Source organism: Vitis riparia, chromosome 12 (assembly GCF_004353265.1).
Source record: "Vitis riparia cultivar Riparia Gloire de Montpellier isolate 1030 chromosome 12, EGFV_Vit.rip_1.0, whole genome shotgun sequence".
Lineage (NCBI taxonomy): Eukaryota > Viridiplantae > Streptophyta > Magnoliopsida > Vitales > Vitaceae > Vitis > Vitis riparia.
In genome coordinates this window covers 597,226-741,404 of record NC_048442.1, presented here as the reverse complement: position 1 = coordinate 741,404, position 144,179 = coordinate 597,226, and the positions used below count along the sequence as shown (strand labels likewise).

Genomic DNA, 144,179 nt, shown 5'->3' with positions numbered 1-144,179 from the left:
ATTGATTATAAGGAGACCTTTTCACTAGTTTCATCAAGGACTCCTTTAGAATCATCATGGCACTTGTAGCTCATTATGATTTAGAGCTACATCAAATGGACGTTAAAACTGCGTTTCTTAATGGCAACATTGATGAAACAATATACATGGTGCAACCGGAGAACTTTGAGTCTAATGATTCAAAGCAACTTGTATGCAGATTAAAAAGGTCTATATATGGTTTAAAGCAAGCATCCCGACAATGGTACCGAAAGTTTGATCAGGTGATTACTTCATTTGGTTTTAAGGAGAACACCGTTGATCAATGCATATACCTCAAGTTCAGTGGGAGCAAATTTATTATCTTGGTGTTATATGTTGATGATATTCTACTTGCAAGTAGTGATGTGGGACTTTTGCATGAAACCAAGCGATTTCTATCTAGTAAATTTGATATGAAAGATCTTGGTGATGCATCTTTTGTGCTGGGTATATAGATCTATAGGGATCGTCCAAGAGGTATACTTGGGTTATCACAAAAGGCCTACATTGATAAAGTGTTGAGTAGATTTGGCATGAGTAATTGTGCACCAGGAGACACGCCTGTAGCAAAAGGCGATAAATTTAGTTTGCACCAATGTCCGAAAAATGAACTTGAGAAAAAGGATATGGAGAGGTTTCTCTATGCCTCAGCAATAGGAAGTCTCATGTATGCACAAGTTTGTACGCGTCCGGATATTGCGTACATTGTTGGAATGTTAGGCAGATATTTGAGTAACCCAGGTATGGATCATTGGAAAAAGGCAAAACGGGTTATGCGATATTTACAAAGAACTAAAGATTATATGCTCACATACCGTAGATCCAGTCATTTAGAAATCGTGGGATATTCGGACTCCGATTTCGCGGGATGTCTTGACAGTAGGAGATCCACTTCAGGCTACATCTTTATGTTGGCTGGAGGAGCAGTTTCATGGAAAAGTGTTAAACAAACACTTATTGCTTCTTCCACCATGGAGGCAGAATTCATAGCTTGCTACGAGGCATCAAACCATGGATATGGCTGCGAAATTTTATCACTCGGTTGCGAATTGTTGATGGGATTGAGAAACCATTGAGAATCAACTGTGATAATAAAGCAGCAGAATTGTATTCTAAGAACAACCGAAGTTCGTCAAAGTCCAAACACATTGACATCAAGTTCTTGGTTGTGAAAGAAAGAGTTCAAAGTCTTCAAGTATCGATTGAACACATAAGCACAAACTCCATGATTGTGGATCCACTCACTAAGGGTTTGCCACCCAAAGTATATCATGAGCATGTCACACATATGGGTGTTGTACACATTGATGATGTGCTAGTATAGTGGGAGTTTGTATTCAGATTTTGTGTTTGTTTTCTTGATGTGATATTATGTTATGTTATCTGTACAGACTTTGTTTTTTTTAAAAAAACACCATTGTGTTTGAATACTCTGAATTAAAATGATGACTTTCAAAAGCAGTTTAGCATCAAGTGTTGAAAGTGGAATTTGAATATTTTTAGTCATAAAGTAGGACCAATTGGAAATAGACATATTAAAGATCACATTCTATGTAATTTCCATGCTACACATCCATACTTGATCTATGTTGCTAATTTTGTTAATGTTGTGATCATTGATGGGTCTAGTTAAATTATGATTAACGAAGGCCGCTTTGATCCTATGTTAACATAATTAGTAGACCGGATTGTTTAAGGATATTAAGATAGAATAGTAAGATGAGCTCAATAAAGTACTATCATGAACATTGTTTTGTAATATATGTGGTCCAAGTGGGAGATTGTTAAGATATGGACTCACATATCTCACAATAATTCATGATTATGCTATTCACCTCTTACAGTTTCTGTTCGTTCAAGAGTATGGGCCACCTATGTGTAGAGCCCAAACGCCATCACAGGTCTTGGATAATGGGCCTAAGACCCGTGAGGCCCAATAGCCCAATGGGTATGGTCCCTAAGGCAGGAGGGTATAAAAGGTCAAGGTTCTGTTCATTTTGGTATATCACATTTTTTAATAGAACAAAACCCTAATCTCTCCCGCTTCCCATTGCCAGAGAGAATCCAGTGACGGTGGTTACCCTCCTCGACCTTAGAAGATCCATACATCTTCAACCAAACTTCAGAAATGGATTCGGGTATGTTTCATGTGAATAAATGCATGTTTTAAGTGAATTCATAATTATATCATGCATATGTTTTGGTGATAATGGAGATCAAAGATTAATTTATCAATAGCTTTAGATTGGCTACAAAGATGAAGGAAATTAAACATAAATTAAAAGTTTGGAATAAAGAGGTGTTTGGGAGGTTGGAGTGCAATAAAGCTTCAGCTCTGCAACAAGTGGAATTCTAGGACCAGGTGGAAAGTGAGAGAAGTCTGACAGTGGAGGAAACAAAATTAAAAAATGAAGCAAAGGAAAGTTATAAGAAGTGGGTGTTTTTGGAAGAAACCCACTAGAGACAACTCTCAAGGGAGATCTGGCTAAGGGAAGTGGATAGAAATACGGGCTTTTTCCATCGTATGGCAAATGCCCATCATCGTATAAATAACTCCCTAGACAGAATTAAGATTAATGGGGTGTGGCTTTCAGAGGAGCAGGAAGTGAGGGAAGGGATTGCTAATGCCTACCAGCATATGCTTTTATAAGATTCGGGTTGGAAGACGGATATTGGGAGGTTACAATTAGATCAAATCAGCCAGCAAGAAGCGGAGAATCTGGGGATTCCTTTTTCTGAGGCTAAGGTTCATTCGGCTTTGATGGAGATGAATATAGACAAAACCCCTGGGCCGAATGGCTTTAATGTGGCATTTTGGCAAAGTTGTTGAGACTTCATTAAAGAGGAGATATTGGAAATGTTTAAGGAGTTCCATGAGCAAAGCTCTTTTCTCAAGAGTCTCAATAACACATTCCTGGTTCTGATTCCTAAGAAAGGTGGGGTTGAGGACCTTGGGGACTTTAGACCCATTAGCCTATTGGGGGGCTGTATAAATTATTGGCTAAAGTGTTAGCTAATAGGCTCAAGAAAGTGGTTGGAAAAGTGGTCTCCCCAGTCCAGAATGCCTTTGTTTTGGGAAGATAGATTCTTGATGCTTCCTTAATTGCAAATGAAGTGATAGACTCGTGGCAGAAAAGAAAAGAGAAATGGCTCATTTGCAAATTGGACATTGAGAAAGCGTATGATAGCATGAACTGACAGTTTTTGTTGAGGGCTTTACAAAAAATGGGATTTGGCTCAAAGTGGTTGGGATAGATGTGGAGCTGTTTATCTTCAGCCAAATTTTCAATCCTGGTTAATGGGGTACCAGCTAACTTTTTCCCAAGTGCTAAGGGGCTTTGCCAAGGAGATCCCCTATCTCCTTACCTCTTTGTTTTTTGGATGGAAGTGCTGGATGCACTTATTAGAAGGGTTGTTGTTGAGGGATTCCTCTCAGGGTGTAGTATCCAGGGAGGTAGAAGGCCCACTTTGAACATCTCCCATTTATTCTTTGCTGATGATACAGTTGTGTTTTGTGAGGCTAATAAAGAGCACCTAACTCACTTAAGTTGGATCTTATTCTAGTTTGAAACTTCTTCAAGTCTAAGGATCAATTTGGCCAAAAGTGAAATCATCCCAGTTGGTGAGGTGGATAAGATTGATGAGCTGGTAGTGGAGTTAAGGTGCAGGGTGGGCTCCTTGCCTTCTCAGTATCTGGGTCTACCTTTAGGAGCTCCAAACAAGGCTCATTCTATGTGGGATGGGGTGGAAGAGAGAGTGAGGAGGAGACTTGCACTTTGGAAACAACAGTATATTTCCAAATGTGGGAGAATCACTCTCATAAAGAGCACATTGGCTAGCATGTCAATCTATCAAATGTCCATTTTTCGGATGCCCAAGATTGTTGTTAGAAGGTTAGAAAAAGTGCAAAAAGATTTTCTTTGGGAAGGGGGAAATTTGGAGAGGAAAGTTCATCTAGTTAATTGGGAGGTGGTTTGTGCGGATAAGGATAAGGGTAGATTAGGCTTAAGGAAACTAGCCCTTTTGAACAAAGCCTTGCTTGGTAAATGGATTTGGAGGTTTGCTTATGATAAAGACAATCTTTGGAAACAAGTGATCATGGCGAAATATGGGCAAGAGGGGCTTGGTTGGAGGATAAAGAAGACTAATGGTGCGTTCGAAGTAAGGGTTTGGAAGGAGATCTTGAAGGAAACTGAATGGTGTTGGGATAATATGGTACTCATAGCTGGGAAGGGCACCAAAATCAGATTCTGGATTGATGTATAGTGCATTTGTACAGTGTTGTCCCAAAACTTCCCTCATCTCTTTGCAATGGTTGTTCATAAGAATGCTATGGTGGAGGAGATGTGGGACCAGAATTTTGGACAAGAAGGCTGGAATCCAAGATTTTTGAGGGATTTTAATGATTGGGAGTTGGATATGGTAAGGAACTTGCTCCATGGTTTGAGGCCCTCCTTGGAGGAAGACTCAGTTTGTTGGAAGGGAGGAAGAAACGGACAGTTTAGGGTTAAGGAAGCGTACAACTTGTTGGTCAACCCCAATGACACCGCATTTTCGACAAGTTATATTTAGGTGGATAGAGTTCCAACCAAAGTGCCGTTCTTTGCTTGGGAGGCTACGTGGTGGAAGGTGTTTACTCTAGACAGGCTCCAGAAAAGAGGATGGTAGCTCCCTAATTATTATTTTTTGTGCAGATGTGAAGAAGAAACTATAAATCACATTCTTATACACTGTATAATGGTTAGAATCCTGTGGGATATTGTCTTTGGGTTATTAGGTGTTCAGTGGGTCTTTCCAGAAATTGTAAAGGAGGTCTTAACTTGCTGGAAGGGCCCTTTTGTGGGGAAGAAAAGGAAAAAGATATGAAAATCCATCCCGTTGTATATTTTTTGTACGGTTTGGAATGAGATGAATAGATTAGCCTTTAGGGGGGGAGGGGTCTTAGATATTCAAAAACTCAAGAATTCTTTTGTTTGTAATTTATGGAACTGGGCTAGATTGTATATTGGAGAGGAGTCTATTTCCCTTATAAGCTTTTTGGAGTGGTTAGCATCCACTTGAGGGACGATGAGGCTCTTTTGGCTTTCCTTTTTGCTTGAGAGGCCTTAACTGCCTTGTATACTCCCTATATGCAGTGTGGCTTTTTGCCTCTGGTTTAATACAATTCTAGCTTACTTATCAATAATAATAATAATAATAATGAAAAGTTTTATACTATACCCATATGAGTTTTAGATGTGTAGGGTTAAATTTGAATGCTCAGTAAAAATATTATATATATATATATATACATATACATTGATTAACTTTAATAATTTCATTGTTTATGTTGTTGAAAACTCAATTCCTAAAACAGTTTTCTCAATTTTCCCTTCTCCATATTCCCATTTGTTTCTCAGAACACTCTACAAAAAACACTTCAAATTTGTTCTAAAAAATCATTTCATAACAAATGCTCAAAAAACTGTTTTAAATCCAAAAATTACCAAACATGCTTTGGAAGTTGAAAAACAATAACTTTTTAAAAATAGTTTCCAAACCAACCATACTTTCCTTCATTTTCTGTTAAAACAAACAAAGGCCTTACCTCTTTTTCCAGGTCCCATACTCTAGCCAGAACTGGAGAACCCACCCTCTTGCCTTTTGGCCCTTGCCCTTTGCCTTTTTCCAACCCTAATCTGAACTCACCTGAGCAATGATTATTCAGACTAAAAGAGGGAAAATCAAGTCCAGAAATGCATTTATCAAAAAACCAACATCACATCTATTCAATATTCATCATCAACAGAAATAATCATATAGTCAGCTTTATATTCAGACCGCTTCTCCCATTCCAAAACTGGAAAATAATGTTCATCCATATCCCAATCAAGAAAAAGAGGGATTCAACAAGAACACATAAGGAACCCTAATTTGAGATTGAATAAATGTCACCAGAGGTCTGGAAACCGATAAACAGGAAAAATGAGTAGAAAGAAAAAATGCAGAAGATCTAACCCTATACAAGGGAAACCATTACTCTCTATTTTCCTATTGAGATAAATCATGGTCTTCAAGTTCCCTTTACCATTAAGCTTCTTTAACCAACAGTTCAGTTTCTAATTACCCTCTACATGTATTATGGGGCAATAAGATTTTTTTTTTTTTTACCATTTTTATCTTCCACTGATAAACTTAACTGGCAGGCATCAACAGGAAAGATATACTGCTCATCCTCATTCTTTCTGGGAAAATTTTTGTTACAGTGTCATGAAGGCCAGGGGTTTGGCATGTTCTGTTCATTACTCGTTCCGAATGGAATGGTACTTCTCCCAGAGTGTTGAAGACTTCGAGATTTCATTCATGAGGTGCTTGAATTTAAGGCTGCAGTCTCCTCCACTGGAAAAACACAATTACTTCAATGAATTAAATTGAATTCAGAACAGAAAGATAAAACATGGCAAAAGGTTTAGGACCAGTTTGGAAGCATTTTCAATAACAACTCTTCAAAACATTTCTATGTCGGTTTTTATGAACAGAATTCTGTTTGGGAACTCAACTCGGAAAAACAGTTTTCTTGGCCATCCCACCATGAACACTCATGCTAAGTGCAGTGTTTTCTAACCTATTCTCCATTTTCTAATTGTTTCTTAGAACGCTGCAAGAAACATCTGAAAACACCCCAAATGTGTTATAAAAAATCAACCTGTTTTTGCAACAAATGTGTTAAATGTGTTTTTGTAATTTAGAAAACCATTTTTAAAATCATTTACCAAACAGGCCCTTATTTTTTATTTTAGACATTGCATGTGAGGTCAATCTATCAAGCCAAGTTTGAATATCCTAAAAGAAACTCTACAGTACAGGAATCCTTAAAGCCAAGTATATTATTTCAGGTAGAATTAGAAAAAAAATGTTTTTATAATTATATATTAAAACACGACAAAGTAGATGACGCAGTGTTCAATTCTACCAAAAAGAAAGTTTCATTCATATAACGAATTTTCCAATACCTTATGCGATTCAAGGATGCAATCGCTCGAAGAGCACTTCGAATCATGTCTTCATTACGATCTACCTCTTGCTTGACAGCATCTTGCTTTGGTTTAAAATTAATAGTCTTCAGAAGGGGATCCACCAATGAGTCCAATACTGAAATTTCAAATAATTTGCATGAGAAATGAAAATTATTATGCACCACATTGTAGAAATAAAATCGGATATTAAGTTGACCTGCCAATACAGCGGATGGGCACTTGTCTGCAAGTTTTGAAAGGATAAGATGGCAAGGCATTTTGACATCATAATGATCTGCGAAGAGCCAAATCAATTTCAGTTCAGGAAGTGATAAACTAAACTTCAAGTATAGAAACATGAAATAACTTTTAGCAGCTGAAATGAAACTAAACTAAAGTGGGGGGAAAAGGGTGAAAAAAATAAAGTGAAGTAAAAAAGAATGATGGTCTTGTTAAAAATAAAAAAATAAAAACGCACCATCCAAACCGGATTTGAGATAGGGAACAATGAAAGATGAAGGATTCACTTGATCAAGACAACTGTCTAGCAGTGTGTCTACACATTCAAAAGCTGCTTTCCTCAGCTCAAGACCATCATCCACAATATGCTTGAAAGGACCAAGATCGACTGTTCTAATTAACTCTTGCTGCATAGAAACATGAAACAGAATATTTAACCGTCACTTGGTATCAATAAAAAGAATAGCCAAAAAGGAAAAGGATAAAAACAATAAATTTAGTAGCAGAAAATATAACATCCTGAGTACTGAGAACATGGAACTTTCATATACTCCATTTTATCAGCTGGATGGATGTGCATAGAATATAATCAAATGAGTTTCCTTTTTTCCTTTTTCTTTTTCTTTTTCTTTTTCCATATTAAGGAACATGACTAACACCAACCACTCATCACCAACCAATAACAACCACCAAACAAAATAAATGAGCAATCCAATTCACTGCGTAACATTAATACGTATATCTGACTCCAATTTCATGTTCTTGAAATATGCTGCTAAAACATCAAAAACTGAAATTACCTTAACAATTGTCTGATCATAAAGAAGAGGCAATAATTCTGGAAGAAGCCCCTTAATGAGATTGGGCTTATTGTGGGCTGCTGTACTTAAGGCCAAGACAGCTGCACGCCTAACATGCTGCAAAACCATGACAATCAGAATAACTAATAAATCGGCAACCAATTACTACCATTAATCTACCAACATATACAGAAAAAGAGGGAAACAATGAAGTAAACCTCTAAAATTCCGAAGTGGTTTTAAAATACATTTTTCCTTTTCAGAGCATTAGAACTTTTGGTATTTACCCGGTCATGATCCTTAATAAGCATTAGGAATGATGAGATCTCAGGGTATATGATCTCATCTATTTTCTCTGGCCGCTCAACTATAGAATATTTTACGGCAATGACGACTGTTGCTCTAGTGAATGCAGCTGGACTGGCTGTCCGCACCTATAGAAACATGAAACAATGAAGTTATGCCAACAAATGGTAACTAGATGCCCTTCAAACCATAACTTAAGAAGTAAAAGGATATCCAATTCCTGTTTTGTAGATACCTTCAGTGCAGGCACAAGCTTTGCAGGCTCTATAAGGGCTATTTTACCAAGACATTCAGCTACTACATTGCGGACACCCTCTTCCTCACTTTCACAGTGGTTAAAAAGTAATTTAAGTATCTTCTCAACACTAGAATCCTGAAACTCTGCTTTGTCTACCGATTGCCTCACTATAACCTGCAAGAAGAAAACCATAAATTAATAAATAAAAAACCAGGTAAGTACCATTTGATAACATAAATCAATTGTAGTTCAAAACAATATACCTCCTTCAAGGAATGAAGCAAGAGATATTGTTTCTTCTGCTGATTATCAATCTGGTCCAAGATAAATGGCAAATACTTTGAGAGATTGCCAACCGCGATATTTCCAAGAGCATAGGAAGCAGCAGACTTTATCTCTTCAAAAGGAGATTGGAAGGACTCAATAACAATATTCTCTATATGAGCATGTGAACTTAGATCTTTCCTCCTGCCAATCTCTCCCAGGCAGAGCAAGGCAAGATGTTGCTTAGCCTAAAAAAATAATGACAAAAGCAGTTATACAAAGCAATATTTGGAGAAGCAAAAATCTAGCCTAAAAAATAATGACAAAAGTAGTAGCAACAAAAATCAAGGAAACATTCAAACTCTCATTTAAGTTGGACAATCAAAATTATAAAAAATAAAACCAAAAAAAGAACAGAAAAGAAAAGAAAGATCCTGCAGCAACTAAGTCTTCCAGAAACATTTTATGTATAACACCACCAGAAATATTACTATGTTCCATATGTTAAATAGTAAAACAGTTGAGAAAAAAAAGAATGTATGTGGAAAGAAAAACATGCAAGTGAATAATATAACTAATCGCGAATTTTCTAGCAGAAATATTTCACTCTGCTTACTAGCAGAAGTGCAGTCAAAACTGAGGCAAAGCAGCACACAGATAGTGATTGCAGTTCAGAAATGGAAGGCCAGCATGATTTTGAGATTGGGGTTGTGATTGCAGTCCAGGCCACCACAAAATCTGACCTTGGAGAACCTCTCAAGAGATTGGCATGAATCTTTTGAAATTCACTTCTAGCCTAAGCCAATGTGATTAAACAGCAGACAGTTTTTCTTCTGAAATGGTCACTACAAGAAAACTTGTTCATTCTTTATAGGAGGTGACAAAATGAAAACTTGTTACAAAAACCAGCTAATTTTGAATTCTCGTGCCTACTCTAGGAGACAATTAGAGTGTAGAAGCTATCCTTCATTTTTTACCAACCCCAACTTCAGAGTGATTAAGGATACATGAATCAAGAAATAATTTAATATTTTTATACAACTTTAGAAAGCAAATTTTCTGATATAAAATGCTATTGAAATAAAATAAATGGCCATAGATATGTCCTAGTAGGCTGAGAGGATTTCTGGGCAGAGTTAGGAGGGGATTTCAATATGGTCAGATTCCCCGGGCAAAGGAGAAACTGACCTAGATTGTCTTCCAACACGAGGTGCTCTCCAGAGATCATAGAAGACCTGAACTAAAGGGACTCTCCCCCTAAAAGGAGGACCTTTTACCTTGTGTTGTGGTTAGAATTTGCAGTCTTCTTCAAGACTCGATCATTTCCTAGTGTTGGATGATTGAGAGGATCATTTTTCTTATCTAACGCAGAGTGTTTTACCTAAACCAACTTCAGATCACTGTTCCATTATACCAGATGGAGGGCAAATCTCCTTTCAAAAATATGTAGCTTCAATCAAAACACTTCAAAGATATTATGAGGATTTGGTGGAGAAGTTATGGTGTGAATGGCTTCTTTAGTCTCATGTTGGCAGCAAAGCTGAAGGCTCTCAAGCTGGATTTAAAACTTGGAATAAAGAGGTTTTTGGGAATGTCACATCTAAAAAATTTGAGGCCTCAATCAGATCAGCTTTTGGGATTCAAAATAGAGAATAGAAAACCTATTTCCAAACAATTAGAGGCAAGAAGGCTAGTGGCTGTTGATAACAGTAAGTGGGCTTCTTTAGAACAGACTATGTGGACTAAAATGTTGAGAAATTTGGTTAAAAGAGAGATAAAAATACCAAATTCTTTCAGAAGATGGCAAACATATGGAGAAGAACAATTTTATGTCCAAAGTTGGAGTGAATGGGGAATGATTGTTTGAGGATGCAGATATAAGAAGGTAGTCTTCAAGGCCCTCCGAAATCTACTATCAGAAGTGGTGAATTGGAGGCCCAACATTAGTGGAATGACTTTTGAAGTGCTGGAAAACAGGGATGAAAGAACCTAAGAGGTTCCTTTCACTGAGAAGGAAGTGTTAACCGCCTTATCCAGTTTGTGTGGGGACAAAGTTCCCAAGTCAAAAGGCTTCACTATAGCATTTTAGTAAATGAGTCAAGATTCATCAAAATCTAAGGTGATGGGTTTCTTCAAGGTATTCTTTGATAACAGCTCTTTCAAAAGAAACAAAAATGCTATTCTTTTTTAGTCCTAAAGAGAGGTGGTGAGAAGGACCTAAAAGGTTTCAATTGGGGGGTTGAAGAGTTCTCCGATAACAGCACTTTCAAAAGAAACTTAAACGCAACTTTTTTTTAGTCCCAAAGAAAAGCCATGCAAAAAAGGACATGGAAGATTTCAGTTGGGGGGCAAATCAACTCCTAGCAAAGGTCCTAGATAATAGTCTTAAAAAAGGTTGTGGGGAAAGTGATTTAAGTTTATTAACATGCATTTGCAGAGGATAGGCCAAATTTTGGATGCAACCCTCATCGCAAATGATTCCTTAGATTCAAGGCTAAAGAATTCCAATAGTGGGTTTGTTTGCAAGCTAGACATTGAGAAGGCATATGATAATGTAAATTGGGATTTCTTGCTAGTGGTGTTAGATAAAATGGGCTTTGGCCATGAGTAGGTGAAATGAATCAAATGGTGCTTATCTATGTCAAAATCCTTTGTCCTAGTCAATGGGGTCTGCTTTTCTAGAGCTTCAAGTGATTGAGACAAGATCTTCTTTCCCTATATCTCTTCATTTTGGCTATGAAGGCTTTCAGTCAGAATTTAAGGTGTGCTACAAGCTTCAAAGTGGGAGGAAGAGGCGATAAGGGAATGGAAGTGTCTCCTTTACTGTTTGATGACAATATCCTAATTTTTTGTGAACCTAATCAAGATCATTTGTAGCATATGAGGTGGCCTTTTATATGGTTTTGAGGCAATTTCCAATCTTAAAATAAATTTGGAAAAGATTTAACTAATTCTTGTAGGGGAAGTTGTGAATGTGGAAGGTCTAGCTCCAATGTTGGGTTGCATGGTAGGGAGTCTATCAACTCTATCCACCAAATACTTGGGTTTTCCTTTGGGAGCTCCTCACAAATCAACGGAGTGGGATTTGGTGGAGGAGGAATTTCAAAGAGAACTCACCTTTGTGAAATAGGCAATATCTCTCTAAGGGAGGAAGACTCACCTTAATCAGCACATTCTCAAGCCTGCCAATTTATTTTGTCTCTGTTCGTCAAACACAAAAAGGTGAGCTTAAGATTGGAGAAAATCCAAAGGGATTTCCACTAGGGCGGGGAGCTTTAGAGAAAAAGCAACATTTGGTTAATTGGTCTACTATCCACTTAAAAAGAAAAATGGAAGCCTTGGTATCAAAAATCTTTATATTCTAAACAAGACTCTCCTTAGCCAATGGAGTTGGAGGTTCGCTATTGAAAGGGAATCTTTGTGGAAATGGATCATAGAAGGAAAATTAGGGGCAAGGGAAGGAGGATGATGTTCAAGTGTAGGGAAGGATGGCTACAAGGTGGGGTTATGGAAGTTTATCAAAATCGGGTGGTAGACCTTTAGAAGCAGATCTTGTTTCATTATGGATGATTACAGAAGGGTAAAATTCTACAAACATAGGTAGTGAGGTGAAAGTACTATGGAAGAATACTTTCTGCTGTTATTCTCTTTCATTGTTGCTAAAAACTTAGGTAGCAGAAATTTGAGAGCAAGCTGGGGAGGAGGCTCGATGGAGTCTCCGCTTTCATAGACAACTTTATGATTGGGGATTGGAAGGAGTGAGGGCCTTATTTCGAAGAATACAATCAAGTTCATTGAGACAAGATGTTGAAGATAGATTGGGTTGGAAGGAAACTACGGAAGGCAATTTCTCTATCAAATATTTCTACACTTCCTTAGCCCAAGGAAGAAGCAAATCATTCCTTACAAGCATAGTTTGGAACCCATGGGTGTCAACAAAAGTGGGCTTCTTTGATAGGGGAGTCATTTGAGGAAGAATCTTAACGCTTGATCCACTTAGAAGGAGAGGATGGAGTATTTCAAATAGATGTTACATGAGTAAAAGGGAAGAATAATCAGTCCAACACTTGCCCCTTCACTATTCATCGCAAGAATATTGCGGCAGCTGGTTTTTTCTCTATTCAAAGTGGCATGGGTAATGTACTCCTCTATAAGAGGAATCCTTCTAAGATACCATGGCTCTTTTATGGGGAAGAAGCGGAAAAAAGCCTAGAGGGAGGTTGTTTTTCTTTCTCTTTTTTTCCTTGCCTAATAAGCATAATCTATATACATTGTGTGTACTTTGGTGCACCCTTTTTCAGGTGCTTTCAATATATACCTTTGTTTTGCCTACCAAAAAAAAAAGCCCTAGTAGGCTGATAAGCATTTATAGAAACAAACTTCCAGCATATTAAGAAGGAATATTTGGGGATCCTAATCTCAAAACAAGTTTCATGCACTTAAGTATATTCTCAATAAGTTTATTAAAGATATGGGTGTTCATAGCATTCAATATTTACTTGGGCTTTGAGGGGGGGTTTAAAAATCTCCAAGTTGGGTGGGGCCCTTGTGCTGTTCGAGTTTGAGAATAAATGTGAGGTTGATTTGGTGCTTTTAAGGGGCAACAGACAGTTTAAGGAGAGAGTTTCATTTGCAAAGATGGGGACCTGAAGTGAGGTGTTTTTGTAATGGGAGCCATGCCAAGGAAGTTTGGGTGAGGGTTGTAGGACTCCCTCTTCATTTTTGGAGCAGAGGATCTTCAAGAGGATTGGGGAGAGCTGTGGGGGTTTTATAGCTGTAGATGAGGAAACAGCTCTTTTTTCTCAGCTACAATGGGCATGTATCTTGGTGAGAGCCACTGGGAAGGATATGCCAGGGTCATTGCAAGTGGTGGCCAGGCATACTTGTTCTGCGGTTCATCTTTGGTGGGAAACCCCTCCATGGGTTTCAAAGGTAGTGCCTTGGTCTAAGTTTTGCAAAAGTGCAGGGCGTGAGGTTAGGGATGAAGGTGTGGGTGGCACATGCGCTGGTGGAAGCGTGTGGGAGACTCAACATGTCGTTCAGAGTTGGGGGTCAGAGGAGCAGTTTGAGTATGGAAGAAGGAATAGGGGTGCAGCTGGTAGGCTAGCTAAGGGTACTGTTTTGGACTCAGATTTTATTGGGCCTGAGTCTAGGACAGTGGGCTGTGTGGAGAATAAAGGAAAAGAAGTTTTGGGCTCAAGTGAGTGGGTTCAAGAAAAGCCCACGGGTGGAGCGGGCTGGGCTATGGGCTCTAACCCCTTCAGCCTTGTGGGTGTGGACCTGGTTAAGAGCTTTAAGGGGCCTATTGGGCCCAAGTTAAAAGAGGCCCATCCCCCAGTGTTTCTTTTTGGGCGGCTATTTTCCCCTAGGGCTCCCCCAAAGACTATAACGGGAGCAACGGGGATGGAGCAAGAATTGTTGGCCGATGAAGACTTTAACGTTGGGGGGTCGTTCCCTGGTCAACCGACTCTCATCGACGAGGTGCTGATGGATGAAGCCTCCAGGTACCTCATTTCTCACTACCACTCTTTTTTTTCTCCAGGGTTACGAGGTGATTCTATTTCTATTCCTTTCTTGGGGCCCGACAAAGCTTTATTGGTGTCGGAAGGGCCTTCCAATGGGTTGGAAGGCTCAGTGGCAGTGGCTATGGGCTGGGATCCTCTGCGAGTAGTACCGTCTGAAGATATTTTGGTCCTCGATGGTAGGAAAGAGCTTTCTTGTGGATCGGGAGGCAGTGATGGTGCGATTGAGCTCACGATTGTCCTGGTTGGATCGGTTTTTGCGAGGCCAATGATGGAGAGGACTGATTTTCAATTAGAAGAGGGAGGGTGGGACAAAGGGTGGAATTCTAGTTGTCTCACGAAGTTCAATTGATGCCTTGGTATACCAACGGAAGGTTTTGAAGAGGAAATTTTGTACCTTTTGAGGAGGATGAAGGGGAGAATTGACCACGAGGGGCAAGATGGGGCGTCTAGAAAGACGAAATCACCGTCTTCAAAATCTGTTAGGGAGGCCAAGAAGTTGGAGTGGACAGTGATCTATAAAAAAACTAAGGTTGATACAAGATTGGGTATTTTTGAAGGGGCTTCTATGTCGAGGTGCAAATGAAGATAAGAATTTTATCTTAGAATGTGAAAAGGGTAAATGACAGAGATAAAAGGAAGATAATTAAGTCAATGATAAAATCTCAAAGGGTGGACGTGGTTTGTTTGCAGGAAACCAAAATTAAAGAAATGATTATGGGGATTGTCCGTAGCCTTAGGGTGGGAAGACATCTAGACTGGAGTGCAATCAATTCAAGGGGTGCGTGCAACTACTGGCATTCTGTTGTTTTGGGATAATAGGGTGTTCGAGTTGGTTGACTTGGAAGAAGGGGAATACTCAATTTCATGTCGTTCTAAGAACTATGTGGATGGGGTTGTGTGAGTGTTAAGGATGAAAATATCGGAATATATCGACGGTATATTGTGTATCAGAGAAGGTGGATACGATATACAAGTAAGATATATCGTCTGACGTAAATATCGGTAAATATCGGTAAATACTGACGATATATCAGTAATCACAGATATATCGGCGATACAAGCAAAATATCGACCCTAAATAGGAAAATATCGTTAAAATTTCGGAGATATATTGGATATATTGGAGATATATCAGAGATGTATCAATGAAATCTGTAAAAATATAAAATAAATAAATTATTATAAATAAGTTAATTTTAATTATCTTATAATTTATTTTGTATACTAATTAAATATAAAACAAATATAAAACAAATATAAAATCATAAATAAAATTATCAATATTTTTCAATAAAATATTTTGCATCAAAATGTACCAATATTTTTAAATAAAAATCATAAATACATTTAAATCACATAATTAGTACATTTGCAATAATTTAGTTTTAAATTAATTATTTTATTTTATTTTGATATTCAAGTGTAATAATAGCATATTGAGAATAAATTAATTTAGTACATTTTTTAATTAGTATAGTATTGAATTTAAATTAGTACATTTTTATAATTAATTAATATATTTTCAATAGATGTAAGTAAATTAACTTAGCATAGTAATATAAATTTGAATCACATAATTAGTATATTCGTAATAATTTAACTTCATAATGAGTGTACACTCACAAAATTCGCATTTCTTATCGACCGACACAATATAATTAAATTTAATATCACAAATCATATCATACATGTATCAATTTCTTCATCAAAACAATTTTAAAATATTTATTATACTTCTAATTTCATTTTTAAGAGTTTTTTCTTACATTTACAAGTTTTGATCAATTTTTGGTTTACCAATATTTTGTATCAAAATATCCGCTGATATATCTCTGAAATATCCGTAAAATCCAAGTACCGATATATCCATAAAATCCAAGTACCGATATATCCGTGATTACCGATATTTTTATCATTGGTGGGTGTTTACTGATGTGTATCATCCAGTGTGCAAAAGGGAAAGAGGGGGGCTTTTGGGAAGACCTTGGGTCAATAAGAGGTTTATGGAGTGACCTTTGGTGTGTAGGTGGGGATTTTAATATGATAAGATTTCCAGGAGAACGTAGTAGGGAGGAGGGTTATCTGCAACAATGAGGAGATTTTCAAAAGTATTAGAGGATTTTGGGCTAAATAACCAATCCCAATCCAGGCTTGACCAGTGTTTAGTGACAAATAACTAGGACAACTTATTTACTGGGTTTGTGCAGGGTGTTTTACCCAGATCGGTTTCTAATCACTTTCCCATTCTGCTAGAAAGAGGAGGTATGAGGAGGGAACCATCTCCTTTCAGATTTGAGAACATGTGGTTGGAGGAGGGGTTCAAAGATCAAGTGAAGATTTGATGGCGGAGCTTTAATTTAACTAGGACCTTCAACTTTGTTTTAAACGCAAAATTGAGAGCCTTAAAAGTTGTCTTGAAGACTTGGAATAAAGAAGTGTTCAATCTCATTAAGGCTAAAAAGGGAGAAACTCTCAGCTAGGTTGTGTATTGGGACAAGAAGGAGAAATTTTCAGCCCTGAATCTGGAAGAATGTGAAGCCAAAAATGAGGCTAGGGAGTCTTATAAGACTTGGGTTTTGAGGGAAGAAATCTCTTGGAGATAGAAGTCTAGGGAAGTGTGGTTGAAGGAGGAGGACAATAACACCAGATTCTTCCACAGGATGGTGAATGCTCACAGTAGAAGAAATTGGTTGTCCAAGTTGAAAGTGAATGGTTGTTGGCATACCGAGGAGAATGATTTAAAAGATAGTCCGGTTGGGCTGTTTCATAACCTCTATTCAGAAGAAGGGGGGCGGTATCCCTGTATTGATGGGTTGACCTTTAAGGGACTAGATAGCAGTGAGGCTGAGAGGCTGGACCTTCCTTTCTCGGAAGAAGAGGTGTTTGCAGCTCTCTCAAATCTAGACAAGGACAAAGCTCCAGGTCCGAATGGCTTCACCATGGCATTTTGGCTTTTTTGTTAGGATGTTGTGAAGGTTTAGGTTTTGGGTTTTTTTAGAGACTTCCATGAGGGGGGCAGATTTGTAAAGTCTTTGAATGCTACCTTCTGGGTTCTTGTCCCTAAGAAGGGAGGTGCAAAAGACATGAAAGATTTTAGGCCGATTAGCCTTGTGGGCAGCCTTTATAAGTTGTTGGCCAAGGTGTTGGCTAATAACCTTAAAAAGGTAATGGGCAAAGTGATTTCAGAGTCATAAAATGCCTTTGTGGAGGGTAGACGGATTTTAGATGAAGTTTTGATTACAAATGAGGCCATGGACTCAAGGTTGAAAAGCAATGAAGGTGATGTGTTGTGCAAGTTGGATATAGAAAAGGTGTATGATCATGTGAATTGGAAGTTCTTATTTGCAGTGCTTAGAAAGATGGGATTTGGGGAGAAATGGATTAAATGGATAGAATGGTGCATCTCCACTGTGAAATTTTCTGTTTTAGTAAATGGATCTCCTTTTGGTTTTTTCCAAAGTTTGAGAGGCTTAAGACAAGGAGATCCTCTCTCTCCTTATTTGTTCGTGATAGTCATGGAGGTGTTTAGTTGTCTATTGAGGAGGGCTATTGGTGGGGGCTACTTATCTAGTTGGAGGGTGAGAGGTAGGAGTGGTGAGGAGATTCTAATCTCGCACTTGTTATTTGTTGATGATACTTTGGTGTTTTATGAGGCGTCTCAAGACCAGATGACTTATCTAAGCCGGCTTCTCATGTGGTTTGAGGCTTGCTCAGGTTTAAGAATCAATATGGAGAAAAGCGAATTAATTCTGATAGGCAGGGTGCATAATATAGAGGACTTGGCCTTGGAGATGGGTGTAAAGTGGGTGGTCTCCCATCCTGCTATTTGGGTTTGCCTTTGGGGGCCCCTTTCAAATCAGTGGCGGTGTGGGATGGCGTTGAAGAGAGATTTCGAAAAAGGCTAGCAATGTGGAAGAGACGGTATATCTCAAAAGGAAGAAGACTCACTCTAATCCGAAGCACTTTATCTAGCATGTCTATCTACTTCATGTCCGTTTTTTGCATGTCAAGAAAAGTGAGGTTGAGATTGGAGAAGATTCAGAAGGATTTTCTTTGGGGTAGTGGAGCTCTTGTGCAGAAACCGCATCTTGTTAGGTGGAACACGGTTTGCTTAGAAAAAAGGAAAAGTGGTTTGGGTGTAAGAAATCTATCTCTGATGAATATAGCTCTCTTAAGCAAGTGGAATTGGCAGTTTCCCAATGGAAGAGAGGCCTTTTGGAAGAAAGTCATCCGTCACAAGTATGGTGAAGAGGATAGGGGGTGGCGCTCCCGTGCAGTGAGTGAGAGGTACAGTGTAGGATTGTGGAAAGCAATTAGGAAGGAGTGGATTAATTTGAGTGGTAGGTTGGCCTACCAAGTGGATAATGGGCAGAGAATGAGATTCTGGATGGACAAGTGGTGTGGAGATGAGTCACTTTGTGAGTCCTTCCCTTCCTTATTTTCCATTTCTTCGTTTAAGAAAGTTTGGGTGTCGGATGTTTGGAACCCTAATGGTGATGGGGGTGGATAGACCCCTCTTTTCCTAAGGGCATTTAATGATTGGAAGGTAGAGTGGTGGAGCGTTTTCTGTAAAAGATCCAAGCTTTTAAGGCGCATAAGGAGGTGAAAGATAGAGTGATTTGGACAGCTTCGAGGTGTAGGACCTTTTTGGTCAAGTCTCTTTATTCTATCTTGGAGCCCGAAGATTCTCCTTTGTTCCCTAGTAGTAGTATTTGGAGGGCGAATGAGCCTCCTAAGATGGCTTTCTTTGCTTGGGAGGCTTCTTGAGGAAGTCTTAACTTTGGACCAACTTCAAAAGAGGGGGCACTTTTTGGCAAATAGGTGGTTTCTATGCATCTCTGAAGTAGAGACGGGTGGATCACCTTCTTCTTCATTGTGTAAAGACTCGAGTTCTTTGGAATCTACTCTTCTCCCTCTTTGGTGTGTCTTGGATTCTTTCTTGTTGGTGAAGGAAACTCTTCTTGGGTGGCATGGGTCGTTTGTGGGTAAAGCTCGTAAAAAGGCTTGGCAAATAGCCCACTTATACATATTTTGGACAGTTTGGAAGGAAAAGAATATGTTAGCATTTGGTAATAAGGAGATTTCGCTCCAAAGATTGAAAAACTATTTTGTATGTAACTTTTGGTCTTGGGTTAGGGTGTCTATAGATTTGAGCCCTTCTTCGCTTGTAAGCTTTCATTGATTAGTTAGGCTCTAAGTAAGGGCAAGTGATGTTTTTTGTTTCTATCCCTCCCCCAATGGTTTGAGCCTTTTGGCTTCTCTTGTATACTCCCTATATACTCTAAGGGCACTGCTTTTGGTGTCTCCTCTTTTCTTTGTATACTTCTTTTCTTTATCTATCAAAATGTATATATATATATATATTTACTTGCCTATGCATGTGATCACAAAAGAACTACAAAGACATAAAGAGCAATGCACAAATGTATGTGGAATGATACACAGACACATTATCTTATAGTATATAGAACATTTCACATTCATTTAATGAATGAAAAAGAGCTTATATGCTTCTACCATTTTATGCTACAATGAGTTCAAATAAAAGAAAAGCCCATTGTACAATGCCTTCATGTATCCTACCATAGCAAAGGGATGATAAACAAAACTAACAGAGAACTAACATTAATGAGAACCTTACCGAATTGGAGCTACTATCATCTCTAAGAATATCTGTGAGCATTTTTACAGTTGTTGAACATTTCTGATCACCTGCAGCAAGGCAAAGAACAGCTACACATTGAGCTATAGAACACAAAGCCTGTTTTGCAACGCCACCAGACTGGGGAGATGGTTTAGCACTTGAAAGGAGAGAGTCCAGTAAAGCATCAAAACTTGTGTTTGCAGAATAGACCAAAGTAGCAAAAAAGTTTTGCAAAGCCTGCAATATCCAATGAGAAAGTTTCTAAAAATGCAAACATTCTGGATCAAAAAATGAACTCCATCAGAAAGCTTAGAAAGTACCATAAGGGCTTGGCCCTGCAGCAATGAGCTTTTGATTAATGTTAATGCTTGAGGAAGAACTTTGTTTCTAACAGCCAAACCAACATTTGGGCTTGCCCTCTTGTCAGCCATCAAGGTGCAGCAAAGTTCCAGGGCAAGAGCTGTCATATGTAAGTCTGAATCACTGGCATACAAAAACACCTTAGAATTAGGGTACAGAAGATATCCTAAGAGGCAAAACCGTGTGAATTATGAAAAGGAACAAATAAATAAATGATGATATCAAGCAAAAGGTTAAGAAGAGAAAAACCTTATCAGACTCGAAAGTTCCACAATGATAACTTCGTAAGCAGATGAACCAATTTTATCTCCATAAGCAACAATTAGAGAATTTAGTGTGCCCAATGTTGCTTGTCTGAGTGCCCGATTGGCCTATTTTCAAAATAATCAAACAGGTTCAAAATGGTATTCATCCAGATGTTGAGAAACTCTAGAAAAGCAATCTTGAAAAATTAATATTTTCAAAGAAGTATCAATAATTAGGCAGCAAATGAAGAATCCATTCCATACCTTCCTCAAGAAGGCAGTCAACTCTGTAATAACATGCTCCAAGACACATGATAAATCTATGTTAAGTGGAGAAGTAGCAATAACAGCAAATGCCTGGACACATAATTCAAAATCTGTAAGATTCCAACATATATTACCATATATCAAATGCCTGCTCTACCTTCTTTCATTTCTTATGAATGCATATGCAGCCCACATCAACACCTACACTCACCCACAGACATTATATTATGTAAATGATAAATCCTATCCAATCAAACAGATACAAAGCAAAATGTTCTGAACGAATTTTCACTTCATAATAATTAAAAACATTATATTGTAACCAATGTGGCGAGCATGGTCAGCACCCTAAGGTTTGGGTCCCTATGGAGAGTCTGAAGGGCTCAGCCATTGAAGGTTCCTCGATTATAAAAGAAAAAATTATATTGTACTGGCAGGTGCTACACCCAAGAAATAATATTAAATCATCCAAAAAGAACCTAACAGCAATGAAAAAGAAACTATACATACTCAAATGGTTGAGACACAACTAGAAGGTCCCCTCAACTCCCCCTTCACAATTGATATTCAACTGTCAAGAGGAAAGCTTAATTAAAGGCCAAGTAGATGTCTCTATGTGGAAAAAGAGGAGGAGCTTTATTTGCCCACCTTTGAGAAAGTCCATGTGTCAGCTTAAAATCATTTCTCCAATCAAACCATCATAGCCAGTAAGCAAGACTTAATCTACCAATAGCATCTACCTTTACTATCCATTATCATATGAGTCAAGTGATTAAGCTCCAACAACTGATCTAGGATTTCTTGAGTGGGTAGGTGGACTTGAAAGTTGTTTAGGCTTAAAACCCTTGCCACAAGATAGGCCACACGCAACAAATAAGCGACCAATTTTTGAGTTAGGCAAAAAAAAAAAAAATAGAAATTAAAAATTGAAAATTGAAACAAATGAAAATGGAGTGGGTATATAAAATTGAAAAATCAATCTATCATCCTTTGCCTAAAAGGTGTGTCATGAAAGCTTTCCATGCAAGGAGAAAAGTGGTCCATATTAATGGCTAACATAGATATTCTTCCTAGATAGGGTTGATCTATACTATTTCCCTTTTTTATAGGAAACAACAATGAAATATATTGAATTAGAAAATAGGAAATACAAGAGAAGGATGAGGAATCCTCCCACAAATGAAAGCTAATCAATTGAATACCAAGAGCAAAAAGCTATGTAGTAATTACAAGAAGCAACCTCTCCTTACTAACTCACACCCTTGGAATCATAGTTTTAAAAGGCTCAAGGCGCAAAGTCCTTCTGAAGCCTAAGGCGCGGGCTTTAGTGAAGTGAGGCACACCCTAGTTTACATATATAATTTTATATAGTACGTCTAGAAAGGTACGCTGCTGCTTTTTCTTCTTCTTCTCTTCTTCCTCTACTCAGTGGCTTCTTCCTCTTCTTCTTCTTCTTCTTCTTCTTCTTCTTCTGTAGCATGTGACAGGGAGCCCTAATTTGGGATGGGCCTTTTTTTTCAAATTTTTGTTGGGTCAAAACTAGTTGGGCCCTTTTTCTTAAGCCCTAATATGGGCTGGACCTTTTTAAAAAAAAAATTGTTGGGTCAAAACCCATTCTAGGCTGGGCCCTTTTTTTTTCTTTTAATTTTGTTGGGCCAAAATGTAGCATTTTGGGCTGCAGATATTTTAAAGAGAGAGGGGGCCAAAACGACGTGTTTTGGCCCCTTTTTCTTTAAAATAAGCTGCAGCTCAAAACGCTGCGTTTTGACCCAATTAAAAAAAAAAAAGGGGCCCAGATTAGGGCTCTCTACTCTGCCTCTGCAACTTGTTCGAGGTTTGTGGAGGAAGAAGAATAGAAGAAGAAGAAGAAAGGAAAGGGGAGAAAAAAAAGCGTACCTTTTTAGGGCTTTGCACCTGGCAGAATGCGAGCGCCTAGCGCGCCTAAGCCACACCTCCTTCAACAGGCATCACCTGGAGTAAGGCGAGGCGCCGATGGTTTGCGTCGCGCCGCCTTGCTCCTAGGCGCGCCTGAAACGCACCTTTCACAACTATGCTTGGAAAACTATAAACACTATGAAATAGAAAATAGAGACCTTCGAATCTTTAACGTACCTACATCTACGATAAGGAGGATTTCAAAAACAGACATCTTGAAACGAATGGATAAACAAATAGAACAAGTTGTTGTCTATAGAACATTACTTTGATTGATGGATCATACCCAAGGTTCCTGCATTCACTTGTTGAGCAACCTACTCCTAATTTAACTATTAGTTTTTCTATTGCTTAAACTTATGATACCCGGATTCTTCAATTTTACCCAATGTACATGTGTCAACATGACATGACATGGGCGTGGGCATAGGATCCTTGTCAGATACTCCTATTTTTCTTTGGGTGTGATTGTTCTGGTTTTTCATTGATATCTTTTTATTCTTTCAACTTTCTTAATAATAATTTTTTTTTATTAGAAATAGAGATAAATTTTTATAGAAAAAAGAAAGACGAACAATGAGAGATCCTTCTCACATAATACAAAACTTAATCAAAGTAAGAGTAGACTCCTCCACTATACAAGGAGAACTAAACACATAGGCATACACAAAATAACTTAGAAACTGAAATCAACTCCTTGCAATGTTATCCACCCCTTTTGAATTACACACCAAAAGCAAACTTAGTTGAATAACATTAAGTGAAACTCCCCTACAAGCAAAGAAACAAGAGGCCTAAAGGGAGGAGTAGAAATGAAGTAGATCCCACAGCATCTCTTCCATTCTCCAATTTTTCTCAAAAATTCTAACATTTCTCTCTTGCCACACAATCCAAAAAATAGTGAAACAAGCAATTTGCCAAAGTGTCTTACCTTTGATTGAATTCCCTAATCTTCTAAAAGAGATAATCATCATATCTCCACTTTCTTAATAATAATTACATTAGAGAAAAAGAAGAGTTAGCGGAAGAGTGAATTTTTGTAACAATATCTAGGGATAAGAGTGAAAAAAAAAAATTATTAGAGAAAAAAAATGAGAGCTTTTAAAAAGGATATCTTCACTTCCAATTTATTTTTAATCTATTTTTCTTGTGTAATGTTAGAGAGAGACTCTATTATGATGGATTCTTTTAGGTTGGTCATATAAAAATGTAGTGTTGTATTTGCCACATGTGATTTTGATGGAAAAAGATTGCAAATTTTATTTTATGTTTATATATCCACACTTCTATTACCCATTTTTTGTTGCATTTATTGAAGTTCTCAAAATGGATACTCATTCCTTCTAGCTATTGTGGACCAAGACAATTTCAACCAAGCATCAAAAAGAAAAAAAACGTGTGATAGATGATATTATATTTTCTTGCACTTGTTATTGTTCTTTTGTTAGGCTTGAAAAAGAATGTCTGGATGTTCTTCTACATGTACAAGCAAATGTGAAGGAGCTTCCTTTGCGGAGGGGTGACTTTGGTCAATAAGCCACATTTGATTAATTGGTCTATTGTTTACTTGGAAAAGCAAAAAAAGGGCTTAGGCTTCAAGAACCTTTCTATGTTTAACAAGGCTCTTTCAAGAAAATGGTCTTGAAGATTTGTGAGAGAAAGGAATCCTCTTTGGAAACGGGTAATTGTAGGTAAGTACGAGTAAGAAGGAGGATAGTGCACTAAAGAAGTGAGAGAGGGGTATGGAGTGGGGGTGTGGAAGGCAATTAGAAATGGTTAGGAGGCTTTCAAAGATGAAACAGGCTTTAAGGTTGGTTTCGAGAACAGAATGAAGTTCTAGAAGGATAGATGGTGTGGGGACTTGCCTTTGAAGGATTCATTTTCGAATTTTTATTCTATAACCTCTTCAAAAGATGCTTAGGTGCTTGATGTCTAGGACGGTGATAATTGGGGCCCTAGGTTTATTAGATAGTTGCATGATGGGGAATTGGAGGTAGACATCTTTTTTAGGAGGTTGTACGATCACTTCATTTGTTTGGACACTAATGATATTATGGTTTGGTTGGAGACAAAAAACAATAACTTTTCAATTAAGTCTTTTTACTCCTCCCTAACAAGTAGGAGAGCGGAGTCGAACCCTTATGATATAGTTTGGAATTCTTGGGTTCTTGCAAGAGTTGGTTTCTTTGCTAGAAATAACTTGGCCAAGATTTTGACTTAGGATCAACTCAAAAGGAGGGGTTGGAGTATTCATAATAGATTCTATAAGTGCAAAGTAGAAGAAAAAACAAGTGATCATATTCTCCTTCATTTTACAAAAGCACGCATTTTTTTTACCGTAGTTGATTTTTGCTCTATTTGGTGCATAATGGGTGATGCACTCTTCAATGAGAGGGTTACTCCTGAGTTGGCATGGCTCCTTTGTTGAAAAAGAAAAAAGGAAAAAAGGCATGGAAGGTTGCTCCGTTATGTCTATTTTGGACCATTTGGAGGAATAGAAATAGGGGAGTCTTTAATAATTGTGAAAGCTTTAACCAAAACAATTAGAATTTCTTTTTTGGGATTGGGTTAGAATGTACATTGGGGATGATTCTTTGTCGTTGTTAGGCTTTGTGGACTGGCTAGACTCTTAGTAGGGCATTGTTACTGGTTTTTGTGTCTTCATGCTTTTTTGGGCCTTTGGTCGTTTTGTATACGTCATGTGTACTTTCTTTTCTATATTAGAATCTACAAAATAATTAGAAGTTCTTTTTTTGCATCTTTTTTGGGATTGAGTTAGAATGTATGTTGGGGATGGTTCTTTGTCATTATTAGACTTTGTGGACTGGTTAGACTTTTAGTAGGGCATTGTTATTGGTTTTTGTGTCTTCATGCTTTTTTGGGCCTTTGGTCATTTTGTATACATCATGTGTACTTTCTTTTTCCATTAATACAATCTTCATTTACCTATAGAAAAAAACTAGTTCTCAAGTTTTATGTTGTGCTAATGCAAAGAAATGTAAGACTTCATGAGTGAAGGCCTTTGTCCAAACTCTTTGTTGTTAGATCAATTACTTAGATATTTCTTATAAATGTTCAACTCCTAATCATTAAAGTGCCAAGAGAAGCACAAATTCTAATAACCCTCCGCTCCTACATCTTCCCACAAATCTATCGCCCAAGCCTCCTTCAACAAAGTCAACACATATAAGAAGGGAAAGGAATTACATAAGGGCTCCTCACCGCACCATCTATCCATCCAAAACTTCATCCACTTACCATTACCCACTTCAAAAGAGGTTCTACTAAAGAAAAAATCTCAACCCTTCCTTATAGATTTCCAAACATCAACCCCATAACCATCTCTCACTTTGTAAGTGTACCAACCCACTTCTTCCTTCCCATACTTCCTCTTTATAATCTGCTTCCAAAAAACTTCCCCTTCAAAAGCAAATCTCCATCTCCACTTACCAAGGAGGGTCAGATTTAGAGAAAAAAGGACTTCTAATGCCCAAACCCACCCTTCTCTTATCCGAGCAAACAACTGCTCAACTAACCAAATGAGGTTTTTTCTCCAAATTCTCACCTCCCCAAAGAAAATCTCTCTAAATCTTAAATAATCCTAGCTTACCTTTCTAGTGATTACAAACAAGAACATGTAATATTCGCAAGCCGGATAAAGTACTCTTGATCAATGTAAGCCTCTCTTCTTCAAAAATATATTATTCCAATTAGAAATAATTCTATTATGATTAGAATTGTTTTTCTATTATATTTAGGATTAGGGTTAACACTATACATACCTAGAGTTATAGACAATTGTTCATTCATTACTCATTCAATAAAAGTAGTCATTCAGAATTCAATAAAAATATTTGTTTAGAATTTCAATGAAAATAGTTGTTTAGAAACTTTTTCTCTTGCAGTTATTCCAAGAGTTTTATGTTCCTTGATTTATCTCATCTTCCCATTCTTTTGCATTGTATCATTGAGACTTTGGCATAGAATGTTCCATCTTGCCAAGATTTGACTGAATGCCACTTAGATGCATAGCAAATATGTTAGCAATCTCTTAAAGAGGCTATAGCAATCAACCCAAATGTAGAGTTGTTTACTGAGTGGCTATCTTCTCCTTGATATGGCTTTTGCAATTGGAAAGAAATGTTAGGACCTTTGAGGATGGATGGAGATCCTTAGAGGGTATTTGGAATTTGGTTTACTTGTTCTTCCTTTGAGCCTTCATCACCGATCATTTTGCAGGTATTCCTTAGAAGCTTTTATTACAAGATTGGAAAAAAGTTTGTTGATCCAAGAGACCACATAGAAAGACTATGATTGACTCATTACCTCCTTTAGTAGCTTCAATAAAATTAAATTTTAATGGATATTCTTTGAATAATCTGTGCAATGCTAAACATACCTACCTTTTCTCTTTCTATCCCACCTTAAAAAAAAAAAATGCAAATGAGAGATTGGTGTGGAGAGTGATAGGGGCAGCTCTTGAGGTGGAGATACTAGCATCTCTAAAGGGCTTGCTGCAAACTAAAGCTCTATATCTATCCAACTTGAATGTAGAGAAAGATTTTGCTATTGTTATCTAGGGTGTGTCTGATATGGCAAAATGCTCATGAAGTTCAATCGTTGGCTTCACAAACTTGTAGATATTGCTAATGAGGTGGGATACTCCTTTTGAGTTCTGAGCTCAGTTAATCAAGCTGCAGACCAGATAACCAAGTAAAGAGCAAAGCACTTAATTTCTTTGTTGGAGACTTTTTTTCTCCTTGGGTTTAGAGAGATTTTGTAAAGTTTGTACTTTTTTTTTTTTTGTGTGGGGTGCATATAATCCATGCAGATAGTCCTAGTTTTTGTAGGATATTATAAATTTCTACTTTCTGGTTATCTTAGAAAGATTGCACGTCATTTGTATTTATTGTCCAATGAAATGAATATGTCTGTTTCTGATCTAAAAAGGAAAATGTCAACCCCAAAAACAGGCCCTAAAAAATATATGGTCAATAGATGCAAAAACCAACCTTTACAGCAGTAAGTCGAGTTATCTCATTTCCCATCCGGTCAACAAGTACAGGAAGGCATGCAGGTAATTCTGCTCTGAGGTTATCACCAAATGTTGAAACGAGAAGGCCCATGCAAGAAATAGCACACTCCTTGACCTCCTGGAAAAAGAGTTCCATAAGATATAGTAAAAATGCCTAAGAAAAACCTTCAAATAAATTCTGCTAACCTGGTCTTGGTCTTGGTTTGTCAAGCGTGTCATGATGGCATTATATATCGGATGAACATAGGGTTTGAAATCAAAACCATAACCCTATATAACAAAGCCATACATGTAATCAGAAAGCAGTCTAACAATGGCCCAAAGTCAAGAGAGAAACCAATCTCACTTCAATATTTGGGCGCACAACACGGACAAGTTCTCCGCATACTCTTAATGCCTCAGCAGTGACTTTGTAGTAACGCTCACCAACAGCAGATAAAACGGGACTGGAAAGTGCCTAAAAAAACAACAATTGTACCATGATTGAAGAATCAAGCAAGATACATTCATGTTGGTGTATAGTATTTATGATAAATACAAATTAAAATATCCAAACAACCCTATGAAACTAACAGTCCCACATGAGGAAAAATAAAAACAACAGAAATGCCAAAAAAAAAAAAAAGAACAAAGAAGTGAATGCAAGATATATGGAATACAAGTAAATGGGTAACCTAAAACTATTTCTTCTTCCGATTATGATAGAGAACTCATCAAAGAGAAAGAAAACAAATTGAAAGCCACTATGCCATTATTTATGCATTTCCTTCTTAAAATACAATTATAGAAGGGAACTATAACAAGAACAAAGCTAATAAAATCACAATGAATGGCTAAAAGTGAAACAAGTGGAGTAAGTTCAAGATGAGAGACACAGAGAGAGATCATGTAACTATACGTGATGTTGATCTATTCAAATAATTTGGGACTGCAACATGTAACATCTTAAATGGAAAAAATGGTTTGAAGCAAAACCTTTAGTTTTTGGGCACTAAAGGTCCATCCTAGTTTACAAAATCTCTAATGGAAGCATTGGAAAGATTAAACACAGAATGTGCTCAAGAAACTGAGAACCCTCATTGTACAGACATTGGTCTCCCCTAAGACTGTAAGTATCGTGCAACCTCTTGTTGATTTCTCATATTCAATTGCTAACAGCAAACAGTAGATGTGATAACTTTTGCTGCATCAAGGTGTACTTTTCTTATGGGCAAATAGGTTATATATTAATAGGCATCTAGCAGAACACAGAGTTGCAAGCTAGGTATATAGGAAGTATACGTGGAGCACTGAGAATAAATATACAGTCAAAGATACAAACAGTAAGAGCTTTCCCCAAGACAACAGGGGCAAGACTTTTTTTTTTTTTTGATAAGTAAAGGATATTCATTCAAAAGGCACAACGCCACAAGGTATACAGGGAGTATACAAGGCAGCTAAGGCCTCAAAAAACAACAACAAGAACAAAAGAATTACCACCCTTTAACTGGAGGCTATCCACTCCAGGAAACCTATAAGGGAGAACGCCTCCTCACCTACATACAATTTGGCCCAACTCCAAAGATTACAAACAAAAAAATTCTTTAACTTCTGCACATTCAACACACCTCCCCTAAAAGCTAATCTATTCCTCTCCTTCCACACCGTCCAAAAAATACACAACGGAATGGCGTCCCAAATCTTTTTCCTTTTCTTTCCCACAAACGAGCCCCTCCAGCTAGCTAAGACCTCCTTTACACTTTCTGGAAAAACCCATTTCACATCAACTAAACCAAAAACAGTATCCCATAAAGCTCTAACCACTGTACAATGAATAAGGATATGATTTACACTTTCTTCCTCACAACCACATAGAAAGCAACGATTTGGAAGTTGAAGCCCTCTTTTTTGAAGCCTATCCAAAGTGAGCACCTTCCCCCAAGTCGCCTCCCACGCAAAGAAAGCAGCTTTAGTAGGCACCCGTGCCACCCAAATGCTCCTAGAAGGAAAATCTGTATCAGCAGACCTCGCCAACAAGCTATACGCTTCCTTGACCCTGAACTGACTTCTTTTTCCTTTCCTCCACAGGACTGCATCTTCCTCCAGAGAGGGCTTGTGACCCCTCAATATATGCAGAAAATCCCCAACCAACTCCATCTCCCAATCATTGAAATCCCTCACAAAGTTTAGATTCCAATTTCCTTGCCCCGAATTTTGATCCCACATTTCCGCAACCGTTGCATTCCTTTGCACCGTCATACCAAAGAGATGAGGGAAACAATGGGACAGCGCTGACTCTGTACACCACACATCTGTCCAAAATCTGATCTTGTTGCCCTTCCCTACTCTGAAAGTCATATTATTCCAGCACCAATCTGATTCTTTCCAAATCTCTTTCCAAACCCCTACACCCACTGCCCCATTAGCCTCTTTGGCCTCCACCCAAACTCCTCCTGCCCATACTTCACCTTGATCACTTGTTTCCAAAGATTATCTTGTCACAAGCAAATCTCCATATCCACTTACCAAGCAAAGCTTTGTTCAACATGGCTAGTTTCCTAAGGCCTAGCCCACCTTTGTCCTTGTCTGTGCAAACCACCTCCCAATTAACCAAATGAATTTTCCCCTCCATATTTCCCCCTCCCCACAAGAAATCCCTTTGCACTTTCTCAAGCCTTCTAGCAACAATCTTGGGCATTCTAAAAATGGACATTTGGTAGATTGGCATGCTAGCCAAAGTACTCTTTATTAGAGTAACTCTTCCCCCTTTAGAGATATATTGTCGTTTCCAAAGAGCTAGTCTCCTCCTGACTCTCTCTTCCACCCCATCCCACATATAGGGCGCTTTATTAGGAGCCCCTAAGGGAAGACCCAAGTACTGAGAAGGTAAGGACCCCACCCTGCAGCCTAGCTCAACAGCCAACTCCTCCATCTCCACACTTCTCCAACTGGAATGATTTCACTCTTGGCTAGATTAATCCTTAGGCCTGACGCCGCTTCAAACCAGAATAAAATCCAACTTAAGTAAGTTAGATGCTCCTTTCTGGGCTCACAGAAAATAATTGTATCGTCAGCAAAGAACAAATGAGAGATAATCAGAGAGGGTTCCCTGCCACCCCTTATATTACACCCTGATAAGAAGCCCCCCTCCACAGCTCTCCTAATAAGGACATCTAACACTTCCATCCCCATAACAAATAGATAAGGAGACAGGGGGTCTCCTTGTCTAAGACCTTTAGTGCTGGGAAAGAAACCTGCAGGCACACCATTAACCAACACTGAAAATTTGGCTGAAGATAAGCAGCTCCACATCCATCCCACCCACTTTGGCCCAAAGCCCATTTTTTGCAACACCTTCAACAGAAACTTTCAGTTGATACTATCATAGGCTTTCTCTATATCCAGCTTACATATTAGACCCTTTTCTTTTCGTTTCTGCCACGAGTCTATCACTTCATTTGCAATTAGGGAGGCGTCAAGAATTTGTCTTCCCCTCACAAAGGCATTCTGAGAAGTAGATACCACCTTTCCAACCACTGTCTTCAGTCTGTTAGCTAGCACTTTAGCCAATAACTTGTACAACCCCCCCAGAAGACTAATGGGTCTAAAGTCTCCTAGGTCCTCAGCCCCACTTTTCTTGGGAATCAACACCAAGAAAGTATTGTTAAGGCTCTTTAGAAAAGAGCCATGTTCGTAGAATTCCTTGAACATTTCTAGGATCTCCTCCTTGATAAACTCCCAACAGCTTTGCCAAAAGGCCAGAGTAAATCCATCCAGGCCAGGGGCTTTGTCCCCATTCATCTCCATCAGGGCCGCATGAATTTCTTCCTCTGAAAAGGGCCTCTCCAAGCCTCTTGATGGCTGATCTGCTCAACCTGAATTCTTCCAATATCCGCCTTCCACCCCGAATCTTCTGATAGAAAATTTTTAAACGCAGTAGCAATTCCTTCCCTAATTTCCTGCTCCTCTAGTAACCATTCCCCATTGATCTTAATTCTCTCCAAAGAATTATTTCTACGGTGAGCACTTGCCATACGATGAAAGAACCCCGTGTTTCTATCCCCCTCCTTTAGCCATATTTCCCTTGAGAGCTGTCTCCAGTGTGTTTCCTCCATTATCACCCATTTTCTGTAATTTTCTTTAGCCGCTTTCTTCAGCTCTGTTTCCTCCACAGTCAAAACTCTCTCCTCCTCCTCCCTATCCCAGAATTCCACCTGCTGCAAGGCTTTGGATTTATTATTCTCCAGCTTACCGAAGACTTCCCGATTCCAGACTTTCAGCTTCTTTTTTATTTCCTTCATCTTGGTAGCCAACTTGTAACTAGCACTGCCCCTTACATCAATTTCTTGCCACCAGCTGCGCACCAACTCTTTAAATCCTTCAGTCTTAAGCCACATGTTTTCAAATCTGAATGGAGTCGGCCCACGTCTTATCCCACCCCCCACTAACATTATTGGAAAATGATCTGAAACCGGACGGGGCAATCTACATTGATTAATCCCACTGAACTGATCTATCCAACACGGAGTCACTAGGAATCTGTCCAAACGTGCCCAGGTCTGATTATCTTGGCCCCCATTCCAAGTACATTCTCCCCCTGAAGAGGAAGATCCACCAGCCCAAGATCATTCACAGTTTCAGCAAATTTCCTCATTGCTGAGCTAATTCTCCTTTGGCTACTCCTTTCCCTTGGAAACAAAGTAATGTTAAAATCCCCCCCTACACACCAGGGCTCTTCCCACAGCCCTCTAATTGCCCCAAATTCTTCCCATAACGCATCCCTTTCCACTTTAGCAAACGGGCCATAAACTCCCGTAAACACCCAGACATTCCCATTTTCAACATTCCGGAATCTGCAAGATAGCGTGAACTGACCCTCCTCCCAATCTATAATGTCCAAAGTCCTCTTATCCCAACATATAAAAATTCCTCCCGAGGCCCCTTCCGCATTCACAGCTTTCCAATCAAGGAATCTCCCAGAACCTAGACTTCTTGCTAAGCTATCCGTCATAGCTTGCATTTTTGTTTCATGAATACAAATAAGGTCCACCCTCTGATTTCTTATAAAAGTCTTAATCACTTTTCTTTTGGAGCTATCATTAGCTCCCCTTACATTCCAGCTCAGGATTTTCACCTTCATTGGACAATCACAATTTGGTGCCCTTTGCCCTGAACCGAGCCTTTCTGTTTCATCCCCCCCTCATAATTTACGGAGCATTCCAGCCTTCTTAGCTCCCTTTCAAATTTAGACTTTTCCAGTAGCTCTTTGCTATGAATTTTCTCCCGTCTTTTTCTGATCTTGGTCAAGAAATTCAGTATTTCCTTCTCCAACCCCTCCGTGGGGAATCCCAGGAACTGGCTGAACCTCGCCAAGCCACTCTCTTCCCATTTATCCTCCAATTCCTTGCTTTCAATTTGACCATCATATATGTCCCCAACCCCATTCATTCCCCTGCCTTTATCACTACTGCTTTTGGATAGTCCCACTTCCTTGCAGCCACTCATCCTTTCATTACTTGCCTCATACACTGTAAGCCACATTGAATTATCAGCCCGACCTGCCTCACCCAAATCCCCAGAATGATCGAAAAACTCCCCCTCCGGAGTCCGATCAAAATCAAAAGAATTGAGATGAGGATCCCCTAAATCCCTTTTCCCCCAAGAGCTAAACCCCATTCCATACCTCATTGCTTCCTCTTCGAGCGCCCTATCCGTCTCTTTCAACCTGACCCCACCTTGAATTTCCTTGTATCTTCAGACTCCATCGCAACGAATGGCTCTGGTGCAGGAAGGTGTCTGGGGATGAGGCACTGCAGCAGGGATCCCATCTCCTCTTGGGCTACTGGCGAGTTTGGGCTCTCCCTTTGATTACCACTAGGATCGGATTGTTGGGAGCAGCCCTTTGTCCCACTTGGGCCTGCGTCTGACGGACTGATTAAAGCAAAGCTGGCCTTTAGTATAGCAGCCCACAACTTCCTTTCTAAGTGGCGGGCCTGTATCTGGGCCAAGCTCACTTACAGCCACCCCTTTCTTTTTCAAGTCCATGGGCCCGCTCAACTTTGGGCCCACACATGAGTTTAAAAAATGAAACTTGCCATTTGAGGCCCAGGTCCTTGATGTCGGGTTTAGATTTGGGCAAACCTCGACCCGACCCGGCCCCTCCCCCTGCACGTCCATCCCATCACCTGACGGGTTCTGCACCTCGGGCCTCACGCTCACCCACTCCTTCAACACGCGCTGCCCCGCGCGTGGCATCTCCTCACCCCTAACCTCACTGCTCCGACGGCTATCTTCGGTTCTGCGCTTTCTCTTTATCACCGGCCAGCACTCCCACCATAAAGACACCACGTAATCTCCTCCTCCGCTTCAACTTCCAGAATGCTCGGTCTAAAATCTCCTCTCAGTCGCACCAAGATTCTAGCCCATTGGAGTTCACCCATCAGCTTCGTCTGTTCATCGACTGCAATGAACCCTCCACATTCGTCCCCCACTTTCTTCAATATTTCTGGATTCCAGAGCGAGATTGGAAGCCCAACTATCCTCACCCAGGCTTCCTTTCTCTCTTCCTCCTCTGTCCGACATCCGCTCTTTGGACTCCAGTATTCCAGCCGTACTTGACTTCCTTCCATCGTGTGATTCCCAAAGGCAACAACGCGTCTGGCCTCCTCCAATTTTTCAAATTCCAGCAGCACGCTTTCCTTATCCAGCTTAGCCAGCCCTAAATTACCCTTGAGATTCCACGACTTTGCCCAGATTTGCCCCACCTTCGCTAGGTCATCTTTTCCCCCTGACCTATCCTCCCAACTCGCCACAGCACAATGACCCAATTTCTGTAACAGTCCTATAGTTTCCTCCCTTCTCACCTTCACTGCAACTCTGCAAATCGGTCTTCTCACCACTTCCGCAAACGTTCTCTTCACATCCATGTTTCCCCCTACCTTTTCTTTTTGCGTATTGTTCTTCCTATCGAGCGACCTGCACAGAGTCTGTAAATTTTCCGCCATTTCAATCCATCCCTTTTTTCCTCCTCTGCCTTTTGGGATGAAGATACAATATTGTTTTCGTTCCAAGTCAGTTACCCCTAGCCGGAGGAAGCAACCCGCTTTGTTTGCACTTCGCATCAGAGAGAAGGATCTCCCCTGTTCCTTCCATTCCTTCACCCATTTATCTTCCTTCTCGTCCCTTATACAGAAGTTTAAGCCCTCCATAAGGAACCCTAAACTCTCCACTCCCATTCTAACCCAAGACGAGACTCCCCCTTTGCTTTCCTCTATAAATATTTGGGATTTTCCTCTTCTCTCTAACAGTTCTAGCTCAAACACCTTAGACTCTACTACGAACCTGCTCCCCTTTCGCCTTCTTCGGGACCCATCCTTATCTTCATCTCCCTCGCCGGCGTCATCTCTCCTTTTTCCGGCCTCACGAGCTCGCACGCTGTCGCGCTCGCTCTCTCTCTCCCACAAGACTTGCCATCGAAGCTGCAATGTTAGCCTAGTTATAAGGGCTGATAGAAGCACAACCATGAGCATCAATAAAAGTGGAAGGGAATTTAATTGTCATTCTCTCTTGGGTATCTCAGAATAAGAGATGTATGTACTAGGAGCATTCAATGTGACTTTATCATTGTTTTTTTTTTTTTTTTTGATAAATAAGCATAGAATGTATTAACAAGAGGCAAAAAAGCCACAAAACATATAGGGAATATACAAGGCAGCTAAGGCCTCGCAACCAACGAAGGATAAACAAAAATTCACCAACCCTTAACTGGAAGCTAACCATTCCAAAAAGTCTATAAGGGAGAGCGCTCCTCTCCAATATACAATTTAGCCCAACCCCATTAATTACAAATAAAAGAATTTTTAAGTTTCTAAATTGCTAACCCTCCCCCCCCTCCCCCAAAAAATTAGTCTATTCCTCTCCTTCCAAACAGTCCAAAAAATGTACAACGGAATGGATTTCCAAATCTTTTTTCTTTTTTTCCCCACAAAAGAGCCCCTCCAACTAAATAAAACCTTCTTTACAGTTTCTGGAAAAACCCACTGAGCGCCAAACAAACCAAGAACAATATCCCATAGCACTCTGACCACTGTACAATGAATTAAAATATGATTTACAGTTTCCTCTTCGCAACCACACAAGAAAAAAAAATTAGGAAGTTGCTACCCTCTTTTTTGGAGCCTATCAAGAATAAGCATCTTCCCCCAAGCGGCTTCCCACGCAAAGAACGCAATTTTGGTTGGAACTCTATCCACCCAAATGTTACTTTTTGGGAAAACGACAGCAATGGGGCTTACCAACAAGCTGTACGCTTTCTTGACTCTAAACTGCCCGTTTCTTCCTTCCTTCCAAAAAACCGAGTCTTCCTCCAAAGTAATCCTATGACCCCTCAAAACAAGAAGCAAATTGCCTACCATATCCAATTCTCAATCATTAAAGTCCCTAAGAAACCTTAAATTCCAACCGCCTTGGCCGAAGTTTTGGTCCCACATCTCTTCCACTGTGGCATTCTTATGCACAGCCATAGCATAAAGATGCGGGAATCTTTGGGACAGCACTATACATCCAGACCAAAGATCAGTCCAGAATCTAATTTTGGTGCCTTTTCCCACTTTAAACGCCATATTTTCCCAACACCAAACAGATTCCTTCAAAATCTCCTTCCAAACGCCCCATTTGTCTTCTTTGTCCTCCAACCAAGATCCTCTTGCCCATACTTCACCACAAGCACCTGCTTCCAAAGATCCTCCTTAACACAAGCAAATCCCCATAATCATTTGCCAAGCAAGGCTTTGTTCAAGAGGGCTAGCTTTCTTAAGCCAAGCCCCCCTTTTCCTTATCCGCACAAACCACCTCCCAATTGACTAAGTGGGCTTTCTTTTCCAAATTACCCCCTCTTCACAAAAAATCTCTTTGCAACTTTTCTTACCTCCTTGCCACTGTCTTTGGCATGCAGAAAAGGGACATTTGATGCAAGGGCATACTAGCCATCGTGGTCTTTACAAGTGTAATTCTCCCACCTTTGGATATATATTGACGTTTCCAAAGGGCAAGTATCCTCCTCACTCTCTCTTCCACCCCATCCCACACAGAATAGGCCTTATTAGGCGCCCCCAATGGCAGCCCCAAGTAGCCTGCAGGCAACTGTCCCACCCTACACCCTAGTTCCACTACCATCTTGTCCACCTCTTCCACCTCCCCAACCGGTAAAATTTCACTTTTGACCAAATTAATCCTTAACCCTGAAGCAGCTTCAAACCAAAAGAGAATCCAACTCAAATGCGTTAAGTACTCTTTCTTTGCCTCACAAAAAACAACTATATCATCAGCAAAGAGTAAGTGTGAAATATTGACAGCCCGTCTTCTACCTCGCCGGATGCTACACCCAGAGATAAAACCCCCTTCAACAGCCCTCCTAATTAGAACACTCAGCACTTCCATTCTCATAAAAAATAGGTAGGGGGAAAGAGGGTCCCCTAGGTGCAACCCCTTAGAACTTGGAAAGAACCCGGCTGGCACTCCGTTTACCAAGACTGAAAACTTGGCTGTAGATATACAACTTCACATCCATCCCAACCACTTTGGCCTAAACCCTATTTTTTGCAAAACCTTCAGCAAAAACTGTCAATTAATGTTGTCATACGCCTTATTATTGTTGTGACTTTATCATTGTTGTGCCTTCTTTAATTTTTCATTGTTATTTTTTCTTGAAGACTAGCTCATCATCCTTTACAATTCCTTTTCTTTAATGAAGTGAACATTTCCCATAATAGAAAGTTGTAAACAACTTTGAAACAAAAAAGGATTCCTATAATAGAAAATTATAGACAACTTTAAAAGAAACAAACAAAAGACAACATCTTTAAGATAAATTACTTTTAAGATGCTACCTCAATGTAAGGGTGAATTAATGAAGGTGATACCTTGATGTAAGGATGGAAAACAGAAGGTGAATGAGAAGCCAACACTAATCTTGTGAATATAAGAGCCTCAATCTTCAAGTTGGATGTAGAGGATTTATCCTGTTAAGAAAATGGAGAAAGAAGAAAAAACCACAATGTCAGCATCACACAGTAAAATATACAAGTCCATAATACAATAATTAATTAGAGAAGATTTAATGTACACTTAGCGCTTTTTCGATTCCCGAAATCAGTGATCCAATGTGGTCTGCCAGGCAGTCTGGCAAGACAACCACAAGCTCTTTCAAAACTGAAAATGCACCAACCTGCAGATGAAATGAATGTTAAATTTACAATGGTTACATCACAGATCCTTTAAAAGAATATCAGGAAACTCGTACCTTCGTCTTGATAGTTTTCTCTCTTAGCTGTCGGTTTATAGATTTAACAATTTTTGGCACTTCTTGCTTCAATAACCATCTTGGACTGCATAAAATACAAACATTTTGGCATCAGCATCCATAACTAAAATTTATAGACAAGGCATGTAATTATGATAAAAACAAGGCTAAAACCATATGAAAAGGTTTGCATCAAAAGGACATCCCGTCAGCCACTAAACTGTCCAATCTGAAGTGAATAGTACTAAGATAGCAGATGCCAAGTACCAGGAATGTGAAAATTTTCTAAATTAATGAAAGTTTGGAGGGGCGATTTGAGTTTCAGAAATATTTTTTCATCCTCCAGACTCTTAAGCAGCTAGGGTTCCAACAGGAATTATGGGGGTAACCCTGGTGTTGAGTTTCCTCTAGTAAGCCCACAACTCATCCAAACTTCAATAGAATGAACTACACCTAAAGCAGTCCACCTTTGGAGACCATCTTTCAAAATGCAGGAGTTTACCCTTAAACAGCCTTGCTCCACTTCGAAGAGCATTCCCTGCATCTTATGACAGCTCAAAATCAAACAAAATTAGAGTGCCACCAAGTCGCACCACTACAGCTTTCCTTCCAAGCACCAACTATTCATCGTCCACCTCTTTAAAGGATACAAATTTGGGATAAAATCTGAAAACCTTCCCACTGATCTACTAAACATAACTGAAGGGTTTCCATCTTACTTTTCGCATCCCGTTCCTCCACCTGTATCCACACTGGCTTGCCAACCTCCCCTTGAGAAACATTGACCACTTCAGCAAAGGACTTACCCTAAAGAGGGACTAAAGCACCACCCACCACAACCAAAGACATGATCTCTAGAGGATATACAACAACACTAGGGTTAGGAGCAACCCCAAGACTCCTTAACTTCCTAGCTAGAATACTCTAGCACCCCGCAAAAAACAATGTTAGAGGTCGTTACCTGCAACATTGTTGCATAGCTGCAGCTTATACCCCCTTCCCCCCTTCTTTCCACACCTTCCTAAAGGTTCCCTGACTCCTTAAGACAACATTCTTCCACCCCTTCAAGCAAAGCCATTAGACTCCTCTCTTCAAAACAAATCTAACTTGAGAAACCCTGGCCCCTGTCCAAAACGTTGCCTACAACTCAACTGAGATTTTAAAAGATTTAGACCCCCCTCTGAACCAGCCTTTGCCTCTTTTTTTTTTCTTTTTTTTTTTTTTTTTTTTTTTTTGAATGGTAAATAAAGTGAATATAACATGTAAAAGCGCCAAACACAATTTTCGATTCATTTCCTTTTGTATTGTCCAAAAAAAATACACAAAGAAGCTACTCACCATACCTTTCTTTGTTTTCTCACAAAGGAACCATGTCATTCTAAGAGAGTCTCTCTAACCATGGAAGATATCACCCTAGATACGTCAAACAAAGAAAACAAGAACTTCCATACAATATACCAACCAGCCTTTGGCTCCTTTCATTTCATAATCTGTTTAGCTAGTGCTTCAAAGAAATAGGCAATCTTTCCTTGAGCTTAAATAGAGAAGAAGGTAACATTTGTCTCTCTTTTTCTTTTTTCCCATTTTTTTGATAGGCAAAATCAAATTATATTAACAGCACATAACAAAAGGGATCAAAAAAGTATATACAGCATATACAAAAGCATCAAAAAGCCAAACAATGCAAAGGGATACACAAAAAACAACTCCCTCACCATACTTAGAGTTAAGCCAATCAATAAAGTCCATCATGGACAGTGAGCAATCTCCCATGTACACTCTAACCCACTTCAAAAAATTAAATATAAAAATTGTTTGGTTGCTTGATCCACTTTTTTGGTATTATCAAATGTTCTGCTATTTCCTCTCATTCCATAAGGCAGCATCTCTATGAAGTATGATCAACGGGAACTCTAATCTTAGTTTTGCCATGACATTTTGGGCTGAGCCTACAGGTCACCTACTCTAGGAATTTCTTTCTGCAATACATTCTAAGTTTATTGCCCCTCTCATTAACATACAACCTTTGAAAAAATACAGGTGAAAAGACAGATATATTGCGATGTAAAACTAATTCAGAGTTTAGATTCAAGGGAAACTTTTCTAATCTATACTTCACAATAAATGGCACATAAACTCAGCAATTGAAGAAACTTTAACATCAACTTACCTCAGTTCATTCATGTCAGTCTGCCCTTTCGTAACATTTCCAGTTTGGCGTAGTAGCTCAATAAATGTATTGAACACATCCATCTGAATCATGAAAAAACCAGATGATCAACCATGTATAGAGGAAAACAAATATCTATAAATTAACATTTTTGGCTTACCTTCACATTCTCTTCTCTCTCTTTAAACCTATCAATCAACTTAGGACAAGCCTTCACAACAAGAGAATAACATGTTTTCGTCAGATATATTAATCAAAGAAACTTAAAAGTGCGAAATAAACTCTCTTTTTAACACACCAGAACATAATGGTAAGAGGAATATTACAATTATGTAACAATAAAATACAGTATCCTGCTCCAAATTCAAATTCAAATTTGTAACATCAACTGAAACTTCAGGAACACTGTAGCGTAGCATAGTATCAAAACAACAATTATCAATTGAAAATTAGATAAATAAATCTGGGTGACCACGAATATAAATATCCTGAAGCTCTAAAAAGAAGTACCTCCTCATACAGCTTTGAGAGCATTTCAGGTCGAGAAACAATCAAAGCTGCTAAGCATTTAGCTGCTGCTCTTCGAACTTTCCAGCTGACATCCTCATCATCTGTATATTCAGTTGCACTCTCACTACAAATACAAGATACAGTACTGTGATATTAGTAACAATTCAAGCATGCATAAATTATTTACACGATAGCTCAAATATACATAAACCAGTGAACAACATACTCATCTTCCTCCTCCTCATGATTCTCATCATCAGTATCTTCCTCCATGTTATCAGTGAAGTTTGGGTCATAACTAAGATATTCTAGGGTAAGATGAAGAATTTCATCACAATATGAAGAAATATCCCGGGGGCACCTGAGTAAAAAACTCTCCAGGGCCTGCATTAAAATTTACGCATATGAAGAAGTCAATTTTACCATAACATAAAGGGTGCAAGGTAAACTAAACATCAAAATAAATATCTAAAGTAAAATTTCATATACACAATACCTGCAAGCTATATTCTCGAAGCTCTTCATCATTCTCTGATGCACTTGTGCAGTAATTAATTAGCACAGGAACAGTATCTCCAAGATGAGATCCAAAACGGTATCCAACAGCACGACTAAAACACCAAAATGTCATCCCTTGTTAGCAAAAGAAAATTCACAATTTACAGCATTAGCAGATCAACACGAATTCAAAACAACCAGCTATTCTGAAAATGCAAATTCCTATAAGCAATAATCACATGATTATAGCCAAAAGTAGAATAGCTATTCCAGAAAATGCTGCATTAGCAACAACAACAAATGATACAACTCATTAACCACATATAATTTACCAATCAGTCATCCTGCAGCCATAGATGCACAAGTAGATATTACAATAAATGCTATTAATATTTCCTTGCCCATCAAAACTGTTGAAATCTATACACAGAAAGTGTCCCCCTATGTAAATGCTCATGCCACCACTTTTTGTTTGGGCCCTTTTTTAATATTATTCTATTTTCCTATCAAAAAAGCCCTCTTTATGCATTCATCAAGTAAAGTGAAAGCAAAGAGCATCCACACTTTAAATCACATTCAAGCCAATCCACCCTACAATAAAAAAAAATTTATAAAACTCTAGAATCATAATTTTCGTTAACCCTAATGCTCAAAAGCATTAGTTAGTTTTCTGAGCATTTTGCCTCCTTGAGTCTACTTAATATTTGTTCAAGTGTTGCTTCAATTTTCATAACCTCTATTGGTTGTTCAGCTTTTATGGTTTCTTATTAAGGAGTCCATTCCCTTGTCTTGATCTAAGTTGTACATTGTGAAAGGATGTTCCATCCTTGATCTTTTAATTAATGGAAAAGATCTATTGGGCTTCTGATCAAAAACTGTTTCCAATCATTTTGTAAACTGACATATGCATATCTCAATTTCGAAACAATTTTAATTATTTCACAAAAGCAAAAAATAAAATATAGAAATGTGGAATAAAACGAATCCTAAAATTGAAGACAATGGCAACAACATGCATTTGTTGAATGGAAGTGATACAATGGTTTCCAAATCTATATGCATGCATACAATCATGAATCTGTGTGTAGGGTGACTGTATACATATATCATATCAATTCATCTAAAAGCAATCAATCTAAGCCACTCAATTACCAAACAAACCTGAGAAGCAAACCCCAAGCATCAATAGGAAAGATTATTACATCTCTTACCTTAAAGCCCCAATCATCTGAATGTTTGTGCGGGTCATTTCAGGTTTTACTCCCTTACTTCTCAAGTTCCGGACAACCTCAACAGTTGCTTTTGCCAACAAATCATCTGACAAACTTGATGCAAGAGATGCTGAAGATGAAAGAAATTTGTTCAGTTATATCACCTTTCTCTGGCTCAAAATTTTCAATCTTATGTCAAAGTTGCAAATTCCATTTGAGAGCACCATGGTTATTTTTACTCAGAGTGGAATGTGTATATACCAGATCACTCAGGCCTTTCATATAAGACCAATAAGATTGCAGGAAAATCAGGCAGGAACCAAAATGAGACTGAGAACTTTGAGATATCGTTCCTAAAAGACATGATAATTATTTAAAGTATGTGATTACATTCAATTTACTTAAGCTTACCAATACATGAAACAGTCTTCTTTCTGACACTGGCTTGATTGGAACTCAACTGGGACAACAGTGCACCTAATAGTAGTTCATGGTCGGTTGCCATAAGATTCCCAAATTTGTGAAGAACATCACACAAAATGTCAAGACATTCACATTTCATCTCTGTGGTCATTCCCTGGGGAAAAGAACAGAACCAAAATCAGAAGAAAGCCTAAGAGCTTAGTTTTGAAAATATATAAAATCAATAGTAACAAATAACTAAGTGGAAATATTATCTTGAAATAGAATCCTGTATTTTTTTTTTCTTTTTTATTTCAAAAGCACTTTGGCAAAGGTTAGATCTATGAGCAAGCTGCAAAAATAGGACAAGCTTCAATGTCATCTAGCTCTGTTAAATCAAAATGAGAGAAATCATCGCAAAATATACTTAGTAATGAAACTAAAATACATCCTTGGAGCCAGTCATACCTAGACACTTCTGTTTTCAGTCCTTTGATTCAGCTTTTAATATCTTTTTAGAAGGTTTTTTTTTTTTTTTTTTTTTTTTTGATAGGCAAACAAAATATATAAAAAAACACCAATCGAAGAGCCGGGGGATCACCCTAAGTACACAAGAGGTATACAAAGGATGCCAAAACAATAAAAAGAACCACCTCAAACAAGCACACAAAACACTCTCTTGCTAACATTCAACCAATCAAAAAATCGAATAAGGAAACAAGAACATCTTGAATATGATGTCAAGTTCACTCGAAAAGGGTACAAATAAGATTGTCCTTTAGTGCTTGATTTGAGCATTGACCATCAAAGTATCTTTGATTCCTCTCTTGCAAATCCAAAACAAGAAAAGAGGGATTTTTTAACATAAAACAAATGAAATTTTTTAGTTTTGCAGCAATTGGAATTCCACATTTGCTTCACTAGATACACCCATAAATTAAACGTGTTCACAAATAAATGCAATATTTTCATATAAGAAGTACAACTACAAGAACATATTTTTTATAAGAACATATGCAAACAAAAACAATTAATCATCTAAGAAAAAAAAAATTGCACAAAAGAGACACAAGAAGGCTCCCCTAAAAATGAAAGAGGAATGGGGCATCATCGTGGATGAAGATGCTGTTTGGTTTAGAATCCATATCTTTTGAGATTTCAATTGAACAAATCAAGGGCCGGGAAAGATTTTTTTAGAGTCGTCATGGTTTCTCTTCATGGATTAGATTTGGTGAGAAGGGTTTGTTGATGCTCTTAGTGGGAATGGAGACATGTTGTCCAAGACAGGACTTGAAATTCTTTAGGAAGAGTTGGATAACGGGCAGTAGGAATTACAAGTTACGAGTTATGGTGTAATGTTGTTGGGAGATTTTTGTTGTTGCGAAATTTTTGTTGTGTTCGGTGTGCTCAAGGCAAAAAGGTTCTTTTTGGTCCTTCTAGAAGAAAGGGGGTGATTAGAGGGCAGAGTTTGTTTGCTAAAAAGCTAGGGACTCTTGAGCCCCCTCTCAGACTCGTTGGAGCACCTCCAATGAACGGGTTATATTGGGAAAGGGAGTGGAAATAAGGCTACAAGAGTAGGAGAATCATATGTAACAATAGTGAAAAAAAGATTGTTTAAAGGTGGAAGCAAAGATGTGGTTTAGATTGGGAGGACAGATACTTTCAACAAAATGGATCCCAACATCACTGCTTGGTAAGTGGATGGGGAGATTGTTTAGATTAGAACCCACCCCTACCTTCCCTCAATGAATGGGCAAGTTTAAATGGCACTTATAAGGGAATCTCCAATTAGCATTTCTAAGAGATTTTAGTATTGCTAGGAGATTCTCTTAGTCTGTTCTTCAAGAGGGATAGAGAACTTTCAAGAAGAAGAATTTGTGGTTGAAGAAGTAGGCCTTAAGGTTGGTTGTTTCAAGGATGGAATGCACAAGGAGGAAGCTTCTATGAGAGTCATAGGTCTTTTAGTTTTCTTGTGGGATAGGGTGTTTTTCAAGTAGCTAAGAGATGCATGTAGGGGTTTTATGGTAGTTGATGAACACATTCAAAGCAACAAAATCTACAATGGACAAGGGTCTTGGTTAAAACTAATGGCAGTGAGGTGCCTAGGATATTGCAAGTGATAGTGGGTATGTCGTGTTTTGCCATTTGGTTGTGGTGGGAGGTCCCACCATAGTATTCACATGTCAAGCAAAGGCTGTTGAGAAGTAGTCTAGAGGTTAGAGTTGAAGTGGCAAGAATGTCACCCGCCTTTGATAGTAGGGACTTGGTGAACAGCAGCAGAAAAACGGGCCAACATGTCACTGCATAGTGTGTTGGTGGCTCTCAAGGGGATGGGTTGCTGTGCATTGGGCATTAATAGAGGGCCCACACTTTAGGGTAGGCGATCTGGTGAAACCCTAGAGGATGTGAGACAGTTGGAGGCTTGGAGGACTAAGAGAATAGGTCTAGGTCTAGCTCAAGGAGTGAGGCTAAAGGTGTTAGGGTCAACCAATTGGGTAAATGTTGCCAAATGAAGATATTTAAACTTTCCTTTAGTGAGCACGGTATTAATGCTTTGCACCGAAAAAAGCAAAGAGGGATCATTTTTTTTTTGATAAGCATCAGCAGAAAATATATTAGAGAAGGCCGAAAAGTCGCACCGCATACAGGAAGTATACAAAGCAGCCACAAGGCCAAAGAGCCAAAAACAAAAACACCTCACCAGCCCTTATGGGATCGCAACCCACTCCAAGAAGCCTATAAGCGAAGAGGACTCCTCTCCCCTATACAACTTAGCCCAACTCCACAAACTACTTACAAAAGACTTCTTGAGAGTCTGAATAGCCAAGAGACCCCCTCTAAAGGCTAGCTTATTTTTTTCTTTCCACACCGTCCAAAATATACACAACGGAATGGTCTTCCAAATCTTCTTCCTCTTTTTGCCCACAAAAGGACCCCGCCAACAGAACAGCGCCTCTTTAACCTTCTCTGGAAACACCCACTGAACCCCAAATAAGGCAAAGACGATATCCCAAAGGGTCCTAACCACTGTACAGTGTAAAAGAATGTGATTTACATTTTCCTCTTCACAACCACACAAAAAACAACAATTTGGAAGCTGCCAACCACGCATTTGCAGCCTATCCAACGTAAGAATTTTTTCCCAAGTAGCCTCCCACACGAAGAAAGCCACTTTGGTTGGGATCTTATCCACCCAAACATTTTTTCCCGGAAAAACACAAGAATTAGGGGCTGCCAGCAGATTGTAAGCCACCCGAATCCTAAAACTGGCAGAAGCCCCGCCTTTCCATAGCACACAGTCCTCCTCTGGACTTGCTCTGATGTCCCTTAGCAAAAAGAGCAAGTCTTCTATTAGCACCAGCTCCCAGTCATTAGAATCTCTAATCAACCTGATATTCCACCCTCCTTGGCCAAGCCTTGGGTCCCACACATCATGCACCAGATCATTACTACACACTACCAGGGCAAAAATCTGGGGGAATGCATGGGACAGCGCTTCGGTGCCGCACCAATGATCAGTCCAGAACCTGATCTTGTTCCCCCTCCCCACCTTGAACTTCATGTTATTCCAGCACCAGCTCTTTTCCTTTAAGATCTCCTTCCAAACTCCCACTCCAAAGGGCCCCCGGGCTTCCTTAGATTTCCAGCCACACCCCTCCATCCCATGCTTCACCCCGATTACCTTCTTCCACAAGACATCCTTCTCAACGACAAATCTCCAAATCCACTTGCCCAATAAAGCCATGTTCAATAACCCCATCCTTCTAATACCAAGGCCCCCCTTATCCTTTTGAGAACACACCACCTTCCAATTAATTAAATGAATTTTCCTACCCGAGTTTCCCCCTCCCCACAAAAAATCTCTTTGTATTTTCTCAAACCTTTTAGCCACTGACTTAGGCATTCTGAAGATGGACATTTGATAAATAGGAATGCTAGCAAGGGTACTCTTAATCAGGGTGATTCTCCCGCCCTTAGACAAGTATTGTCTTTTCCACCGGGCAAGTCTTCTTCTCATTCTTTCCTCCACCCCATCCCACGTGGACAAGGCTTTGTGTCGGGCCCCAAGGGGCAGCCCCAAGTATTTGACCGGAAAGCTGCCAATTCTGCAGCCTAACTCCACCGCCATTTCCTCCATATTTTCAATCTCCCCTACTGGTATCAACTCACTCTTGGCCAGATTGATCCTAAGCCCAAAGGCCGCTTCGAACCACGCCAAAATCCATCCAAGATGCGTTAATTGATCCTTGTTGGCCTCGCAGAAGAGAATAGTGTCGTCTGCAAAGAGCAGATGTGACACCATAATCTCCGCTTGTCTCTCTTAAAACCAATGTGGGCCAAAAAAGCTTAAGCCATGAATCTTTTAAGGGGGATGCTCCCAATCCAACACAAGAGACAGTACTTTGAATGGGCCCCCAAATGGAGTTTTTGAGCCCTCAGCCCATTCTCAGTGATTCTCCATCAAGAACCTAACATCGCCTTATTGTTGTGATAAGGGTAAGGTTCATGCAACCATTAGTGCTCCAGTGAGGGTAATGAAGGCTTTGAAGAGGTCAATTCCGGTCAACGAAGTTAAGGTGCTAAATGAATCTCTCTCCCTAGGTACAGTTCCTCCTCCTCTTTCTTTAAGGTGCGAGGCCTTCTCTTCTCAAAGGGTGAGCGATGATAGGATGGGATGGAGAGGAGTTTGATCTATAGGAGGGAGGAAGTTAAAGAAAGGTTCATTGAGCCTTTTTTTGTAACAAGAGGAACTCTGTGCATGATTTTAACTTATTGAGTTTGGGGAGAATGTAAGGTGGAACAACAAGGCCTTGGCATCAAAGAGATTGAATGGGGAGATTGTCTCGATGAAGGGTCCCCTCTCGACTACTTGGATAAGGAATCTCTTCTCTCTAGCAATGATCTCAGTAAGTTAGTATCTTTCAGAATGTTTGTGTGGATGTTAATTGATGGTTTTGAAGAAGAAATCTTGGTTCTCATAAGAAGAATGGAGCTCAAAAAAGAGGGGCAAAGTCTCTTCCTCAAGAATTAAAAAGAATTCTACTACTAGGTTTAGATTTGAGAAGGAGCTTCACAAATTGGAATGTTTTATTAATTACAAGCATACCTCAAGCAAAGGAAGAAATAGCAGGAAGAACGCATAGAAGTTAGCAAAGGTGTGTTAATGAAGTTCAAGATTCTTTCTTGGAATGTTAGAGGGTTTAATGAGGAGAAAAAAGGAAAAGTTATAATGTTTCTTATTTGATCTTTCATGGTTGATCTAGTGTGTTTACAAGAACCGCAGGGCCAAAAGATGTCGATGCAAATTGTCAGAAGTTGAGGAATAGGAAATAGTTAGAATGGGATGCAATAGATGTAAGGGGCCAAGCAAGAAAGATTTTGGTCATTTGGGAGATTAGAGCTCTGGAGCTAAATGATATAGAAGAGGGGGCACACTCAATCTCTTTTCATTCCAAAAACTATGAGGACAACTCGATCTAGATGTTTGCAGTGGTGTATGGGTCGGTTCAAAATGGACTGAGAGAATCTCTAGGTAGAATTGGGTGATATAAGAGGACTTTGGAATGACTCTTGGTAAATAGGAGGGGACTTTAATGTGGTCAAATACACATTGGGGAAAGGAGAAACTGCTTGAGATACACTACAACAATTTTGAATATTATAGAGGAGCTTCTTTTAAGGGGCCTAACCCTAGCTGATGGCCCTTTTACATGGTATGGTAGGTTGAATAATCAGTTTGCATGAAGAATAGATCCATTCCTTGTCTCTAAAGGATGGAAGAACCACTTCAATGGTCTTATCCAAAGGGTCCTTTTCACGACTGATTTCCAACCATGCTCTCATATTATTAAATGATGGACCGAGGGGCAAAACATCCTTTTGATTTGAAAATATGTGGTTAAAAGTGGAAGGATTCAAGGACCTTGCCAGAAATTGGTGGGTGGGCTATCATGTTAGGGGTCCATCTAGTCACATCTTAGCCCTCAAGATGAAAGCATTGGAATGGGAACTAAAAGTTTAGAATAGAGAGGTTTTGGTAACATCGCTACCAATGAAATTGCAACTTTATAAATCAAATTGGTTTTTAGGATGTCAAGGAAAGGGAAGCACTAGTAACAACGAAGGATGTTGAGGCTAGGAGGGAAGCAGTGGAGAACTTTAGTAAGTGGGCAATGATGGAAGAAATCTCTTAGAGGCAAAAATCAAGAGAGTTAAGACCAAAAGTTGGAGATAGAAACACCAAATTCTTCCATAAAATGGTTAATGCTTGTAGAAAAAAGAAATTGTTTGGCTAAAATTAAGGTGCATGGCAAATTGTTATCGAAGGTTACAGATATCAAGGAGGAAGTGACAAATGCTTTCCATAGTCTTTGAAAGGGAGAGTGGACACTGAATATCAATGGGATGTCATTTGGTAATTTGGATGGTGAATACTCAAAGTCCCTTAGTCTTCATTCTATGAGTAAGAGGTTTTCTTGACCCTTTGCAGTTTATGTGGGGATAAAGTTGTTGGACTAGATGGCTTCTACATGGCTTTTTGGTAGTTCAATTGGGAGTTAGTGAAAAGCAAGGTGATGGAATTATCTGTGGAGTTCTTTAAGCATAGCTATTCCGAAAAAAGCCTCAATCCCACTTTTATTGCGTAATTCTTAAAAAAAAAAAAAAAAACAAACAAACAAACAAAACAAAAACCGTTGAAGATTTAAAAGACTTAAGACCAGTAAGTTTAGTCAGAGGACTTTACAAAAGTTCTAGCCAATAAACTAAAGAAAGTGGTGGACAAGTTTTAGCTACTCAACACGCTTTTGTGGATGGTAGACAAATCTTGGATACGATCCTCATCACAAATAAAGTAATTGACTCAAGGCTACAGAGCTCTAAAAGTACAGTCATATCTAAATTGGATATTGAGAAAGCTTTCAACCATGTTAATTGGGATTTTTTGCTAGTAGTCTTAGAAAAAATGGGATTTGTAAGTGGATTAAGTGGCACATTTCTACAACTCAAGTTTCCATATTGATTAATGGGATCCTATCACCAAGGTTTTTCCATAGCACCAGAGGTTTGAGGTAGGAAAACCTACCATCACCATACCTTTTTAATTATGGCAATGGAGGCCTCTCCCATATCCTAAGTAGGGCTAAGGAATGTGGCTTCTTAGCAAGTCTCTTAGTAGGTGGAAGAGGAGAGGAGTAGAAGTGGAGGTGTCCCATTTGCTTTTTGTTGATAACACTCTCATCCTTCATGATGCCAATAACAAGGATATGAAGCATTTGAGCTAGAATTTTTTATTTTTGATAGATTTGAGCTAGGATCTCATGTGGTTTGAGGCATCTGAGGACTAAAATCAATTTGAAGAAGAGTAAATTGATCCAAGTGGGGCCAATTGCCGACGCATGGGGCCAGTTGCCGACGCAGAGGACCTCACTAGGGTTCTAAAGTGCAAGGTGGGCACCCTCCCCACTAGCTATTGAGGCCTACTATTAGAAGCCCTTTTTATACACTTTCTAGCCTCTCAATTTATTTTGTCTTTATTTGTAACCCCGAAATATGTTAGATTAATGTTGGAAAAGATTCAAATGCATTTCCTATAGAGGGAAAGCGATGTGGAGAAAAAGCCTTATCCAATAAATTGGGCGATAGTTTGCATGAACAAGAGGGAAGGGACTTTCAGAATTAGAACACAATCTAATCTCAATAAGGTACTTTTAAGTAAATGGTTTAGAGATTTGTTAGAGAGAGAGAGTCTTTTTGAAAGAAGGTGAGTACAAGCCAATATAAGAAGACTTCTAGGTAAATGGTTTAGAAATTTGCTACAAAGAGGGGAGTCTTTTTGGAAGAAACTGAGTACAAGGAAATATAAAGAGGAAGTGGGAGGATGGTGCCAAGAGTAGTTAGGGAAAGGCACAAAGTACAAGCGTGGAAAGCAATCAAACAAGGACAAGAGAATTTCAACAATAGGATTAGGTTTAGGGTGGGCAATGAGTGGATAGTGAAATTTTGGAAGGATAAGTGGTGTGGCAAAATTTCCCTCGTAAACGCTTTTTCTGCTATGTTTTCTATAGTCGTTACCAAAAAAACTTAGGCAGCCAAGGACCGAAGTGTGGAAACAAGAAAAGGAAAAGGATGTTAGATTCCTCATTTCTTAGGATAGTTCCATGACTAGGAGCCAAAGGAAGTGGAGGTTTTTTCATGAATCACAGCATATCAATAGGGATATTTGACAATAATAAGAAACCATCTTCCCCAAAAAAATATGGGACCAACATGGAGATTGCAAATGTAATGCTACAATGGGCATGATGAAGTGCAAAGTTGAAAAGTTTGAAGCGAAGAAAAAGTCTTTTCAGGTGAAGTTTGAAGGATCGAATGGCGGAACTTGGGTATCAATAACAGAAAGGAACCGAGGTTTTGTTGTATCAGTAAGATTTGGAAAGGAGGAGTTGGATTGGTTGACAAAGCTTTTGAAAAAAGTTGTGGAGTTGGAGGCTTCCAGTGGATTCATACGAAAAATTAAGGGCAAGACTAAGACTCATTTGATGGAGATTTGTTTCAATAATAGAGGGCGTTTCATGAAAATCACAAAGATTGCTACAAAAAGGAAACCTTTACTTCTTGTCATTCCCGAGGGTGTTAAAGGCAATGGGTGGGAAGACCTTAGGAAGGCGATTCTTTCAGTGCAAGACTATTCTAATCAAGTCGGAGGAGATTCGAAGGAGGAGTTTGGAGATACTCAGATGAGTAAGGGCATACATAGAGGTGGTCGGTCATACGCAAAAGTGGTTGCAGAGGATGGATTTAGGATTGAAGTTCCGTTGTCAGCTGGAAAATGGGCCAGAGCCGTAATATGCGAATGCAAAGAAAAAGTCCAAGACTGGACTCACGAAGGCAAAGCCATTGCAAGGATGATGGGCGTGAAAGGAATGGTGTCTATAAATCCCATTTCCGCTTTCAAGGGGTGTATCTTTGTGAGTTCAGCAAGGAGAGCAGAATGGTTCCAAGAGCAAGAAAGACTTTTAGTGAAAGGAAGGTTTGTTCTTCTAAGAAGATGGTCGCCAAGAGAAAATATGATTATTCCCGGAAAATTCAAAAGGGGTTGGTTAGAATTGAAAGGTCTTCCTTTTCACTTGTGGGATGAAGACCAGCTAAAATTCATTTTGAAGAAGTGGGGGAGGGTAACGAAGGTGGCAAGGGAAGTTGTGTAGTTGTTGGACTTGACGAAGGTGAAGTTGTGGGTGGAGATGCTTCCTAATGCCGTGCTACCAGCATTGCTTGAGGTGGAAGACGGGGCCTGGAAATATACAGTAGCAGTTCTAGTCACCGAAGAAGAGGATGAAGACGACACTGTCACGTCCGAGACAACCCATTGCAGGAACGAGTGGTTGAAAGCGGGAGGTTGCATCTCTCAGTCGACAAAATTTGCAGAGGGGCTACGAGGTAGCATCAGGGACAATGAGTGCTACAGTAGGAAGCTTCTTCCCTGGGCACGTTATCGGTGCTCAAGTACAAGTCTGGCGGCCAAAAGGGAGAATGGATGGGAAGGGAGCAGCCTGGGCCCAGCAGAAGAAAATATTCTTGGGCCCATAGAGCCTGAGACTTCTTTTAAAGCCCAATCTGTAAGGGCCGAAAAAGGGAGGAGTCGTGGGCTTCACGCTGGCCCAGATGCTCCTCAAGTCCACGAGACTGTAGCGGCATCGTCTCCATCTCTCCAACGAGTAGGTTCCTCTGCAAAAGCGACCACGCATATAAAAAAGAAAAAGAAATAGTTTACCACATCTTCTTTCATTGCTTGAAAGTAATAACCTTGTAGCAATTGACTTTTGCTCTGTTTGAAATAAAGTGGGTAATCATGCACTCTTTAGTAAAGAAGATTCTCCTAAGCTAGAATAGTTCATTTTTGAGAGAAAGAGGAAGAAAACTTGGAGAGTTGCTACCTTATGCCAGTTTTAGACCATATGGAAGGAAATAAATAAGAGCGCATTCGAGAATACTAATAAACTCGATCAAGCTCTCAAACAATCATTTATGTTTAATTTTTTGTAAATGGGTGGTAGAGAATGGGTGATTTGGGTGTTAGATGTCTCTCGTTGCTTAATAGGGCTTTTTTTTGTAAACAGTGTTGGCGCTTTGCAAACAAAAGGGGAGCTCTTTGGAAGCAAGTTATTAGTGGGAAATATGGGGTAGAAAAAGTGGTGTGGAGTTCCTGTGGAGTGAGAGGGGCGTATGGGGTAGGCCTTTAGAAAGCTATAAGAAAATAATGCAGTCTCTAAAGTAATAGAATTGCTTTTTGATGTGGGTAATGGCAAAAGAGTGAGTTTTTGGAAGCATAAATGGTGTGATGACGAGGCCTTGTATGTTTCTTTCCCCTATTTAGTTGCTCTCATAGTTTCAAAAGAGGCACAAGTGGCGGATGTATGGGACTCCACGATTGAGGATGGCAATTGGAACCCGAGTTTCTCTAAGCCTTTTAATGATTGGGAGGTGGATATTGTGAAGAGTTTTCTTTCAAGAATCCGAGAGAAGAGGGTGTCCCGTGACTTGGAAGATAGGGCGCTTTGGACAGTGTCAAAGAACGGGAAGTTTTATGTTAAGTCTCTCTATGATGCTTTGGAGCCAAGTGATGCAGACCCTTTTCCAAGGAGTATCCTTTAGAGCTCATGTGTTCTTACCTTGGGTTTTTTCGCTTAGAAAGAGGCATGGGAAAAGGCCTTAACTTTGGATCAAGTGCAAAGGAGGGGCTGGTCTCTAGCAAACAAGATGTTTCCTTTGCCACATCAAAGAAGAGACCATTGACCATATTTTACTTCCCTACGCTAAGGCTAGGGTGTTGTGGCAGTTGCTTTTTGCTCTCTTTCAAGTGTCTTGGGTCTTACCCTTGTCGATTAAAGTGACTCTTCTTGGTTGGCATGGCTTCTTTGTAAGCAAGAAGCGCAAAAAGGCTTGGAAAGCAACCTCGTTATGTTTTTTTCAAACAGTTTATTAGGAAAAGAACAGACTTGCCTTTGATAATGAGGAGTTGTCGGTACAAAGGCTGAAAATTTCCTTTGTTTGTACTTTTTTGGTCTTGAACTAAGTTGTGTATAGATGAAGGGTCTCTTCCTTTAATCAATTTTTTTCATTAGTTGGGCTCTAGATGAGGGCGGGTGGCGTTTTCTGTAATTCCTCTTTTTTGTAGATTCTACTATTGGGTGTTTTGTCATATACTTCCTCTATGCTTTAGGACACCTTTGGGGTGCCCTTTCTTCTATTTTAATTCAATATTGATTTTACCAATCAAAAAAAAATGTTTAATTTTTTGAATGGCTTAGAGTGTACACAGGAGACCATTCTTTGTCTATGTAGGACTTTATCGATTGACCGAGGTCTATGTAGTGGGTAGAAGTTGGTTTTTAAGTATCCCTCCACATGACTAAGACCCTTCAGTGCCTTTATATACACCGTGTATACTTAAGTATACTTTTTGCTAGGCATTCTTAATATATATGTTATTTGCCTATATAAAAGAAGAAGAAGAAGAAGGCTCCCCAAGAACTAGAGAGGATAGATATCATCTTAAAAGCTAGACCTTAATGCTTCTTTTGCGAGTTCATGTGTTATTTTATAACATTTTACCCATCTTACTGCAACTAATGTATAGAAATTAGTGCTCAATTTTTCAGTTTAATTTATTTTCCATATTGCCATTACTCCAATAATTCTGCATTTTTATAAAAAATAAAAAACATATTATAAACGTGAGAACTCTTTTTCATTCTCAAATTCTAATAAGCTTCAACGCAAGTATTGAAAAGTAGTTTTCAGAACTTACAGGGCTAGTTATCCCCTTTATCAACTGTGGAGAGAGAGAAACAAGAACACATTGTGCAACAGCAGAGGTCGTGACTTCAGAAACAATTGTCTTCAGAGCTATACTTGCAATGTCACGATGTTGATCTTTCCCATTTAGCAATTTATCGCAAAGTTTATTGGTCATCTCCACTAGTCGTGTCTCACTGACCTTCTTGACCAAAGGTGCAAGACTACAATGCCATATTAAAACAAGGGACGAGAATTACATAAAAAGCAATGTAACTGTTCAACTACTTGTATGTTCAAATCCAAAAGCATTCATGCCCAAAAATAAAAGAAGAAAAAAGAAAGAAGTTACAAGATTGATATCCAAATTAATCAGTTGTGCCTTTAGGTGCTCATTGTACACGTCATGTGTATTTTGATGCACCATCTTTTTTATGCTTTCTAACATATTCTTTGCTTATCAAAAAAGATTGATATCTAAATTAAAACCTATACTTTGAAAAAGTCAGGGAAAAAAACTCTTTTTTGTTAAATGCACCGATGTTTATTTTGACTGTTGTTAGGTCTAACACGAGCAACTAAGAGCACATGATGCAGCTTTTCTACTGACCTGGCACTTACAGGGAACGGAATCTTATTTCTCACAAATAATAAAATTTTGAAGGAAACATTTCAACACGTTTTCAAGTAAAAATAAGTCCTACTTTCCAATCAGGTTGTGGAAATATAGATGATGTTATGATGTCACATCCAAACACCAATTAGGCACATGATGATCATGAAAGTAATACAATAGATTCAACCTTTAACAACAAAACTTTATTAAAGCAAATACTATGTAGCTAGGTAAAAGAGTAACATTATCACTGATCATATAAGAATGAAACGAAATAACAAAATCCAAACCATTTCACAGCCAATCCAGAAACATCTCCAGCTGCATCATCAAGTTGTTGTAGGACAATGTTTGACAACTTTATCTCCAAATCAGCATCAGCTCTAAATCCTTCTTTGTTTAACTCATTTAATAAATCAGAAGTTGCCATATATCTATAGTCTTTATCTTTACCCGTCATCTGCAAACAAACCCAAACAAGCCAAAAGACGATAATTACCAGCCTAAAACTCTTCACCATCAAAGAAAAGGAAACTGCCAAGATAGCAGAAAATTAAAAAAATTAAAAATCTTCTTTTGAAAAAATAAGCCCACAAAAAAATACAAAAATAAAAAACATACCTTTTCCAGTATACTGGTTATGGCTAAATTCGCCATCTCTGACTGATTATATCCAAGAGTCTTTATCACAGAAATGTCAACCCTTTATGTTACCAATAACTGAGTAACAAATTCCAGTTAAGAAAAATCAGTAAGTACAAAATTCTATATTCAGTTTAAGGACATTAAAAAGGAACATGAAAACCTTTCCAGACAACTCAACCTAACACAACATTAATCCACTGAGGCCATCGAAGGGAACATGAAAAATTTTCCAGACAACTCAACTTGACAAAGCATTGATCTATTAAGACCTTGTTTGGCATCTGACCAAAATGGATTAGAAGCCTTTCAGGATAATGACTCATTTGTAGGGGTGTCAAATCACCACTTAAAGTGCTCCACCCTTAGTATAAAATGGGTGCGGACCCGAAAATTTGAAGATGCTTCTATGACTAGACACTAAGCCACCTTAAACAATTTTCCTAACAGAATACTATAGATCTACAAGCCTAAGACACCTTGGGTTAAAAAAAGAGACTCTGTACAGGTAAGCCCACGGCGTTCAAGACAATTCAGATTTCAACTTTCCCATTGCCCAAAACGAAAACAAAAAAACAAGATGGGTTCAGTTTCCAAATTCAATAAATTTCACAATTCTATACACCCATACTCCAGACTACAAGAACATGCAAACAAAAAAAGAAATAATGTATCACAAAAAGACCAGATAAAACCTCTTATCAGCCACATTGTCCAATCAGTCCACGACCAACCCTAACCTAGTGTCCCATATGTAAAATAATGGGAAAAAAAAAAAAAGCAGTGGTAGGGCTCCCCTTGATTGCCAGTAAAGCTACAAAATTATAGAAAACAACAATTCAAATCTCCGGTTTCCATCTAAACATACCACGAGCACACGCGCACAAACACAAAGAGAAATGAGAAACCAAAAAAAAATGAAAATAAAGTAACAGTCAGCTGGATGGCAAGAAAAAGAAAAAAGAAATACAGTTCCAAATCTGATTTTCATGTAACCGTGCCATAATCACACTCACTCGGACACATAGAAACGAGAAACTACCAAAAAAAAAAAAATTGAAAACAAAGGTTAAAAAAAGAAAAAAAAAAAAAAAAACAACAACAACAACAACAGTCCGTTTGGATACCAAGAAAAAGGGCAATGAAAAAATAGTAATTCCAAATCTTAGATTCCTCACGCCATTTCATTCAGTTCCAGAAACACGAGCAATCAACTCAAACTCACCAAACCGAAGCAAAGCCGCTGCGGCTGCTGCGGACGGTGGTGCGAACCAATCGCCAAGCTCTGCGGAGTTCAGATTAACAAAAAAGAATAAAATAATCAGAAATTAAACGGATTCCGATCATCTTTTACTGCATTTTCCCGGGAACCAAACATCGGATAAAAATAATTCAATAAAAAAAAAAAAAGAGAGAGAGAAACCCTAGAGAGGGAGGTAGAGATACAAAGAGCAATACCGAGTGCGACGATTCTCCCTGTAGCCTCTCCCTCTTTCTCACTCCACACTGACTGACTGACCTTCTCTCACTTGGATCCGTGTGTTCCTTTTCCTTCTCTCTTCCTTTCTTTCTTCCCTTTTCTTTTTCTTTTTTTTTTTTTTTCTCTTTTTAACTTTTTTCTGCTCTTATTTTCTGGAGAAAATTATTTTCTATTTTGTGCTGATATTTGCGTTTGGGCGTTACTGTTTGCCTCCGGTTTTCACTTGGCTTGCTTGCCAAGTACTTTCCCAAACTCCTTTATCATGAGTTCTAATGGCTACGGAATTCCCAGGAAAATTATAATCCATATATTTTAAATTTTTTTAAAATAGTTTTTCAAAAAAAATTCTTTATGTGAGATTAATTACCATAAAATCAAATTTTAATTAATCTAGATTTTAACAATAATAAAATAAATTTGAAATTAATATATTTTATGTTAAGTGTATTTAAACAAAGATATTTTCAAAGTAACAAATTACAAAGACAAATTAAGTTATAAAAAAAAAAACCATTCAAAGAGAAAATCAATCAAAACCTAGATTATAGGAGCTTTTTCTAAAGTTGTTGATGTAATCGGATAATTTAATGTTTTCAATTAAACCCATAAATTAAATAATTTTATAAAATTACTCTAAATGGTTTTAAGGTACTATACAAAAGTCATTGGAAGTTTCAAAATTTAAAACAATACTTCTAAGTATTTTATAACGCAACTATCGAGTTGGTTGGGATGAACTAGTTGAGGGGTATTTTCACACTCTTTCCTTTCCAATAGTTAGGGTATAACTAATTAAGGTAAAACTTCAATGGATTGAGTTTATGTCGATGGTGGGTTGATGTTTTGACCTCCGACGGTCACTTACCAAATGTTAATGGGCTAGTAAACCGGTCAAACCGACCCTAAATTATGTATAACGGCTACTTTTAACTTATTATTTTTATTTAAAGACTTCAAACTTTATTATTTTGTAAACTTTACATTCCAAGATATTTATTGAACATATTTAAGTCTTATATGAGTTTTTTAAATGCACGTTGTTTTAAAACTTCCATATTCATTTTGTACACCTCAATTATAATTTTTCTCTGTATCATTTGAGCTTTAATTTGTATTAGGATTTTTGTTAGATTATTGTCTTTCTATCACTTCTTACAACCTCTATGAGGTGAGTTCGAGTGTAGAGTATCATTTGAAGTGATAAATTTAAGTATAGGATACCACTTTGCGATTCTCAAGGGGGGTATCACTTGAGGAATTATTAAATAATAAGGCATCTTTTGAATATTATAAAGGTCCATTGTAGTAATTTAAGGGTAAAAAGGTTGAAGGTTTTAGCCTTAAATTTGTAGTGATAGTGAAACTTTCATTTGTTTAAGAGCTCAAGGATAATAAATGTAGGTTAGATTGCATCAAACCACTAAAAAAATCGTAAGTTTGCATTCTTTATTCCTTACTTTTTTTATTTTTATATGCAATTATTATTCATTGTATTTATTACACAATTGCATATAGTGTTACTTATATTCATATCATTTAAATTTGAAAAAAAATGACTATAGTATTTATAGGTGTGGACCCCGTATTTCGGCTCAATGCGTTTCCCACTCGATGGCGAGCTCGATTTTAATTTGAAAAATGATTTTTATTGATTAAGAAAATGACTTGGAGTTGCCACTTAATTTTGTTTTATTTTTAAAAGGGTAAACAAAATAAGAAAGAAAACCCTATGTGCGACTCCTTATTTTGGAAAATGTGATCTTACGAAAAATCGGATCGGACTCGGGGGTCAGGTTACTTATCGGGAAGGTACAGTAAAGACCATAGCACCCCTCTAAGTCTCTAAAGTCGGGTCTCTACTAATAAAATGAAGCTGATGTGGTAATTGATGAGAAAAACAATGAATACTTGAATCGATCATGCCCGTATGAGAATTAAAACAAGCACAAGGAGTGACCATGATGCGAGAAAATACATACCTAGGTGGCGAACCAATATGCGCTATCAAGAGGGGGGTTAGTAAATCTATATAGGATGAATATATACATATCACAAAGCGGAACAAATCAATCACGCATGACAATTAAATCAATCAATCAATCAATCGATCATAAAATCATATGTGTCGAGCCCTCACCAAAGCCCGATCTATCTTGCACAAATTAGTCTCACAAATTCCATTCATGCTTATGTAGAACCAAGAAAAACAGAAGGTTTATTTGAGAGCCGAAGTAGAATTAAAACTGTTTGAGTGAAAATTGGATTCTTTGGAATTTATTTGAAGATTGGAGTTTTGGGAATTAGATTTAAGAATTGGAATTTTGGGAACTAAATTTGAAAGAAATTAGAATTTTGAAAATTGGAAATTAAGTTCAGAAGTCGGAAAAGTGGAATTGTCTAATGATGGAATTTTAAAATAAATAGAATAATAATAATAACGAAAATAATGATTGAATAAATAAAACATGAATTTTGGAATTTTTGAAATTGGAAGTTTTAAAGAATTGATTAAAAATGGAGTTTTAAAATAAATGAATGAAATATTAGTGATTAAATAAATTGAAGTGAGTATGAGAATTCTCGGGATTTAATTCGGAAATCGGAAGTTTTAAAGAATTGATTAGAAATGGAGTTTTAAAATAAATGAATGAAGTATTAGTGATTAAATAAATTAAAGTGAATATGAGAATTTTCGGGATTTAATTTGGAAATCGGAAATTTTATAGAATTGATTAAAAATGGAGTTTTAAAATAACTGAATGAAATATTAGTGATTAAATAAATGGAAGTGAGCATGGGAATTTTCGGAAATTGGAATTTTGATAAAATAAGTCGATATGAAAAACAAAATTTCAGAAATTGTAATTAAATTTAAACATTGGAATTTTGATGGCTTATTCAAGGATTGAATTTTAAAGTAAATAAATAAAATAATGATCATTAAACCAATTGATGTGAGAATTAAAATTTCAGAAATTAGAATTTAAATTAAGAAATCGGAATTTTGAAGATTATTAAAAGGTTGAATTTTAAATAAATAAATAAAATAATGATAATTAAATAAACTGATATGAGAATTAAAATTTCGGAAATTGGAATTTAAATTTAGGAATCGGAAATTTTGAAGATTCTTAAAAGGTTGAATTTTAAAAATGAATAAATAAATAAAATAATAATGGAGAATTAAATTTTGATATTGAGAATTAAAATTTCGGAAATTGGAGTTTAAATTTAGAAATTGGAATTTCGAGGAGTAGTTTAAAGATTGAATTTTAAAGATAAGCAAGTGAATAAATAATGATGTTTAAATAAATAGGTATGAGAATTTTAAAATTTCGGAAGTTGGGATTGAATTCGGAAGTCAGAAAATTAAGATTGTTTAAAGAAGGAAAACTTGAAATAAATAAATACGATAATAATAACGAATATAATGATTAAATGAATGAACGAGAATTTTGGAATTTCTTCAAATCGGAAATTGAATTTAAAGGTTGGAAAATTGGAATTGTATAAGGAAGGATATTTTGAAATAACTAAATGGAATAATATTAATAATAATGATAGTTGAAGTTTTTGAAAACTAGGTTTTAAAGATTGGAACTTTGGCAACTAGATTAAAATTTTGAATCTTGACAATTAACTTTGGAAATTAAAAAAAAAATTATTCTAAAATGGAAACTTCAAAAATTAGATTTAAGAAGAGAACTTTGGACAAATAAACTATGAGAATATGGATTTTGAAAGTTAAACTGGAAAATTGAAACTATGAGAATATGAATTTTGAAAGTTAACCACTGGAAAATTGAAATAATAATAATAATAGTAATAATAACAACTTAATATTGAGAACTTGATATTGAGAATATGGAATTTGGATAAATGAATAAGCACATAAGTGAATAATATAGTGCACGTGTGCATGAAATAAAAAAGAATGAATAAAAGGAACTAAAGGGCTTTAGAGAGGGGTTTAGGATAAAGGATATGCAAATTTGGGCCTTTAGGAATGGGTCTCGGGAGGGAAGAAACCTCAAGGAGTACTCGTGGGCCTGGGACATCTTGGTGGAGCATGGTGAGAAGCCCAACTACCAATCCATTGGGCTGCATCTTCAGCCTTCTTTCCATTCCAGGCCTGGAAGTACACTTTCCAGCATGCATCACTCCCGAGAGGCCTTCATTACTAACTGAGGATGGCGGTGGACGGGCTAGCTGGAAGATCTAGAAGACGCCTCAAGGTAGCAGCGAAGGGGGTGGCGGTAGATTTGACGGCATGGGCAGCGGGTTCATCAGGGTCGTAGTGGCGGAAGCGGCGACGGTAGCGGTGCTGGGAAGGTGGCGACGCCACGAAGTCGGTGGCTAACGGCTTAGAGAGAGCCAACCGAGGTCGCAGGCGGCAAACTCTGCCATGCAGTGGGCGGCAGAGGCGTCGATGATGATGGCGAAGGTGCAGCGACGACGGCGAAGGCACGGTGGGATAAAATGGGTTTGAAAATATCGAAGAGAAGAAATGGGGGTGCGGTTGGACAGGTACAGTGGAACGTGAAGGTTGGGAGAGAACATCATGGGGTCATGCTCACCATTACATGCACGTGAGAAGGTATGGGAATGATGGTGCAGGCCACAATCCATTTGATCTTCGGGCAATGACCAAACCAATACCAAGTTTGAAAGGGACTAGCATACTGACTATCTATGGCCAAATCTGAAAATGAATCTGGCTACTTACAGGGGAAAATAATAAAAAAACGAGAATGCCAAAGAGAATGCCAAAGAGAACTAGAACAGAGCATTATGTGCAAAATGACCAGATTCGACCAAACAACCGAGTAACTTTTAATACACAAGCTGAACCACAAAACAAAGCTCACAGGTCGTCGGAAAAAAAAGAAAAAAAATGGAACCTCAAGAAAATAGAAACGTACTAAGCTCATAGTGGTCTTACCTGAAACTCGTGAAAAATTCCCCACCAGCAAGCCTTTCTCCCCAGCTGCTCGTCCCCCCTTGCCTCTCTCTGTCACCCTCCAAAAAAGTCTCCATGTTTCCCCGTCTTCCTCGCCAAGCCACCTACCTGCTCCTTGCCCCCCTTCAGCAACCTCCAGATTTCCCTTCTTTTCTTTCTTTCCCTCTTTTCTCTTCTTTCCTTGACAGTCACCAACTACTCTCTGTCTTGCATCCCATCTCGCCGCCACCCCCAGCTTGATTTCGGGGTGGTCAGAAGAGTAAACGTAAAAATAAAATAAAAAAAACATTGTCCGAGGGGGGGTCTATAATAGGTTATGTTTTGGTTGTGAGATTTCATATTCTATTTAATGATCATACAGGATCGTATGTTGAATCACATGAAGAAATTATGCCATAATTACTATTAAAATTGTACCAACCTGAATCCATGTGTGAATTTGAAGACGGTACGAATCTTCTAAGGCTGATGGAGGGCACCACCTTTCTCTGGATTCTCTCAGGCAATGGGAGCGGGAGAGAGAGCGGTTCTATTCTTTCAAAAGGATGTGATTAATTCAAAAGACACAAACCTAAGCCCTTTTATACCTTCCTGCCTTAGGGACCATACCCATTGGTTATTGGGCCTCACGGGCCTTAGGCCCATCATCTAAAGCCCGTGATTGCATTGGGCTCTACACATAAGGTGGCCCATACTCTTAAAACGAACATTAAATCAAATGTCTATAATTCGAATAGCTTAATCATGAATCATTGATTAAGAATGTGTAAGTCCATATCTTAACAATCTCCCACTTGGACCACACATGTTACCAAACAATGTTCATGATGGTACTTTATCGAGCTCATCTTGCTATTCTATCTTAATATCCTTAAACAATCCGATCTACTAATAAAGTTAACATAGGATTAAAGCGGCCTTCGTTAATTATAATTATAACTAGACCCAACAATGATCACAATATTAACAAAATTAGCAATATGGATCAAGTATGGATGTGTAGCATGGAAATTACATAGAATGTGATATTTAATATGTCTATTTCCAATTGGTCCTACTTTATGACTAAAAAATAGTCAAATTCTACTTTTAACACTTGATGCTAAACTGCTTTTGAAAGTCATCATTTCAATTCAGAGTGTTCAAATACAATAGTCTTTAAAATCAAGATCTATACAGATAACACAACATAATATCACATCAAAAAAATAAACACAAAGTTTGAATGCAAACTCCCACTATACTGGCACATCATGAATGTGTACAACACCCATATGTGTGACGTGCTCATGATATACTTTAGGTGGCAAACCCTTAGTGAGCGGATCCGCAATCATGGAGTTTGTGCTTATGTGTTCAATTGATACTTGAAGACTCTGAACTATTTCTTTCACAACCAAGAACTTGATGTCAATGTGTTTGGACTTTGACAAACTTCGGTTGTTCTTAGAATATAATTATGCGGCCTTATTATCACAGTTGATTCTCAACGGTTTCTTAATCCCATCAACTATTCGTAACTGAGTGACAAAATTCCGCAGCCATATCCCATGGTTTGATGCTTCGTAGCAGGCTATGAATTCTGCCTCCATGGTAGAAGAAGCAATAAGTGTTTGTTTAACACTTTTCCATGAAACTGCTCCTCCAGCTAACATGAAGATGTAGCCTGAAGTGGATCTCCTACTGTCAAGACATCCTGCGAAATCGGAGTCCGAATATCCCACGATCTCTAAGTGACTTGATCTATGGTATGTGAGCATGTAATCTTTAATTCTTTGTAAATACCGCATAACCCGTTTTGCCTTTTTCCAATGATCCATACCTGGGTTACTTAAATATCTGCCTAACATTCCAACAATGTACGCAATATCTGGACGCGTACAAACTTGTGCATACATGAGACTTCCTACTACCGAGGCATAGGGAAATCTCTCCATATCTTTCTTCTCAAGTTCATTTTTCGGACATTGGTGCAAACTAAACTTATCGCCTTTTGCTACAGGTGTGTCTCCTGGTGCACAATTGCTCATGCCAAATCTACTCAACACCTTATCGATGTAGGCCTTTTGTGACAACCCAAGTATACCTCTTGAACGATCCCTATGGATCTGTATACCCAGCACAAAAGATGCATTACCAAGATCCTTCATGTCAAATTTACTAGACATAAATCGCTTGGTTTCATGCAAAAGTCCCACATCACTACTTGCAAGTAGAATATCATCAACATATAACACCAAGATAATAAATTTGCTCCCACCGAACTTAAGGTATATGCATTGATCAACGGTGTTCTCTTTAAAACCAAATGAAGTAATCACCTGATCAAACTTTCGGTACCATTGTCGGGATGCTTGTTTTAAACCATATATGGACCTTTTTAATCTACATACAAGTTGCTTTGAATCGTTAGACTCAAAGTTCTCCGGTTGCACCATGTATATTGTCTCATCAATGTTGCCATTAAGAAACGCAGTTTTAACGTCCATTTGATGTAGCTCTAAATCATAATGAGCTACAAGTGCCATGATGATTCTAAAGGAGTCCTTTGATGAAACTGGTGAAAACGTCTCCTTATAATCAATGCCTTCCTTTTGAGTGAAACCTTTTGCAACTAGGCGTGCCTTATACCTAACAATGTTGCCTTTTGAATCCCGCTTGGTTTTAAAAATCCATTTACAACCAATCGGTTTTACACCTTTAGGCAGCTCTACTAGGTTCCAAACACCATTGTCTTTCATTGATTTCATCTCATCCTTCATGACTTCTATCCACTTTTCAGAATCAGAACTTTGTTTGACTTGACTTACTGAAATTGGATCGTCTTCCAAACCCATGTCAAACTCATGTTCTTGGAGATATACAACATAATCATCTGAAATTGTACTTCTCCTTTCTCTAGTGGATCTCCTTAGTGGCACTTGTACTTGAGGTTCTTGAGGTTGTTGAGTTACCTCTTGATGAACTTGAATCGGTTCCATAACTTGAGCAGGAGGAATCTCAGGTGTGTCTTGAATCCCTGTTATCGACTGTACATTCTGAATAGTGTCATTAAACATAATATGACCATGTCCAGTCGTAATAATAGGAATATTAACAGATTCCTCTTCAAAGACCACCTTTCTTAATGGCTATCTCCCACTTAACTCAACATCCTCAATGAACTTAGCATTGCCCGTTTCAAAGAAGGATCTAGTTGAGGGATCATAAAATTTGAAACCTCTCGACCTTTCAGAATACCCTACAAAGTAGCAGTTCACTGTTCTGGAGTCCAATTTCTTTTCATTTGGCTTGTAAGGCCTAGCTTTAGCTGGACAACCCTAGACATGCAAGTGCCTAATACTAGGTTTCTTGCTAGTCCATAACTCATATGGGGTTTTGGCTACTGCTTTGCTTGGTACTCTATTCAAAATGTAAACTGCAGTTTTTATGGCTTCGCCCCAAAGTGATTCTGGTAAGGTGGAATGACTAATCATACTTCTTACCATATCCTTAAGAGTACGGTTTCGCCTCTCTGCTACACCATTTTGGCTCAGAGTCCCTGGCATGGTGTACTGAGGAATGATACCACACTCCATCAAATATTTGGCGAATGACCCTAGACGTTGTTCTCCGGATCCGTCATATCTACCATAATATTCACCTCCATGGTCAGATTTGACGGCTTTTATTTTCTTGCTTAGTTAGTTCTCAACTTCAGCTTTGAAATTCTTGAACACATCCAATGACTGAGACTTTTCATGAATCAAATAAAGATACCCATAACGTGAGTAATCGTCATTGAAAGTGATAAAATATTGTTGTCCATTCCAAGAAGGGGTAGGAAATGGACCACAAATGCCTGTATGTATCAATTCCAAGACGTCACTGCACCTATTGGCATTTTTTTTCTTCATATTTGTTTGTTTTCCTTTAATGCACTCTATACAGACTTGAAAGTCTAAGAAATCAAGTGGATGGAGAATTCCATCTGACACAAGTCTTTGTATTCGTTGATTTGAAATATGACCCAAACGCTTGTGCCATAACATTGATGAATTCTCATTCATTAATTTTCGCTTAATGCCATAATTACTTGAATGCAAGGTTTCATTTCCATTAGTGGCCTTTATGTTCAATTTATATAGTTTGTCTGTTAGACTACCTGTACCAATAATATTTGAATTTAGATAAAGACTAACCATTCCATTTCCAAATGAACAACAATATCCAAATTTGTCCAAACATGAAACAGAAATTAAATTCCGTCTAAACGACGGTACTATAAAAGTCTCTTCCAAATCCAATGTACATCTAGAGTCTAACTGTAATCTGAAAAGACCAATAGCCTTGACTGCAGCCTTGTTGCCATTTCCCACATAGATGTATCTTTCACCATCAGTTGGCATTCGGCTCCTTAGGCAACCCTGCATAGTGACACTTATGTGAGTAGTTGCACCCGTATCTATCCACCAAGTGTCAGTAGGCACTACAGCTAAATTAATTTCTGAACAAACAAAATTGAGAAGTGTACCTTTCTTTTCACGCCAAGCAGCGTATTTGGTACATGTCTTCTTCATATGACCAGCCTTCTTGCAAAAGAAACAAGTGATCTCCTTATCTTGTTTCTTTTGCTCCTTTTGCTTTGATGTCCCAGAAATTGCAGTTTGTTTTCCTTTATTGTCCCTCTTTCTTTTCTTATTGGTACCAAATCCCTGAGATGTGGAAGCTAAGTGAGCACTTTCTATCTTTTCTTGCTTCAATCTCTCTTCCTCTTGCACACATTGAGCAATAAGCTCATTCAAAGTCCATTTTTCCTTTTGTGTATTGTAACTAATTTTGAATGGACTGAATTGTGTAGGCAGAGAGATCAAGACCAAGTGCACGAGTATGTCTTCCGACAACTCTAACTTTAGTGCCTTGAGTCTCGTCACAAGGTTAGACATTTCCATAACGTACTCCCTGATATTCTCTTTCCCTTTATACCGCATAGAGACAAACTTACTAAGAATAGTGCTTGTCTCAACCTTTTCGTTTGCAGCGAATCGGTTTGCTATCTGGTCCAAGAATGCCTTGGCTTGGGTTTCCTCAGGTATTGCACCCCTTATTGCTTCTGGAATTGAGTGCTTCATAATCATTAGACTCATGCGATTGGATCGCTCCCATTTTTCCATAGTAGACCTTTGCTCAGCAGTGCTGGCACTAGTAAGATCTGAAGGGCGATCCTCCCTTAATGCAAAGTCTAAATCCATGCACCCGAGCACAATTATAACGTGCTCTTTCCATTTCTTGAAATTTGTGCCGTTAAGCACAGGAATGTTATTAACATTTGCAGATATAGAAGATGTTGAATTCATAATAATAAAGCTCACAGTCAGTCACATAAGCATCATACATACATGAATAAATAAACATCATGCAAGATACCTAGCACAAACATTAATATTCAGTCTTTGGACAAAAATATTAACTTGTAATTGGTATCCTTATACAAAATTAATTCATAAATATTGACAATAAAATCAAACACAATATGCTTGTCTTTGGACTAACATATTAATGCAAGATAAACATTATATGTCACATATTTATGACTACTTTATCTATTTTTATATTAAAATAATCTTCCTTTAGGCCAATTATTTAAAATAATAATAATAACATGTTTAGATATTGTAAAATAAATCAATTATATAATATAAGTTACTTTGGCAACCGATATACATAATTCATTTATTTTAAAATATAAAACACAAATGTAATAAGAAATGGTAAATTCTCTATATTTAACATGGTATAGAGAAGAGAATACAAAAATTTATCAAAATCATAATTATTTATTGTATAAAATCATATATAAACACAAAGTTCCCATAGCTTAGTTGGTTGAGCACAAGGCTTCCAACCATGTGGTCATGGGTTCGACTCCCCTTTAGTCTGCCCTCTATATATATACCATTTTTTTTTTGGTAATATAAAAAAAACGCCATTTATGGCGTTGGCAGCCTGAACATGCGCTTATCACGGGAAATTGACACCAAACGACGTCGATTTTTTTTTTTGGTTCACTGCAGCCCAAACGACCCAAGGTCGTTTGCAGCCACAACACCTGCATAGCGGCGACGTCGCGGCGGCACAAGGCCAGCGCGCTTCCATGGCGCTCCAGCGTCGGAAGCGGCATCGTTAGTCACGCCGGAAGCGGCGTCGTTAGTGACGCCGGCAGCGGCCACGCTCCAGCGCGCCTCCAACGGCGCTGCCTGAAGCGCCCTAACAGCATTGTAGTGGTGCCCCTCAACGGCGCTGCAGTGGCGCCGTAATGGCGCTTGGAAACGCACCCTAACGGCGCGCGGAGATGGCGCTTGAAGTGCGCCTCCAAAGGACGCCTGAAAGGCGCCTGTGACAGTGCCTTAACGGCGTCAGAAACGACGCCTAAATCAGCGCCCTGAACCGCGCCGGAGACGGCGCCTTAATGGTGCTGGAGTGGCTCCTAGCTTGCGCCTGAAGAGCGCTTGAACCACACCTCAATGGCGCTGGCTGAAGCGCGCCCTAACGGCGTCTCAACGGGCGTCTGAGTGGCGCCTCTAAAGGCGCCTGAAGTGAGCCTCCAGGGGCGCTGCAAATTGACGCTTGAAATGGCGTCTGAATCCAATCAAAAGGAAAAACAAGCCACTGCAAATTGACGCTTGAAATGGTGTCTGAATCCAATTAAAAAGGAAAAACAAGCCAGTACAATTTTTATTGCCCTAATATGCCAATTCTAAGTGATTCAACATTGGGCTCTGATACCAATTGTGAGATTTCATATTCTATTTAATGATCATACAGGATCGTATGTTGAATCACATGAAGAAATTATGCCATAATTACTATTAAAATTGTACCAACCTGAATCCATGTGTGAATTTGAAGACGGTACGGATCTTCTAAGACTGATGGAGGGCACCACCTTTCTCTGGATTCTCTCAGACAATGGGAGCGGGAGAGAGAGCGGTTCTATTCTTTCAAAAGGATGTGATTAATTCAAAAGACACAAACCTAAGCCCTTTTATACTCTCCTGCCTTAGGGACCATACCCATTGGTTATTGGGCCTCACGGGCCTTAGGCCCATCATCTAAAGCTCGTGATTGCATTGGGCTCTACACATAAGGTGACCCATACTCTTAAAACGAACATTGAATCAAATGTCTATAATTCGAATAGCTTAATCATGAATCATTGATTAAGAATGTGTGAGTCCATATCTTAACATTGGTTTCCGAAAAGCATTAAGGAAATGAAATAAGTGTTAAAAAAATGGTTTTCTCTATGTTTGGTTTCACCATAGAAAATACAAAATAAAAATAAAATTAAAATTTGTCAAAAAATTATATATTTTAAATTTATTTAATATTTATATAATAAAAAAAATAAGTCAAATGAATTTAAATAAGTATATAAAAATAATTTATTAAGTTTAAACTTTTTCTTTTTAAATTTCCTCACTTTTCATCTCTATTTTCTTTCACATTTTCCCTCAAATTTTGTATGAAACCAAACATCGCCATAAGATTATATTAAAAAATGAAAAATGTAAAACTATTATTATTATTGCTATTATTATTATTATTATTATTATTATTCTATCATGTTATACATAAATTTGTTGCCCTCCTCACCTTTTTTTTTTTCTTGCATTAGCATATCTTGTCAGCCTCCAACGATTTTGCTATAACCCAAACATTTCCTAAAGCATTCACTTAGAACAAGAAATGAATAATGCTATGAAAAAAATTATAAGTATTAGGGGTGGCATGATAGCGCACATTGTTAATATGTTTTAAAATAAAATACAATTAAAAATAATAAAAATAAAAGTTCATAAAAAATATAAAAGCTCAAAAAATCAGTCTTATTTTTAATGAATATATTTTCAATATATAAAATGAGTCAAGTCTAAAAAATTATTACTGATATTTTTTATTTTTTTATTATTTAAAATATAAATTAAAGTTATTTTCATTCAACTTTTTTTTATTACTTTATATTTTTAAATATAAATATTTTAAAAATTATTTTTAAAAACATTTAAAATATTTTAAGAGAGAAAGAGGTTTTAGGGTAGGAAATTTTTTAATTAAAATATTTATTTTTGAGGATTTATTGGAAGAAATAATTGATTAAAAATATAGAAAATAATATTTACATTAATAGGTTATTTACTACTATCTTCCTATTGTTCACTGAAAACAGGTTACAATATATATAGACCCTATATATATAAACATATAGAGTTTTAATGTAAAGTCTAATAGTAGATTGACAAATCAATTGAGTAATCATCTAAACCCTTTTATAACCCTAAAAATGTCTAACATCGGTTAACAACAAGCTTAACTTGATTGGGATCGTCTTAGGCACATTGATGAAATAAATATAAATACTTTAAGAGATTTAAGGTTAAGGAAAATCAAGAGCTTACGGTGTTAATCATTTGTGAATATGTGAGAGATATATCCAGTGATTCATCATATTGTGATCCTTAGGTAGACTATTTTTTTTCCATATAAAAGGGCCTAGTTAGGTTGGTATGACTCCTAACACCTGTGAGCTTAATGTTATTGCAATTCGCTTAAGTGGATCGTTTTTCTACCCTGGTGGTTCTTATTGGAATAGATGAACTTGATGCTCTATAAGGTTCATAATCTGAAATTTTAAGGTTATTAGAATGTCTGAATGTGTTGGAGAAAACTAGATTTCTACCTTCATTTGGGTATTGAACAATTTGTTCAACTCTCTCGAATCTCTATTCTAAGGTTGGATCGGTATCGGTGAAATGCCAAGTTTCTAGAAACTCAACCTCATTCCACATGATCTTTTTAGGAATTATGAAATTTGACTAGTTTAGTATATCTAAGTGGAAGAGAATAATTTCACCTTTAGGACCGGTGCACAGTGCTCCAGATCCAACACTCGTGGTCATACTTTTATAGGCAAATTTTGTGATGATGGAAACATGATTGTTCCCTTAAACTTGAATTCATGGGCCTTAACATAGAGGACAACTGAATATAAGATATTAGCATCTCTTAATTTAACCGTGAAGTTAGGGTAACGGTTGAAGTAAACAAGACCATCATTCAATTTTGCTCGAATTGCTCCAATAATAGAATCTCGATAATCAACATATCCACTATCCCTTAAACATATAACAATTGAGGTGTTTAAACAAATTTTTGTCAAAGGCTTGGCTACAACTTGATCTTTTTGTTGTAGGGTAATCACCCTAAAACATCTTAAGAAGCTAAGATTATTTTCTATATTTAATGAAAATAGGTTATATTGTTTATTGTTATAGAGTCTTAATGAAAATAGGTAATATATATATATATATATATATATATATATATATATATATTATAATTGAGGTATAAAACGAATTTGGTTTTTAAAAATTATTTTCAATTATTTTGAATTATTATTATTATTTTTATATTTCTTTACTGGGCAGAGTTCGGCTTCTTGAGTTTAGGGTTAGGTTGCCAGTTAGGCTTTTGAATCTAGGGTTTCTGTTGGACTGCCACAGATTTTCTTAGAAGATGAAGAAGAAGAAGAACAATAAAACAACCGTAGAAGGCAAGTTCCGATTCGACCTCGACACCTGCTCCAAGCGCAGGGATCTCTCTGGCGCCGTCGCACTCTTCGAATCCGCAGTTTCCCAAAATTTCCGTCTCATTCACTACCACTTCAATGCTCTTCTCTACCTCTGCACTATATCAATCGATGAACCTTCCTCCAAAGCTCTAGCCCTAGACTATGGTTTTCGCATATTCGATCACATGGTTAACAGCGGCGTCACCCCCAACGAGGCCACCATCACCGCCGTCGCCCGCCTGGCCGCCGCGAAGTCTGACGGGGATCTCGCGTTCGAGGTGGTCCGAACAATGGGGAAGTTTGAGCTCTCGCCGCGGCTGCGGACGTATGGGCCCGCGTTGTTCTGGTTTTGCGCGAACTTGGAGGGCGAAAAGGCGTGGGCAGTGGAGGAGCATATGGTTTCGATGGGGGTGCATCCGGAGGAGCCGGAGCTGGCCGCGCTGTTGAAGGTGAGCGCGGAGATGGGGAGAGGAGATAAGGTGTATGCATATTTGCATAAGCTGAGAACCGCCGTGAGGAGCGTCAGTGAGTCGACTGCGGAGATTATTGAGGGTTGGTTCTGCGGTGAAGCGGCTTCGGAGGTGGGCGGTGTGGATTGTTGTTTGGGTGCGATTGAAGAGGTGGCATTGAAGAACGGGGGTGGTTGGCACGGGCAAGGGTGGATTGGGAAAGGGAAGTGGTTGGTTTGTAGAGCCAAAGTTGATTCGAGTGGCCAATGTGGTTCTTGCAGGGAGCAGTTGGCTACTGTTGACATTGATAGGGCTGAGACGGAGACGTTTTTAGAGTCAGTTGCGGCCATGGCAATGGAAAGGGAAGTCCGGTCCAATTTTCGGGAGTTTCAGGTGAGTGAAAGTTTTGTGGATTCGTTTTTTTTTTTTTTTTTTTTTTTTTTTTTTTTGTGTTGTTTAGAAGGTTTTACTTCAGCTATGCTTGGATGCTTAGAAACTTGTGGAAAAGACCCTCGACTTAAATGCTGACATTTGCTTCATAAACTACTTCATCTTAAGCAAAATCTTCCTCTCTTTCCAAGACCCACAGTGAGAATAAAACCAAGTTTGAGTTTTTTAAACTGTGTAAAATGGACTGGACACCTTGGTTCTTTTGGTTGACTGTATTTCATTTTTCTCTGCATTCCAATCTAATTTTGTAAACATCAAGACTTGGAATAATTGGGTGGTGGAGCTGGAGCTGATCATGTCCTCTATTAACTGATTTTGGGTGTGTTTAGTTGCATTAGGTTTGTTCCATGTATCCGTGAACACTAATCAAGATTTCCAGATTTCATAGAATTGGAATTTAAAATCAGACTAATTTCTTTGCTGCTGAAATGTTGAATTTGTTTTTTTTTTACTGATCTACTTTCTTTGTGTTGGTGTTTGGTGTCTCATAATACCTATTAAAAAACAAAATACCTTTAGTGCCTGAAAACATGGTTGTGACCTTCCATAACAAAGAAGGTGGCGCTTATTGATTTTCCTGCAACTTGATACTGGCAACTTGGCTGATTAAGGGAATTAGGATGATTCCAATGCTTGTCACTCATTTGTCCCTTTAAACACTTTTAGTGTCTTAGTATGTTCACTTTGTTCTGCTTAGATTTATATTATTTCAAATGACTGAATTCGGTGAAATCTGATTTTAACTTAAGGGACATGCAAATAAACCTTTAATTTTGTTTTATCTTGTCATTTATGGGTTTGCATTTTTATTTAAGATTTTCCTTCTCAACAAGCTGGGGACAACTAATGATTTTAAGAAAATTTAGATTAGTTTTTCCTTCCAAGTTGACTGGGTTAAGTAACATACAGATTTTGAATCCCAAAATCTTTGTAAATCCTTGTTTTATTTTGAAAAAAGTTTTGGACAGTGGGATCTGAGATTCCCAAGTTCCAAAATATGCTTATTGGGGTTTTAATATTCTTTTGAGCTGGGAATTTCATTCCAACAAATTCCTCATAGAACTCAAAGTTTCTCTGCTTTGTAGATGATTGTACCTGATGTGGTAGTTAAACTCACTAATTGTTTAGGTGGAAGAAATTGAACAATGCAAGATATGCATTCTATACAGCAGTAAAGCCTGAATAATTGTGTGTATATTGTCTGTAAGATCTCATGTACATTTCACCTTCATTCTTTCTAGTGTAAAGCAATTTTGCAAACATTATTTTACTTATTTTTTTTCTAACTTAGTTGGAGGTACCTTTTTCCTTAATTTATTCATTTTTTTTTATTTAATTTGACTACAGGATTGGCTGGACAAGCATGATGATTATGAAGCTATTGTGGATGGAGCAAATATTGGGCTCTACCAACAGAATTTTGCCAACGGTGAATTTAGTATCCCTCAGGTTGTGCAACCTAATTCCTTGACTTGTCTCCCTCTACTGTTATATTTGGCTTCCTCTTTTAAAACAGTCATTTTATCTGACCCATTGCCCTATTTCTGAATTTTTCAATAGAGCAGCTTGATGCTGTTGTGAAAGAATTGTATGATAGGAGCCAAAAGAAGCGGCCTCTAGTCATCTTGCACAATAAACGTTTTCGGAAACTTTCAGAAAATGCTTCCAATCGAAAGCTGCTTCAGGAGTGGTTGACGCAAGGTGTGCTTTACACGACACCAAATGGATCCAATGATGATTGGTAAGACTATTTAACCGAGCACTTGCATATTTTTGCACTTCCTGCCTATTAATTAACTTTTATTTATAAAATCCCTGTTCTAGCAATCTTACCTTTGTAAAACATTTGGCCATTTTTTTTATGCACATGTTCTCCCTTTGATCCAATCCTACTGATTAGTTTACACTGCTAATATTCCTTCTAAGACCTGATGGAATATTTCTTACTTGGAAAATGTTTAAATTCTTCAGTCTGTTAATGGCATTTTAAATTTGAGCATAAGAATTTGAATTTCATCCAAAGTGGGGGCCACAACCTGAACACACATGCTGTATGCAGGGTTGAGTCACAGTGGCAGATTTATATTAATTTTGTTTTTGATAGTTTTTAACACTGATCCAGGTATTGGCTCTATGCTGCTGTAAAACTCAAGTGTTTGCTTGTGACAAATGATGAAATGCGAGATCACATTTTTGAACTCCTAGGAAGCAGCTTTTTTCTCAAATGGAAAGAAAGACATCAAGTATGTGCTGTCTAAAATCCTAGTCTTTTATATGATAAATTTTCTCCTTACCTTTTTTCTATTTTTTGATCAATCTTTGTTAATCTGATTTTCAGTTATTTATTTCAAATTTGTTTTCGAGCTGCGATTTTTAATATAAAATTTACATTTATTCAGGTTCAAACCCACTTATATTTTTATAGTATTGGATCTACTAATTGTTTGTTTGATTCATCTTGGACTTCATATATGACTGCTGCATGTCATGATTCAGATTAGAGACTTTGCAAGTTCTAACTAATGTTATTTAACATGAATTTCACTCCAATTAATAGTTTAGAAGAAAGGGGCTGGATTGCATAAAGGGCTACTCAGGCATTCATGGTCAGAGATAGGATTGTCATAATCCTCCTGCCTTCCAATTAAACACCTATTCAAAGATCTCATCCTCTATGCTGTTTGAAAATATTGCAAGAAATCTCTGTCCTAATGCTCTTCAACTCNATCAAAAAAAAAACCATTCAAAGAGAAAATCAATCAAAACCTAATTTATAGGACCTTTTTCTAAAGTTGTTGATGTAATTGGATAATTTAACGTTTTCAATTAAACCCATAAATTAAATAATTTTATAAAATCTCTAAAGGTTTTAAGGTACTATACAAAAGTCATTGGAAGTTTCAAAATTTAAAACAATACTTCTTAGTATTTTATAATGCAACTATCGAGTTGGTTGGGGTGAACTAGTTGAGGGGTATTTTCACACCCTTTCCTTTCCAATAGTTAGGGTATAACTAATTAAGGTAAAACTTCAATGGATTGAGTTTATGTCGATGGTGGGTTGATGTTTTGACCTCCGACGGTCACTTACCAAATGTTAATGGGCTAGTAAACCGGTCAAACCGACCCTAAATTATGTATAACGGCTACTTTTAACTTATTATTTTTATTTAAAGACTTCAAACTTTATTATTTTGTAAACTTTACATTCCAAGATATTTATTGAACATATTTAAGCCTTATAGCAGGTTTTTAAATGCACGTTGTTTTAAAACTTCCATATTCATTTTGTGCACCTCAATTATAATTTTTCTCTGTATCATTTGAGCTTTAATTTGTATTAGGATTTTTGTGAGATTATTGTCTTTCTATCACTTCTTACAACCTCTATGAGGTGAGTTCGAGTGTAGAGTATCATTTGAAGTGATAAATTTAAGTATAGGATACCACTTTGCGATTCTCAAGGGGGTATCACTTGAGGAATTATTAAATAATAAGGCATCTTTTGAATATTATAAAGGTCCATTGTAGTAATCTAAGGGTAAAAAGGTTGAAGGTTTTAGCCTTAAATTTTTAGTGATAGTGAAACTTTCATTTGTTTAAGAGCTCAAGGATAATAAATGTAGGTTAGATTGCATCAAACCACTAAAAAAATCGTAAGTTTGCATTCTTTATTCCTTACTTTTTTTATTTTTATATGCAATTATTATTCATTGTGTTTATTACACAATTGCATATAATGTTACTTATATTCGTATAATTTAAATTTGAAAAAAAATGACTATAGTATTTATAGGTTATGTTTTGGTTTCCGAAAAGCATTAAGGAAATGAAATAAGTGTTAAAAAAATGGTTTTCTCTATGTTTGGTTTCACCATAGAAAATACAAAATAAAAAAATATAATTAAAATTTGTCAAAAAATTATATATTTTAAATTTATTTAATATTTATATAATAAAGAAAAATATGTCAAATTAATTTAAGTAAGTATATAAAAATAATTTATTAAGTTTAAACTTTTTCTTTTTAAATTTCCTCACTTTTCATCTCTATTTTCTTTCACATTTTCCCTCAAATTTTGTATGAAACCAAACATCGACATATGATTTATATTAAAAAATGAAAAATGTAAAACTATTATTATTATTATTATTATTATTATTATTATTATTATATTATTATTATTATTATTATTCTATCATGTTATACATAAATTTGTTGTCCTCCTCACCTTTTTTTTTTCTTGCATTAGCATTTCTTGTCAGCCTCCAACGATTTTGCTATAACCCAAACATTTCCTAAAGCATTCACTTAGAAAATAATGCTATGAAAAAAATTATAAATATTAGGGGTGGCATGATAGCGCACATTGTTAATATATTTTAAAACAAAATATAATTAAAATAAAAATAAAAAAGTTCATAAAAAATATCAAAGCTCAAAAATCAGTCTTATTTTTAATAAATATATTTTCAATATATAAAATGAGTCAAGTCTAAAAAATTATTACTGATATTTTTTATTTTTTTATTTTTTAAAATATAAATTAAAGTTATTTTCATTCAACGTTTTTTTATTACTTTATATTTTTTAAATATAAATATTTTAAAAATTATTTTTAAAAACATTTTAAGTATTTTAAGAGAGAAAGAGGTTTTAGGGTAGGAAATTTTTTAATTAAAATATTTATTTTTGAGGATTTATTGGAAGAAATAATTGATTAAAAATATAGAAAATAATATTTACATTAATAGGTTATTTACTGCTATCTTCCTATTGTTCACTGAAAACAGGTTACAATATATATAGACCCTATATATATAAACATATAGAGTTTTAAGGTAAAGTCTAATAGTAGATTGACAAATCTATTGAGTAATCATCTAAACCCTTTTATAACCCTAAAAATATCTAACATCGATTAACAACAGACTTAACTTGATAGGGATCGTTTTAGGCACATTGATTAAATAAATATAAATACTTTAAGAGATTTAAGGCTAAGGAAAATCAAGAGCTTACGGTGTTAATCATTTGTGAATATGTGAGAGATATATTCAGTGATTCATCATATTGTGATCCTTAGGTAGACTATTTTTTTTTTCCATATAAAAGGGCCTAGTTAGGTTGGTATGACTCCTAACATCCGTGAGCTTAATGTTATTGCAATTCGCTTAAGTGGATCATTTTTCTACCCTGGTGGTTCTTATTGGAATAGATGAACTTGATGCTCTATAAGGTTCATAATCTGAAATTTTAAGGTTATTAGAATGTCTGAATGTGTTGGAGAAAACTAGATTTCTACCTTCATTTGGGTATTGAACAATTTGTTCAACTCTCTCGAATCTCTATTCTAAGGTTGGATCGGTATCGGCGAAATGCCAAGTTTCTAGAAACTCAACCTCATTCCACATGATCTTTTTAGGAATTATGAAATTTGACTAGTTTAGTATATCTAAGTGGAAGATAATAGTTTCACCTTTAGGACTGGTGCATAGTGCTCCAGATCCAACACTCGTGGTCATACTTTTATAGGCAAATTTTGTGATGATGGAAACATGATTGTTTCCTTAAACTTGAATTCATGGGCCTTAACATAGAGGACAACTGAATATAAGATATTAGTATCTCTTAATTTAACCGTGAAGTTAGGGTAACGGTTGAAGTAAACAAGACCATCATTCAATGTTGCTCGAATTGCTCCAATAATAGAATCTCGATAATCAACATATCCACTATCCCTTAAACATATAACAATTGAGGTGTTTAAATAAATTTTTGTCAAAGGCTTGACTACAACTTGATCTTTTTGTTGTAGGGTAATCACCCTAAAACATCTTAAGAAGCTAAGATTATTTTCTATATTTAATGAAAATAGGTTATATTGCTTATTGTTATAGAGTCTTAATGAAAATAGGTAATATATATATATATATATTATAATTGAGGTATAAAACGAATTTGGTTTTTAAAAATTATTTTCAATTATTTTGAATTATTATTATTATTTTTATATTTCTTTACTGGGCAGAGTTCGGCTTCTTGAGTTTAGGGTTAGGTTGCCAGTTAGGCTTTTGAATCTAGGGTTTCTGTTGGACTGCCACAGATTTTCTTAGAAGATGAAGAAGAAGAAGAACAATAAAACAACCGTAGAAGGCAAGTTCCGATTCGACCTCGACACCTGCTCCAAGCGCAGGGATCTCTCTGGCGCCGTCGCACTCTTCGAATCCGCAGTTTCCCAAAATTTCCGTCTCATTCACTACCACTTCAATGCTCTTCTCTACCTCTGCACTATATCAATCGATGAACCTTCCTCCAAAGCTCTAGCCCTAGACTATGGTTTTCGCATATTCGATCACATGGTTAACAGCGGCGTCACCCCAACGAGGCCACCATCACCGCCGTCGCCCGCCTGGCCGCCGCGAAGTCTGACGGGGATCTCGCGTTCGAGGTGGTCCGAACAATGGGGAAGTTTGAGCTCTCGCCGCGGCTGCGGACGTATGGGCCCGCGTTGTTCTGGTTTTGCGCGAACTTGGAGGGCGAAAAGGCGTGGGCTGTGGAGGAGCATATGGTTTCGATGGGGGTGCATCCGGAGGAGCCGGAGCTGGCCGCGCTGTTGAAGGTGAGCGCGGAGATGGGGAGAGGAGATAAGGTGTATGCATATTTGCATAAGCTGAGAACCGCCGTGAGGAGCGTCAGTGAGTCGACTGCGGAGATTATTGAGGGTTGGTTCTGCGGTGAAGCGGCTTCGGAGGTGGGCGGTGTGGATTGTTGTTTGGGTGCGATTGAAGAGGTGGCATTGAAGAACGGGGGTGGTTGGCACGGGCAAGGGTGGATTGGGAAAGGGAAGTGGTTGGTTTGTAGAGCCAAAGTTGATTCGAGTGGCCAATGTGGTTCTTGCAGGGAGCAGTTGGCTACTGTTGACATTGATGGGGCTGAGACGGAGACGTTTTTAGAGTCAGTTGCGGCCATGGCAATGGAAAGGGAAGTCCGGTCCAATTTTCGGGAGTTTCAGGTGAGTGAAAGTTTTGTGGATTCGTTTTTTTTTTTTTTTTTTTTTTTTTTTGTGTTGTTTAGAAGGTTTTACTTCAGCTATGCTTGGATGCTTAGAAACTTGTGGAAAAGACCCTCGACTTTAATGCTGACATTTGCTTCATAAACTACTTCATCTTAAGCAAAATCTTCCTCTCTTTCCAAGACCCACAGTGAGAATAAAACCAAGTTTGAATTTTTTAAACTGTGTAAAATGGACTGGACATCTTGGTTCTTTTGGTTGACTGTATTTCATTTTTCTCTGCATTCCAATCTAATTTTGTAAACATCAAGACTTGGAATAATTGGGTGGTGGAGCTGGAGCTGATCATGTCCTCTATTAACTGATTTTGGGTGTGTTTAGTTGCATTAGGTTTGTTCCATGTATCCGTGAACACTAATCAAGATTTCCAGATTTCATAGAATTGGAATTTAAAATCAGACTAATTTCTTTGCTGCTGAAATGTTGAATTTGTTTTTTCTTACTGATCTACTTTCTTTGTGTTGGTGTTTGGTGTCTCATAATACCTATTAAAAAACAAAATACTCTAGTGCCTGAAAACATGGTTGTGACCTTCCATAACAAAGAAGGTGGCGCTTATTGATTTTCCTGCAACTTGATACTGGCAACTTGGCTGATTAAGGGAATTAGGATGATTCCAATGCTTGTCACTCATTTGTCCCTTTAAACACTTTTAGTGTCTTAGTATGTTCACTTTGTTCTGCTTAGATTTATATTATTTCAAATGACTGAATTCGGTGAAATCTGATTTTAACTTTTTTTTTTGATAGGTAAAGAAAATTCATTAAGAGCCAAAAGGCTAGAGAAAGGGTATACACGTAGTATACCAAGTACAAATCAGCAAAAAACAAAAGGACGAGTAAGCCTGACCCTTACTTGGTGGCTAGCCAGTCAACGAAATCTATCAAAGACAATGTATGATCCTCTATGTATACCCTAACCCAATTCACAAAAGTGTACAAAAAAATGGATTTAATATCTTGATCGTTCCTCTCAATATCGTCGAAAGCCCTTCTATTCCTTTCTTTCCAAATGGTCCACATTAGGCAGAGGGGGGCAGCTCTCCAAGCTTTCTCTCTTTTCTTGCCCACAAAAGAACCATGCCAACCCAGGAGGTTTCTTTTCACAGAGGAGTGCATCACCCATTGCACCCCAAAAAGGGAGAAAATCAAAAGCCATAACATTCTAGCTTTTTCACAGAATAGAAGAAGGTGATCTGTGGTTTCCTCCTCTTGTTTACACAGAAAACATCTGTTGGGAATGCTCCAACCAAATCTCTTCAGGCGGTCAGTGGTGAGGAGCCTGTTCCAAGCCGCCTCCCACCCAAAGAAGCTAGCCCTAATTGGAACCAAGGCGTCCAAATAGTTCTAGCCGGGAAGGGGGCTTGGTGTCCCTTGAAAGTGAACTGTAAAAAGACTTGACAGAAAACGTCCCATTCTTGTTCTCTTTCCACCGGAGTAAGTCCTCTACACCTCTTCTAATGGTCAAAGGATGAAGCTTACATAATAAGCTTTCTACTTCTCCACCTCCCAATCATTAAGGTGCCTGTTAAAACGAAGTCCCCAGCTTCCCCCAACTTCATCTTCCTCCAAGCCTCAGCTACCAGCCTTCTTTGTTGACGGAAAGATTAAACAAGATGGGGAAGCTTCTTCCAAAGCTTGATTTCCGCACCACAAGTCCTTCCAAAATTTCACTCTAGTGCCATCCCCTATGGTGAAGCGGGAATGAGAGCGAAAGTTCTCCCAACCATTTCTGATAGCCTTCCAAACTCCCACCCATAGCGGTCTCTCACTCCTTTGGAGCACCAACCCCCTCTTGAGGTCATACTTACTAGAGATAATTTGCTTCCAAAGGGACTCATTCTCATTAGCTAATCTCCACAACCACTTCCAAGGAGGGCCTTATTAAAAGTAGATAGACTGCGAATGCCCAGGCCTCCTTTCTTTTTAGTAGCACAAATAGCCTTCCAACTCACCAAGTGGGGTTTTATTCTCTAAGGCACCACCGCCCCATAAGAAATCCCTTTGGATCTTTTCAAGCCTTGCGCACACTTTCTTGGGGATCACAAAGAGGGAAAGGAAATAGGTTGGGAGACTAGAGAGGGTGCTTTTTAGCAATGTGAGGCGGCCACCTTTGGAGCGGTATTGCCTTTTCCAGAGAGACAACCTTTTCCTGAATCTTTCTTCCACTGCATCCCACACCCTAGTAGATTTGTAAGGGCTCCAAGGGGAAGACCCAAGTAGGAGGTAGGTAAACTCCCTATCTTACATCCCAAGACCGACGCAAGAGTCTCCATAGGGATGCCTTCCCCACTGGGATGGCCTCCGTTTTGCTCAGATTGACTTTTAATCCTGAAATCGCCTCAAACCACATGAATGTCCAACTAAGATAATGCAACTGATCTGCTTCGGCGTCACAAAAGATTAAGGTGTCATCGGCAAACAGGAGATGGGACACAAGCAGCCCCTCTCTTCCTCTTCCTCCACTCTGAAACCCGAGATGAAGCCCCATTTCTTGCACAAGACAGCAATTGGCTAAGGGCTTCCATGGCAAAAAGGAAAAGATAGGGGGATAGGGGGTCTCCTTGTCTCAATCCCCTAGAGCTACGAAAGAAACCCGTGGGACTTCCATTGATGAGGATTGAGAAGGTAGCCGTAGAGTAGCACCAATTCATCCACTTTTTCCATCTATGCCCAAATCCCATCTTAGTCATCACATCCATGAGAAAGTCCCACTTGACATGGTCAAAAGCCTTCTCAATGTCCATCTTGAGAAGGAGGCCCGGATTGTTGCCTTTCAATCTAGAATCAAGGGCTTCATTAGCGATGAGAACAGCGTCCAAATCTGTCTCCATGAACGAAAGCATGCTGTGTATCTGAAATCACCTCCCCCATCACTGATTTTAGTCTATTGGCAAGGACTTTGGCAAGCAATTTGTAGACACTCCCTACTAAGCTGATTGGTCTGAAATCTCTTAGGTCTTCGGCCCCCTCTTTCTTAGGGATGAGCAAGAGGAACGTGGAATTTAAGCTTCTTTGGAAATAAACCTTTAATTTTGTTTTATCTTGTCATTTATGGGTTTGCATTTTTATTTAAGATTTTCCTTCTCAACAAGCTGGGGACAACTAATGATTTTAAGAAAATTTAGATTAGTTTTTCCTTCCAAGTTGACTGGGTTAAGTAACATACAGATTTTGAATCCCAAAATCTTTGTAAATCCTTGTTTTATTTTGAAAAAAGTTTTGGACAGTGGGATCTGAGATTCCCAAGTTCCAAAATATGCTTATTGGGGTTTTAATATTCTTTTGAGCTGGGAATTTCATTCCAACAAATTCCTCATAGAACTCAAAGTTTCTCTGCTTTGTAGATGATTGTACCTGATGTGGTAGTTAAACTCACTAATCGTTTAGGTGGAAGAAATTGAACAATGCAAGATATGCATTCTATACAGCAGTAAAGCCTGAATAATTGTGTGTATATTGTCTGTAAGATCTCATGTACATTTCATCTTCATTCTTTCTAGTGTAAAGCAATTTTGCAAACATTATTTTACTTATTTTTTTTCTAACTTAGTTGGAGGTACCTTTTTCCTTAATTTATTCATTTTTTTTATTTAATTTGACTACAGGATTGGCTGGACAAGCATGATGATTATGAAGCTATTGTGGATGGAGCAAATATTGGGCTCTACCAACAGAATTTTGCCAACGGTGAATTTAGTATCCCTCAGGTTGTGCAACCTAATTCCTTGACTTGTCTCCCTCTACTGTTATATTTGGCTTCCTCTTTTAAAACAGTCATTTTATCTGACCCATTGCCCTATTTCTGAATTTTTCAATAGAGCAGCTTGATGCTGTTGTGAAAGAATTGTATGATAGGAGCCAAAAGAAGCGGCCTCTAGTCATCTTGCACAATAAACGTTTTCGGAAACTTTCAGAAAATGCTTCCAATCGAAAGCTGCTTCAGGAGTGGTTGACGCAAGGTGTGCTTTACACGACACCAAATGGATCCAATGATGATTGGTAAGACTATTTAACCGAGCACTTGCATATTTTTGCACTTCCTGCCTATTAATTAACTTTTATTTATAAAATCCCTGTTCTAGCAATCTTACCTTTGTAAAACATTTGGCCATTTTTTTTATGCACATGTTCTCCCTTTGATCCAATCCTACTGATTAGTTTACACTGCTAATATTCCTTCTAAGACCTGATGGAATATTTCTTACTTGGAAAATGTTTAAATTCTTCAGTCTGTTAATGGCATTTTAAATTTGAGCATAAGAATTTGAATTTCATCCAAAGTGGGGGCCACAACCTGAACACACATGCTGTATGCAGGGTTGAGTCACAGTGGCAGATTTATATTAATTTTGTTTTTGATAGTTTTTAACACTGATCCAGGTATTGGCTCTATGCTGCTGTAAAACTCAAGTGTTTGCTTGTGACAAATGATGAAATGCGAGATCACATTTTTGAACTCCTAGGAAGCAGCTTTTTTCTCAAATGGAAAGAAAGACATCAAGTATGTGCTGTCTAAAATCCTAGTCTTTTATATGATAAATTTTCTCCTTACCTTTTTTCTATTTTTTGATCAATCTTTGTTAATCTGATTTTCAGTTATTTATTTCAAATTTGTTTTCGAGCTGCGATTTTTAATATAAAATTTACATTTATTCAGGTTCAAACCCACTTATATTTTTATAGTATTGGATCTACTAATTGTTTGTTTGATTCATCTTGGACTTCATATATGACTGCTGCATGTCATGATTCAGATTAGAGACTTTGCAAGTTCTAACTAATGTTATTTAACATGAATTTCACTCCAATTAATAGTTTAGAAGAAAGGGGCTGGATTGCATAAAGGGCTACTCAGGCATTCATGGTCAGAGATAGGATTGTCATAATCCTCCTGCCTTCCAATTAAACACCTATTCAAAGATCTCACCTCTATGCTGTTTGAAAATATTGCAAGAAATCTCTGTCCTAATGCTCTTCAACCTCACCATGGTTGCTGGCTCTGGCCTGTTGTTCTCTTTCACCACATCTTTGTAACTCTTTGACCAATGTCTGGATAGATCAGGCCTTCCAGCATGCCTGCAGGCACCAACACTGAACTGCCCCCTGACCTTTTTTCCAGATGTCCTTGGGGGATTTCAGGTCTCTTAGCTTGATTACTTTGGCAGCCCACTTCAGCAACTCAAAAGCCTTCAGGGAGGATGATATCTCCTTGCATCTTTCCAGAAGTCATGCCAATCTCAAAGGTTGCCCTAAAGCAGTCTGTGACTTCCTTGACATTCATTCTCTCTAGTGGTAGTTGAACAATGGACTGATCCTTAACATCTTATTATCCCACATTAGAAGAAAATCTCCACCATGTTTGTTTTCCTGTGTCATTCAAACCCTGCAAATTCCAAGTTAGAATTGAAGCATTGTGGCACCACAATAATTTCTCCCTCTGGCTCTCCTCTATCCCTATGTCAGAACTCCTGCTGCCCCTTTCATAAGAGTTAATGGAAGATGCCTGCTTCCTTAATACAATGCTTCCTTGAGCTTGTGCCCAGTCTTCTCCTCTTGGAGCTTCTGTTAGCTCTGCTTTTACTTTTCAATGTTTTCAAACAGGTTCATGACTCGTCGTTACAAACACTTCCAAAAATACTCGAATCCCTGATCACGCTGAGGACCCAATCAAAAGCCTGATCCTACTCTGTTCCCTAACTCACACCCCACATCATCTCCTCACTTCTCTAATGGTTCCCCTAGAGCCAGTCTTATTCTATTTAACTGGCTTTGCATGCCGACAGCTACAGTTTGCTTAGCCAACTTAGGATGAACAAGGACCATCGAAAAAAAAAACTAAGATCAAGAGTTTACAAGCCACCAGAAATGGATGGGAATGTGATTGACTGACTCCACACTGAACCCATTATTGATTTGGCAAACTAGACTATTGATGTGTGTGAGACACTATGCTTTTCTTGAATGCAAAATATCTCAAATGCAAAGTTTTGGAGGAAAAGGGTCATCTTGAGCTGAACTCTAAATGCAAAACTTAAGTTCTGAGGCTTTGCTGTAGGAAGACCATGTATCAAATGTAATTGTTGATACTCATCTAATCATGAGAGAAGGAAGGGGGTTGGACCACTAGAGAGGTGAGCTTATGGGATGGGCCTTTGGAAAGACATTAGAAAGGGTTGGGAGGATTTCTCTCTTAGAACTAGAATTCATATTGGTAATGGTAGAAGCACTAGATTTTGGTGGGACATTTGGGTAGGAGACTCTAAGCTGAAGGATATGTTCCCTCAGCTGTTCAGAATGGCAACGAACAATTCTGCTGCAGTGGCTGATCTTTGGGGGAAGCAAGGAGGGGGTGGTGGGGTTTGGGAGGTGCACTTTAGAAGATCCTTTCAAGATTGGGAATTGGAGGAGGTGAGTCGTTTTCTGGAACATATTTCTGCAGTAAAGTTTCAAGATGGGGAGGATTTCTTGATTTGGAAGATTGAGAGGAGGGGAAAGTTTAGTGTTAAATCTTATTATAGGTCTTTAAAGGGTGAGAATAGCCCTTTCTTTCCGGCCAAAAGAGGTTTGGGTTCACATGCCCCTTTGAGAACTCGTTTTTTTACTTGGGAAGCAGTTTGGGGTAAAATTTCTACTATTGATATGTTGATGAGAAGGGGTTGGTCTATGGTTAATAGATGCAATTTGTGTAAAGAGAATGAGGAATCGGCGGACCACATCCGTATTCATTGTGACAAGACTAGGAAACTATGGAATTCAGTGTTGTCTTCTTTTGGGGTGATATGGGTATTCCAGCTTCAGTTAGAAACTTGCTAGGCGAATGGAAAATCAAGGGTCTAGGGAAGAAAAGGAAAGCAGCGTGGAGATTAGCGCCTATTTGTCTCTTTTGGTGCATTTGGGGAGAGCGAAACCGAAGAACGTTCCAAGAGGAAGAAATGTCAGATACGAGTCTAAGGAACCTCTTTTTTTGGTCTCTTCTAGAGTGGTCTAAACCTTTTCTGGACTTAGACTATCTCTCCTTTCTGATTTTTTGGGTGATGGGGTTGAAGTTTAGCTGTTTCCTTTTTAGTCTGTTGTTTGTTTTGTGGCCTTGGGTTTGGCTTTCTTTGTATACTGCCTGTGTACATGGGGAGCGCCCCCTTTTAGGCGTGTTTTAATCTTAAAATTTCTCTTTGTCTATCAAAAAAAAAATGTCTATAAAAAAAGAACACTCATCTAATGATACCAAATCTCTTATGCATACTTGTCTTGAATGAGAGCCTTTTGATAGCATAGCCTAGTGCTATTTAAGAGCCTGACATTTTTTTTTTGTTACAAGGTCTATCCATGTTGATGAGCTTTTCTGTATGAAAATTTCATTCCTCATTATATGAGGGGTATGAGCAGTCCAAACACTTGTTCACCAAGTTAAAGTGGGATAGTGAACCAAAAACTCTTCTTGAATGATTTTTGAAAGTGTTGAAACTAGTTGCTTTTTGTTGAAGATAGTGGTAAATAAGACTCAGTTGCCTATGTAATATCTTATCTAATTATCTTCCTGGAGACCATATTTCTTTTCTTTCTTTATTCCCCCCTCTGTTTTCCACTTTTTGATAAGAAACTTTCTTGTCTTGTGTGAGACCATTTTTTTTACCCTCTGCATTATGTAGAAATTATTGCTATCCTAAATAACCATTGAAGTATCCTCAATTCCTATCCAGATTTGGATGGTTGTGATTTCTCAGTGTGAACTCCTGTATGTTTCTGATGCTAGCATGTATGAATATCATATCATGATGCCTTTTATTTATTCCTTTTCTCATGTTCTCTTCTCTTTCTTTTAATCAAGTGATGAATTATGCCTACCAAAAAAATGAAAAAGATTGGTCTCCTTTATGCTTCTAATGTTTCTGATGCTGCCTTTCGCAGGTTCGATATACATTCGTTAAGGGTAATGTGAAACTTCTGATGCCGCCTTCATATTCTTTATTCATCCAGGTATTGTTCCAATTTCTGAAAAGTTAGTTTCATTTGCTGGTCTGTCTTGTTTACAATTATTTTATTTTATTTTTAGATAAGGTGTAAATTTTATAAATAACCAAGGTATATAGGACTTATACAAAGGGTACCAAAAGGGGACTTATTTACAATTATAATATAAAGTGAGTTCTACCTTCTGTTTTCTCCTTTTACGGAGTTCTTCCTTTCTACCTTATTGATGACAATGCATGTAGGAACTTGTTCTCTCTCAGGGATTTAAATTTATGGTTTAACTCCTGAGGTTACAGAACAATTGTCCTGCTGTTTGTGGTTAATTTGCATCTTAGAATGAATCAGATTGAACAAATTAGAATGTTTGAAGTTTGAGATAAGATGAGAAGCAGGGAAAAAAATGGTAACAGGGAATGGAGAAAAATTGTGGATGAATGGGCAAACTGATTATAATATAATGAAATAATGAAAATTTAGGAATCGTTAGGAGCATTTGGAAATCTATAGCCCCACCCATCAGAAACTTTAGTGGGAGGATTGTGGAAGGGATGTTTATAAAGTGAAAAAGATTGGTAAAACATCTTTTATGAAGGGTGTTCAGTCTTCTTGGGTTGAGGTGGAGGGATTCCGAGGGGTGTTTTTGTATAAAATCTGCTTGGAGGTTCTATTTTGAGGAGGAAATGACCCCAGCTGATGCTCAGGATCTGTGATCCTCCAGAAGTGACATTTTTTTGTAATACATAATACTATGTCATTTTTTAATGGAAAAAAAAAGAAAAAACTTTTTGTTGCTTGACAGTAGGGGGGAGGGGGGATTTTAACTTCTGATAAAGAGTCGAAGGATGGAGCTCTGTTAACTGTTGGTTGGGCGTGCAATTCAAGTGAACGGTCATTTCTTCACCTTATTTGGGTCACTTGGGTCCTTCTGCATTATTTGGTTGGAATGCCCTGAGAGGAATAATGAAGGGGAGACATCTCTTTTGAGTTTGGCATGGTGCCTCTTGATGGAGAGAAAAAAGCATAATTACTACCACCCCTTTCAATTTGAGACTTTGAAAAGCAAGCATAAAGAAATTGTTCTTCTTTTCTGCCTTCTCTCGTGTTTTGCTTTGGGACTTTTTTGTTTCTGTACTCACTGTAATCCAGGTTCACCCTCATGGTGCTTCTCTATTAAGTTACATTTACCTGTCAGGTATTGTCAAATCCTTAACTTATTGAACTTCAACTTTAATTTTTGGCTGTTAAAACTTCTAGGTTTTAAGCATAAATGGATCACTGATTCCTCAGAAACCACATAAGAAACCACATCCCATATGTAGCAGAGTGATAATAATTATCTGCACTTGGTTGCTGGATGCTTGCAATATCTTTTCAATGGAAAACAGTTAACAAGGATAAAATGTTTTCTTTCCGATAAAAAGATTTTGATTTGTACTTAGTCTTGTTTTTTTGAGCACTGAGACCAACTATTCCTCTTTCAGGAATCTGTGAAGGGAACATGGCATGTGCCCGTAGCAAGCGAAAGCAGTGATGAGTCTTTGAGAACGTGGCTCTGCATTACTAGGCCCAGCTCACATGAACTCAATGGTAAAGCTTCAGTGAACCTGGAAACTTGTGAAATTGATCGACAAGAAAAATGTGATTTTAAATTGAGCTCCTGTAAGTCAGAGGGTCTCAGAAATGGCAGTTGTGAGAACAAAACCACAACAATGACAGGTAAACGAAAAGATAGGTCACCATCTCCATCCCCGTCCCCAATGCAGCGGCACTAATCCTATTTATAGCCTGCTTGTGTGGGCAGCAACCAATTCAGTTGGCTTACATGATGGGGAACATCAACTTGTCGTAAGTTCTACGATCTTGCGGATAGAGCTTTGTTTTTTTTGAGTAATTTTGATAAATTATGTGTAGTAATGGTGTGCTTTTTGATAATCAAGCCCTCGATCCCTCTCAATGCTCTACTTTGGGTTTACCTTGAAACCCTTTAATATATGCCGTGATATTTCATGTTTGGAATGGAGAGTAAAATTTTGTGGGTTTCAAATTCTCTTCCACCCTTTCCTTGCATCGTCTTAATTTATTTATAGTTTTATAAAGACTTTTAAACTAAGTAAAAATTTTTTGTTGTATTTGTATGGGTAAAAGCTATGGTAGGTAAAAAGTTGGAAATGTTTTTAATTAAAAAGAAATTATATTTCAGTTTTATAAAATAAGTTATAATTTCAAATTTGTATTAACGCCATGGGCTTGAGGTGGTTTCTGCCTTCAGTTTTTTTTGGGTTAGTTGTCGAGAAAAAGCTGAAAGAACGAAAGCAATCTAGACAGCCTTGCGAGTTGCAACTATAATTTTTATATAATTGGAAGTTTTACATATGATATAAAACGAATATGTGACGGAAAAAAAGAAGAGAAAAGTAGGGAAGTTAGAAGCTCATGGCTCTTGATGAAACCTCCATTTCTCTCTGCAACAACTCCTTTGTCATCTCATCTCTTCCCTGCAGTCCATGGTGGCGAAATACAAATGACGAGGAATCAAACCCAAAATTTTCTGATAAATGTCTAAGGAAAATCAAACTAAAATATATGTGACTATTTGGTAATCGTTCCTAGAAATTGTTTTCTTGTTTTCTTTCCACTTCAAATTTAGATTTGACAAACTTCGGATTTTTAGAAATTTGAAAACAAATTTAAAATGTTTTCAAATGTTTTTAGGGAGTGTTTTGAGAAAAAAATTGAAAACTTTTGCATGGTACGAGTACCTAGTGCCTTCAAAACTTTTGATACCTAATAACTTTGAAACCTAGTGCATGGTATAAGTTTTCAAATAGAATTTTACTCTTGAAAACTTCTTAGAATTCTCAACTATTATTGAAATTGTTGCCGAGGCCCTTAAACAATGTTGAAAAGAAGTTTTTGGCTAAAAACCAAGTTCAGAAGGATCCATCTACATGGGGGGGCATAAGGAAAACATACCAAGGGATTGCTGGATTTTGTTTCATGAAGAAATTGCTCCAATGCACCCTCTCCACGAAGTACTTTTGCCCCACACCCCTGTTCTTCTATCGACTCAACAGCCTCTTCATCAACCAAAACTGCATCCACCATATCTGTTCCTGTCTTCACGTCTGGAATCTGTGCATCAAGCCAACAAATACAAAATATTAGGGACAGGCATAAAACATCACAACCCGCATCTAAATGCAGATATGCCATATTTCATTTAAGGCAATAGGGTTTGGTTTCTCCAAAGATATTGCAGATGAGGAGACTGTCATTTCACCACAACTGAGACATTTAAGTTGGAACTGCATTAAGTGTTGTGATGGGGTTTCAATGGGATTGGCAACTGGCAATGGTGATTGCAACAAATGTAGATGAGCCCAACCTATAATATACATTCTCCTTATCAGATTAGGTGAGAAGTAAAGATTAAGTTATACCTCAAACATGGCTTCCGTTAAAATCTTTTCTAATATGGCTCTTAAACTTCGGGCACCAGTGTTCTTTGCAATTGCTTTCTTTGCGATCAACCTCAGTGCATTCTCAGTAAAATGTAACTTGACCTGAGAAGGTATATAAGGAGAAACGGTTACCACATCAGAGAATGCCTCATCTACACCAAGTGCCAAACTTTCAGAAGGGAAGAAAGAAGAGAGTAATATTTTTCTTCCAATAAGGTGCAATTGACAAGTTCTTACATTGTTCATGCTGAGCATTTTCTTGTACTGTTTACCAAGAGCATTTTTCGGCTCTGTGAGGACCTGTTGGGCAGAAATAATACCAGAAAACTTGTCATCTATTGTGTGATAGAAGTGGGAGCTTATTGATTTCAATCTCAATTTGAAATGAACTTTGGAGGATTCTGTTCTCCAGGTTAAGAGACAACACTGAACAAATGGCTAACTCCATTAAGAGAGAATGGACACACCTGAACAAGTTGATCCTCGTTTAAAGCCGATAAACTCACTAAAATTGGAAACCGTCCAATAAATTCAGGTATTAAGCCATAAGCGATGAGATCACCACTTTCAACCTGTGAGTCCAAAAGAAAATTTCAGGCTGACTTTCTGGATAAATTTGTTTCTTAGAAAAGTAAAAATAGCAAAAGTACACACACATCTCCAAAGGTTTCCTTCCCTGAGGATTCTCAAATTACAAGAACCTCCCTGTGGGTCACTGATACTATTGAGGGACATGGGGGGTGAAAAAGTGAAGAAAGAGAGTGATTATAAGTATATGCTTTACACCTTATTTCCTTCGTATTGCAGTTCAATTTGTCAGAGCACTACCATGTTAAGGTGCAAGCAGCAGGTACAAGGCAAATCAGTAACTATGGATTCAACAAATACATTCACTCAACCCTCTATTTTCAGTGAAAGAGGGATAATGGAACATATCTCCATTCCCATGTTCCTTGAGCAATAAGTCCTAACACAATCATATTTCTAGGTCTTCCAAAGCAGTACATCACCTACCCAACCCTCCATTAGAAGCCCTTGACAAAAGTTTTGTTTGCAAGAACTCTCCTACTCTTATTTGGCAAGTAGCTTATAAAAAAAGGACTGTTATGACTGTGTACTGTAGATGATTAAACATGTCATTTCAGAAACAAAACTTGCTGCATTTGAGAGAACTATCAGAAGGCATATGATAGAGCCAGTGCACTAAAGGGGAAGTCAGTGTAATTTTGGGAACCCCAGTGAAGATTTTGGTAAATGTCAAAAATCTCAGTTGCCGAATTTGCCCAAAATAAAAATACTCAATGAATCTCAGCTCAACAAATGAAACATAAAAAGCTACAATGAGCACAGTTGAGATTTTTTTTGGCAAATTGGGTTTTGATTCTCACAGATTCTAATAATGATGATGTCACTACAGCATCAGTTAGTCCACCAGTTCTCATGTTCGCACGAACTGGTGCTCCAAATCCAATGGAAGAATCTTGTCGCCTTGTAAAATAAGTAATGAAAGTTATGAATTTTTCAAACTCTTGTCACTGTAAAAGCAATATTTGGTCTGTTAACAACAAATATTAAAGAAATGGCACTACCTTTCTGAAATGGTCTTTTCCAAATCAACAAATGCTCCACCACAAATAAAAAGGATATCTTTTGTATCTATCTGCCAAACATTACAACAGAATCAGGAGATTCATAACAGAAAGAACATCTGAAGTCTGAAGATAACAGTGAGATTACAAACTTTAAGAAACATTCAATTGTTTATTCACATTTCATGGTCCCTAATGAATTACTAGATTATTGTAAAATGTTTTTAAGAGCATGAGAGATGCAGATATCAAAGAAACGCATCAGAAAAAGATTCCCCAACGGGTTGAATTTTTAAGAAACACAGTAAGCTCTTCCAGAACACAGCTCTAAGCTATAAGCATCACAATCACGGTATCAGGGTCATAGTGAAGGAAAAGAGAGGAGAGGAAGAAAACTTCAGAAAATTTCCTTCCAAGTACAATTTCATGTTAGGGTTTGGCAAACTATCAAATAAGGGGAATCACATCCATTCTTCTGGGATTTTACAAGCAACAAATTTAGGTTTTTAATTCCCTTTTTAACTTCCAAGTGCTAAAACCAAGAGTATCCTCAGGATTTTTCATTTTTTATTTTTTGATAGGTAACAGATGTATGGTCAGGATAGTCATGTCTACCGACCTCCTAGGGGCTTATACCTCCCTTGTAAGAGAGGAAAGGAGGGTTGCTTCATATCTTCGCATCAAGAAGGACTAACACACTTAATGATGAATTTGTTGAATAAGAAATAATTTTTCTCTCTTTTGTATCTACAACAGCATTTCCTGGCAGAAAATTCAAAGGGTTCAGCACAGTAGAAAGCAAGTATTGCATCATTGGTCTTTTCAGTATCACAAAGCCATTTCCCATCACGCCAGAGTAATTTTGTTTTCTTTGAAGAAAAAGAGAAGTTTTGCCAGTAATGTTCTTTTTTCCTGTAAAAAACATCATTGATCTTTTCTATATTGCAAATCCATTTCACATCACCCCAGAGTAATTTCGTTTTCTTTGAAGAGAGTGTAGAAGTTTTGCTAATAATGTTCTTTTTTCCTCTAATTTTTACATGCATCCAGAATTAAGCGAGGTGCATTTGGCACCACAAAATCTTCTTTTTGCCATCAATTGGGTTGCTGTCACCTAAAAACAATCACTGTTGGGGAAATAAATGTGTTGAGGGCAATTTTATATTTTTAATGTGTAATAATACTGTGAGGAGAAGCCCTTACATAGGGTTAAGCTCTCTCTTTTTTCTATTCTTGTCTTACTTCTCTCTTTCTTTCAAATGCATCAACAGTAACAAAGAAAATGACTTCCATCTAAGTTTCATACGAGAAGACATCCTTATTATAGGCAGCAGGCAAATCAAGAGTTCTCAAAAGGATACATTCCTAACCTGACAAAAAAAAACTATTGTTAAAGTTGTGTTTCAGAAAAGCAAACCAAGAAGAAGTTGACATGACTAAGGCAATAGTCTTCTTTCAAATGATGAGGAAGACTGATTGAGATTATCATACATCATATATAAAATGAAAAAAAAAAGAAAACGACAAAAAGGTTACTAGAAGGCATATAAACAAGGCCAATAATCAAACAGTAATAAATATCATTAGCAAGAAATGTAACGAAAAAGATATAAGGTAAATATGCCAAAACAAGAAATAAAAATTGGTGCATTTTGATGCAATATACCTGAATGTTATCACCACGAGGATGCTTCCTACCTCCTTTATCAGGGACATTCACTATCTGGATAAGAAGAACATTTAGTCTAGATAATTCACAGACGATTATGTTGACAGTTTGAGATCGCCCGGAGGTGCAAAGGCGATAAAAATATTGATTCATGGATAAATAAGTACAGGACCCCAAAACAAAATTGTGCTGAAGAAAGCCTGTGATATGGAGAGGGAGAGAGGGACGTTTAAATGAGAATTTGTCCCTGTAAACAGATAGCCTTCCTTTATTAGCCACTACAGGTTTAAAAATAATTGAACAGGATAGACCTGTGCTTTTGAAACTAAATTAGCATAATTGTGCATGATTTGACGCCAACCAATTAAGCATGTCTTGATCTATGAAAAGTATGTATGAGACAACAAAATAAACTCATAAAGTAGAAAAAAAAAGAAAAGAAGGCGCACTCCTCAAAAGATTAGTCATCAAATTAAATAGCATAGACAAAACTAATTTACAATTGATGCACTCACAGTTCCTTCAAGCATTTTCAGCAATGCCTGTTGAACGCCCTCTCCAGATACGTCTCTGCCGGTGTTTAAGCTCTCAGCCTGCACAAGAATCTCCACCGGATGATAATAAAAAAGATATAGCTATATCCAATTATCCACTTCATAAACTAAAAAAGAGACTAGACCTTCTTAGTTATCTTATCGACTTCATCAATGTACACAATCCCTTGCTGAGCTGCTTCCACATTGAACTCAGCAACCTAATTGCCAATAAGAAGAATCATAAAACATTTTATAGAAGATAAGAGTGCAGGTGCAAAGATGTGGATCAAACCTGTAAAATAATTATTTATTGAAACGATCAATAATGTTTAGAGTTAAGGAGCGGAAATGGCATCATTAACATTCATCAATAGTATATTACAAAGATGAGTTTATGTAAAAGTACTCATCATTCTTTTTTTTGGGGGGGATGGGTAAACTACCACAACCCTACCCCAACTCCTTACCGACCTTACCTCTTGAGCCAAGCCTCAAAAGCAAAAGTACTTATCATTCATGATCAAGGTGGTTTCAATTCTACTAGGAGAGCACCCAGAATAGACGCACAACTTGTATAATAGCAGAGGTGAAGCTTACAAATCAGCCCCTAAACTAGGTTCAACTGGCAAAGGGGTTGGAGTGGAAAGAGCAGGTACCAAGTTCAATTCCATATAGCACCCAAAAAAGAAGAAGAGGAAGAAGAAGAACCAGAATAGACACACTTCTTGTATGATAGCAGAGATGAAGCTTACAAATTGGCCCCTAAACCAGGTTCAGATGGCAAAGGGGTTGGGGTGGAAAGAGGAGGTACCAAGTTCAATTCCATATAGCACCCAAAAGTACAAAAAAGAAACAAAAGGTTACCCACAAAGAAAAAGAAAAAGATGAATGAGTCTATTGCTTGGTGAGTCCATTACTTAAGGAAATGCATAGAAAGGGAAGGCCAACACAAGCCTTGGTTGGGCTCTTAGGGCACATGAATAGAGACTTCTAGGCCATTGAAGCTTGTTTTATTGCTTTTCTACATGTATCAAACTAATATATAATTCAATTTTCTTCAGCTACATGTTTCAATAAAAGTGTGTGGACTCAAACCACAAAAAAAAAAAAAAAAAAAAAAAGACAGGAAAAGAGAGTTGCTTCAGTGTATCAACAACTAACAAAACTGATATGGGTACAAAAAATCAACAGATAGGAGTGAAAAGTATTAGAAACTATCAGGATAAAGGTGTGCTCAACTGCATAAAACACAAAGGCCATACCATAAGTAGTTTATGCAATATTGATTCCACATCTTCTCCAACATAACCTGCCTGGGAAGAGAGAGAAACAACAGTTGCGCTCATGAAATTCAGGTCAGCAACAAAATTTCCTATTCATAATATAGCTGCAATCAGGATGTGGTATTATAGCAAATCCATGAGGCAAAGTTTAATCAAGAAGTTGAAATTTATTTTCCCAATGAAACTAACATCATTTAAAGTGACTGTGTAGAAAGATAAAAAATTAACAATTCATTGATTACCACCTATCAATATCATGACACTTATCGCATATCAAATTTTTTCACATGTAATCCATATCATTAAATGAAATAAGAGCATGTGTCACATGGGGTCCATAGAAAGGAAAAATGGCTTCGAATCAAATAATTTAAGTAGTCTTTATAATTAAAAGCATAACTATCAAATAATTAATTTTAGATCGTTATAATAAAAATAATTTTCATAATAATAATAATAATAATAATAATTATCCCTAAAAAAATTTAAAAATAATATTAGAGAAAATTTCTTAACCCTATAAATAGGGTGGCTTTTGGCTTTCTAGCCACTTGAAAAAAGTTAGAGAGTTGCCCTCAAGCTACAAGCCCAAATTTGAAGATTTGGGAAACAAGTTAAAAAATTTAAAGAATGAGTGTGAAGATTCAAAGGTTTTAAGAACAAGTTCATAGATCTACCAATTCCTTAAAAACAAGTTCAAACTTCTTCAAAATCAAGTTTGAAGTATTTTCTATTCGAAATCATTTACACCCTTAGTCAATGTTGTTCAAGGCCTAAGCTTTTCAAGGCCAAAGCCACACCAAAGCCTAAGTCACACTACGGGCTAAATCATCTCAAATTAAAGATCAACTCAAATCAACACCCAAGCCATGCCAAATTGGACATTCAATCAACATATCTAAACAGAAAGAATTAAAAGATAGCATAGAGATTTTACTCATTTTTACAAATCAAAAAAATTTCCATGTGTTCTTAATTTTTTGTTTAAGTGAAATTTGTGCATTGAAATCTTTGGTACACCTAATGGAACCATCTTTTCCTCTATATCTTTCTTCACTGAATCAGCTATCTATTTTTTTTTTATAGATAAAAGAAAATGCTTTCTAGATAAAAGAGGGTATACACGATGTATACAAAGCAACCAAAAGACAAAAAAAAAAGTGCAAAGACACAAAAACCAACAAATGCACCCAACGAAGAGCCTAAGCAATCCACAAATTCTAACACCAACAAAGAACCTTCCCCAATATACAATTTAACTCACTTCCAAAAAAAGTTCAAGAAAGAATTTATAATTGTTTGGTTCAAACTTTCACAATTATCGAAGTCTCTCCTATTTTTTTTCCCCTCCAAGTGGTCTAGAACACACATGATGGAGCAACTTTCCAAGCCTTTTTTCTTTTTTTCCAACAGAAAAACTGCACTAGCTTAAGAGAAATCTCCTAACCGAAGAGTGCATCACCCACCTATAAAAAATAAAAAAATAAAAAATTGAGGAGTGCATCACCCACTGTACAACGAACAAAGTAAAACTAACTGCCACAAATCGCGTGCTTTCGTGCAATAAAGGAGAATATGATCACCCGTTTCTTCATCTTCTTGGTACATGTAACATCTATTAAGGATCCTCTAACCCCTTCTTTTGAGTTGATCTAGAGTCAAAATACTAGCCCAAGTAGCTTCTTAACCAAAGAAGCTAACTCTTGAGCACTGCTTCCCTTCTTCTTGCTCATATTTTCTTACAATTACCCGTTTCCAAAGAGGGTTCCTTTCACTCACAAATCTCTAAGACCATTCTCCCAACAAAACCTTATTAAGGATAGATAAGTTTCTAATGCCCAAACCCCCTTTTTGTTTTTCCATATAACAAACAAACTAGTTCACTAAATGTGGTTTATGAGCTAAAGCCACCCCCCTCCCTATAGAAAATCCTTTTGAATCTTTTCCAATCTCACAACTAGCTACCCTTTTCAGTTTCAAAAAATAGTCTCTTCCACAAAGTAAGCCTTTTCTGAAAACGTTCTTCCACCCCTTCCCAAACCCTATATGACTTGTGAGGGGCTCCCAGCGGTAAGCCTAAATAGGTGGTAGGAAGAGCACACACCTTACAACCTAAAATCTCAACAAGCTCCTCCAACTTAGAGACATCCCCAATAGGGATCAACTCTTTTTTCTCTAGGTTGATCTTTAGCCCTAATATCACTTCAAACCACATAAAGACCCAACACAAGTACTCTAGATTCTCTTTGTTAGCATCACAAAGAATGAGTGTATCATCTACAAATAACAAATGAGAAACCTCACCCCCAAACCATTTCTACCTCTTGCTAAGAAGCCATCAATAAAACCCTATTCTTTTGCCCTGATAAGAATGCGGGAAAGAGTCTTCATTACTAGAATGAAGAGGTAAAGGGACAAAGAGTCTCCTTGTTTTAACCCTCTAGAAATTTGGAAGAAACCTAAAGGGGATCCATTTACCATGATTGAGAAACATGTTGTAGAGATACACCATTTAATCCTACTGATGCATTTGGGTGCAAAACCTATTTTTTCTAACAAAGCAAGGACAAAACTCCAATCAACAGTCATAAGCCTTTTCAATGTCAAGTTTGCAAATGATTCCTTTCAAGTTTCTTTTAATTCCAGAATCAATGGCCTCATTTGCTATCAAAGCAGTATCTAAAATTTGTCTACCTACCACAAAAGCATGTTGAAAATCCGAGACTAAGTTGCCCACCACCCTTTTAAGTTTGTTGGCAAGAACCTTAGCTAGGAGCTTGTATAACCTTCCTACCAAGCTAATCGCTCTAATGTCCTTTAGATATTCTGCCACTCCTTTTTTGGTACCAAAACTAAAAATATGGCATTTAAAATTCTCTGGAAAGACCCTAGTTAATGGAATTCCTTGAAGAACCCCATAACCTTTCTTTTCACAAACACTCAACAACACTGCCATGGTGAAACCATTTGGTCTGGGTGACTTTATACCCACTTAAGCTGGACAAGGAAGGTAGCTAAGCTCTCCTCCTCGGAGAAGGGGATCTCCAATGCTTTTGATTCCATACGAGGCAAGGGATCAAAATTCAGCCCACTAATGCTTGACCTCCAATCCCTTGACTCAACAAGAATCATGCGAAAAGCATTTGCTATACCTACTTTAATGTTGTACTCATCAATTGGCAATTCACCATCCACTCTTAGCCAAAAAATTTCTTCTTCTTCTAGCATTGGCCACTTTATGAAAAAAAAATAAAAAATTGTATTTTTATTCCTCTCTTTTAGCCATATTTCTCTCGATTCTTGTCTCCAAGAGATTTCTTTCATTGCTACCCACCTTTTGAAGTCTTCCATCACCCCCTCATAACCTTCTTTTCTTTCTCTATGAGAGCCCTTTCCAATTCCTTTGAGTCCTAGTACCTTAGCTGCACCAAGGTCGCTACCTTCTTAGCAGGAACATTCCCAAAGACCTCCTTGTTTTAAATCTTAAGATCTTGCTTCAAGACTTTTAGCTTGACCAACCACCAAAATGTTGCTAAACGATCCTTGTACACTGTACCCCTCCCACCAGCTTCTCACCAGTTCTTCGAAACATTCCACCTTCAACTAGAGGTTTTAAAATTTGAAAGGTGTTTTTCCTTTCCTAATCCCTCCACCATTAAGAAGGATTGGCACATGATCTAAGAATGGTTTTGGAAGGATGCTTTGGAGTAAGCCACTAAACTAGTTTTCCCAATCTTCAGAAACAAAAAAAAAAAAAAAAATCTAGCCTTGAAGCTAGCTGTCACAGGCACAATTTTTCCCACACTAGTTTTCGCATCTGTGTGGCGCTTAAGAGGTTCTCCAAGCCAACCTACACCCTTCCCCACGAGATGGCAACACACAAAGGAACATGAGTTTACAGGGCACCAACCCCAACTTATATTTGATTATATCACTAAATAGAATACAAGACTCAAGCCAAACTCCCACAATCATGTCAGTGAGTTCATGCTTCCCTCATGATCTCCCTCTCTGGATCTCAATGTTTGCCAAGGAGGCTCTCCCGTCCTCTTTTTATAGAATGGTTGCCACCCACTCCTTGTTAGACTAGGATTACTCATCCTAGTCCTACCGGGACTCTAACTGATAGGCTATGGCACCAACCACTCCTATGAGGACTCTAAGTCCTAGTCCCACTAAGACTACAATTATGATAGGCATCAAGACTCCTTCCTGTGCTTGACTTGCAATCATACTTCGAGTCCAACTCTTCATGTTGCTACCACATGCATCTATATAAGTAACCCGCATGCTTGCACTATTCTCTTTTGGCCTGCACATCTAGATTGCATTCAGGTCGAGGCAACATGCTCCTGCATCCATTTCGTTACTGCTGCAGCTTCGTGCCTTGCCCAAGCCCTCTTCTTGGTGCAGCAACTGGTCATGTCATGGCATTGCACCCATGACTCCCCATGAACAAGTCTATGTGCCCACATATCTTGCATCTAGGTCTCCCTTTTGGTGTTGCCCTAGCCATGACATTGCACCCATGGCTCGCCAAGTTGTCTCCTTGCACAAGGCATTGTGCCCTTATGCCACCTTGTTACCATTCTAGTCACTCATGGGGCCAAGGTGTCCCCCCATGAAGCCTCAGTGTCGCCTGGTTCGTGTCAAGGGGCTAACGCTAGCCAAGTATTTAACCCGCCACACCATGTGAAAGAACCACCAGATAGAGGGAATCTATTAATTTCAAGTCCTCAATCACCTTTGAAAAGTGCTTCATAGCCAAGACCCTTTGACAATTCCTCCTCTCCCTCAGGAATCTCACCACATTGAAGTCCCCTCCTATATCAAATGAAATATTTATACTACATGGAGTTCAAGAAAAACTAATCTAACAAGCAAAAGGTTAAATGTGCCTAGCACAATCTTGTCAAAGCAACCACCTTTGGTACAAGGTCTGATACCATGACTCAAAGTAATGCCTAGTATGTTTTTCAATACTAAACACAAGTAGATTCCTTCACTAATTTAGTTGTGGCTTTTGAGCGAGATGATTGAAAATGAGTTACCACACCCATCCATATCTCAAAGAACTTTTTTAAAACAAAGTCCCCATTTGGAAGATCGGGAAAAAAAGAGAGAGTAAGATCAAAACACCCTCAAATTGGTTATCAAAAAAATAATTCAAAATTTTGAATTTTGAGTGGTAGAAGGCAACTTAGCATATTTGCATTTGACACAGGAAAAACAATTGATAAAAAATTTAATGGATTAAACTAGTGACATGTGCCAACAACAAACTTCACAAGTCAAATCATTAAAAATAAATAAAAAATCAAGCTTACGACAAAGAGGAAAAAATCCTCATTTACAAACAAATTCCTTACATTAAGAAAAAAAAATCTTAAATCAAAGACATAAATTCCTTAAATTAAGGAAAATTTTGGAGATACCAAATTAAATGCTCCAACATATCCTCTAAATACCAATGTTTTCATTCAACGTGGAGGACCCCCAAAAACAAGAAGATAAGACCCTTCCAAAAAAGATACGATCCATAAGCATGATGAATAGAAATCTTTAAAAGCTAAAAGATCAGACTTCAGACATTCTTCAACAAGCATGATGAATAGAAATCCTTAATAGAAAAGTCACTCATCCACTTTCAAGGCAAAAGATTAAGACAAATTCAAAGAATATTTTTTTTTTTATTCTCTAAAGTGCTCCCAAAAAAGGAAAAAATGTTTTGACAATTTTACTCCAAAAAAACCATCTTTGACCTTCGATTAAACTTCACTCCAAGAACATATGTCCACAACCCTTGAATCCAAATCAATGTATCCAATGCTCCTCAAAACACGAGCTTAAATTACATATTGCTCTTGGTCGACAAGAGCTTAAACTATGAAAAAAAAAGGTAGATTGAAAACCCTTAACCCTCAAAGCATGATCTGGGTTAACTATGCTCACAAGATTGAAAACCCAAAAAGGATTTTTACCAAAAGTTTGAGTAAGAAAATAATAAAAAATAAAATTCAAAAGATAAATAATAATAATAATAATAAATAAAAGATAAAAACCCTAAATTACTTTATAACTTTATTCCTTTGTGGACAAGTAAGTTGTTTATGAAGTTATTCCAAGTTTAGTTAAGATTAAAAAATATAAAAAAGGGAGGGAGGGAACTACTATTTCCAAATTTTAAAGTAATAAAAAAGAAAGGGAAAAAAAAAACAATAAACATATAAATTTTACAATTTGAACCAATTAGAGCACACTTTTTATGACACTTGAACATTGAAAAGCCAATCAAATTATTTAGTTGCTCTACATAAATGTATTCAAACTAAAATTCTTGTAATATCAAAATGTCAATCAAATTAATTGTTCTAAACAAGTCTCTACAAGGTTTCAAATTCAAAATTTTGTGACACTTAGACTTCTAAATTGCCAAGTAAATTTATTGGCCTAAATTCTTCAAAATTGCCTTTTTTTTTTTTCCTCGAATCATTTTAGTATCTAGACTCTTGATTGCTAGTTAGTATTATATTTTAAAATTTTATCCTACAAAGTCTTGGACAAATGTCCAACTAGAAGAAAAAATTACCTACATGGCATTTATTCACAAAATTTAAATTATGTGAATTCTTAAAAAGAAAAAAGAAATCACAAAACTGTTCACTTGTTGATATAATCAAATTGTGGAAGTGAACAAATTTTTGAAAGGAACATCATACAGGCATGAAAATTACCCACCCAATGATTGTTACCTATCAATAACATAAAATTTAATGGCTTATTACATTTTGCCACATGTAAGTCCATACCTTCAAATAACATAAGGATGTGTCACATGGGGCCCACACAAAGGGAGAATGGTCTTTTGGTCAAATAGATTAATTAATTTTGATAATTAAAAACATAATTCTCAAATAATTAATTTCATATACTAACAACGAAGATAACTATCATAATAATGATAATTTTCCTCAAAAAAATTAAGGGATAATAATGGAGAAAATTTAGGTCTCCTAAGCTTTAAAGGCACAATTCAACACTTGGGAAAAGTTGAAGAGACCTCACCCTAAGTCACAAGCCCAAATTTGAAAATTTGAAAAATAGATTCAAAGATTGGAAAAACAAGTTCAAAGATCTAAAGAACAAATTAGAAGACACAAAAAATAAAAAATAAAAATTGGAAGATTCAAAAAATGAGTTCAAATTATTTGGAGGTTTCAAAAGGATTAAGTTCAAAGATTTGACAATTCCTCAAACACAAGTTCAAAGTTCTTCGAACTTAAATCTTAAGTGTTCTCAATCCAAGATAAAACATTCTCATCCTCGATCAAAGTTGTTCAAGGCAAACTCATCAAGGCTCAAGTTCAGGCCTAAGTCACACTAAAGCCTAAGTCATGCCAAGACCCAAATCAAGACAAAACCTAGCCTCCAGCAAACCAAGATAAAGCCTAAGTGATGCCAAAATCTAACTCATTTCAAAGCTTAAACCACACTAGGCCTAACTCAAGATAAGGCCTGAGCCACGCCAAAGCCAGATTCAAGTTAAAGCTTGAACCACATCAAGGCTCAACTTAAGCTTATTCTAACCCTTGATCAATAACTCTAAATTGGTAAAATAACATGATGGTATAGAAATTGTATTCATTTTTACAATTCAATAAAATTTCCATTTGTTCACAATTTTCTATATAAGAGAAATTCATGTTTATTGATTATTTCTTATGGACTGAAGATCTAATGAAGCTTGACTTCAGCTTGAGCTTGACATAGATTTGAGTCTTGACTTAACTTAGGCCTTCGTGTCACTTTAGCCTTGACTTACCTTGAGCCTTGGTGTAGCGAGCTTGACCTAAGTTGGTCCTTGGCTTGAATAATGTTGAATAAGGCTTTAAATGTTTGATCTTCAATTGAAAATACTTCAAACCTGATTTTGAACAACTTCAAACTTGTTCTTAAAAACTTCTAATCTTCAAATTTGTTCTTGAAATCTTTGAATCTTCTAACTCATTTTTTAAATTTTCAAATTTGGGTTGAAGAGGTTCATAAAGCTTTTAAATGAGATCTCTCCAACTCTTCTCAACTATGAAAGTCTCCTTTGAAATCCAAGGAAACTCTTTATTTAGAGAGTCAAAAAAATTTCTCTAGTATTCTAAGAAAATCATTGTTATTACGATAATTATTTTCATTGTAATCATCTAAAATTAATTATTTGATAATTATGTTTTTGAATTATCAAAATTAATTAGTTTATTTGTTGTAGACCATTCTTCCTTTCTTTTGATTCCATATAATGCATGTTCCTATTTTATTTGAAGGTATGGATAACAAATTTTGATATGCCATAAGTGTCATGTTATTGACATGTAGCAATCAATGAGTGGATAAATTTTATCCCTTTACAAATATCCCCTTCAAAAATCTGTTTCATGTACGTAGGTTGAGTATGTTGAGGAGTGAACAAATTTTGAACTTTTTTTCAAAGAAATTTACTTTATTTGATTTTGTTTTTTCTTTGGAGTATTCACACAATTTAAATCTTGTAAGTGAATTTACGTAGGCCAAATTTTATTCAAGTTGGACATTTGTGAAAAAAAAAACAAAAACCTACCAATTATAAGTCCAAATGCCAAAAGGATTTAAGCAATTAAAAAAAATATTTACTTAATAATTTAGAAGTTTAAATCATATGAAAATTTTAATTTGCATCCTTGTAGAGGTTTGTTCCTTTTTGTTTGTATTTTACAACTTAGAAATAGAGGATATATATATATATATATATATATATAATTAGAATCTTGACTAAATTTGAAATAAATTCACAAGCTGCCTATGAACCTATAAAGAGATCAAGTCATAACGTAGTTCAAGTGTTTTTTTGTTTTTTTTTTTTTTGGCTCTAACTTTTGCTAAAATCATCTTATTAGGTTTTAAACTTTGCAAACATATTTAACTTTTTCCTAGCTAGTGTTTTTGGAATTTGCATAGCTAGTGTTTTTTCATTTCATTCATCGATTAAGATCGTGTGAACTAAGAGCAATATGCAATTTAGGCTTATAAAGGAATATCGAATATGTTGATTTCAATGAAGATTGATAGATGCATATTCTTGGAATGAAGTTTAATCAAAGGCCAATAATGTGTGTTCTCGACTGAACCTATAAGAACTTTTTTGAGTGTTTTGAATGCGTATCAAAAAAATTATTTGTTGAGTATTTTGCAAAATGGAAGAAACTCTTTTGAATTTGTCTTGATCCTTGAATAGTGCATAAATGGAATTTTCGTATCATATTTGATATTCATTTTTTCACAAGCTTATTGAAGAATGTTAGGAATATTATATCAGCTTTTGAAGCTTCCTTTTCATGTAAAACTAGAAGCACTTGTATTTAGAGATGTTTTTTTTTTTGATAGATAAATACAGAATAATTATATTAAAAGAGGGAAGCAAGAAGGCAACCCGAAGCATACAGGAAGTATACACGAGAAGCCCCATAAACAAAAAGCACAAGGAAGCATACACTCACCAACCCTCAATTAGAGCCCAACCAATCTACAAAGTTAATTAAGGAGCGGGGCTCTCCAACTAAACAAGACTTAGTCCAAGAGAAAAGATTACAAACGAAGGAGGTTTTCAATCTTTGGATCGACAAAGCCTCATTATCAAAAGCTATCCTATTTCTTTCTTTCCACATCGTCCAAAATAAACAAAGGGGGGCTGCCCGCCAAATCTTCCCACGCTTCTTGTCTACAAAGGAATCGGACCAGCCAAGGAGAATGTCTTTAACCGTGAGCTGAAGGACCCAATTAACCCTAAACATCGTAAACATTGTATTTAGAGATGTTTGAGCATTTAATTTGGAATCTTCAACTTTGATTCTAATTCAAGGAATTTATTTCATTAATTTAAGCATTTAATTTTCTCAATTTAAAGAATTTATCTCTTTGATGTAAGAAATTTAACATTTTTTTGCTTGGCATAAGTTTGATTTTTTTTTTCTTTTAAGATTTGATTTGTGAAGATCAGCACACATCAGTTATTAAACCCATTAATTTTTCTTTATGAGTTGCTTGCCACATGTCGAACATGTAAGATTCATCTTAGGTTCAAAATGAATCCGCTATGTTAGCTTGTGTCTAGTCAAAAGTTGAAATTTTTTATTATTTCACTAATGACCAACTTATGTAATTTGAGTCTACTGTTGTTTCCCCCAAATGAAGACTTGCATTTTTTTTTTTTTTTTGATACGTAAACCAAAAATGTATTAAAAAAGAGGCCAATAGCCACACAGCATACAGGAGATATACAAGGCAGCTATAGCCTCTCAACAAAAAACAAAAGAGACCAAGAAGACCTCACCCCCCCTAAGTGGATGCTAGCCACTCTAGAAAGCCTAGAAGGGAGAGGGAGTCATCTCCAATATCCAATCTAGACCAACCCCACAAATTACAAACAAAAAAATTCTTTAACTTCTGAATATGAAGCGCACCCCCCTTAAAGGCTAATCTATTCCTCTCTTTCCAAACCGTCCAAAAGATACATAACGGGATGAACTTCCAAATCTTTTTCCTTTTTTTTCCCACGAAAGAGCCTCTCCAGCTAAATAAGACCTCCTTTACAGTTCCTGGAAAGACCCACTTAACACCTAACAAGCCCAAGGACTAACTCCCAAAGACCTCCCAAATGAAGACTTGCATTTGAAGATGTTATTTTAAAAGGTAACAAGGTGTAGTGACACTTTTTTAGCCATGTCACTCTTCCTTCCCCTAAAAGGATTAAGAAAATAATAAGGTGATTAAGCAAAGTCATCCCAAAAGTTGCAGCTAACTTGGAGAAGGAATCAACTGGTGTTTAGCATTGGTACGTAGTCTTTGCTTTGCTTCAAGTCATTCAATTAAAGTTTGTTCCAAAGGTGGTTGCTTTGACAGGATTGGACTACGTACATCCAACTCCTTACTTGTCAAATGCTCTTTTATTCCTTTCTTTCCAAGTGGTCCATGAGACACATAGACCAAAAATCTTCTTTGCCCCACACATCTATTGTGCCACCACCAAGGACATCAAGCTCACTGTCGTCATATTTTATTTAAGATTCTAAAAATATTTATGTTGTTTTTCCTTTCAAAAGAGCAATCTCATCCATTCAACTTCACTTTGTTAATTTTGAACTGTTTCCATCTACTATTTGATGTAAATCAATATCTTTTCAAAAAGGCAAAGATAAAAAGAAAAGCATTCATACAAAACTAGCATGAAAAATTTAACTATGAATCATCAGCAATAATTCAAGTGATAAAAAGGAAGCTCCTTAAACACAAGCATGTAATGATGTGAATGAGCATCCGAAATAACAACCTTTGTCTCATTAACAATGTGAATTAGTCAGAGCAATGACTTGCCTGTGTTAACGTCGTCGCATCAGCAATGACAAATGGCACATTCACAACACGAGCTAGTGTTTTTGCAAGTAATGTCTTCCCTGTCCTTACAGTCAAAAGTGAAAAATACATGAGTGACACCAGAAGTCTCTATCTGCAGTGGCAGACTCTCATACTAATTCCTAAAGTCTCCATTCAATTGCCAAAAAAAACTGAAGAAAAGAAAAGAGAAGAAAGAAGATTTGAAAGTTTACATTTTCAGGTGTTATTTTCCAGGGAAAAAAAATGAAAATCAACTTCAACTCAGCCAAGTGATTGTATCCAAGTAATGTAAAAGTCTCAATTGATTTGATTTCTAATACTTCCAGGAAACAGGGCAATTATATATAAGGTTCAATTTTCGGTTTATTTTCCTTTTCTTTCCAGCATCTAACAGGAGCAAAAATGACAAAAATATCAACCAATTTGCAAGGAAGACAATAACATTGCACTATATGCACCATCAGAGTATAAAATTAAGAAGACACTAATACTACCTGAGCCAGTGGGACCCAATAATAGCACATTACTTTTCTCTAGCTCAACACTATCATTATCGTCATTATCAATCTCAGCCTTGGTTGATTCTGCACCTGACCTGGTATTTAATCAACATGTTCAGCAAAGCAACATCAAAAGCACAGGCATCTAACTTAAAACAGTTACACCTATCAAAAAAACTTATAACAGTTACAAATACATGTATCATGGAACAGGAACTCTCTGAAAGACAAACCAGGTGAGCACTATCAATATGTGAAATCAAATAATACTTGTAGGGACCTAAATTGACTCAATCAGAAGACCATCAAGAACTAACTCTTTCTGCAAGGAGGCATGATGTATCCTTTTGTAATGGTTATAAACCGCCACGGAAAGCACCTGCCACATGAAACAGATGATGTCACTCCAAACCTTCTAAGAATGTGATATACTTGATTACTGGAAAAATGGTTAGTCACCTAAAACTCCATTAGTACCTATTTCATTGAAGAATCAAATAAATACTTAGTTTGGTTCCTGAGGAAAGAAAAAAGAAAAAAGAAACCACAAGATCTTCTAAATATTATATTTTTCATTAATTGAATCTCCACTCTGCTAAAGCCTAATTCACTGTAATTGTCTTAACTGACCCACAATCTTTTCCCTCTTTGGGAAACCAAACAACATGATCACAACATCAAAGTTTTCCTCCTATTTTTCTTTTAACTCGATTTTCAGCGACCAAACAGATAAAAAACTAATTCCAAATTAAATATAAACAGTCACCAAACCCCCTCTCGTCCTCTATAAATACCACTCATTATTAGAAAGAAAAAAAATAACCAGTTTTTTCCAAAAATTATGGGAAAGGAACAAAAAAAAAACCACCATGTGCCTCATATGCCTACTTCATTTAGCCAACCTGAATGTTTCACTTCAATTTTTTTTCAAAAAAACATTCAATCACATAGCAACAAGGTGTTCACAAGAGACCCTGGGGACCCAATAGAGTTCACTGCCCACCATTATCCCTACCTGTTCCTAACCTATTCTTCATCCTTCTGGCCTGGAAAGCCATTTCTCTGCCCAAAGACAAACCACTTCCCTGGCCTCCTCATCTTGACTGCTAAAAATTCTGTTCATTTCACCAATATACAGACCATACCACCAAAAGTGTCATACTTCGTGTGGTGTCATCTATGACATGAATGATGAAAATCATAACAATTGGTGTCAAATTAAGTCATACCCCAAAGCTGCCAATGTTGCTGAAGCTACTAATATGGGGATCTATAGATTCTATCCAATCCAATGCCACAACATCAAGGGGGGACAAGTCACCATCTAGGGACCTACACTGGCACAAACTAATCCAGAACCTTCTGCTCATAAATTTTCCTTTATTTTCTTTTCCTCGGTTTCCTCATAAACCAGACATAAGAACACTCAATTATCATTTGCTCAATAATAACACATTCATTTAACCCAAAGACCAACATTCTCACCACTCCTTTCAACCTATTAGCCAAGACTTTAGCAAGAAGATTGTACAACCTCCCACTAAGCTAATAGACCTAAAGTCTTTTAGATCTTCAGCATCCCCTTTCTTTGGAATTAAAACAAAAAACGTAGCATTCAAACTTCCTTTGGTCCTAAAACTTACTCAGTTTGTCTTTCACAAAATCCCAACTGATTTCAATGATAACACATTCATTTGCCTTTTTTTTTTTTTGATGAATAAAGCAAGAGAATGTTATAATATAAACAAGAGATGCTAACAAAGTGCCCCATAGTACACAGAAAGTACACAACGAACACCTCAAGGCACCTCCAAAACGAGAGGATCACCAAAAAATAACCCCCTCTTCAATAGGAGCTCAATCAGTCCACGAAATCTACTACATACGGGGAACAAAAAACTAAAACAAACTTAGACCAAGTCCAAAGATTACAAAAAAGGGAATGTTTTAGTCTTTGAACAGAGTGCTCCTTATTCTCAAACGATCTACTATTTCTTTCCTTTTAGATTGTCTAGAATAAATGTAAGGGAGTTGCCCACCATGCTTTTTCCATGGGTAAATGTCAACCTAAAAGCATCTCTCTGAACAAATAGAAAAGCAACCAATACACAACAAAAAGGGAAAACAAAATATGCCACAAGACCCTTGTCTTGACACAATGGATAAGTATGTAATCAATGGAATCTTCATCAACCTGACAAAGGAAACATCTATTTGCCAAGGATCATACCCTCTTCTTTAAATGATCCAAAGTTAAAACCATTGTCTAAGTAACCTCCCAAGCAAAAAAGCCTACCTTTGGTGGCACCCAAGAGTTCCAAAACACACTTGTCGGAAACAAAGTTGTACTTCCCAATTCTAAAGCTGAATAGAGGGCTTTAATAGAGAATTTACCATTTTTTGAGCCTGTCAAAATTACCTTATCTTCCTCTTCTTTGTTGACTCTCCTCCTTTGCAAACTCAAAAGGAACTGCTCCACTCTTTTTTTTTATATATAGGTAAATAAGAATTGTATTAAAAGAAAGAAAGTATACATGCCATATACAAAGAAAACAAAAGGCAAAAAAGGTGTGAAGACACAAAAACCCTCTACCGCCCTACCTAGAGCCTACCCAATCCACAAAGTCTAACAACAATAAAGAACCACCCTCAATATACGATCTAACTTAATCCCAAAATAGATACAAGAAAATATTTTTAATTGTTTGATCTGTGCTTTCAATGTTGTCAAAAGCCCTCCTATTCCGTTCCCGCCATAAAGCCTAAAACAGACACAACAGAGAAACCTTCCAAGCCTTTTTCCTCTTTTTACCAATAAAGGACCCATGCCAACTCAAAAGGACCTCTCTAACTGAACAATTCAACACCCACTGGATACCAAAGAGTGCAAATATCAACTGCCACAACAAACGAGCTTTCAAACAATGAATGAGTATATGGTCACTTGTTCCGTCTTCTATCTTACACAAGTAACATCTATTAGGAATCCTCCATTCCCCTTTTTTAACTGATCCAAAGTCAAAATCTTGGCCCAAGTTACTTCCCAAGCAAATAAGCAAATTCTCAAGGACACCTAAGAATTCCAAACTATACTATGGGGGAACGACTCTACTCTCCAATTGGCCAAAGAGGAGTAGAAAGACTTAACAGAAAAAGTACCATCCTTTGTAGGCAACTAAACCATGACATCATCAATCTCCATGGAAATGGGGTGTGCTAACAACCTCCCAAAGAAGGCTTGTACTTCATTTACTCTACTATATTCACCTCCTAACAATTTAGAAGCCTAGAAAAGCAAGTGACTGAACAACTCCCTTCTTTTGACGGGTTCCAAACATCTACCACACAAACTTCCTTAGAAGCAACAATGACAAAAAAAAAAAGGGAAGATATTACACAGCGACTATCACCACAACACTTATCCTTCAAAAATCTAACCCTTTACAAATCTCAGTCCTTTTTAATGACTTTCCATAACACTCAATTATAATTATTTTATTTTATTTTTGGATAAATTAACACTCAATTATCATTTGTGAGGCCATTCAAAGACAAGTGGTTCATTTAAGCTAGTTGCTTATGTGACTTGAATTTATTTCAAGGCTAAAAATTAACCTAGAGAAAAGTGAATTTTTCCCAATAGGGAGAGTGGCTAATGTTAAGGATTTGGCTCTTGGGTAGGGATGTAAGGTTGGGAAGCTTCACCACCTACCAAGAACTGTCATTAGGGGATCCATTTAGAGCATAATTAGGTTGGACAGTGTAGAAGAGGGATTAAGTAGAAGACTTCCGTTATGGAAATGTAATATATCTTGAAGGAGAAAGATTGGCCCTTATTCGAAGTCCTTGTTCAATCTACCTCTTTATTTCATGTCCCTGTTTAGCATGCCTAGAAAGGTCAGATTGATGATTGAGAAAATTCAAAGAGACTTCCTTTGGGGGAGGAAAGGCTTTAGAAGAAAAGATTCATCTAATAAAATGATTGGTTGTTTGCAAGGGCCAAAGAGAAAGGTAAGAAGGGCCAAGAAATAAGGAATCTTTCTTCTCTTAATAAGTCTCTACTTGGAAAATGGATTTAGAGATGCGTCAAAAGGTGAGCTTTTTTGGGAAAAAAAGGTCATTCAAGGTAAATATAGGGAGGAAAAGGTGGGTTGGTGTTCTTATAAAGTAAGAGAAGGACAAGGGTTAAGAGTTTGGAAAACCATTAAGAAGGTTGGGACTTGGTTGACAGTAGAGTATCCTTTGAGGTAGGAGATGGGAGGAGGGTAGGGTTTTGGAAGGATGAGTGGTGTTGAGACAAATCCCTAGCCATGGCTTTCCCTTCTTTGTATGCCTTAATTGTGTCAAAAGAGGTTAGGGTGATTAATATTTGGGAAAATATGGGTGATGATGGGGATATTGGAATCCTCGTTTCATTATACATTTAAATGATTGAGCGCTAGACTATGTAGTGGATTTTTCTCAAGGATTCAAGGAAAGTCCATGAAGAACGACGTGAAAGATAGAGTGGTTTGGATGGGATCTAGAAATGAGGTCTACTCCATCAAATCTTTTTATTCCATTTTGAAATTGAGACATGCAATTCCCTTCCTTGTGGCCATCATTTAGAATGCTTAGGTCCCTTCAAAAGTGTATATTTTTGCATGGGAAGCTAATTGGCGTAAAGAATTGACCATGGATCCGATTCAAAAGAAGGGGTGGACATTGGCAAATAGATTTGTTCTTGCTTTTTGGCAGCTTTTGTTCTCTTTAATCAGCATTGATTGGGTCCTTCCTTCATCGGTAATGAATACTATATTAGGATGGCATGATTTTTTTGTGAGAAGGAAATGTAAGAAGGTCTGAAAAGCGGCTCCCCTTTGTATTTTTTGGACAATTTGGAAGGAACAAAACTAAAGAGTGTACGAAAGTAAGGAGCAGATGGCTCAAGCCCTGAAACACTTATTCCTTAGTAATCTTATGTTTTGAGGTAGCATGTACATAGAAGAAGGCCCAATGTCTCTTATTGACTTTGTAGATTGAGTGGGTTCTTGGTGAGGGAAGGAATGGTTGTTTTTGTTTGTCCACTCTCTCTAGGGCAGTACCTTTTTGGTACCCTTTCTACAAGTCCTGTGTAGGGTATGCCTTGGTGTATAGCATCTTGTTTGATATTTATAAAATTTATCCATTTACTTATCAAAAGTAACACATTCCTTCTCATAATTCACAAGAAACAGACACTATCCTAATGAAAAACAAAAAACTTTTTCTTTTCTTAGCTTCTATTTTCCTCAGCAAACAAACTTACCAAAAACAATCCAAAATCACAATTCATGCAACAATCATAGATTTTTCTTCTTGTAATTTACCTCTCACCAACACTATCAATGTACTAAAACTACAACAACAGCATAAAAATCAAACCTTCTTGGCTTGTTCCTGTCCAATTACGAACTCATCAAGTCCCTTACAAATCTCCTTGGGTGTCGGCAACTCCCTCCCCAAATTCGCCCCGCCCCACCCACTCCCACCGCCGGGGGCACCACCGCCAACCACCACAACCCCCTCATCCCTCACTCCCGCCTCCCCTTCTCCACCTTCTCCGCCTCCATACAACCTCAACTTCTCCCATATCGGCACGCCCCTGCCGCCGCCGCCACCTCCCCCGCCGCCGCCGCCGCCGCCGTCTTTATCCTTAAACCTTCCAATCTCGATGAAGCTCCCCTGCAGCGGGGCGAGCTTGAATGGCCGGAAGTAGAATGCCGTGCGGCAATTAGGGCAAAGATTCAAGGCCTGGTATACTCCCGGAGGCTCCGCGGCGGTGATGGAGAGTGGGCGGTTGGAGAAGAGAATGGACATCTGGCTGGAGCATCGGGGGCAGTTGACGTCAGCCCTAATGTGATCGTAGGTGTCTCCGGAGTATTTGTCGGATTTGTGACGGCGCTGATGAAACCCTGGAGACAGTGGCGCCGGCGGCTGTGGCGGTTGTATGCGGTGGCTGAAACGTGCCACTGAGATCTGCCTTAGGGTTTTGCAACGCTTGATCAAGATTGAAGCCATTGTTGCTATGGAGCGTTGAGAAGCTTCCAAAACATTAAAAATTTAAAACTGAACTCCATTCACGGAGGGACGGGGAAGATAGACATAAGACGTCAGATTTGTCGCTTATGTGGGTCCCGAATGAACCGATTTGCGCGGCCACATCATCATCTGATGTGTCACCACCTGGGGTTAGGTCGGATTCGCAGCAAACATGAAGACTTAACCTAACCCCAACCAAAGCGAACCTCTAACTCAATATGTTCAACCACGGTTGATTTTGGGTGAACCTGTACAAGGATGAAAATATCGGTAATTATGGATATATTGGTATTTCGATTTTATGGATATATCCGATATATCGGTGGATATTTTGACATAAAATATAGTAAACCTAAAATTGACCAAAACTTATAAAAATATAAAATAAAACTTTTAGAAATGGAATTAAAGTATAATAGATATTTTAAAGTTATTTTATTAAATAAATTAATGTGTATATATATATATATATATATATAATATTGTACGTGTCAATAAAAATATAAATTTGATAAGTGTATATTGATTATTAAATTATATTAAATATTATTTGATCATTATATTGTGATATTTGATTATAATATATTTATGGATATTTTAACACAAAATATCTGTAAACCTAAAATTGATCAAAACTTATAAAAATATAAAAAAAAACTTTTAGAAATGAAATTAAAAACATAATAGACATTTTAAAGTTATTTTTTTTCGAATAAATTGATATATATATATATATATATATATATATATATATATATATATATATATATATATATATATATATATAATATTGTACATGTTAATAAAAATATAAATTTGATAAGTGTATATTGATTATTGAATTATATAAAATATTATTTGATGATAATATTGTGATTATAATATGTTTAATTTTAAAATCTATTTAATATTAAAATTATGATATATTATAAAATAAATGATGATAAATATATAAAATATTAATATATCAATAATATTAAAAACACTATGAATAAAATTATGATATTTTTTACTAATCAATTAAATGAAAAATTTTCATTTAATTATAAAATAATTATAATTAATTTGTTATTTAAAGTGTTTTTTTAATATTTTATTTATATCCTAAGTTTTGATATATATTTCTTTAGTGCGTAATATTTATCAAAGGGCACGTTTGCCCTAGTGGAACTGAGCCTGAAATGGAAACCTTTTGTTGGGGGTTCGAATCCCCCCAACAGCAGGAAGAAAAAAGCTCCATTTTGACTGTTGACCAAGCGTTGACCAGCGATATATCCCTGTATGTCGCACCCACCGACACATCGATATTTCGTCGAAATTAGGTATTTTCTTCCTTGGTCCTAATAGGTTTTTTTTTTGTTTTTTTAAAATTTTAAAAACATATATAAATTATAAATATTATAAAAGCACTAAAATAATTAGAAAATTACTTAAGCTCTTTAATCAAACCCAAATGAAATTAAATTCAAATAAAGAAAATTCAACTCAAAAATGAAAATAATTATTCATAAATTGAATTAGGTTAGGTGAAGAGACTCAAATTACACCCTCACAGATATAAAACTAAAACTAAAACTAAAACTATCTTGTTTGGACACAGAAGTTTTGATTTTATTTTATATATCTCTAAAATTTTCGTTTGTTATTGTCGTTTTTGTAACTAAATTCAATTTTTGTAAATAATGTTTAACGAATGTGTAGACCCCCTTTTGCGGACGACTTAGGGAATTGAATTTTTTTTCCATTTCTTTGAAGTGGGGGAGACCTCTTTCTGTAGAAAAAAACCGGTTGCATGGACGTGTGGCTAACAAGCATGGCTAGTCATGGTGGTGGTTTGGAGGGTGACGCATCGGCGGAATGATGCACAGTGGAGCAGGTAATGGCTTGTGGGGGAAGACAGGAACAGGGGTGGGAGATATTTAGCTGAAACATTTTCCTTTGAGAGAGAAAAATGAGAAAAAAACGGGAAAAGAGGCTAGTTACAGGGAAGTTTGGGGGAAGTATGGTTCAACTTGAGGAAAGCAAGGAAGTTTGGGAGGAGTATAGTTCAGCTTGAGGAAAGCAAGGGAGATGAGCGTATTAGGGTTATCTACAAAATGAGAGATATTTTGAAGGGATTCGGAGAGCTTGAGGAGCAAGTTTACTGAAGAAGGTAGAAAGTGTAAGAAGTCGACCCAGCTTTTGAAAAACCCAGGTATGGTCACTGTATATTTTGTCATTTCTTTCCCCTGTGTTTGTGGACTTTGAGTTTTATCTATTGATTTGGGTGTGAATATCAGACGGCTATGCATTGCTTGTTGCCATTTATGCAGTCAATAGACTAGATCTTGCTATATTCATCTATGTCCCTTTTGTTCTTCTTTGATACGCATCCTGAAAAAGGGCTTATTTATGATGTGTGACATATGAGAATCACGTTTGTGCTCCCTACTTTATTTACCTGCCCTTGGCCCTTTGATCAAAACGTGGAACGTGAGACTATGATTGATTTATTATGCTTCTTTCACTTATGCTTTGTTCTCTTGTTGCATTTTTCTTCTTTCTCCTGTTTTTGATGTCCACCTGTGGAGAGCTGGACACGATGAATATAGAGCGTTAAGAGTTTTTGAGTGTTTATGGACATGGAGTTCTGGAAGAAATGAGTTTGTAAGGCTCTTTGGCACACCTCTTATGAGCATATCCATGAGTCCCCGCCAGAAATTCAGAGAAGCTTTTTTGTGAGTAAGGTGGCAAGCAGACAACAATCAGTGCAGTGCGTTTGGCTCCTGAGGTTTGTGAAGCTTACGTGGGTACAACCCTACTGGAGCTATTTGTGACTATTTGTATGGGCTTCCTTGAGTTGAGGAATCGGTCTTCATGAGATGAAATCAGGCTATTTTGAGTGATGAAGGCAATGAGAAGGTCTAAGACTCGCTACCAATTTGCTCTGGTCACCTTAAAAAAGTTATCTGCTGCCCCTACGGATCCCTCAACCATTTTAGGATTGCCATAATCAGCGCGCCATAACATCTTGCTTGGGTGGCTTGAAAAGCTAAGTTCTATGTCAAGTTTGCCAAGACAAGAAATGAACAAATGCCTTCCTTTGTGGACACGCCCTTCTCTGGGCTGAATGTAGCTGACAGTGTGGCCTTGGTGCAGTTTGCAGAATGCCACACCCAAGTATATGACCATCTAAGTTCCTTCCAATATTTATGATAATATCCCAAGTTCACCCACCAAAGTGTATAGGAATCATGCAAATAGGACTATCTTTCCTGTACTCATTTTTCACTAATCCATATCACCTAATATCCTTAATCCCACGCACTTGGATACTCCCACTCAAAATACCCCCAAGCACCACTTCTCTCTCTACACCACATACTCTTCATGCACACCGTTTTCTTGCCAACCTACACCACCCAATATCACTAATCTCATGCACATGGATACCAACCCGACGTCATACTCCCACATGCCCTTCACCCATGACTCTAACCTACCTTACTCACTTCTCCACCTTTCAATACTCATACCCACTGCTCACTCCTTCATAGCCATTTTCATACCTGTACACACCATCCAGGCATATACCTATCCAACCGCACCTCATACCCATTTCTCTTTCTAAACTCTCATCCATGCAAACTCATTCCCGTCCATGCAAGCCCATTCCCATTCCCATGCAAACCCATTCTCATTCCCATGCACATACCCCTCACTTCCACTCACATCCCTCATACCCATTTCTCTCTCTCTAAACTCTCATCCATGCAAACCCATTCCCATCCATGCAAGCCCATTCCCATTCTCATGCAAACCCATTCTCATTCCCATGCACGTACCCCTCACTTCCACTCACACCCCTCATACCCATTTCTCTCTCTAAACTCTCATCCATGCAAACCCATTCCGGTCCATGCAAGCCCATTCTCATTCCCATGAAAACCCATACTCTCCATGCTCGCCATACCCACTTCCCACTCGCGCCTATCGTCGAAGCCACCTCATTTCATCATCTTTCCATTCCCCATGAATGAGTATACTCATTCCATACCCATCCTTCATGCTACGCATACCCTATTCTTACTCATGCATGCAAGAACTATGCACCCATGGCTGCCATCCACACCCACTGATAAGAGAGAATCATTTGATTCTCCATAAGATTTGCTATATCCCAATTCGGTTCCATAAAATCTGGTTGTATAACTGTAAATATATGTAGATATGTTTTCAATATTTGTATTTCAAACCTTTCATATTTTATAGGATCACATTGTTGTAATTTATTCTATATATATTTGATGTTATCTCCTGCAGATGACAAGAAGGATTTCAGTCATTATACATTGTTTCTTAAACATTTTTATGGTATTAGAGCAAGGTTTTTTTCCTTTGATTCTAACCATGATCGATTCGGCTTCTTCATTTTATTCTCTTTCGCTTAACACAATGGTGCCTATGCTCACCATTAAACTGACTTCCTTAAATTACTTATTGTGGAAAAATCAGTTTGTTCCACTGTTAGCTAGTCAAAATTTGTTTGGCTATTTGGATGGAAGCATCGGGGTTCCCTCAGCCACAATTCTTACCACTGATGGCACCACCAAGTCAAATCCAACGTACACTTCTTGGCTACATACTGATCAGACGTTTCTCAGTTTACTCTACTTTTCTCTTACCGAGGAGTCTATGAGTGAAGTATTGGGTTTACATCATTCTCATGAGGCTTGGCGCGCTCTTGAAGTCTCATTCTCGCACCGGTCAAAGACTCGTGAACTGCAACTCAATGATGAACTCAAACTGATGCAACGCGACTCTTGGTCCATTGCTGAGTTTTCCCGCACCTTCAAAGGTCTTTGTGATCAATTAGCTACGATCGATCGTCCCATTGACGACACATATAAAGTTCACTGGTATTTACGAGCATTGGGGCCTGACTACAAGATCTTCTCCACCACCATGATGTCACAACTTCTGCTGCCCTCCTTTGCCGAGATTGTTCTGAAAGCTTTGAGTCATGAGATTTTTGAACGGTCGGTTTCCCACTCGTCTTCTAACTTTGCTTATTATGTGCAACAGACTTCCAAATCTATAGGGGCTAAGAAAGGGAAGAATCGGCCTCCCACTTCGTCTAGCTTTTCTGCAAATTCAAAGTCATCATCCATCGTTCACTACCAGTTGTGTGACAAGGATGGACACCTAGCTAAATGTTGCTGGAGCTTCTTGAAACTCAAGAAGAAGCAGTCGGCTAATATTGCTGAAACTTTTTCAACCTGCTCGATTCAAGACTTGAATGACTCTGAATGGTTTCCTGATTCTGGTGCAACATCCCATATGACAAGTGACACCGAGGTTGTGGATCAACCGGCTCTCTACTCTAGTAATGAATGTGTTATGGTTGGAAATGGTCAGTCTTTAGCAATTTCTCATACTGGTTCCATTTCATTTCTTATTCCGTCTAGTTCTCTTCTTTTATCAAATGTCTTAGTTGTTCTTGGCATTAAGAAAAATCTTATTTCGATTAGTCAACTTACTAAAGACAATAATTGTCTTGTTACCTTCTTTAACTTTGGTTTTACCATACAGGATCAGGTCACAAGAACTGTACTGGGAGTCGGAAGATGTGAAAATGGTCTCTACGTGTTAGATCGTTGTCATCATGTCTTTATGTCCACTACTTCTCCTTCACCGCGAGCCTCTGTTTATTTATGGCATGCCCGCCTTGGTCATCCCAATTATCTTACTGTCGCTTCTCTTTCTAGATTATGATATATTTCTTATAGTAATAAATTGGTGAACATTGATTCTGAAATTTGTGTTGGTTGTAGACTTGGCAAAAGCCATCGTTTACCTTTTTCTCTAAATGATGAACGTTGTGTCATGCTTTTTGATCGCTTACACTGTGATTTATGGGGTCCGTCACCAGTTCTCTCTTTTACTAGATATAGATACTATGCGGTATTCATTGATGATTGTACCATATTTAGTTGGATATTCCTTTTAAAACAAAAATCTGATTTTTTTGATACCTTCATCCATTTACAACGTTATATTGAGACTCAATTTTCATCCAAAATAAAATCCTTTCAATGTGATGGTGGAACCGAATTTACAAATAATAAATTTCGATCTCACGTGCAATCTTGTGGCATTGTTCTCCGTTTGGCATGCCCCTACACTCCTAGTCAAAACGACATTGTCGAACGCAAGCATCGCCATGTCACAGAAACGGGTCTTACTCTTATGTTCCATGCACGTGTACTGCTCTCTTTGTGGGTTGAGGCCTTCTCAACTGCTGCCTTTCTCATTAACTGACCCCTGTCACCGTTACTTGACGACAAAACTCCTTATAAGCTCTTGTTTGGTAAGCAACCAGATTACTCTATGCTTTGCACTTTTAGGTGTCTTTGCTTCCTTTATTTGAAAGATTACTCACCACATAAATTGTCTCCAAAATCTAATTCTTGTATATTTTTAGGTTATAGTACACTTCATAAAGGATTTCGATGCCTCGACTGAAAGACACATCGTGTCTATGTTTCTAGACATGTGCAGTTTTATGAAAATACTTTTCCTTATCATGATGATTCTGTAAAAAATTTACAAACCAACATTGACTATACCCATTTTTTTGAATGTCTGGACTATGTGTCTAGTTCTTCTACTATTGGTTCTTCTCATTGGTTTTTGAGTTCACCATGTTTGCCTTGCAATGATTCTCCACACCTGTCCTCGGATCCTCTCCCTGATTTGCAAGGTCCTATTTCTATGGAACCCCTCTCGGATTCTGCAGCTTCAGACTCAATTTTCCCATCGCCGGTGTCTTCCGCTCCTCGTGTGATCACTTCCAGCCACCCAATGATTACCAGAGGAAAAATCGGTATATTCAAACCACGGTTATATCATGATATGAATGTTTTGTCTTTTTCTCAAACTTTTCAAGCACTTCTTGCTCTCAAAGAACCTTGGGGTTTTAAGTCTACTACAAAACACCCTGAATGGCTCTCGACTATGGATAATGAGATTCAAGCTTTGAAGACAAATGATACATGGGTTCTTGTACCTCGTCCTCCCAAGCATAATGTGGTAGGCTGTCGTTGGATTTTCAAAACCAAACTTCGATCGGATGGGTCCATTAAGCGTCACAAGGCACATCTTGTGACTCAAGGATTTTATCAGATTCATGGTCTTAACTTTGGTGACACATTTAGTCCTATAGTGCGCCCTGCTACAATCAAAATTATTTTGTCATTGGCTATTACTTCTGGATGGCGTCTACATAAGCTAGATGTTAAAAACGCCTTTCTACGTGGTTTTCTCTATGAAGAGGTGTATATGGAACAACCGCCTGGTTACACAAATCCATAGTTCCCTCAGCATGTTTGTCACCTAAAGAGGGCTCTTTATGGGTTGAAACAAGCTCCTCGAGCTTGGTTTCATCGTTTTAGCTCCTTTTTGCTCAAACTTGGATTTCTTTCCAGTCAGGCTGATTCTTCATTATTTGTCTATCACTCCTCGGTTGGAACTATTTATTTACTTCTTTATGTTGATGACATGGTCATAACTGGAAGTAATTCTTCTATGGTTCAAACCCTCATTACTTGACTTTCCAAGGAATTCTCCATGAAGGATTTAGGTGATCTTCATTATTTCCTCTGCGTTGAAGTGCAAGCTAATGAGAAGGGTTTGTTTCTCAGTCAAACGAAGTATGCCCTTGAACTGTTGCAACGTGCTTCAATGATTGATGCAAAGCCTATTTCTACACCTTGTGTTGTCGGTCAACATATCTCAACTAAAGGAAAATTGTTCTCCGATCCTACTATGTTTCATTCACTTGCAGGTGCTCTTCAATACCTGACTATCACCAGGTCGGATCTCTCCTTCAGTGTGAATTCTATTTGCCAATTCATGCATGCTCCCACCGAGGACCACTTTGGTGCTCTCAAGCGCATTTTGCGCTATGTCAAAGGTACTCTTCATCATGGACTTCAACTCCATCAACAATCCACTCATGATATTCTTGCTTACTCTGATGCAGATTGGGCAGGCTGTCTTCATACACGTCGTTCCACTACTGGCTACGCTATTTTTTTTTTGTACCAATTTGGTTTCTTGGTCCTCTAAGAAACAAAGCACTGTCTCTCGATCAAGTGTCGAAGGAGAATATCGCTCTTTAGCTGTTGCCACTACTGATATTGCCTAGATTGTTCAACTACTTCGGGACCTCCATGTTACACTCTCAACAACACCTAAAATTCTTTGTGACAATCAAAGTGCAATTTTTATGGCAGTCAATCCGGTTACTCGCCCTCGCTCAAAACATATTGCGATTGACTACCACTTTGTTCGTGAACTTGTTGCTAATGGCACTTTGAAAGTTGATTTTATCCCTTCACATCTACAACTTGCTGATTCATTGACCAAAGGCGTCACCAAGCCTCAGTTCTTTCTCTTCCGAAGCAAGCTCAACGTTATCCCTCTCTCACGCTCACCTTGCAAGGGGGTGATAAGGGAGAATCATTTGATTCTCCATAAGATTTGCTATATCCTAATTCAGTTCCATAAAATCCGGTTGTATAGCTATAAATATATGTAGATATGTTTTCAATATTTGTATTTCAAACCTTTCCTATTTAATAGGATCACATTATTGTAATTTATTCTATATATATTTGATGTTATCTCCTGCAGATGGCAAGAAGGATTTCAGGCATTATACATTGTTTCTTAAACATCTTTACCCACTTCTATGCCCATTTTTCAATCTTCTCCTGCCCATCTCCATGCATACCCGTATGACCCATCTCATCATCCATCTCATGGCCCTCCACATCCTCCATAATACCCATGCATATCACCACCCTTCAATACCCAACTTCCTTATTTTCTTCCCCAACACATTTTCTTTCTCTACACCACATATTCATTTTTTTTTTAAAACACCTATGAGACACATTTCTATCTCATCTCTCTTCTCCATTTCATCGCTGCCATCATCAATGTGTAGTCTTTGCTCCTCATCGTCAGTTTGCCACCCCAAGACCTTCAACTTTAAAATTTTAAAAATGGGGTAAAACCTTTCTTTGATCTTTAAGGTGGATATTTTGAGTAATGAGTTTTGTTGGTGGGCTCCCAAAGCATTGAGTTGTGAGTCTAAGTTGGTTCATGTGGGCCTTAAGCCCTATTCTTTGAGTTTAGGTTTGATTAGTTTATATTGGGTTTTGTATGATTGGGCTTCACTACAGGCTACTAGGCATGTTTTTAAATTGCTCTAAGCCTTTGTCTGTTAGGTGTAAACCCTAATGGGCCCAGCATTTGGCCCTCTCAAGTCTTCATTTTTTTTAATGATACAAATGTAATTTTTTTATAAAAATTTCATCCTCAAATAACCTTTCAAAATTCACTTTCTATTCATATATTCCAAATTTCAAATCCTTTTACGAAATTCCAATTTTCAAAGTTTAGTTTACAAAACTTTAATTCTTGAAAATTTAATTTTCCAAAACTCCATTTTTAAATTTAATTATACAAAATACCATTTTCGAAATAATTTCCTAAAATTTGATTTTAAATTTAGTTTATAAAACTTTGATTCTCGAAAATTCAACTTACCTAAACTTCGTTTTTTTTAAATTCAATTTTCCAAGTTTCCATTCTTGAAATAATTTTCTAAGGTTCTAATTTTAAGTCTAATTCTCTGAGATTCAAATTTTTAAAATTTAATTCTCCAACAAAATTCCACAATTCCGAATTTAATTTTTTTTTTTAAATGTCACCTTCAAATAAATTTTCGCAACTCCATTTCCTTTCAAATCAAATCTTCAAAATTCCCTTTTCTTAGACTTAATCCTCAAATTTCCACTTTCAAATAATTTTTCAAACTTCCGATTTCTGAATTTAATTTCCAATTCCCACAATTCCAAATTTTCACACTTATTTATTTAATCATTATTATTTTCGTTATTATTATCATTATTCCATTTATTTATTTCCTTTAAAAATTCTAATCATTAAAGTTCAATTTTTCAAAATTCCGTTTCCCAAATTTAATTTTCAAATCTCAAAAATTTCACTATTCACGTTCATTCGTTTAAATATTACTTTCGTTATTATTATTATTATTATTCCATTTATTTATTTATTTCTTTTAAAAATTTCAATCATTAAAGTTCAATTTTTCAAAATTTCGTTTTCCAAATTTAATTTCTAATATCCAAAATTCCATTATTCACATTCAATTGTTTAATGATTATTTTTGTTATTATTATTATTATTTCATTCATTTATTTATTCACTTATTCATATATTTAAAATCCCCTCTCTAAATAATTCTTCAAATTTCCAATTTCTAAATTCAATTTCCAATTTCCAAAATTCTCATCTTCGTAATTATTTATCTCATCATTATTATTTTCGTTATTCTATTCATTTATTTATTCACTTGTTCATTTATTTAAAATTTCATCCCTAAATAATTCTTTAAATTTTCAATCCCTAAGTTCAAATTTCAATTTCTGAAATCCTAACTTCCGCAATTATTTATCCAATCATTATTATTTCGTCATTATTATTATTCCATTCATTTATTTATTCACTTATTCATTTATTTAAAATTCCGTCTTTAAATAGTTCTTCAAAATTCCGATTTCCAAATTTAGTTATCTGAAATTCCAATTTTTCAATTTCCGAACTTAATTTTCAATTTTCAATATTCCAATTCTCGCATTTATTTTGTCACCTATTTATTATTATCATTATTATTATCATTTTATGCATTTATTTCTAAAAATTCTGCTTTCAAATTATTTCCAAGATTTCCAATTTTTATAATTCAATTTTCATAGTTTCTACTTCTCAAATAATTTTCAATTATGATTTCTTTCAAAATTTAATTTCCAACGTCCCAATTTTTGTAATTTAATTTTTTTTAAAAATCCCAAACTATCAAATAATTTTCAAAATTCCAATTTCTTTCAAATTTAATTTCTAAAATTCTCATTCTTACATTTAATTTCTAAAAATCCAATTTTCAAATAATCTCTAAGACTCCAGTTTTCAAATAAATTTCAAAAATCCAGTTTTAATTCCTGTTTGGTGATGCATGTAATATGTTTTGTGCTCCTTACTGTACACTGACCCCATTTTTATGATAGCGCATTGCTTGTTCGTGGCCTAGGTACGCATCCACTCCCATTCAAGTCATTCTCTATGGACGTTTTGATTCCCATATGTGTATGATCAATTTGAGTATCCATTAATTTTCCTATTGAATGTCACGTCAGCTCCATTTTATTAGTATAGACCTGACTTTAGAGACTTAGAGGGATACTACAGTCTTTACCGTACCTTCCCGATAAATAACTTGACCCCCGAGCCCGATCCGGTTTTTCACATACCACTTTTTCCAAAATAAGGAGTCACACTTAGGGTTTTCTTTTTTATTTTGTTTACCCTTTTAAAAATAAAACAAAAATAAGTGGTGACTCCAAGTCATTTTTTAATAAATAAAACCATTTTTCAAATAAAAATTGAGCTCGCCATCGAGTGGAAAAGCATTAGCCAAAATGTGGGGTCCACATAATGTTATAAGTAATTTCCCAAGACTATCAAATGCTATAGTAAAGAAATTAAAAAAAAAATTAACAAAAAATTCAAATTCTCATTTTTAACCAAGGTTTGAGTGAAAATCTCATATTTATCTTGAAGAAAAAATGTTTTTTCAATTTAGAAAACACCCTAAAAATATTTATTTAGCATTCTCGGAGATAAGAGGTTATTTAACTAGTTCCAAAATGTTATGAGAGGTTATTTCTCAATTCAATTGATTAGGTCTTTCTACTAGAGGATCGACTAAGATCGCTCAAAATGTTCTCCTTCTTCTTGTATTTGGTGTCTAGCCAATTGAGGTTCCATTGAGGACCGATCAAGGCCAAAACTTGCCAGTGGTTAACTATAAAGGATTAAATACCTGAAATGACTTCCTAATCGATTAAACAAGAGTTCTATCAATCGAGTGCTTTTTGCCCAATTTTAGGTGCCTAAATGGATTTTCTATCAATTGAAGAACACTTATACATTTATAAATAAGAGAATATTTGCAATAACTTGTTTATCTACCCCTTTCTCTCATCCATAAGTCTCTATTCAAGTGCATTTATTATTTCACTTACAAATCCTTTTTGCGTACCTTCTTGTATTCATCATAGTTTTTCTCTGTATTCACCAAAACTTAGTGCTATGACCAGGTGTTGTAAAATCTCATTTATTAATTGAATGTTAAGTAGTCGAGACTTCAAGTTGGTATTGAACTTGAAGGTAGTGTAGTACCAATTGAACCATAAATCAAAGTGTACAAGATTGAAGATTGGTTTGAAGTATTGGCTAGTGGAACCATTACTTTGAAAAGAGATTGAGAGGAGTAGATGTAGACGGGATTATCAAACCATTATAAAAAGAGTTTGCATCCCTCTTCCCTCTTCCCTCTTCTATTTACTTATTTACTTCAATTATTATTTAATTTTAACCACCTAATTCACCCTCTGTCCCCCCTTCCCCATTTTACCTATTCATACCCAATTTGTAAATATAACTTTTCACCTTTTATCGGCCTAAAAAATACCTCATATCTTTTAAAACTTGTAGGTAATCAATCAAAATTAGTGTGACATAAAATCTGGGTTGCTTTTCAAATTCAAACATGAGAAAGGTTAAATTTATAAATTTGGTATCATCTCATCTATTTTAGTATATCAATTTTATAAGATAAGTGATAAGATATTTTATCCAATTTACTTTTTATATTTTGTGGGATATGACGATCTTAAGTCAAGATATGAGATGTATATATACATTCATTCATCATAATTTTTTCTTTCTCATCCATTTAAAATTTTTTTTTTACTATACATTTTGTGAACACAAAAAATGATTAAAAAAACATTAAATTTGTAGTTAAAAAATAAATAAAGATGTGTATAAAATATATAGTAAAATAATAAAATATTTTAATCATAAATATTATTAATAAAAAATTAAAAATACCGTACTAAATGACTTTAAAATGATATCAAACATGAGACAAATTTTATATTTTATAATAATAAATAGTATGATGTAATATATATATATATATATATATATATATATATATGAGAAAGAAGGAAAAAAAAAAAAAAGCTAGGCTGGTCCAATTGGATCCTACACCTTTCGGCCTAAACTTGAACTAACAATATTCACCTCATAATGGGCCGTACCAATTTGGACTCGGGCCCACTTGGTTTGGGTTGATAGTAAAATCAAGTAAACACATAAATAATCTACTATCAACTTGTTTTTCAGTATTTAACACAAATTTTATCAATCGATTAAATATCATATTTTAAACTCGATACAACATTGGGTAACAAATGTGCATTAAAAACTAATATGTTGTTTTTTCTATTTAGAAAAAACTAAATATTTTGGCTTTTTTTATTCAGTAAAAAGTTTATAATAAGTCATGAAAAAATAGAAAAACAAATAACCTAAATTTTGAAAACAAATTATTTTTAACAAAAAGTCAAAAAAATAAACGCGACCTTAGTCTGACTATTTACATTTGACTCAAGTATAATTTAAAGCTCGAACAATAAGAAAACTAGAAGTAAAAGTAATTATTACAACAACCGAATTTCATATTTGGATAAGACATTTTTAAAATACTTTTATCCACATTAAATTAAGAAAAAAAACACGAACCTTCCTCCTCCTAAGTTAAGTTTACAAGTACACGATACAAACACTTTTAAAATTTTATTTTAAGTGAAATTATTGGTTGTTAACATCTATAAATCGATAATTGAATTGTGATCATATAATTTTATATAAATTAAAAATAATTATAATAAATTATATATATTAAATTAAATTATAAAGATAAATATAAATATAGTAATTTTTTATTAAAAATAACATATATAATATTTAAATATAAAAATATATTTAAGATGAAAAGAAAATTATAGTATTTAATTTGATATCCTCACGTCAAAGTGTCAAACCAAGAGATGAAGAGCATTTAAAATGACATTCAAGTTGGGCCACTAATGTCGTTGGCAAGTGCACCAAGGCCCCACCAAGACGGCCCTTTAATTCTTGGTGGGCTGGTGGGTCCACTCTCATCTCAGTCCTTACCACCTCAGGAGTCACGTGACCGATGAGGAAGCAACAGAACATTAACACTGCCGTCAAGTGGGGATCACGTGTCTACCCTAGTTCCATCCTGTCCCCATCCTATTATTTTATATTTTCGCTCCATTTTATTTTATTTTATATGATATATTTTTATTTGTTCATATTAAATTTGAAATTCACTAAAAATATTAAATAAAAAAATTGGTTAACCAACACACTTAAAAAAAAAAATTAAATCTCGCCTAGAGTGTTCATAATTACATTATCTTTTATTCTGATATTATTATTTTATATTTAATATTATGTTATTTCGTAATTTTATGTCATTACTTTATATTTTTATTTTATTATTTTATACCTAATTCTCATATGTTTATATTTCTAGCATTAGCTGAGAATAATTTGGACTAAAAGTTTTATATCAAGAATAATATCTTTTTGTGATATTAAACTTAAAATTATTAAAATGAAAACAATATTTGGAAGAAAAAAAAACTAATCACGGTTTTGAAGTGATTTTAGAAAAGTTAACTGTTAACCCTTGTTTGGTAATGTTTTATTGTTTTTTGTTATCCAAGACAAAAAATTAGAAAAATTAAAAATTGTTTTATATTTTTTTGTTTTTAAAAATATAAAATATGGTGTTTTCAAATCACATCTTTTAGTTATTTTATATTATTTTTTAAGAATTATTTTTAAAAATAATTATATAAACATGTAAAATGATTAAAAATAAAAAATAAAAAAAATTATTTTTAAGACATATTTAAAATATTTAAAATATTTTATGTTTTTAAATAAATTTTTGTTCTATAAAACATTAGACAATAATTTTTAAAAACTATTTTTAAAACCGTTTTCGAAACCGTTACCAAAAAAGACTTGTTACTTGTTAAAAGTAGTTTTTTTTTTTTTTTCCAATTAAAAATCACTTTTAAACATATAAAGAACCACATGAAATGATTTTTTGAATCAGACTTGGTTAGTAATTCTTTTATAAATTACTTTTTTTTTCTTTTTGTTTTTTAAGTAATATATCATAGAAAATAGCATTAGGCTTTTTTTAAAAACAAAAAAATACCCAAACACCGCCTTTTTGTCCTATTAGAAGCTTTTGTATGATTGGCTATGAGGTAGAAGTGCTTTTACGAGAATCACTCTCAAATAAACCATCCTTGGTACCAAAAAGTGCTTCTCAAGGGCTTATTAATGAATACTACCACCTAATTTTGCTTTTATATTTATAAGATAAAAAATTAATTAAGAATGTATTTGATAGTAATTTTAAAAATATTTATATTTTTTTTAATGCTTGAAAGATACAAATTTTTTAAGTGTTAAAAGAAAATAAAAACACTTTCTATAATCATTATCAAACATATTCTAATAATACCCTAATAATATGATTAAGATGATCAAACATGAAAAAAATTATTAGAATACAAATAATGTGATTGGAGTATAAAACTTTGATAAAATATTTTTTCATTGCAATAAAATTTTTATTTCAAGAACAAACGTATGTTAATAATCTGTTTAAGTTCATTTTCAAAGATAATTATCAAATAGTTCTCGATAGTTGAAGGGTTTTCTTGACTTATTACATATGGTAATGCAAAAGAACTAAAAACATTTCAAATTTGTTTTAAACAATAATTTATTTTTATATTAACTTATGAAAAAACTATTTTTAGTTCAAAAATTGGCCAATATATTTTTTTTAAATTGTGAACTTAGTTATGTTCGGTTCTTAATTATTTTTTAAAATAAAATTCTATTAAAAAATTCAAATATAAAAGCAATTTTATTGGCATATTTTATTGAAAATAAATGAAATTTTATCCTGTCACCTTTTTAACCTATTTTTAGTACTTTGATTTGACCATTGGTTCAAATTTTATAAAACAAACTTTGAAGTAAAATTTCTCAAATATCTTCAAAATATGACAATCCTTAGTTTTGATTTTCGATTTTATAGAGATGTTTGCATAATTGTTCTTGATTTTTGCATACAACTGTGAAATGTGACAATTTTGAACTTCGATAATAAGTATTTTTCTTTGTATTTTAGTTTTATTTTTTATTTAGTAAATTATTCATTGTTTTTTTTAATAAGTTTGAAGGAAAAAGTGTTGAATTTTGAATGTAAAGGGACAAAATGTAAAACATACAAAAAATTGAAAAGGTGGAGTACATTCAACCAGAAAAGAAATTATGACTCCGTTATGAAAGTATTTTAAAAAACAACTTTAAAAATTAGTTTTTGAAAATTATTTTTGAAGTTTGTGTTTTGATGTTCTTATAACAAAAGTCATAGTGAAAACTTTGGATGTTCTAAACTTCTTTTTTTCTATGTTTTTAAAATTATTTTTTATATTTGTATAATTATTTTTAAAACAATTCTTTAAAAACAATTAAAAGTTGTTATTAGAAGACACTATATTTTTTGTTTTCAAGAATAAAAAAAAAAAAGCCTTATTTGGCAACTGTTTTTAAACAACAGTTATGAAAAAAATATTTTAAAAAATGTTCTATAATGTTTTATAAAATAAAAGTTTGTTCATAAATCCAAAATGTTTTTAACTTATTTTTAATATTTTAAAAAATAATTTTCATATTAATGTTTTTGTAGACCCCATTTTGGGGTGTATTCTTGCAGGTATTATTTTGCTAGGTGGATGGCTATGGGGGGGCCATGTGTTGCCCTAGGTTTGGCCATTAAAGAATCACATCAGTGGGTTGAAGATGCAATCTGTCAATGACACGTGTTATGGAATATTCTGAAACGGTTTGAAAGTGGTGGAGAGAGTTGCAGGCTGTTACACAAAGGAGCGTAGGAGGTAGTTTGGGAGACAAAGGGGAGCGTGGTTGATAGCTTGGGGAGCAAGATATGAGAGATAGGGAAAACTAGAGATGGGGTGATGGCTGGGAATAGGAGTAGAACAAGAGAGAGGTAGAGGTTCTAGGAAAAAAAAAAAAAAACCTGAGAGAGTTGCAGATTGGTATTGGGGTTGCTTAGGCAAAAGGAAATTAGTTGGGAATATGATAAGAATGAGATAAATATGGAGGTTTGAGAAAGAGTTTTTCATAAGATAGCTTGAGGGAAAGGAAGAGAAAAAAAATAGAGGAACCAGCTGGCCAGAGGAGGTGAGCAACCTTGGAGAGAACTAGAGAGAGGGAGGTTTAGAGTAGAGCTTGTAGTCAAACACCATTTTGCTTGAAGGGAGCTTTCCAAGTATGATTGTTGTAGTTTTTTTGTTTCTCACTTCCACATTGCTTTACTCTCATTTTCATATGATTTTCTAGGCATTGATATGTTGTTTGGTGTGGCCATCAGGGTTCACTTGTTTGCTTTGCTGGATCTATTTTTTATATGTGTGCTCTATTTTGGCTTTAATTTTTTGCTATTTTCGTTCTTTTTTCTCTTGTAAATACCTGATCTATTAATCCTTCCCTGAGTTTGATAAGTAAAATCTTGCTTTTGTTTCTTGCAGATTCCACCTACTCCTAGCTCTTTATCAACCCATGAAATAGGGCTAAGATTCATTGATGTTTGGTTTATTTGTTCATTTTATGCTTTGCTCCTGTTTTTGTTCTTCCCTGTATTCCTCTATTTTTGGTATCTCTAGGTGAGGATACAATAGCTATGATCAGGCAACATTTGAGAAGTCTACGTACTTCTGGTATCCATCACCATTTGGTTGGCATGTCGGAGAAGTATTGCATGGTACCAACAAGAAATGGGTCCACAGGAAGGAATTGAATCAAAACAAAGAAGTGGAAGAAAATAGAAGATGATGATCTAGTCAGATATCCGACTGCAACTCCATAGCTCCAGCATCCCTGCTGGAAACTTAACCAAAATTGGAAGCACATATCAAAATCGTAGCTTTGAAAAATAGAGAGATGTGCATATGTGATCAAACAAATCAACCTTCGTGAGAATGGTAATGAATCTTCCATTTTCAGCTATTTCGGTCGTCTTCAAACCGACAAGCCTCATCAAAGGAATGAATAGAGATGCGATACTTCTTCGGCCTGCCAAAAATTGGAGATAGAGCCAAACAACTCTAAAAGTGATCACAATGGAGTTTGTAATATGCGAGAAAACATATATCTATGTGAGTGAACCTGGAGCATGCTCATTTGGATTTGATATTTGAATTGAAGAAATGGTGATTTCATTGCTTGGTGGTGAGAGACAATGTGTTTGAGCTTAGATCGAAACCCTGGTTTCGGAATCTGATATCTCACACCACACACCATTTCTCCGTTTCTTTACCGGAGTGTTTCAAAAATGAAGATGGAGGGTTTTTTTTAGAGCGGGAAACGAGTGCAAGTGGACTTGTACTGTGATTTTATTTTTTAAAGCTAAATATTTGGGTCAAACAAACTCTCCACCAAAGCTTTCCTCTATCAAACCCAAATGTTCTCCAGCCAAACTATTTCCCCAACTTTCACACCTCGCCAAGCCACTACCTAACCCATTCCTCATACCCACAAGCGACATTACACTCAATGATGTAGTTGATTACTCCATTCAAAACTCAAAGCCATTGTTGCCAAGTGAAGTATAGTTTCAAACCATCTAATCTCTCCACCCCGACCCTACGTGCATATCATTCTGTACAAGACCTGGTTGCCTTGGTGCTAGCATTCAGCAAAGTTAGCATCGCTCAACATCATTTCGACTCAGAGTAGATGAAAGATTTTGAGAGTCGACACCTATTGGAATTCAAAAGTTAAGAATTGAACTTGCAGATGCTCTCTCTCTAGCGGAGAGAATGGAAATCCATCTTAATGATTGCAAAGAATCTGAAGTTTGAGTACTTATGAAATCATCATCCTCGCTCAAAATGCAATGGGAAGCACCACGAAAAATTGAACTTGGTAGCCAAACTGAGCAAACATTTCCATCAATTGTGTTTCATTTGGTTCGTATGGATGGTTTCAGATTTGTGATCATCCCGGTGGTGTCTAGTTTGGTTGTTTCATGCGGACCTCCATTAACAGCTTTCACAACTATGAAGATGATGTTAATATGAAAGAAATAACACTTGCTATATTGATGTAATAAGAGCTGACTTATATACATAGCTAGGAAAACTATTTATGGCAATGTACATCAATTTGTCTACAACTATGCATCAATTACAGATTTGTTAAAGTCAACACAGCAAACAACGGTTACAAGAATATACAAAATTGATTTTGAATGATCTTGCTTGATTGTAGGCTATCTGTTCAATCATTGCCTTGATCCTTGCAATCTGTCTTTGTCTTTATACGCCCCCACAAGATTGAGCTTCCATCAGCAAGCCCAATCTTGTTTCTCAACAGTTTGGTTCTTGGTCTTGACAATGGCTTTGTCAACAAATCAGCCAATTGGTCTTGTGTATGAACATGTCGAACTTGGAAGAACCACGTTGAACTAGATCACAAACAAAATGGAGATCATTTGTATGTGTTTCATGCGTGAATGTTGGACTGGATTGAAACTTAGATGCGTAGCACCGAGGTTATCACAGAGCAATAAGGAAACTGCTTTAAGTGAAAAATCGAGCTCGTGAAGAAGTCCAAGAAACCACATTGTCTCGGATGCCGCATTTGCAAGGGCTCGATATTCAGCTTCAGTGGTAGATCTTGCAACTGCTCTTTGTTTCTTTGAACTCCATGAAATGGGATTTGGGCCTAAGAAGCTAATATAGGCAGATGTGGAGGTTCGATCATCAATATTTCCAACCCAATCGACATCAGAATAGGTGATTAAAGCTAGATGTCCAATTTTTATGAGTTGTATACCATGGAAGATGGTTTGCTTTGAGTACCGAAGAAGCCTTTTTGTTGTTATGAAGTGAGTGGTGGTAGGCTTGTGCATGAATAGGGACAACTTGTTGACCGCGAATGAAATATCTGGATGCGTTAAAGAAAGGTACTACAAACTACTAATGATTCTTCGAAATTTTGTGTTGTCCACATTTGTTGTGCCATCAAGTAATTTGAGAAACTGAGTTGTTGAAAGAGGAGTTGAGACAACTTTGGCACCACTCATGTTGGTAGTTGATAGTAACTCTCGAATGTGCTTGTGTTGTGAGAGAAATAGTCTTGCTTGAGTAGGTACAACTTCCACACCAAGCAAACAATGAAGTAGACCCATATCCTTAAGAAAGAAACAATATCCCAATTGCTTGATAATTGAAGCCACAAAATTTGTGTTATTGCCTATAATCACAAGATCATTGACATACACCAAGAAATAACAAATTATAGAGTGTTTTCAATAAATAAACAAAGACAAATCAGCTCTGGAATTGTCAAACCCAAGCTCAAGAAGTACATTTTCCAATGTAGTGTACCAAGCCCTAGGAGCTTGTTTGAGGCCATATAATGCCTTTTTGAGCCTGCAAACATGATTGGGTTTAGATGGATCTTTGAAACCCGAGGGTTGCATCATATATACAATCTCAGATAATGCACCATGTAAAAGGGCATTATTAACGTCCATTTGCCTTAAATCCTAACCATTCACAATGACAATAGACAAAACGGTTCTAATGGTGGCTGGTTTAACTTCAAGACTAAAGGTCTCTTTGTAATAAAGATCTAGACGTTGATTATAGCCTTTTGCAACTAAGCGGGCTTTGAATCGATCCACTGATCCATCAGGTTTTCTCTTGACCCTGAACACCCACTTGTAGCCCACTAGGTTACAGTTCAAAGGGATTGACACTAAATCCCAAGTTCCATGCTTCATGAGAGCTATAAGCTCACTAGACATAGCATCGACATAGCATCACGCCATTGTGGTTGAGATAAGACCTGACTCACACAGGTTGGTTCAATGGTCTCAAGAAGTGGATGTTTAGACATATAATTGAGTTGTTTGGGTTTAAAAATTTTGTTCATTGACCGAGTGGTCATTTGGTGAAGACGTTGAACAAGTGGGTTTGAGAGAAGTTGAGCATTCAGGTTTTGGGAATTTTGAGTATGTCCCATTGTTTGCTCAACAGGTGAGGAGTGAGGAAGCAATGAGTTTGAATAAAGCAGACAAGTATTGGGACTAGAACTAGGAGATGAAGAATTCAAGTGCAAGGAATTTTGACCTAAATTTTCAGATGAAAGCGGAATAGAAGAAAAAAAAAGGTTGACGAGATTACCTGAGGAGGATGTGTCGATGGTGGCTACACCTTCCGGAGTCATGGATGTGGGCATTAGGATAGACGGTGTTGGCGAGGGCACGGGCGTGACTTGGGCATCGAAGAACAAAGGGGCATTGTGAGATTATGGTGTTTGGCTTTTCGGTTTGGTAGAAGACAGAGTGGGAGTGTTTGATTCGTCAAATAAAACATGCCAAGAAATTTAAATCTTGTGAGTTTTAAGGTCAAGACATTTGTAGGCACTTTGAGTTTGAGAGTACCCGAGAAACACACAAGGTGAGGATTTGGGCTGCATTTTATGAGTGTTATAGGGCCGGGTAAGTGGGTAATAAAGACACCCGCAATTTGAGGTAATTTGGTTTTTGACCAAAGAGAGCTTCAAAAGGAGAACGATTTTGAAGAAGAAAAGTGGGTGGCCTATTGATTAGATAATATGTTATTTGGAAAGCATGAGGCCAATATGGAAAAGGTAGCGATGTATCATGGAGAAGAGTGAGACCCATTTTGACAAGATGACGATGACGACGCTCGGAGACACCATTTTGTTGTGGAGTGTGTGGGGCGGTGGTATAGTGATCAATACCATTTACCAATAAAAACGATTTTAAAGCAATGAATTCCCCACCATTATCAGAATACAAATTTTTTATTTTGGTTTGGAAGTGGGTTTCTACAAGTTTTTTGAAGTGAGGAAAAACTGTAGACACCTCGGATTTTGTAGCCATTGGATAGAACCACATGTATTTGGTGAAGTGGTAAACCAAAATGAGGTAATAATGAGATCCGTCGATTCTGGTATAATGTGCAGGTCCCCAAACATCAATATAAATAAGTTCAAGTGGTGCATGACTTTGAAGACTATTGGTATGAAAATGTTGTTGATGTGCTTTATTAATGGAGCATGAACTACATAATTGAGAGAAAAAAATTTCTTTGACAACGGGAAGAGAAAAATTCTTAACAAGATGTTGGACTATTCGAAGAGATGGATGCCAAGACGCTTGTGCCACCTAGTAATTGAGGTCCGTTCATGCACATTAGCAACCATTTTGGAGGTGGGAGACATCATTGATTTCGGAAAAATGTAGACACCATTTTCACATGCTCCTCGAAGTAGAATCGCCCCCGTGACCTTGTCCTTTACAAAGAAATGAAAAGGGTGAAATTCAATAACAGTGTTATTTTGTTTGGTAAGATGATGAACGTAAATTAAATTTTTGGAAAGGTTTGGAACACAAAGGGTATCACTCAAGATGAAAGTGTGGTTGGGTGAGTGTGATTCCAAAGAACCAATGTGTGACACAGTTAAACCTGAACCATCACCAAGAATTACTTCATCAATACCATCATATTCACTATGAATGGATAAATTTGCATGATCACCCTTTATATTGAGAGAGGCAACTGAGTCCATGAGCCAAGTTATGTCTTTTCCGTTATAAGAAGTTACACAGTTGATTGTGAAAATCTTTGGACTAGAGTTGAGGACAGTGTTTTGCGGTATGACCCATTTGTTCACAAAACTGACAACACGACGTGTAACGTTTCTGGTTGTTATTGGGTTTGCCAGACCCATAGTTGGAGCGACGTCCATCACGTTGGTGGCCATTGGATTGACGGGCTGAGCTTTGGCCTTAATTACGTTGAGACCCATTTGGTTTATAAGACTTCTTTGAGAAGTCACCTCCAGATGAAGGTTGACCTTTGTTTGTGAAGTTTGTTGTCATCACCATCTGTTGAGTAGCAACTTCCATATGCTGAAGGTAGGATTCATGATCCACTAAGAGGTCGTGCAACTCTTCAAACACCAAAGACTTCTTCCATGCTCGGATCGGTGCAGCGATCTCATGAAAATCATGCCCTAACCCATTCAAGACATAGAGGGTTAAATCGTCATCAGAAATTGGATGATCAATGATGGCGATTTCATCCGCCAGAGCCTTCACAACATGCAAAAAGTTAGAAATTGACCTATTTCCATGTTGAATCAAGTTGAGTTCTTCCTTGAGTTACATAGCCCTTGTTCTTGAATGACTAGCATATAACGTGTTGAGTTTATTCCAAGCCTCGTGTGATGTTTTTGTTGTGGCTATGAGCGGTGTGATTGTGGGGGATGTAGAGGCTAGGATGACACCGAGGTTAAGTTTATCCTATCGAACGCAATGAGTTTTGTTGAAATCGGTAGTTGAAGTACCAACGGGAGAAGGACAAGAAGATATGTCATTGACATAGTCAAGCAAATCATAGCTAATAAGAAGTGCTTCGAATTGAGCACGCCTGATTACTACTCAAAATCTACACATTTTAGATACTAACTTTCATGAGTTTTACACCTTTTGAGTAGTAATTATGCCTAATTTGCCCAAGTAATACATTACTACCCTTGCAAGTGATACTAATGGTTCTTTGTTGAGTTTTGGAGATATTTTAAGGTGATTTTTGAAGCATGGAGTGACAAATGGAAAATGAATGGAGGAGGGTACATAATGTGGTCATGAGGAAGAGGAAATGCACTTGAACCAAGCTTTGAAGCTTAATTGAAGGTGGTGGAGATGGATTAAACATGAAGAAATGAGAGAAATTGTAAAGAGGAGCCGGAATAGCAAGATTTTCGGTTTCGCACAGTCATGCGAAATGAGACAGAAAGGAGGTGGCTGTAGCATAAAAGGAAATTTTGAGGAAGTGATTTCGCATGACCATGCGAAATTTTCGCACAGTCATGGGAAACGCTCTAGAAGAACGAAATTGAAGCTGTTGGATTCTCCACTTCGCACCATCATGCGAGATTGCTAGGGGCTCGTGCGAAAATGCATTCTCTCCAGATTCCTTAATGAAGAAGCATCTAGAAGACCTATAAAATGTTGCCAAGTGTCCTTTTTACCTTGGCCTATAAATAGAAACGGGATTGACTCATTTAAGAACTTTTTGATACATTTTTCTAATTGTAGAACTTTTCATACTTCTTCTCTCTATATAATTCTCCATTTTCCTTCAGTTTCTCTTATTTTCTCGGTAGCCAAACATGTCTTGTGAGATCAAATTTCCAAGCATGAGTGGCTAAATCTCGTTTTTCTCGGAGGAGGGAGGATCTAGAGGCAAGATCTATGGTGAATTAGAGAATTGAGCCTGAATTGTAAAGGTAATTAGATCCAATTGATTGATTAATTGAAATTTGAGGATTTTTCTCTTCAAATTGTCTTGAATGATTACTACAATGCAATCTAGGTAGATTCATCAAATTCTTAATGCTAGATTTGATGAAATTGAATAGTTGTATCGTGTGAATCATTGGAAGATAGTTTAAGATGAATTGAATTTATGATTCAAATTGATCTCTTGGATTAGATTACCTAATTTTAAGAGAAATTAGATCTAGATCTAAAGCTAAATCAAAAATCGGTTTAGATGAAAATTTAGGTTTTCAATCTAACTTGATGAAATAGATCTCAACACTTATTCACCATGGAAATTGCTCTCTAGAAAATTCTAACTCCGAGAATCTCACATCTTATTAATTTTCTTCTCTTTTACATTTCATTTTCAATTCAATTTGAATACATTGCTATCTTGAGATTTTATCATGCAATTTCAAGTAAATTTCATTTGATCACCATCATTTCTCATCATCTCGTTCAAGCCTTAATTACCGAGAATAATCCATCATTGTGGACGATACCTAAATACCACTATACTACGGTAGTTTGTACTAAAACCACTTTTTGATCGGGTACAAATTGCTATAGAATAGTGAATTAGGTTATAAATTTTGTTTTGATCCAATAAACGACAAAATCTAAGCGATCAACGCCATTGAGGAAAAGTGGAGGGTGTTAACTTTTTATTGATTTGGGCAGTGATATTGAGGACGATGAGTTGTTTATCAATGTCGGAAATGGGATGGGTATTGAAAGGGATGGATTCTGAGGAGGATGACATATTTGGGATCGGATGCTCTTGAGAGAATAGCTCTGATACCATATAGAAGAAATAACACTTGCTATATTGATGTAATAAGAGTTGACTTATATACATAGTTAGGAAAAACTATTTATGGCAATGCACATCAATTTGTCTACAACTATGCAGCAATTACAGATTTGTTAAAGTCAACACAGCAAACAACAGTTACAAGAATATACAAAATTGATTTTGAATGATCTTGCTTGATTGTAGGCTATTTGTTCAATCATTGCCTTGATCCTTGCAATCTGTCTTTGTTTTTATAGTTAATACTATGAGGTTCTCTTTATAAAGGAATGGATTTGGAATTGGCTCAAATGAGAAACTGAACTGAGCAACTCGAATAAGTACCAAGATCTTGAATCTAGTTGTTCCAAAAGTGGAACTATTCAGGAGAAGTTCCAACAACATACTAAAGCTCTGCCCATCAACCCAAAAATACTTGGAGCAGGTCTTGAGGTTAGGAAAGGGTTGCCCATGTTTGAAACAATTTTGCTTCCTTTAATGCTCATTTTTATCGAGCAATGGTTTAATCTCTTTAACCAAGGATTCAACTTCCTTGAGAGTTTATAACTTAAGAAGTGCCACCACATTATCCAATATGGAGTTTCTAGCAAGCTATAGGGGTAGGTTGAAATCATTTGCTCTGATGATTGTTTTGGGAAATGAACCATCCATTTAGAGTGGTAGACCTTAAAAAGGAGTTCTTGATGTTCAATAGAATGGTTCAAAGCTTTGGACGTGCTTATGTGAGCTGTACATGTGGGCTTTTATGATGAGTATAAGAGAAGATTTGTCTTGGTAAACAAGCATGGACACAACTGATTTAGAGACAACAATTGGTATGGGCCAAGAGTATGAACTGAGTGTTTCCACACGTTATGATGAAAATTCAGATATTGTAATTCCCTAAACAGTCCACTACTTGTCCTGTCTTTAGTTTCTTTGCATCTTGAGCCCCACTCCTATAGGGCCATGCATGATCACCTTCCCAAGCCCATTTTCAAGGCCCACATGGTTCTTTTCCTTACCTTCAAAACTGATTTTTGAAAATTCAGTTTCCAAATAATTTCAACTTTTCAACTTTCTTTTCTTCTTTAGAATTTTTAGGTCCTAAAAATCTCATTTTCAATAAAATTTTGTTGTAATTTTCTTTTCAGCAAGCAACTTTCATATTTTCCTTGATTTTTAAAATGTTTTTGTTAGCCCAAGGGTTCTCCTAATCATGTTTTGATGATAACAAACCATGGTTAAGTGACTAATTGTTTTAAATTGTTAAGAATTTCAGGCATAATCTCAAAAATTCATCAAGGACCAAACAAATACGGGATCGAGATCATTTGGAAGACTTGTGATCATAGGAAATGAATGTAAGATGATAGCATGAGTGCACTTAGGATGTTTATACCTTTTCATGCATCTTAGAAAACTCGGTTTATTCTTTAAAACTTGATTTTCTTTAAAACCCGAGTTTTATCAAATATACCTTAGGCAAATTGATTCAAAATTGGCATATTGACTCACCTAAAGACCTTGCCTAAGTATTGGAAAAGAAAGAAATAAAAAAGGATAGGTTTTCGGGGCCAAAAGGCTCAACCGGTCGAGGCTATGGCCAACCGGCTCAACCGGTTAGGGAACCGGTCGACCGGTTTCCTTTGTCCGGTCGAGGTCCAGTCGAGGGAGACACAAAAACCTTCTCTCTCTTCCAGTAGCTTTCTCTTCCTGGTCGAGCCTCACCCTTGTCCGGTCGAGGACCGGTCGATGTCCGGTCGAGGCAACGGTAACCTGCCATGCATTAAATGCTCCAACGGCTAGTGATCCGGTCGACCCTTTGCTCGTCCGATCGAGGCTACTTTCTGCTATTTTTGTCTCCCGAGCTTAGAAACCTATAAATTGAGAGATCCTCTTCATTTATGACTAAGAGAACAATTGCATTCAAAGCCTACCTACCTGTTCTTGATCTAAAAGCTCTCATTTTCTTTCTTAGTGCATTAAACCATCACTTGCATATTCTTAGTGCACTCTTGTAATTCATCCTAGCTTTCTCTTGTACTTGAGCCTTCCTTAAGCTAGGTTGAGAGTTTCATCCTTATGTAAACTGAGTGTGAAAGCCTTCAAGTGGTTCAAATCTTGAAGAGATTGTGTAAGAGCCCATTGGAGTCGGAATTCAAGTGTAAGACGATTGAAAGCTTGATTGAAGCTTCAAGTTAGTGGAACCCTCACTCGGTTAGGAGATTGAGGAGAGTGGACGTAGGCAAGGGAGTGCCGAACCACTATAAACTCGAGTTTGAATTCTCTAACTTTATCTATTTCCTTTATTTATTTTGTGCATATATTATTGTGTGGAAAAAGATTTTGAAAAACCCAATTCACCCCACCTTTTGGGTATTTTTCTTAATTATTCATAGCCTTTGTTTTATCTATTGGTATCAGAGCTAGACCTCTTGCTTAAGACTTAATCGTCTAAGAGGAAAATGGCTATTCCATCAAGCTCATCTCAAACTGAAAATTGTTCAAAACATAGAGCTCCATTCTTTACGGGAACCGATTATCCCTATTGGAAAGCTAGAATGACTTGGTACTTACAATCAACTGATTTAGATGTATGGGATGTCATTGAAGATGACCTAACTCTTCCCACTAACTTAGTTGATGGAGTTTTGGTTCCAAAACCCAAGAAAGAATGGAATGAGCTTGATAGAAGAAATTTTCAATTAAATGCTAAAGTCGTTTTTACTTTACAATGTGCTATGGATAGGAATGAATATAATAGAATATGCCAATGTAAATCTACTAAGGAAATTTGGAGATTGCTTGAAATAACTCATGAAGGAACTAATCAAGTGAAAGAGTAAAAAATTAATATACTTGTCCATAACTATGAATTGTTTTCAATGAAAGAAACTGAAACTATTGTTGAGATGACCACTAGGTTCACTGAAATTGTCAATGGCCTTGAAGCATTAGGAAGGGTCATAAATGAATCCGAAAAGGTGATGAAGATATTGAGGTCTCTCCCCTCAAAGTGGCATCCAAAGGTCACCGCTATTCAAGAAGCTAAAGATTTGACCAAGCTACCTATGGAAGAACTCTTAGGGTCATTAATGACTTATGAAATCAGTTTCACAAAGCAACTACAGGAGAGTGAAGACAAAAAGAAGAAAAACATAGCTCTCAAGGCTACAACCAAGGAAGACGAAGATGTTGAAGAAGAAAAACCAAGTGAAGAAGATGATGATTTAGCTCTCATCACAAGAAAGCTCAACAAGTACATGAGAGGTGAAAGGTTTAGAGGGAAAAAGTTTACCTCTAGAAGAAATCCCTCAAGAAGGGAATCCTCATCACATGGTGACAAGGAAAAATGGGAAGAGAAAGGAGATTTGATATGCTTCAAATGCAAAAAGCCGGGACACATTAAATATGATTGTCTTCTCTACAAAATTGAAGCCAAGAGAAGAATGAAGAAGGCAATGATGGCCACTTGGAGTGAGAGTGAAGAATCTTCCGATGAAGAAAAGGAAAAAGAAGTGGCAAACATGTGCTTCATGGCAATAGATGATCTTGATGAGGTAAACTCTAACTCTAGTGATGAAGATATGCATGTTATTTTTGAAGAACTATATGAGGATTTTGAAAAACTTAGTTTGAAAAATAATTCTCTTAAAAAGAGAATTCAAGAACTTGAAAAAGAACTTGAGGAAGTGAAAGAAAAGTTTTCGATTGATGAAATCTCTAAAACTCATCTTGAAAAAGAGAATGAGATTTTAAGAAATGAAAATGAAATTTTGAAAAAGAAAAATGAATGGTTGACCTCATCTCTTTCAATTTTCTCTTGTGGACAAAAGTCCTTTGAAATGATCTTAGCAAGCCAAAAATGTGTTTTTGACAAACAAGGACTAGGATTAAAATCTTCAAAGAACCAAAAGTATTTTAAAAACTATTTTGTAAAAGAATCCTCAAGTGAATGTCCTTCCACTATTTGTAACTTTTGTGGAAGATGAGGGCACATTAGTAGTACATGTCCTTTAAGAAATGGTGCTCAAAAGAATTCAAATGCTAAGGTTAAAAAGGTTTGGATTGAAAAATTCAAAGTCACTAACCCTCAAGGACCCAAAAAGACATGGGTACCTAAACCAACTTGAATTCTATTTTGTAGGGCTCAAAGGAGGATAAGTGGTTCTTGGATAGTGGGTGCTCAAGACACATGATCGGGGATGAATCCAAGTTTGCCTTCCTTAAAAAGAGAAAAGGAGGATATGTCACCTTTGGAGACAATGCAAAAGGAAGAATCATTGGTCAAGGTAACATAGGTAATGGTACATCCTCCCTTATTGAAAGTGTTTTATTAGTAGATGGTTTAAAACACAATCTTTTGAGCATTAGTCAACTTTGTGA

The 144,179-nt window shown here is 36.8% G+C and overlaps 4 protein-coding genes across 6 annotated transcripts; 2 read left to right on the top strand and 2 right to left on the bottom strand.

Annotated features, from left to right (window-relative positions):
* Nucleotides 1–5,767: 5,767 nt before the first annotated feature.
* Nucleotides 5,768–57,591, bottom strand: LOC117926129 (cullin-associated NEDD8-dissociated protein 1). 2 transcript variants are annotated; one of them, XM_034845205.1, is made up of 30 exons: nucleotides 57,458–57,591; nucleotides 57,127–57,284; nucleotides 55,979–56,077; nucleotides 55,648–55,817; nucleotides 54,755–54,965; nucleotides 42,955–43,120; nucleotides 42,544–42,673; nucleotides 41,331–41,445; nucleotides 41,061–41,218; nucleotides 40,835–40,958; nucleotides 40,485–40,535; nucleotides 40,325–40,407; nucleotides 38,155–38,239; nucleotides 37,978–38,079; nucleotides 37,775–37,873; nucleotides 28,222–28,332; nucleotides 28,062–28,145; nucleotides 27,853–27,993; nucleotides 20,903–20,995; nucleotides 20,643–20,764; nucleotides 20,354–20,516; nucleotides 20,031–20,270; nucleotides 8,864–9,112; nucleotides 8,598–8,774; nucleotides 8,344–8,490; nucleotides 8,057–8,173; nucleotides 7,495–7,663; nucleotides 7,234–7,311; nucleotides 7,014–7,152; nucleotides 5,768–6,399 (listed from the first exon to the last, which is right to left on the bottom strand). In XM_034845205.1, exons 3-30 carry the CDS (start codon nucleotides 56,012–56,014, stop codon nucleotides 6,303–6,305), a joined length of 3,657 nt encoding a protein of 1,218 aa, XP_034701096.1. In that variant the 5' UTR covers nucleotides 56,015–56,077; nucleotides 57,127–57,284; nucleotides 57,458–57,591; the 3' UTR covers nucleotides 5,768–6,302. The 2 variants fall into 2 exon arrangements, with proteins under 2 accessions (XP_034701096.1, XP_034701095.1); XM_034845204.1 differs by having other exon boundaries at nucleotides 57,225–57,284.
* A 14,326-nt stretch (nucleotides 57,592–71,917) lies between these two features.
* LOC117926782 (proteinaceous RNase P 2-like) lies at nucleotides 71,918–75,206 on the top strand. The gene is made up of 4 exons (XM_034846075.1): nucleotides 71,918–72,891; nucleotides 74,296–74,397; nucleotides 74,514–74,689; nucleotides 75,071–75,206. The coding sequence occupies exons 1-4, from the start codon at nucleotides 71,995–71,997 to the stop codon at nucleotides 75,204–75,206; spliced, it is 1,311 nt and encodes a 436-aa protein (XP_034701966.1). The 5' UTR covers nucleotides 71,918–71,994.
* A 3,788-nt stretch (nucleotides 75,207–78,994) lies between these two features.
* On the top strand, nucleotides 78,995–90,033 carry LOC117926971 (proteinaceous RNase P 2-like). Its single transcript, XM_034846315.1, is given in 7 exon segments — nucleotides 78,995–79,324; nucleotides 79,327–79,964; nucleotides 83,632–83,733; nucleotides 83,850–84,025; nucleotides 84,407–84,527; nucleotides 87,932–88,000; nucleotides 89,476–90,033. Coding segments are annotated over 7 exon segments (1,653 nt in total). The 5' UTR covers nucleotides 78,995–79,068; the 3' UTR covers nucleotides 89,767–90,033.
* Nucleotides 90,034–90,321: 288 nt separating this feature from the next.
* LOC117926756 (CLP protease regulatory subunit CLPX2, mitochondrial) lies at nucleotides 90,322–114,545 on the bottom strand. 2 transcript variants are annotated; one of them, XM_034846041.1, is made up of 15 exons: nucleotides 113,854–114,541; nucleotides 108,768–108,829; nucleotides 108,445–108,545; nucleotides 107,930–108,009; nucleotides 96,512–96,562; nucleotides 95,393–95,467; nucleotides 95,229–95,306; nucleotides 94,711–94,767; nucleotides 93,045–93,115; nucleotides 92,844–92,943; nucleotides 91,923–92,027; nucleotides 91,693–91,755; nucleotides 91,435–91,557; nucleotides 90,968–91,126; nucleotides 90,322–90,489 (listed from the first exon to the last, which is right to left on the bottom strand). In XM_034846041.1, exons 1-15 carry the CDS (start codon nucleotides 114,487–114,489, stop codon nucleotides 90,418–90,420), a joined length of 1,833 nt encoding a protein of 610 aa, XP_034701932.1. In that variant the 5' UTR covers nucleotides 114,490–114,541; the 3' UTR covers nucleotides 90,322–90,417. The 2 variants fall into 2 exon arrangements, with proteins under 2 accessions (XP_034701932.1, XP_034701933.1); XM_034846042.1 differs by lacking the exons at nucleotides 91,435–91,557; nucleotides 91,693–91,755; nucleotides 91,923–92,027 and having other exon boundaries at nucleotides 113,854–114,545.
* Nucleotides 114,546–144,179: the final 29,634 nt, after the last annotated feature.

Excerpts from the sequence above, each read along its gene's own strand:
- LOC117926129 (XM_034845205.1), bottom strand. The coding sequence starts at position 56,014 with ATGGCGAATTTAGCCATAACCAGTATACTGGAAAAG. Across the intron at positions 28,146-28,221 it reads TTGTGCGCCCAAATATTGAA|GGTTATGGTTTTGATTTCAA; the intron begins GTGAGATTGGTT and ends TTTGTTATATAG. Across the intron at positions 27,994-28,061 it reads CAAACCAAGACCAAGACCAG|GAGGTCAAGGAGTGTGCTAT; the intron begins GTTAGCAGAATT and ends CTCTTTTTCCAG.
- LOC117926782 (XM_034846075.1), top strand. The coding sequence starts at position 71,995 with ATGAAGAAGAAGAAGAACAATAAAACAACCGTAGAAGGCAAGTTCCGA. Across the intron at positions 72,892-74,295 it reads CCAATTTTCGGGAGTTTCAG|GATTGGCTGGACAAGCATGA; the intron begins GTGAGTGAAAGT and ends ATTTGACTACAG. Across the intron at positions 74,398-74,513 it reads GTGAATTTAGTATCCCTCAG|CTTGATGCTGTTGTGAAAGA; the intron begins GTTGTGCAACCT and ends TCAATAGAGCAG.
- LOC117926756 (XM_034846041.1), bottom strand. The coding sequence starts at position 114,489 with ATGGCTTCAATCTTGATCAAGCGTTGCAAAACCCTAAGGCAGATCTCA. Across the intron at positions 108,010-108,444 it reads ATTGGGTCCCACTGGCTCAG|GGAAGACATTACTTGCAAAA; the intron begins GTAGTATTAGTG and ends CTGTAAGGACAG. Across the intron at positions 93,116-94,710 it reads CTCGTGGTGATAACATTCAG|ATAGATACAAAAGATATCCT; the intron begins GTATATTGCATC and ends AATGTTTGGCAG.